General features: G+C 30.1%; 9 protein-coding genes across 19 annotated transcripts; 6 read left to right on the plus strand and 3 right to left on the minus strand.

Annotated features, from left to right (window-relative positions):
• Positions 1-2060: 2060 nt before the first annotated feature.
• LOC116777560 (atypical kinase COQ8B, mitochondrial) lies at positions 2061-8022 on the minus strand. 3 transcript variants are annotated; one of them, XM_032671181.2, is made up of 9 exons: positions 7867-8022; positions 6607-7176; positions 6188-6404; positions 5558-5767; positions 5291-5406; positions 4943-5105; positions 4321-4523; positions 3861-4013; positions 2061-3433 (listed from the first exon to the last, which is right to left on the minus strand). In XM_032671181.2, the coding sequence occupies exons 2-9, from the start codon at positions 7171-7173 to the stop codon at positions 3155-3157; spliced, it is 1908 nt and encodes a 635-aa protein (XP_032527072.2). In that variant the 5' UTR covers positions 7174-7176; positions 7867-8022; the 3' UTR covers positions 2061-3154. The 3 variants fall into 3 exon arrangements, with proteins under 3 accessions (XP_032527072.2, XP_061382321.1, XP_061382322.1); XM_061526337.1 differs by having other exon boundaries at positions 6607-6904; positions 7867-8021; XM_061526338.1 differs by having other exon boundaries at positions 6607-6904; positions 7854-7878.
• An 884-nt stretch (positions 8023-8906) lies between these two features.
• Positions 8907-13760, minus strand: LOC116777397 (phosphatidylserine lipase ABHD16A). 2 transcript variants are annotated; one of them, XM_061526347.1, is made up of 9 exons: positions 13348-13760; positions 11722-11775; positions 11342-11649; positions 11104-11259; positions 10759-11020; positions 10269-10433; positions 9995-10179; positions 9647-9848; positions 8907-9575 (listed from the first exon to the last, which is right to left on the minus strand). In XM_061526347.1, the coding sequence occupies exons 1-9, from the start codon at positions 13417-13419 to the stop codon at positions 9480-9482; spliced, it is 1500 nt and encodes a 499-aa protein (XP_061382331.1). In that variant the 5' UTR covers positions 13420-13760; the 3' UTR covers positions 8907-9479. The 2 variants fall into 2 exon arrangements, with proteins under 2 accessions (XP_061382331.1, XP_032526815.1); XM_032670924.2 differs by having other exon boundaries at positions 10759-11012; positions 11105-11259; positions 13348-13759.
• A 499-nt stretch (positions 13761-14259) lies between these two features.
• LOC116777598 (protein GPR107) lies at positions 14260-22952 on the plus strand. 2 transcript variants are annotated; one of them, XM_032671232.2, is made up of 13 exons: positions 14260-14481; positions 14714-14824; positions 15404-15564; positions 16267-16397; positions 16510-16607; positions 16767-16871; positions 16947-17230; positions 17820-17937; positions 18774-18904; positions 19343-19484; positions 19638-19789; positions 19931-19948; positions 20185-22952. In XM_032671232.2, the coding sequence occupies exons 1-13, from the start codon at positions 14395-14397 to the stop codon at positions 20276-20278; spliced, it is 1632 nt and encodes a 543-aa protein (XP_032527123.1). In that variant the 5' UTR covers positions 14260-14394; the 3' UTR covers positions 20279-22952. The 2 variants fall into 2 exon arrangements, with proteins under 2 accessions (XP_032527123.1, XP_032527124.1); XM_032671233.2 differs by lacking the exon at positions 19931-19948 and having other exon boundaries at positions 14261-14481; positions 20185-21267.
• Positions 22953-25197: 2245 nt separating this feature from the next.
• LOC116778018 (ras-related and estrogen-regulated growth inhibitor) lies at positions 25198-32905 on the plus strand. The gene is made up of 5 exons (XM_032671860.2): positions 25198-25432; positions 30561-30617; positions 31021-31094; positions 31350-31526; positions 31646-32905. The coding sequence occupies exons 1-5, from the start codon at positions 25345-25347 to the stop codon at positions 31877-31879; spliced, it is 630 nt and encodes a 209-aa protein (XP_032527751.1). The 5' UTR covers positions 25198-25344; the 3' UTR covers positions 31880-32905.
• A 603-nt stretch (positions 32906-33508) lies between these two features.
• Positions 33509-41721, plus strand: LOC116778160 (nuclear receptor subfamily 2 group E member 1-like). Of its 3 annotated transcripts, none has more exons than XM_061526546.1 (5): positions 33509-33883; positions 37358-37413; positions 39347-39583; positions 39667-40388; positions 40499-41721. In XM_061526546.1, the coding sequence occupies exons 2-5, from the start codon at positions 37383-37385 to the stop codon at positions 40679-40681; spliced, it is 1173 nt and encodes a 390-aa protein (XP_061382530.1). In that variant the 5' UTR covers positions 33509-33883; positions 37358-37382; the 3' UTR covers positions 40682-41721. The 3 variants fall into 3 exon arrangements, with proteins under 3 accessions (XP_061382530.1, XP_032527965.2, XP_061382529.1); XM_032672074.2 differs by lacking the exon at positions 33509-33883 and adding an exon at positions 35307-35516; XM_061526545.1 differs by lacking the exons at positions 33509-33883; positions 37358-37413 and having other exon boundaries at positions 38198-39583.
• A 2467-nt stretch (positions 41722-44188) lies between these two features.
• On the plus strand, positions 44189-61637 carry LOC116778045 (calcium-binding mitochondrial carrier protein SCaMC-2). 5 transcript variants are annotated; one of them, XM_032671890.2, is made up of 8 exons: positions 44189-44599; positions 46127-46250; positions 46422-46509; positions 46677-46703; positions 47548-47659; positions 57864-58022; positions 58244-58814; positions 59152-61637. In XM_032671890.2, the coding sequence occupies exons 1-8, from the start codon at positions 44426-44428 to the stop codon at positions 59334-59336; spliced, it is 1440 nt and encodes a 479-aa protein (XP_032527781.1). In that variant the 5' UTR covers positions 44189-44425; the 3' UTR covers positions 59337-61637. The 5 variants fall into 5 exon arrangements, with proteins under 5 accessions (XP_032527781.1, XP_032527783.1, XP_032527786.1 ...); XM_032671892.2 differs by lacking the exon at positions 46677-46703 and having other exon boundaries at positions 44190-44599; XM_032671893.2 differs by lacking the exons at positions 44189-44599; positions 46127-46250; positions 46422-46509; positions 46677-46703; positions 47548-47659 and adding exons at positions 57259-57601; positions 57690-57794.
• Positions 61638-62553: 916 nt separating this feature from the next.
• Positions 62554-70251, plus strand: LOC116778044 (ATP-binding cassette sub-family F member 2). The gene is made up of 12 exons (XM_032671889.2): positions 62554-62675; positions 62901-63064; positions 63322-63528; positions 64783-64971; positions 65718-65861; positions 65988-66111; positions 66229-66427; positions 66531-66710; positions 67617-67757; positions 67897-68088; positions 68684-68887; positions 69216-70251. Exons 2-12 carry the CDS (start codon positions 62914-62916, stop codon positions 69351-69353), a joined length of 1869 nt encoding a protein of 622 aa, XP_032527780.1. The 5' UTR covers positions 62554-62675; positions 62901-62913; the 3' UTR covers positions 69354-70251.
• Positions 70252-71734: 1483 nt separating this feature from the next.
• On the plus strand, positions 71735-73414 carry LOC116778046 (ADP,ATP carrier protein-like). The gene is made up of 4 exons (XM_032671896.2): positions 71735-72092; positions 72167-72428; positions 72509-72740; positions 72839-73414. The coding sequence occupies exons 1-4, from the start codon at positions 71900-71902 to the stop codon at positions 73079-73081; spliced, it is 930 nt and encodes a 309-aa protein (XP_032527787.1). The 5' UTR covers positions 71735-71899; the 3' UTR covers positions 73082-73414.
• A 1165-nt stretch (positions 73415-74579) lies between these two features.
• LOC116777499 (dynein axonemal heavy chain 5) lies at positions 74580-93854 on the minus strand. The gene is made up of 30 exons (XM_061526472.1): positions 93705-93854; positions 92851-93066; positions 92553-92781; positions 92272-92471; positions 91123-91404; positions 90662-90921; positions 90379-90598; positions 89707-89906; positions 88889-89364; positions 88149-88657; positions 87391-87563; positions 86818-86973; positions 86426-86636; positions 86120-86314; positions 85740-86036; positions 85067-85185; positions 84107-84468; positions 83040-84026; positions 82472-82964; positions 81749-82391; positions 80646-81440; positions 80154-80402; positions 78369-79937; positions 78134-78302; positions 77904-78056; positions 76860-77835; positions 76638-76794; positions 75939-76091; positions 75054-75186; positions 74580-74902 (listed from the first exon to the last, which is right to left on the minus strand). Exons 1-30 carry the CDS (start codon positions 93852-93854, stop codon positions 74649-74651), a joined length of 10986 nt encoding a protein of 3661 aa, XP_061382456.1. The 3' UTR covers positions 74580-74648.
• Between the last annotated feature and the right edge of the window lie 50325 nt (positions 93855-144179).

Consider the following 144179-nt stretch of genomic DNA (forward strand, 5'->3'; position numbering starts at 1 on the left):
TTATATAAAGCTCTTGCTTTTACCATTTCAAGAACCCAAAGTTACCAACTAGCACAATTATATCATATTAATTTTGATTAACGATAATTGATATCACCCTTAAACATACAATGCCGGTTGAATAAAATTTCTGTGAAGTTAATCATTTATTAATATCTTTTATATTGGAAGGGTGTGTGTTTAATATAATGTAGTAAGAATTCATGTTAAAGAAGATTAGTATAAAATTTATTACGGAGGAGACAAAAAGCATAAAAATTAGGGTTATTCGAGCGCGAGTCTACTGTACGTAGGACTGTAGAGCCGGCAGATTAGTTTGTTAATATTAATTACTTAAATAACATAATACTATCTTAATCTTATTTCCGTTACTGTTTTCCAAAAAAGAAAACCTTAGCGCTTTGTAGCCGTGTATAAACAGGTTCATTTTACTGATTAAAAAACCATAATATTACGTAGACAATTTCTAAGTGTTGTATTTATTTAGATACATAAAGGTTGTTAGAACTAGAAATTACAGCCTAAATACTGGAAACGCTAAATTAATTAAAATATATTAAATTACTCACCCTATATTCGTTTTTCATTTCCACTCGTCCCTTTTACTTTATGATGACCTGGTTTTTCTTTAGAATTCTACTGAAAATATTACATCTTAATCATTCTTTACATTCAATATCACTGTATAATGATAGCCAATAACAAAAAGATCAAACATCTTTATTAATTATCTATTTAAATTAAGAATAGTGTAATGTATCAAAAATATATATTTATTTTCTGTATATAAAAACGTGGGGTGCTCATTAAGTTATTTCCATAATTTGTCTACTTTTACCAATTTTGATAATTATTGTAATAGACAGTAATCCTCTAGAGCTGGTACCATAATGATATCATAATGAAGAGAGCGCAGAATTTATTCGGTGAAAAATATAACCAAATAACTAAAACTAATGGAAGTACGAGCAGCTATTGCCACATAATACATCTTATACGAAAAGAATAAATCTAACAATACAAAATATTTATACTCGGCTGCATGTAGCTGTCTGAAAAAACCTTATGAATCATGCACATATTTTGGGACTGTCTATTGAAATGTTGAAATCCCGAATTAGTTTTAAAACTACGTATTTTGAACCCTACTTACGTCGAGATCTTTCGAAGAAGAACATAATAAAGAATAGTAAACTTCGGGTGACTAGTGAAAACCGATTTAGAATTAAATATTACGATGTGTATTTTGGGAACATTTGCGTGCACCTCCTGACTAAAACGATCGTTTTGAAAGTTAACACAACCTAATGAGATCTAAGACTTTCGCGAATATTCATTTAAATAAAACTTTTGCATCCGTTTCTGATTTGATATGAGATTCTCATTCTCATCTCAGAGTAACGTCGGGAGTATGTAGTTCAAAATAATAATATCAAAAGCGTAGAACATCTGAAAATATTAGTTTAATTTATTGCGACCTATGTGATCTTGAAAAAAAAAGGAGAGCAGTTTTTTAATATCAACATACTGGTATATAGAGAGCCCTCATCGTTGGAAGAGTTGACGGGTGTGATTGGTGGCTCGTATTAGAGCGTTAAGAAAGTATTCCACTCATAATTTTTATCTTAAATTCTGTAAACATTTTGAATAAGATGACATGTGAATGATATCCATTCGTAAGTGTGATTTATGTTTGAGAATTTCTTTAGGAACTGGATATAAAATATGGAAAAACATTTTCCGGAAACTGAGTACGTATATGTGAGTGGTTGTAAAAATTATTGAATGTGATTTCGTCTGAGACTGAGATACAAGGAATTCGAAATATTATTTTTAAATTATCTTCAGAGATGATGTGATGAGATCATGAGAGGTACATGAATGAATATTGAGTAAATTTTTTTATGAAATTAACTTTTCATAATTGATAATTCGAACTGACCACGTTTTCATATTAATATTCCAAACATCCAAACTTTTAGTTTCCATAAACCGTACATTTTGTAGTACTATTTCTTATACACTTGACTTACATAAAGGAATGTTATAAAACACAAACATAACTCCTTTTTATATTTTATTCCAGAGGTAGCTTAGTCTTAATTAATACAGTGTCGTTATTTAAACAAATAAATATATAATTTTTGTGCTTGCATTCACAGCGCAATTAATTTATTAATTAAAATGTTCTCACTTACAATATACACACACATATCGTGCGTGAGATTTTAAAACAAAGTTAGTAACTATTATATCATTCCAAACAATAACAATATAATATTTTTTATTAATTTTTAATTTAAAAAAAAAATGTAAAACTGTCGAGTATCAAAATATTTAAGGACCTTCCTTACTCTCATATAACATTTTTTTACATACACCATATTGTATTAATCTTACAAAACAATTGTAAGGGAAGCAGGGCGCGAGACGGGATTCATTCATTACTATGTCGCGCGAAATACCAAGCACAACTTTTCTGGCTTGCCATCTGTTTTTAATGATGCCTCGCCATCTTCTTACTAGAGCACGTTAATTGGCTTCGGATATCACGCGTTTTTACACTAACAGCGGAAACATGGCGTTTGTTTTGTACTTTAATTTTAGTTAATTTAACAGATTAAAAGTTATTCTAATATAAATTGGCAACGCGGACACATGCTGTGCATTACACGACCCTTGCATAAAAATTTTAGTTATCTCATTTAATCCTAGACCTTGTTAGTGGACCTTGAAAAGAATACCTCAAGAGACTAAGACGAACAACTAGCGATATCACCAATGGACTATTGTCTACAACCAAAGATTTTATGGCATTCACATATGCCAAGTATATTATAAATATTACAACCAAAAGCGAAATAAAAAAAATAGAGCCGTACCTTCATAACTCTTAAAAAGTGACAAACTTAATACGGTTTTATTCAATCGGAAATATCGATACGGAATTAAGAAAGCATTTCAGCTACAGATTCAACCTTAAACTTAAAGCTTGATAAACAAGACTTGAACATTGTCCAAGTCTATACAAGTGAGAATAATAATTAATATGTAAATAAGTACTGAAAATTATTAGAAGCTCCTGTTATATAAGACTCGTAACGTGAAGGACCCTTGTACCTCTTCCCCTAATATTTCATATGGATGCGTGTATTTACGTCGAGAACTGATATTGATCATAGATTTCATTAAACATGTCCCTACAGTTCATTTTGACTTTGAGTTTTGAACAGAGTAAGAATACTCCGGACAGTTTTCTATGCAGCGAATATATTTCCTCCGGCGGTGGGCACAGTCTGTGAGTTAGCACTGTGGGCACTAAACTCTGTATACGTCGTGTAGTTTTTTGCGTGCCAAAATCAAATTCTTCGCCTTCCATAGTGAAAACCTCGCCCATTATCATTACCATATCCACGTGCGTTTCTTCCATTATCTGGTGAAAAATATAAAAAGATATCAATGACGTAGAATTCTAACACGAAATAAATAAGTAATTAAGTACGTGCTAGAAAATCATTTTTATATTAACAAGAGAGTGTGCAAAAAAGTTGTTGGGATATGGAATAAACAATTTATGTTTGGTTTTTAGGCACACGTTATTTTTATTTTACCCCACTCTAAGCGTAATTGACACAGCAGATTTTCTTCTCATACAATATTTTTGTATACCCCTTCAAATTTTTACACACAACACTTTAAAATTTTCTTATTAATCATTTGCTTGACTTTCCTTTAATTCTTTCCTGAACCCAACACCAAGATTGCAATTATTGGTAATTCAATTAGTGTAGATAATAAATTTAATATGACAATACCAAATTAGATGGATTCCTTCACCCATCATAATCTGTGCTCCATACCTTGGACTCATATCCTGTAAGGAATTTCATTTCCAAAGACTTCTTCAATATGGCGGCGCGATCACCCATAGAAGCAGCTTTAATTATTTGAATGTATTGGTCCATGAAGTCTTTCGAATATTCTCTAGTTGCACCAAAGTCCAAAAGAATTACCTTTAACAAAATAATATAAAATAAATTGTATTTTATTAACATATCACTTATACGTTTCCAATATCACTAAAGTGACTTATAGTACAAAATTTTAAATTGCAATTTACCAACTGTTCAAAAGTCTTAATTTATAAAATCCATCCAAATCTACTTAAATGAAGAAAAAAACACTTAAGATTTATTTCAAAAAGTGTGATTGATTTAGATAAATATCAGAATGTGAATGAAACTAACATTTCTAGAATAGATAAAAAGCAAGTTTTCATGTCCAATGATTAGATTTCGTAATTTTAATTGTCATTATTACCTGCTTGGTGTTTGTGTTGTAAAAGAAATTAGCCCAATTCGGATCTGTCTGCATACATCTCAACACAAACATTTCACGCAGACAGAGCTGCATGATCTTGTAAGCGATGTCATATCTAACGTGATAGTCAGCATCAAAGAGTTTGTCGAGGGGTGTACCATCTATTAACTCTGTTGTTATTACCTCCTGGGCACAGAGTTCGTCTGCAAAGAAATTGTTTTTAAAAATCTATACGTGAAGAAGAATTTAACTGTCGTTAGGGGACTTTACTGTTGCCAGCATGTATGTACCTTTGTTTGATGTGACTAATATATATTGTAGTAAGCTTTACATTTCCCATACATCCATAAATGAAAGGGTTGAACCAAGTTAAGGAATCAAAATTAAAAGTAAAGGTTCTTACTTACGACATACCTAAGAGAATGTTAGCCAGTTTATATGGCGAATAAGTTAAATGAGCAACATGTGTCCAGTTAAAGTGGTGTGGTACGAATAGTACTGTGGACACCTATTATGTCCAAGAGACTGTTGTAATAGTGTATCAGATGACTAAAACTAATATCTAATGTTTTTGTTATACAATGTCTAAGTCTGCGAACCACAAGTATAAATAAAAACGTACCTATAACCGCAGGTACAAAGTACTCATTGTATGAAGAAAGCAGTTGTTTAAATTTCTTAGTGCATTCTGCCTCCCTTCTGTAATCCACTTCCCATGCAAGTTCCTTCTTTGCGACTTCCACTACATTGTCTATGAACATTCCTTTTGGGAACATATTCCACACCTGAAAAAGAAATATGGTAAAGATAAACATATTCTAAATAGACTTAACATTGGTTATGATTTGCTCACTTTATAGTCCCATCAATGTTCCTCAATAAAAATATACCATAATATGATAAATGCTGATGATCTGGAAGGATTCCATAATGTTAGTTATTATAAAGAATATTAAAATGTATAACTTACTTTCAACACTCCAACGAGGTTGTCAATATCACTGTTGATTCCTTGGGCAACACCAGGATACTGTACTTTAATGGCCACCTCTTGACCATTATGTAGCACCCCTAGATGCACTTGCCCTAAACACAACATACATTGTTATTTGTTCCAAATATAACTAGAAGATTAAAAAAAAAATCTGCTTTTAAGAACCCTCTATATTTGTTTTACTACAGTACAATAAATATTAAAGAAAAAATAGTGCTGTAAAATTAATTTTAGGTATATTACCAATGGAAGCTGCAGCAAAGGGCTGCTCTTCAAAGTGTTGTATCTTAGTCCTCCAATCGGTCCCCAGTTGAGAACTCATGACCTTCTCCACTTGCCATACCGGCATGAAGTCAGCTGACTGACGAACCCGGTCAAATATACGCTGCAGATCCGATGGTATAACAGACTCATCCTGGATGCTCAACAGTTGTCCCAACTTCAAAGCTGCACCTGGATTTATAATACAACAATAGGGTTATAGTTTGAGTTTTATATTTTCTTTCTCCTCCTCATGTACCTTAAATTTTTTCTTTAAAAAATCGCTCTCACAGAAATGTCTAAAAAGTTGTACTGAGTTAAATTGTCTTTATTGTAGTTTGATAGACAATAAAATTGAAAAAAAAAATCTTGTAAATGTCAGGGACAAAATTCATAAAGACAATTTGTATAAAATATTATGTGCAGTACGTAGACAAACATCTTACGGTGTTACTTGCATCATATAAAAACTATCTTTAGTGTAATACGGAATTTTTTAATAATTTTTAGTAAAACCGTTAGAAATTCACTATTTTCCTAATTATTTTGGTAATTTTCATTGGCTAAAATAATAAAAAGGATGGTCTAAGATTATGTATCATTCACAATTACCTCTGACTTTACACAGGGTATCCACAATGCGTTCTGCATTGGCGGGTGACAGGAAAACATTTGCTGAATCATCCGTCTTTCCTGTCATGGACTGTAGAGTGTTTCTTGCATACTGTGCTACTGTACCTACACCAAGCCCAGCAGCCAGCGACCCGAAAGACATCATCCTGCCTATACGAGAAGAGGGAACCACACGAGCTTTTGAGTTTTCACTAAGCTGCAGCAAATTAACATATTGTTAGACACTAGTAGCATTTTTGATATAACAACATCATCATTTGACCATATCATATCAGATATTAAAAAACAATAGAAATAAGTGCTCTCAACTTATATCTCTTAACTCTTTTTCTTAGTAAAATTTTTTTCACAATACTTAAAACGAATTATGTTACTTTGTTATTATACTGAAAACTTACAGAAACCTTCATCTTCTTTTTAGCTACAGGCTTTGGAATAGACAAACTGCTTGCCTCTGCGACTGGTACAACTTTTTCTACAGAAGGAACTTTTGAATGTTTTGAAGCTTCTGGTCTTATTACAGGTCTTGCAACTTCTTCAACTTTATCAATTGGTTTCAAAACTTGTTCAGAGGGTGATGTTATTGTAGTAGAAACTATTTTCTTTTGAGTCTGTTTTAAATTCTCAAAAGTCTCATTGAACTCTTTGTTGAGCAATTCAATTTCTTCTTGCAGTTGTGGATCCATACTAGATGCACTATGTACATTATTAATTGGATTAGTTCTATACATAGTGACATATTCTTTGACACCATGAATAACAATCATGGCCCTATCAAAAACATCGCTAGACATATCAGCACTAGGCTTATAAGATAGAGCATTAGTAGGACAAGACTGCAGAGAAGGCCGAAAACTAGAGTTATTCCATATTAGTCTAGAATTTTCTTGTTGGATTTTAATACCAGCTTCTAGTACCTGCCGGAGACCTCTCACCACACCTATGAAGTCATTAATGTGTGTCATAGCCTGAAAGGGTTAAGAAATGTAAATATATACTATGAAGCTTACAAGCATTACATAGCAAGCTGAGTATTATTATGAATGTGTGAATTAATAATTGATAATTACAAATAATAAAATTAAACCATATTAGAAAAGAAAAACTTTTGCATGTCAGTAAATATAGATGTATCATTCCCAGTCATCTCATCTAAATTACTAAATATATAAGGCTTTTTTTTTCAATAGTAATATTATTGTCTTAAAAAAAGCTAAAGATATCTGAAGGACAGTTTAATCTCTAACAAAAAGGAGGCCTAAATTATGGGTTGTTCCCAGCATTTCTAAATGTTACATATGATTCATTCATGAAACCATCTTAAAGAGTACTTTTACTCTTTCTGAGGTATAACAAACATATTAAAACAATTCTTAGTACAAAATATTAAAATGTATTGAAGTCATCCTAAAGTGAGTCACAATAGAAGGTCAATTCGAATCAAATCATAGGATTAAACACATGGTACTTGTTATTGCATAATCATTTTAGTAAAATACCTTATATAAAATGTTAACTTTTACCCCAGTTTTAAATCGTAAGATGTATATAAAATTTAATGAATTTTATTTTGATATTAAAAAATAAGGTTTTCATTCAAATATACGTGATTATAATGAATATAAAAAATAATAATATATATTACGTGATTTATGTACCTTGATTTAACGTATTTACCCAGAAACTTTTAGTAAAAAAATATATTTTTAATATAACGTAATAACTCTTAAACAGCGCAAATATAAATTTATATTTAAATAACCCAGAGCACCAAAACTTGTCCAATGTTTTTCTGTGCTGTCACAAATACTGTCATCTTTGCATATTCAAATTTGAAATAAAATTTTTAGCATATTTTAATTTATTGTCTATATTTTTTTTTACTCAATTTATTTTTTCTTTTCTCTATATGTAATGTAAATCATTTATGCTCAACTTATTTTAATAGTTGAACTCATATTTTTATTTATTAAATATTTTGTAAACGTAATATATGAAACGTTCACGATATATGACACGATTAAAAATAAATTATTATATCGATGATTTTTCAGCCACAACACAGTGAAAAAATATATTTGTAAAAATTTAAATAATGACTTACCAAAAAATTATTTTAAACTTATTTATTATGAATATAAATACTAAGTTTTTAAAGTAAATTTTATAGTAAAGATATTTTTATTTGTAACTTAACTTTTGCTCTTCTAGCAAAAAATCTATCCATCATTCTAGCATATCTATTTTTCTTGAATTTAAAACACTTAATTTATAAAGAAGTGTTTTGCCCTGAAATATTATTTATTATAATTATACCATAACCAACAAGTCGTCAGTCGGCAGATATAAAAAAAATACTTATTATATCATACTTACGCCATTTTTCCTCCTTTTAGAAGTCATGCAACCTTTTTTTATTTTTATAAATAAACATTTTTAACTGAATTGAAATTACATTTTTCAACGGAGAAATTCGTGTACACTAAGAGATGTGAGCATCTTTTGAAATTTCTCAAAGGTTTACATACATGATGTATTATAACTTGAAATAAGATTTTACTGGGCATCTTCCTCCTTTATTTTGAATATGCCTCCTATCCATATATATATATATATATATATATATATATATATATATTATATATATATATATATATATATGTATAATTATAAAAAAGATATATAAATAAAACACCAATTTGGGAGTATATTATATTTTACATCGATAAGACAATCAGAATCCAATACCATGACAAAAATATTTCAAATAGTAAAGATTAAAACATTAAATGTCAATAAGTCGTACAACTATAAATTTTATCCCGAGAACCAAACGAGTATATTATAAATTGGAATTTTTCCATATAATATCATCAATACAACCTAATAGAAAGCTCGGTTGGTTCTTATACTACGCCACGGTGGTTAATGATCTTAAGATCAAAAGCCTTCTTTTAGCCACCAAGTAACTTACCACCATTCTTAATATCAATCAGTTCTAATAATTAGCACATTGATTAAGTGATAAATATAGTCAAACTACACATCAATATGTTTTTAAAGAGTAAATTCAAATTTTATTTAGTATCCACCCATTAATAATTATACCAAGATAGTTTTGATCAATTATGAAACTATTACACATATCTATTTACTATGCGATTAAATACCAGAAGAAACACATTGTTTCACGAAGTATATTGTAATAGATTTTCATAGTTGCATAATGGTCCTGTCTTACAAAAATTGCAGGTGACATTAATGCATACATTTACATATTTAAAAGGGTTTCCATGACTGCTTTGAAGTCTGATTCTGGCAACACACTGCAGTGCGATGATCGGTAGTCACGCATGTACTTCTCAATCTTTAAAAGAAAATATTGCATTAGATATTTTCGTCTATACATCTGTATCACCCAGCGATAAAAGTATGTACCATCCTAAGGAGCCTCCTCTTTGACTCAGGTAAATCTGTCCTAGAGAGCACGATGCGTTGTTGATCAGACAGAGCAACGCAAGCCTGAAGTAGATCAATCACTGGCTTCTCTCCGTTTAGTTCCTCGAAAAATTCCGGGTGACGACTCACTACAAGTCTCAGGAACAGGTAATTTCCGCGGTTGGTAGCAAGCTGGCCTTGGCTGCAAGAAATATTATTCATCAGCCGATATTAGATTGAGTAATTTTTTTTCATGTACTTAAATGTATGAATAACAAATTAAAGTCCTAATTGTAATTTAATAGAGCAGAATACGTTTTTTGTATAGTATTAAATTTTCATTATCACCGTATGCAAATAACTTCATCTTCAGTACGTCGAACCAACTGTACGGCGCCACGATATCTCACAAGCAAATCGCCAACGTTAAGGTCAACATAAGAACGAATAACTTCCTTCACAAGATAATTCCATGACCTGGGCATTTGTTTGAGAGCCAGGGGCAAGAGGTCGTCAAATGAAGCATCCAAGATCTAAAAACATTGGTAAAGAAAGGTACTTATTGATAAAATAATCTAAACACCTAATTTTGAGAATGTATGATATTTTGTTTTGTACTTACAAGACCCCTCATATCAGGATATGAAGCAGCGGCCCAGGCGGATACATAGCCTCCAATGCTCCAACCAAACATGACAATATTCTCAACGTTGAAGTCAAGTTCGTGAATAGCGTATTGGACTACAGCATCAATGGCGTTTTGTTCTTGACGTGGAAACGGATATCCCTAAAAATTTACAAATGGGCCATAAAGTTAGACATATGCCGGATTTTTGCTATTCCATAGATTTATGAATATTTTATTAAGAGCTTCTAACATGTTATTTGACAGCAATGAAAAAAGTTTCAATTAATAAAAACCATAATGTCTCATTTCATTGTTTTAAGATTACTCACATCGATACGAGCAAGGCTGAGAAAAATAATAAAGATTGATTTCCATATAAGTGGTTTTAAATTGAAATAGTTACCTGGAGCCGCACTCACAAAGGAACATTTTGATTATTAAAATATCATAATATAGGATACTGAATAATTTTAGAAAAACTAACCGTACTGTCGCCAAATCCTGGATGGTTCCACCCCAAGGACGAGAAACCGGCTTTAGCTGGCGTTACCATTATGCCAACTTCATAAAAGCCAGAGTTACCCTCACTGCAGATCACAAGGATCCTCCCATTCAAAGAAGTCAATCGGTTGTCGACAAACATCGTATCGATAGTATTTCCATCAGCTGTCACAACTCTGGCCCTTTTACCATTATAAACCTCGACGAGGTTCAGTCTACCCTCTTCTAGCGCCGTCCCTGGATCGCCAATATATATTAACGGAGAAAAATAGTGTGGTCATAATCAAAAGTTCAATTTCAGTTCTGATAAACATCATAACGTTACCCACATAGTATGTTCCGGAGCACCCCAACACAACCAGGGTATATGAGGCGTATGGCGAAAGTTTTAATGGCGAAGTAGGCTAGTATTTGTATGGTAACTCTCTTGTAATATGGTAGTTCTGGATTAGCACATTTGGAGAATGGATTGACAGCAGGTTCACTGGAAATGGTAAAGGAAATTATTATTGTTATTATAAGGCTAGTGAATTTTTGTTCCTACCCAATATCTGATTACAGTTTACCTGGCAATCGGGTCCATGATAAAAGAAATTGGCCAACGATTGAAATCGAAATCATATTTTCGGATGCTTTCAATGTAACTCTTCTCGTCAACAACGGGCCGGTAGAGAGTATGCAAAAATTCCACGTAGTCGGGATTGGAAGCTCTCCCTAGTGATCTCATGAACAGGGTCAAAGAAAAGAAACATCCGACAGTTCCGATGAGATGGAAGAGCGTGTTCAGCTCGTCAACGGAGAAAAAGCCTCTTTTAAAAATATACATACACAACAATGGCGATGTATATATACCGATGTTTACAATAGTTCTAGTCTGTGGATCGAGAAATTAGCTTTGTTATTTATGCTTGTGCTTGTAGTGTAAATTGTTTTAATTGTAACTTACCGCTGAGAGTAGTTTAGTAGCGACTTGTTCCATCATATTAGGTTCATAGGCACCCTAGAAAACGGCATAAACAATTAAAATGTGTTGAGAAAATTTCATTTCAAATAGTATTAATGAAAGTGTAAACTTGGGAGTTATTAATAAATTTAATGAGTATACAACGCGCAAAAATAGATAATAATCTGTGTGGAAGATTTGTCCGTCCCTGATTTCAAAATGGACAAAAAAAAAATTAAGGGAAACATCTAACTTTAGATTTCATTATTAGAAATTATATTCTATACTTTTTCACTTAATAATGCATAAGAAAATGAAACATTGTACATAACGCACAAGGTATCATGATCATAACATTGTAATTCCCAATTCGCTATTTGCAGAACTTTTTAAATTGCATTCAATGCGTTATAAAATGTAGAGAGAGACCGAGGTTTATGTATTGATTTTGTCCTATAGCAATTATAGTATTGAAGAGATTATGTGGAAATGCTTGCGCGGTAAATATTTGCGCAGGTAACAGAGGCTTTCAAAATTCGATATTACGACGCAGATGCAATGGGTCCTGTACGTATATTATTTATATAAGTCCGATCGCGCCGCTGGACCCTATGCATATACAACATGTATGTTTAGGTATATGTGATCGCAATATTTTGTCGCCCACTTAATTATACATACACTGTTTGCGGCCAAAAAATATAATAAACATACTTGAATAATTTTTTTTTTTTTAATAAATGTAAAACAAAGATGTATGAAAATGTATCCATATAACAGTCAGAATGTCAGAACTTATGTTAATTATATATTTTTATGCACTATTTTGAAGCAGTCTTAATATTTGATATTTATTTTTTATGGATATTGAAAAGAATCTGATGTCATAATAGGCATCCATAATAGGCACGCTATACATCATGTAATAATTAACAACTTGATATTTTTTTTTATAGAGAGGCTGACAAATATATTCCTTTTAGGCAAATATCATTATTAGAACATGATAATAGTAACACATTTAATATAATAAGGCTTAGGTAGTGATTATTAAAACTAACTTCTCCATTCTTATTTAACGGAGAATTGCAATATTCAAAGTTTTTCAACAAATCCATCTGTATGTAGATATTAAAACTGTTAGGAACTAATGAAGCAGCCAGCGGTTTAAATCTTTAATAAGTTTTGGTTGTTAACAAATGATAAATAATGATAATTCTCTTTGTTCCATAATGATGTAGAAAAGATTTGCCATTGATACTGTCTCCTTTAGGTTAACCCTTATGTTAGTGAACATAAATAAAATATGCATCTCATCTTCATGATATCAGGTAGGTTTCATTAACTTGAGAGGCATATAGCCAAAATCAATGAATACATAAATAATATCTGTGTTGATGTTAGAGGGAGAGAGATGTCATAGATGGAGGTGGAAAATCAATATTGCAACGCATCTTGCTCCCTCTGCATTTTTGATGATGTATAACAAAAATAAATACATGACATATAATACCAAGGATACCTTTTTTGTAATATTCTATTTAAACCAAAGTTTACTTTACAGTTTCAACATTCATTACAAAAAGAAATAGAATTATTATACATATTAAAGCATGCGGATATACTTACATCGCCGTCCTCTTGTCCATATATTCTGTACAAACGTGGTGAAAATACGCAGTCTAAGATTAATTGCATCATTTTCGACGTCTTATACTCTCAAGTTAATAGAAACAACAGTATTTATTTTAGTATTATCAAAAAAATATCAAAAATGTAAAATGAAAACTGAGTTTATAAAGATAAAGTATACCAAAAGTTATTGAAATGATATTTTTATTTTATTTGTACGCTCTTTTATGCGATTTAAATTTAATAGGTTTTCTTATTATTGCCCTAATAATACACACTTCCGACCTTTTCCACTTCAAATCACTAACTGAGTCCCTGTTCCTGTTTCCTATATTACGTCTGTGGTTTCTGTATGCTGAAATAATGAATAATCAATACTGAACTCGAGCAAAGCTACCAACCTAGTCGAATATTGTTATAGTGTCAACTTAAAAAAATTAAAATATGTCTCGTAATTAATTAATTAGCTTATTTAATCAATTTTTCGGTACAGGTATATTAAAAATAAATGAATATTTATATAATAGACAATGCTTTAATATGTGAGAGTCATAAGTTTGAATAAAGTTATATTGTCCTGTTTTCTTACTAAATAAGTTTGATAAAAATATACAAAAATTTAAAGCATTTTTTATATTATTTATCTAGAAGTAGGTATTCAAAAAGTCGTGACATCTCTAAATATTAAATATGAACTATTAAAAATTATTCCCATTTATCACTATTGTCAGAACATATTGATTATAATTCATTAAAAATAATAAAAAAGTTTTAAAACAGAATAAATAATGAAAATAATTATATTATTAGCGTAGCTAAGTATATTACAATATTTTTATATTTTTTATACCACAGAATATGTAAATTTTAACACAGTCTATATTAGGTACTTGCGTAGACGATAATGTAACCAATAATTGACAATTGACAACTGGCTCTGGCTTTTTTGAGATCGTTATACTTTTATTATTTTAAGTAACCATTTGACTGGAATTTAACAAATTTGGTTTTCTGTTAAATTAATTAATCATATAGTCATGAAAAATGATTGCGTCACGTATGAAGGCCTTATTTATATTTTTTGTTGTTGCACCGTCTGTTACACCCAGGATACACAAGCTGTCTCTTTCGGTATATAATAATACATTTTACTAACCTTCAAATACCTATATATTTTTAAACATTTTCTTACATCTCTATTAGCTTTCAAACATTTTATAATTAATTTATAAATTTAAGTATCTACCTTTACCTTTTGCCCCATTTTTTAATGTTTTGCTTTAAAACAAGTGTCATAAAAAATTTATCATTGTTTCATTTCATTAATGATTATCTTAAAGCGATTTTCCTTTACATTCTTTAGGATGATGAGCGTCATTATGTAGATCTTACTACCTTTGGTTTCTACCAAGGAGGCATTTTAGATGTTCAAATGGTAAACTTTCGATTACCATCTGGACCAATTTATGGCGAGGTAAGTTCCAATCCTACATCTAGAATATTTTAATACGATTTACGAATTTGACTTTATCTCATTTCATATTTAGCTCTAGTATGTATTAATAGAATTGATTATTTTTAGTAATTTTGTTATTATGTGGCTGTTTTATATGAACATATACATATAAAACAGTGACATTTTTTTTTTTATCAGATTAATAAAATAAATAAAAGTAACATTATTTGAGAAATTATAAAATCCGTCATTAACAAATTTACAAAACAGTGACTCACTTTACAATGTTTAGCAACTTATAACAGCAACCTTATCAATAGAAATGGAATACATGTATAATGGTTCAAAGTTTGTTGATAATGAGACTATTTTGTGAATTTGTATTAGATTTTATCAGTTTTGTAATAATATTGTTACATTGAATTCTTAACAATTCCTTGACTGATGAGATAGATGTCTAGTATGTCTTTTTATTAAAAAACATCATGTACACTTCGCAAGCTGTTGCATAGTTTTTAATCATAAATAATCATAACTGTATTAATTTCAATACATAAGATATACTTGATAAACTAGTAGTATGAATCTTTAATACAGTATGGATTTACCTTGGACCGCACAGCAAGTGATGCTATCAACCCTTATTTGGAAGTTCATTCGGACACATGTATATTAAAAGGTGTTGAGAGTAGCAGTACCTTGTTATCACCACATCATCCGGCGATTGTCTTTTTGAAAATGGATTTTGATAACCTTAGGTGAGATAAGATTTTAACCTATTATTTTTTATAATTTTTTCATAAAATTATTACCTGCCAATACCATTTTAAAATATTAGCTAAGCAAATCATTATATTGTTATTGTTTATTATTGAACTTGTATATAAGCTGGAAGAAGATTAAAATATACTTATTAATAAATATGTCTTAAAATTTGAACAGAGAGTTCTTTAATATAAAATTTTATGTATTTTGACATATTTATTAACAGCTGTTTATTTTTTGAAAGCGATTGTGGTTGTATTTTTAAGCAATGCCAAGTATGAAGATGTACATATAGTTGACAAGCAATTATATATTTTTACTTGTGATAACATGACATGTTTAAATTACCATTCATTTGTTATTTATGTCAAAGATGTTACAATCCTGTGTATGATTTTCTGAACTAGTAACTTTGTATCCATATATATATTTTATTTCCATTAAAAAGTTTAATGAAAGTTTGAGAGTTCTTTACATATTTTTAAATTAATTCTATGGCGAAATGTCACGCTATTTGCTCAGTTAAATTATTTTATTATGCTATTAAAGCGAAAATTATTATATATTTATTTTATTATGCTGTGCCTTTTTATACTTTGCATGAAAAAGTGTTTCTTGATTTTTCCTTTTCATTCAAGGTGAAACTTTACTTGAATTTTATGTATCTTTAACTCGAATATTTCTGTATTTTGCAGGTTGAACATAACTTGCGAAGGCGAAGTTGTTGCTCTGCATCTTTACCCAAATCGATCTATGATACCTATCGACAGGACAAAGAGACAATCGCAATATATGTTTGTGAATAGGCGGCGAAGATCACTCGATGGTATTAGCATTTATTAATTATATATTTTACACATTTACACCAAATGGATTTTTCCATATGAGTTATTATTATCTTATAAATAGTGAAGCCTACTATTTTGCTATAATCACAGATGAGTTGGATGTGAAAGTTCTTGGTCCACAATGCTCGCATGCTGTCCTACCCATAACAAAAGAGACACGCGACGGTTACGACTATTACAATACAAGTGTTAGTATAATTAAATCCAATTTTTTTTTAAATTATTGATATATATAAGTAGTTTTTGTAATTGATACATAACTATATGATCAGATGATAGTTTAACAAAAACTTGTGTTATATAAGTATTTTGCTAAATATTATTATCATTACCTGGACATATTTCAGTTTGCAATGTATGTGGCATCTGATAAAGAAGAAGGTCTATACAATTTATATTTCCACAACTGTCCTCGAGAAGATACCGGTGTTGCTACACCTATTAATGTTATGGTAATATAAATTTTTTTATTGATCATTAATTAAATATAATTTTAAAGAAAAACACATTAAATATAAAAATTTCAGATTGAAATATATGAAAGCAACGATGGAAACTTCTTATCAGCTGGCGAAATGCCGCTTCCAGCTCTATACAGCATGATGTCACTAATATTCTTCCTAAGTGCTGGCTTCTGGACATTCATACTAAAAACTAGCAGGAACAAAGTCTACCGTATACATATCATTATGTGTGTGCTTGTGTATTTGAAAGCTATATCCCTGGCATTCCATGGAATAAACTATCATTTCATACAAACAAGGGGAGAGCATGTCACCGCATGGGCCATACTCTTCTATATAACACATCTGTAAGTTTATTCTTCAATATCTGCCTCCTAAACTTAATGACTTACAACAAATATTCCTAATATATAACAAAGCAAAATTTGAAAAAAATGTAAAGGTTTTATAAATAAATAACTAACAGTTTGAACAGAAAATAAAATTGATTATATAATTCTTCTTAATATTATCAAATAACACTCATATGTTGAAAAAGATATAAATATTTTCTATCTTATATAATTATTGCTGGATAAATTTCAATTGTATTTTATATGTTTTTATTTGAAAATATTAATACAAAAACATGTTAATTTTTTATAAAATTGAATTTTCAAGAAACAACAAAGTTTAGATACACTATCAGTTCAGTGAAGAGTTGTTTGCATATACTTACTCTGTTAATATAAAGTACTTGGCCAAAGTCGCGGTTATTAACTAGTTAAAATTCAGCTTTTATTTTCCGAATAATGTGTTATGGAAATATTTTCCGCTCTAGTTGTAAGCGGTTTAAGCTCCTGAATTGTTTTAATTAATAAATTACCTAATAGTAGTTTGCATAAGTACTTTTAAAGAAGCAAGTTATAATATTCGTGATTTTAATAAATGTTTTAGGTTGAAGGGCGCTGTTCTGTTTGTGACTATAGTACTGGTGGGCACCGGATGGAACTTCATAAAGCACATCCTCGCCGACAGAGATAAGAAGATATTCATGATAGTCATACCGCTGCAGGTGATCCATTGTAATTTAAAATATCATAATCAGTATTTATATATTTGTTTGTTTTATTATCTATGGGTTGAAACATGTCAATTGACTGGTGATTCGTATAATCTTAGCTACATCCGTTAGCAGATTTTTTAATTATATTTTAAGATAAAGGAGTAATATTAAAAATACAAAGAGCGGTTTAAAACTTCATTTGATGTAATAAAGTGACAAGAGACTTGTTAAAGCATTCCAATATTAATAAATACATTATTGTGCTTGTATCTTTGTATGTCTGCAATTTTCTTAGAAATATGAAATTAATATAGGCAGGGTTTTTTTTACGTAAGTCAGTTACATTATTTTATACATAGGAGGTTATTGTATATTAAGTTTTCAATTATGATTTTCGCATAAAGAGAATTAATTAAACACGTTGTATTGTTTCTCTTAGTTTTACCTTAATGACTTTTTTTGTCAATGAATTTCATTAACTTATATATGAGATTAGGTACGAATATCTTCGTAAAAGCTTTGCTTTATAAAGTGTCAGTAGGATGTTCTTATGAATTCAACACTAAAATAAATACTTCTTAAAAATACGCTTGTAGTTAATAAGCAACGGCTAAATAATAATATATTTCTATCTGTATGCTCAGCGGACATTTGTATCGTTATACAATAACAAAAAATATTAACTTATTACGTAACACGTAATAGGGAACACAGTTATCAAGGAGAAACTGAGAAATATCTTAATGAAATTCAATATTATAATAAACAAACCGTCACTTATAAATTGTAATGTAATATTATTTGGTGTTTTTGTTGTGAGAGTAATTTCTGTAATAAATCAACAGGTGGTGTCGAATGTTGCTGAGATCATCATAGCCGAGAGTGAGAAGGGAGCAGCTGAACACAACGCCTGGCGCATACTCTTCATATTCGTGGACATGTTATGCTGCGGCGCCATCATGTTTCCGGTTGTTTGGTGAGTTTGAATATATGTATATATAACATACATATACATATGTATATTCATAATATGTAAGCGAGTAATTATATCGTGCACATAAGGTGACATTGGATTTAAGACTGTTATTTTTTATGTACGGTATATTGTGTTTATGTACGGTAGCTATATTTTATTATTTAATTACATTTTCTTTCCTGACTCGTATTTAATTAATGATGAATTTAATATATTTCTCTCACTCGTGGCTCGTACGGTATCTTTAATATTCCATTTCCAATATCTTCCAATGTTCAATCATCGTAAAAAATATTCAAAAATACCCTAAAATTTATTAATTATGTAACTTTCAATCGCTCACCTTTAATTAACTACATGTTAAGGGAGCTCATTTCAATACATGTATATATTCTATTTACTTAATGATCCAAACAATAAATATTTATAATGATACAGGTCAATTCACCACCTAGAGGATTCATCGACCACCGACGGCAAAGCCGCTGTCAATCTCCGCAAATTAAAACTGTTCCGTCACTTCTATGTCATGATACTCTGTTACATATACTTCACGAGATTCATCGTATCTATTTTGGAGGTAATTTTCATCAGTTATTAGAGCATAAACTTCTTTGTATCTGTCAATTCGTAATAAAATTATATATTTAAATAAAAAATATAGATATATATCTTTTATACTCTGTATTTTCATTTTTCTATGGAGAAATATTTTTTTTTTCTTAATATTCAGAACACAGTACCATTCCAATATTCGTGGATAGATGAGATGTTCCGAGAGATGGCTACCTTCGTGTTCTTCGTCACCACCGGATACAAGTTCAGACCGGCCGCTGCCAATCCTTACTTCACGCCAACAAATCTAGATGACATTGAGCCTAAAGTGTAAGCTGTCATGAGATTAAATATTCAATGACACAATTTATATTGAAAATTATATAGCCAGAAATTTATATAGTGTTAAACAATGTGTAGATTTAGCGGACTGTGCTATTGTTTACATACTTCTATCTATCTTTTCCCTAGTTACTGGATCTCGCCAGGGTATGTATAGATCGTGTTATCACCGGTTTGATAAGATTTCGTTTATATTAGTATCTACATCAGATCCATTTAGGGACATTTGTCGAGTTCCCAATTACCGTACCAACTACATCCATCGCTTATGCACGCACTGGTCATAGATCCTTACACGTGTACATAATAATAATAATAATAATAAATCATCCTTTATATATTAAACATGTGGAAAGATACATTAACGTTTCTTTATATTACAGATTGTCTGATATCGGAGTTCTCGACGGTTTGACGAATAGGGAGAAAAAGAGAGAAGACATGCAACCGCTGATGCAAGAAACTAATTCGGATTGAAACAGCTCAAAAGCAAACTATATTGATGTATTATATATATGTTGTAATGTGTAAAGAGCAATTTATAAATATCGCTGTTCTAAAGAGTCCCGTTTGTGGATGACGTTATAATGGACTCATATCAAAATATGTATTGTAGAGGAGTGATACAATACAGTACTCTGTATCTTACTAGATATATATATAAATAATTTCAATAATAGAAAATACAGATTATAAATGAAAAATTAGGACGAGAGAAATAGAGCATAAATAAAGACACATTTATATCACAAACGGTTGTCAGTGATGAACAATAGACAATTGCAAAATATCAATTTAATTTTTTTATCAAAATTTTGACCTGAAGGTTATAGTTATAGCTTCCTTTTTTTCGAAACGATAACAACGGCACCATTTGGTGGCTTTGCAAAAACAATGAAATGTATGATTTGCATATTTCATTTTTTAGTATCATTTAAAGTATTATTGAAATTCGACTAACAAAAATATTTCGTAGCAAATAATATTGTAATAGTAGTGACTGGTATGTATTTTGAGTGACGCATGAAAACGAAGTCATTATAAATAGATAAAATTTCCTTCATGTACCTAATGATTTTTAAAAGAAAAAAAAGTTATGAATATAGATTTAGAAAAAATTTTTTTTTTATAGTTCTTATATTTCTATATATTTCGCTCTATTGAATATCTCAATTTAAAAACTAAAAAAAAAAATCCTCCCTTGTAGTAATAAACTTACTTAATTTTTTTTTTATTCTTACACTTCTCTACTCTATGTACTTAGACACTATATAAAAATTACATAATATAATATCCACGTTATAAAATATATATTTTTAGACATAGATTATATAATGAAATGGTCCAAGGCAGTAGTTTTAGCCCAGAAGCCGACATAATATTCTGATTTTGTTTTATTAATTATATATATTTTTTATTATTTTTATATGGTCTGTGGATTTCGTTTAATAGACGTTGTTCTTTGATCAAGTTGTTTTTCTTGTAATGTAATTTTTGATATTGTTTTTGTGGTCGTAATCGGTTAATTATTAATTTTTTTATCTTTTTTTGACGTACGCTCCGTCCTACGTAAAATTTTTTGCTTTATTTTTTTTTTCATTTCGTTTGTGATTAAATATAAGTTTACAATAAAAGTGTATTTTACTATAGTAATATTATTAGGTAAATGGATAGTGTAGTCGATAAGTTGGGTTGTTTATTGTCAGTCATTGGTATACAATACGTTAAGATTTAAAAAAAAAAAAAATTTAATACTGTAGACTCTTCATAACGACTCTCAAACGTTCTTGCATTTTCATTAATTACATAGAGTTTTTCTTATACGGTTTGAATTAAAATACCATGGATTCTTATAATATATCTACAATACTTTTAATTTTCTAATTATATTATGTGGAACACCATGTTACTTGTTACGTCAATATCAAATTTTCTTTAAAAATCTATACATTTCTTGGGATTTTCTGTAAAAAATATGATTTGATTTCGATGATTGTTTGTTGCCATCAAGTCATGTGTTCGTTGAACAGTTGGTGATAGTGCGTACTCCGCTTTACCATCACTTGATTTTTGACTTTGTAACACTGTATTTTTGAGAGCAAGTTCTGTTCTGTGTTTTAGTATTTTGGAAATTGATGCTATAACAATTCAGTAGCTTAGTGATATGTTTAATCATTTCACTTATTGTCTGTCTGTCTGTCTGTCTGCTACATATTATGGTTATTAAAGATAGCATCATTTTGTTGTAATCTTTGGTATATTTATCAGAGATATATTCACTATTCTGGCATCAATAAAAAAAATATCAAATTTTATATATAATTAGTTTTTCGTTATAAAGAGTTTTCAAGTCATTTAAAAACTTTTTTCTGTATTCTAATTTATAGAGAGTATATGATATGTTACTATCGATTAGAAGTTGGTACATTAAAATGATAACTACAATAATGATTACATCTTTTCAATTATATTCAACTATTACTCTAACATTCCGTGAAATGAGGAAAATTATCGCATTTCAATATATGTATTTTGTTTTGTTCATGAATATGAAATTACCATATCTTAGGATTATGTACTGTCAATTAGAAATGCCATTGGCAGTATATCTTGGAGAGGATTATCGATTTTATTAATTCAGAAGAGGCTATCAATACTGACTAATAAGTTACTTTTTTTTTAATATGTTGTTTTTCTCTTAATAATTCTTATCTTTCATATAAACAGTTAGTCTGTTAGATAGTAGACGTACCTTCGAAAATTTCTATATTGAATAACACAATAAAGTATTGAAAATATGCAATAATTTTTAAATTTATCATAAAGTAATAATAAGTATCAAAGATTTTATAGAATTTATAATTTTAGTGTTTAGTAAAAAAAAATTTCGCACCTCACACCTTATTTAACGTGCATTACATTAGTTGTACTAATCAGATAACAAATTACATTACATTATGTCTATGTAGTCAACTGTTTTTCAATAAAAATTTAATATCTCTGGTAATTATTAAAGGTTAATTTTAAATCTAATAGTCTTATCTAATTTAGTGCGTCAATACATTGTAGCAATAATAATAATGTTACTTGATTATTTTGTTGTGCCCTTAATCCAGATGGTTGTACATACATTAATAAATAGTAAAATAATTCTGTGTTTTTATTGTTAAGTCATTAGATTGATTAGATCCAGCTCCAAAACTTTAGTTTGAATGAGGACGGAGACAACATAAACATTTATACTAATTTATATGAATAAGTTTTGAATAAAAATTGCCACGATGTTTTGTATGGCATTCAGTACGCGCACGGGTCCTTATGGATTAGTTTTATTAAAAACAAATAATAATTTAGTACGACTACAATTTTGCTTGAAGTTATGAGTGGTGTCTTATTTTTGTAGTTAATTCACAACTGCGTTTTGTTTCATGTTTTCAAAAATATCTCTTTTATTATTTATACTACGACACTGTATAGTAAACTGTGTAAACGTGTTACAAGTTACAAAGTTGCAATGTTTTTATAGGAAAATACGAAACCATTCTGGATTTATATTCAATATGTTCATTTTTGATCTGACAGAAATTTTTATGACTGAATATTTTCTGTCAGCCTTGAAATCTTGCGTTTGTATTTACTCATATTAATTACGATTGTTAGAGCGTCCTTTGTGATATTGTATTACAGTAGTGTGAAAAGTGGTTACATAGCGTTTATCTATGTTGAATCAGTATCACTTGATAAGTTGCTTGAGATCAGGTTGGGAACTATTTCTGTGTCATTTATAAACAGACACTTCTAAAAACAAAAATTCTGTAACAAGTGTGAACAGTACAGATATAAATGTCTGACATTTATGTCGTAGTCTAAACGTACCATAACTTATAAGGGAAATGTTCAGATCGTATAACGTATACGTTTTTAAGCTATTTTAAGGATTCTTAGTATTTAAATGGTTCGGACAACGGTTGAAATGTAAATTAAACTTTTCAACGAACATTCCGTTTACGTGTAAGTTTGAATAAAACTCTTTTAAAAATGACCCAAAATGTATATTATGATATATATGTATTATTAAATGTATGTTTTAATATTTTTTGCTCTATTATTTCAAATTATATATTAAAAACTTATTAACGTATAAAATTACTATTTAATATCGTAAATTTTTTCTTCTGTCTTAGTTTATAATTATTATTATTATTTTTTGTTAAATTTAACTGATTTCGACCAAAGACCAAATTTATTTCGATTCAAAATAAATAAAATTGAAGTGTTTGTCTCTTTTTTGTGATTTCACTAAACGTATATAGTCGTAAAAGTATATACGGTAATTACGTTAAAATATCGTGCAGAACCGCAGGCAGCAGTTAGATATATAAATATAAGTGTTAATATGATTAAATAGAGGTACAATCTGTGACTTATTAAAGATGAATGGCCTACACATTGTTTTGGTTGACTTCCGGAAATCAAAAACCACCTTCAACAGTCTGGCTACAGATTTTTTTTTTATTACAATACATCTATCTATCTTATCTTAAACGACATTCTTACCAACAATTAAATTTCTTTTTATAGACATGCTTGTTACAATTATCAAAATAAATATATTAAAAGTTAAATTGAAAAACTCATGCCAAGAATAAAATCATCCCAGAATATAAATATAACAATTTCAATCTTCCACAAATGACAGTATCATAAATTGTGACACATCCAGCAATAAAAATAGATTTCACAACTTTTAGCGAAATGAGATTGTAGTACGGCATTATTTTTTTTTATATAAAACAGATTATGTAATGTAATATGTTAATGATTGATTATTATCAAATATTGCCTTTCTTTTAACACTCGCAGACAGTTTATTGTGGTTGCGGAGATGAATTGTGGCAATGGGCCAAACATTCCGACCGGCCGTGTATAGCATTGATGTGATTAAAATTTTCTAACACAAATATTTCAATAAAGATAAATATGATAAACGTGAGCCACAAAAATTATTAAATATAATGTCGTAATATCTTATACATTTTTAGGCGAATCCTAAAGGGGTCAATGATCATCTTATACGTATTTTATTCGGGAAGCGCTTATACCTAATTATTAGTAGTTAAGCCCATTACTATAAACCCATGTCTTATACTTGAAATTTTTGTATGAAATTAATTTTGTTGTAGGTATAGGTTATAAAGCAATGTCCTCTAATTTGTGATCGTCATTGTAGTGCACCTTAACACTATAATTATACAGAAATCGAGATTCGCGGAGGATTTTGGCCTGTCGCCACGGACACGTGGCGCTAGCGTCAGGAAGCTGTTGGTCGCGACGTAAACATGCCTATTTGCAAAACTGATCTTGGCCAGATCTTGACCCATTAACACGAGTGCCGATGTCAGAGTAGTGTCGCTTAATATATTTTTAGCTGTTGGGCGGGAGCGGGGTTATGTTGAGCCACTGAGTGTAGCGGCAAACGTTCGGACGCGGCACGCGAAGCATTCACCAAGTTCACCGCACGGTCGTACCATGCGCTGATAAAAATGACTTCTCGGGGCATCAGGCGGAAGAAATCTTCGCTGTCTGAAGTTAAAGTTGCGGTAGTGGGTGCACCTTCCGTCGGAAAAAGTGGTATGTGTGCGCCGATGGCAAGTGTAAGTGCAACTACTGTTGTACGATTTTCAAGATTTTCCGACTGACTGTAACATAGTGTTTTATATTATATTAGCTTATCTTAGTGGTTTTAACTTCATTGTATTTTTAGAGAAATGAAATACTATGGTGAAACAGTTGTAGTTCGGGATGTGGTGATTTTTAATAGTTAAAGTCGGCGAAGTATTCTTTTATTTTTAATAGGTTTGTTCGGTATTACAGTATAGTTGTTTTTAGTTCCTATTTTAATTTCTTAACACAATAATAAAATCAAGATTATAACTTTAAATTCATTTATCATTCTAGTTATAAAAAATTAAAAGATTTAATTTTTATAACTAGAATTTCCTCAGTTGTCTTAGAGATTTATAAATATAATCACGGAAAAGAAAAATCATTACCAAGCCTGTCAAATTGTGTGACCTCAAGCGTGTAAGAATTGTTTTAAATACACTTTTAAAAGATGCTTTTCTTACAATGAAAATTTACGTCGGTATTTCAATGACAACATCTGTTGCTCTCTCATGTTTCTCTCAACTGTTCAAGTTTGAATATTATATATTTTGAGATCAAAATTAAATAATTTTGTTAATAATATTATTACAACTATTTTTATAGCTGTTGCGATCACTAATAAAAAGGTCTGCTACTTAGCGATGATTTTTTAAATTTACTTCTATGATAGTTATTTTTATTAGAATTTTAAAATAATATTCATAGCTTAGGCGAATTATTTTAGGCTATTAATTTGAATGAGATACATATTATATTTATAGTGATCCTGTGTTTTTATAACGAAACTCATTTTTAATAACCACATAGGTACTTACAGCACTATATGAATATTAGCTTATTTAAAACAAGTGTGAAATAAATTTAGTTATTTTAAAAAATTGTGGTTATAGCCAATTTTGGCGCGGACATTGTTGACTTATTTGGGTCAATGTCCATGAATTATGGTTGATTATTATTATAGCATATTTTTATCCTATATTTTATTTCATATGTGTATATAAATAAGCCGATTATAATAGACAATGACGTGTTTTTAAGATCGACCTCTACAATTGACTAAAAATATCTTGGGAAATGTGTGAATAGTTTCATCGTACAGTTGATACGAGCGATATATCCTTGCGTCAATGTCCGTCCTCCAAATTCAGTTCAACATTATCTATGTACTTTAATTTGGCTCCAAACTCTAGTACAAAATTGATTTAAATTATCTTCCGAAATACCCAAAATCTGGATCCAAACCATTCGAGAGATAATATATTTGTTTATATAAATCAAAATATTAATTTATTTGACGAAGTTATGTTTTTAAGCTGCCAATATTTTATGAAAAAAATATTACCACTCAAACATATCCAAGAATGAAGTCCAACTTTCAAAAAAGCACTTAGCATCTTAATTGTCATATGTTTTGAATTTTAAAAATATCTTTTTCAAGGTTGAAATGTACAATTCTGTAGCAGTATTTTAAATAAATGGTATAGTTTTTATGATATATACTTTACTGTGTGATAAAAGTTCAGAGACGCGATCTTCAAATGATCTTAAAATTTTTATTGAATTGATGACGATAATTGGTAATTAATGTCTTAAAAAAAGGCAATATTGGATGTTATTTTTCTACATTTTGTTTCAATATTAAATCGAAAATATAATATTTATTAAAAAAAATTGAAATATGTTTATATGCGTCAGTTCTTTATTTCCTATGGAGCAACCATTCATATTTTCTAGAATATATACCTACCATACATATATATATGCTTCAATCGAACATCAGTGATTTAAAGATTACAGTAGTACTTGAGTTCATATTATTAGCGTTTCTGTTTTCGTTCTTATACACTAAAATGATAGTCATTCATTTCGGTATCTTAATAACATAAATTAGTGCCAAGTTATCGGTAGAGGGCTGGATTACATTCAAAATCAGAATTACATATCATTGAAAGATGAAGGCCTTTGACGAAATGCTTGGCCGCTGTCTAATGATACATCGAAACATAAAGAGGAAATAATCATTAACAGATGTTAAGTTTTCACGTGAACTCAGAGTCACATTCCGAATTTTTTTTAGTGTTTTAGCATTGAATTAAAATATTATAAGTGTTAATATGCGACAATTTACAAGGGCTTTTTTCACGTAGTTATATAGAATGCGTAATAAGAATTGGCTTTGATCTCGATTGGATCTCCTGAGAACTGGTTTGAATTTAATTGAAAAGTAATCATGAAAGTGGTCGTCACTTGTCCTTCTGTTAAACCATGAAGCAGTAAATACATACTATTATATATAGATTATTAATACGCTTTAAAATTTAATGTTGTCTGCTTCTATAATAAGGACAAAAATCTATACTTATTTAAATAAATATATTTGTAGCTCGTGGGAAGGCTATTGAAAATCTAATGTGAAGCTTATGCTATTTTCTTGTAAGGTAGGTAAGATAAAATCAATATTAGGTATATCATGTTACAGCTATCAGTGATCCCATTGTACTAATTGAATTGAAAACTAATTACACGTGACGATCAAGTAGAGTTATGTAAATTGTAATTCAGAAAAATGATGATGTAGAAGTACATTGGTGAGAAAGTTTAATTAATCGTAAAGTTACAGAATATTGTTACATTTCAAGGTTGTAACAGGTCAAATACGCAAGTATTAAAATCAAATTTGATCCAGAGAACTAATTGTGAATATATAAGTTTTGAAACCAAAATTACTTGCTAGAAGTTAAATTATTTGGTGTTGTGAAATTTTTATTTCATACAAGTTTTTAGTAAATATATTTACATAGCCATATAATCATATTACTCACAATGATTATGTCCGTAAGTATTGTATATGAACATTGCTAGATAGTCGATCGAATGTCTTCCCAAAAATATTCACACAGATATTATAGACGTAGATAATATTTTAGCCTTGTTAATTTTAACAAAAATATTTCATTCATGTAATTTTAAATAATTAGTATTTTTTAATAAAATTTAAACAAAAATTTTATAGCAATCATATTTAAGTAACAGTTAATATTTACATTATTTATGAAATCCGTAACAGATGTCATTTCAGTTAAATGAATATCATTCAAAATTTACATTCAACGAACATAGTATTAAGTAGTTTAGTTTCTAAAATTACAGCCCTATTTTGTTTATTTCTTAGTTATATTTAGCAAATTCTCAGTTCAGCATGCATCTTAATTGCAAAGCGGAGGAAGTGGACTATAAAAGCAGTAATTATTCCTAATTAAACAGTACAAAATGAGCATAGTTACATTCAGATTTAGAAAACATTTGAATTTACTAATTTTTATATTGTAGACATTTGTCTTTTATATTAATTGAATAATAAACTTCAATGATAAATACAGTAGACGATAGTAACATTTAAATTGCTAAATAGAGACATACTTATACTTTTTTGAAAAACATAATAACCTTAATTATAACTTTGATAAATAATTATTCAGTCGTCATATAGGATTTATTTCTAATTAGAATGCTGTAGGTTGGTATATCACCCTTACGACGCGTTTAGACTTTAGTTGCATTGAAGGGATAAACTGAATAGACGGGCATTTATGTTTAGAGAAGTATAAGTAATACAGTGAGTATTGTACGGGCATATTTAAATTAACATATAATAGACGAGGTGAGAAATAATGTCCTGAAACGAAAGATGAAAGTGTTCAGTATCATATTATTAGGTGGAGGTTTTCATACATTTTAATATTTAATATGACTACATTTTTGATTCCTATTAGAATTATATAATCTGGATTTTAAACTACAACGTAACCAGTAAATATTGGATTAACAATAATTCTGCCAACTGTATCAGATATGCAGTGCAAGCGGTGAGAAATCGATGCTGAGTCAGGGTACTGCAACATCACTTTATTAAGATTCTATATTTGATTCATACACAATGTTTGCTTTAAACTATTTAGTACCTATACGTAAGAAATATTTTCATTATTTTTTTTAAATTATAAGTAGGCAACAGAAAAATTTGTCATAAACTGCATATATTTAGATTTTAAAATAACTTTAGCGATCTGCGTGGGCTCTACGTAGTTCCCAAACTATAAAATTCCTTGTTGAACGATGCGTGGCAATCCTGATATAACATTAAATTTATTTTTATTAAACATGAAACACGCGCTAGTATTTTAATGCTCTCGTAATTTCGAAAACGATCGTTATTCTTGAGACGTATTTATTGTGTTCCGAACAAACAATGCTGACGCAAATATTAAGACAGATGCCGTCTGATTTTAACAGTTTATTTTAATCGGTCCCCCATTGTTTTGGTTCATTTACTATTTGCTTCATTCCCCGCGTTTTTTATTCTTTTAAATCTCAATACTAAACTGTGCATTTATATGATCATTGCAAAAAGTTATGATGAGAAACAGTTAATTATTCATATAGATATAAAATAAACATTTTAAAGATAAACCTTTGGCATCTGGCATCTTTGGGAAATTGTAATATGGAAAATTCGGGCTGAAAGGTTTAATTTTTCTATCTGTTGTGTTCCTAGTTGTAATATTTGAAATTATTTATTTAATAACACTAACACTTGTTATCATGGAGTCATTTCGACTCAATTCTTAATGTTTTAGCTTTCCTCCTAAAAATAATTAGAATTTATTAAAATGTATAAAGCTTACATAAATATAAATATATAATATAAACATTTTTTAATACTCAGACTCGTTTTAATTTATTTTTAGTTATTGATTACAAAAAATAATTAACCTTAAATAAAAGTTATTTCAGTCTCCCGACAGTCAAATTTAACATCAGATAAATTTTCTATCGATGTTTATTTATTTAATAAATTCGCCTGACCTTCGAATAAACATCTCTTGTATACTAAGGATTGGATTATTTTTAATTCTATTTTGTAAGAAACATGTATTTTTACCGTCTGTTCCATTTGGAACATTTCTAAAAACGTCGTGGCCATTGCCTTAGTTCACAGCGTTTAAACATATATATTTTTTTATAATCGTGAAGTGTGTGTAACAAAATGATGTTATATATTTTTATATAAAAAAAAATATCTTTTTTTCAGCTTTGACAGTTCGATTTCTCACAAAACGGTATATTGGTGAATATGATCATCAACAAGGTAATATTGTCTTCATCTGATCTGTTCTCCCTCTTCCTCTTTCTCTCTCTCTATCTCTATTTATATCCGTATAAATAATTAAAAAAAAAGTTCTTTGCTTTGGAATTATAAATAAAATTAATTCTCACTGATTGCCACTAACAACTAACAGTAAGCATTAAAAATATGAAGCTATGAATCATATCTTTGATACGTATTCAGTTATTCCATCAAATATTGTGTATTTATTTCATCGGTTGTATAATTTTAAATAATTAAATTATTTTATTTAAAAGTAACCGTCACTGTGTTAAGTATTGTGCATTCCAAAACATTGGCTGTTTTATTTTTATAATATTTAAAATAATATTATTTGTGAATAACTTCTCAATGAACTGAAGTTATGCAAATATATTTGTTTCAGAGAGCAAATACAAGCATGAAGCACTTCTTGACGGTGAACCAATACTTTTTGAAATATTGGACACATGTCCAAAGGTAAATGAGGTTTCATAGCTTCCCAATTTTAATTAAAAAAATATAATAGTATTATTATATTAATGTAGATAAAAGCGGATGGTCACGATTCTTTTAATGTATTAAATTAAATAGTATGTCACAATAATATATGAAAAATTTAACCTCAAAAGTGTATGCAGGTGTAATTAGTTTATTATTTATAGGTTTTGTTTTGTTATTGACTTTAAACATATTAAGCTACGTATATATATATATGCATAAATTATTTTTCAGACTCTAGACGAATTACCAGGGAGTGAAGTGGCTCAGTGGGCGGACGGACTGTTTCTCGTTTATTCTATAACTGATCGGGGATCATTCAACTACATACGACGAGCGAAGCAGAACCTACATCCAGAAGTACCAATTACATTAGTAGGAAATAAAGCGGATATGGTCCATCTGAGACAGGTATGACTTGATATTAATCATTATACATTATTTTCTTGCATACTCGCTTCCGGAAATATAATAATGTTCCCTTTTATTAGATTATTATAAAACATTATTATAAAGCATTAATCACATAGGTCAGTCAAGAAGAAGGTGAAATCTTAGCCAAAGACTTTGAGTGTAGCTTCGCAGAAATAGCGGCAGCGGAACAAGTGAACCAGGTCGGCGAAGTATTCTTTGATTTGTGTCGTGAAGTTCTGACACATCGTAGAAGAGCTAAACATAGTCTTCTAGACAGAATGTTGGGATCAAAGACAGCGTACAGAGTATACTCTCGTGGCAAGAGTGACAGCGCTCTACCCAAAGACTAAATAGGATGTGTATGCATTTAGTTTTATTTATGTTATAAATTAATTATTAAAATTTAATTAGCTCATTTGATAGCACAAATATTATGGTATATGGTAAGTACAATGAAAGTGAAACATGTGAATAATTACAAATATATTGAGGCTATATTGAAGGAAGCACATTGACTTAGTTGAAGTTTAATAGGGTATCGAGTTATAATACGAAAAAAAAAATGTTGTATTACAACTAATTTATCCGCCATTTAAATATAGAAAAGAATTTCCTTATAAGTTTTCAAATAATGTACTGTAATTATTATCCGATTATATTGAATACAGAATACTTAGTACTTATTCGCATATCCTCTTCTTTAATTCAAAATGTACCTATAGTTGATACACGTATACACTGTTAAGATTATGTGTAAGTAAATATAAATTTTCATTTAAAGACACCGTTTGTATTATTTTTATATTTTTGTTCTTCTTTTCGTATTAATGATTGTTTAGTTTGTTTATCTGTTCATTTCTATATTTTCACCTAGCCAGAGGGAACGTATGCGGATTAAGCATTATATTGTATCAGGTTCAGCTTGGGGACTTTAAATAAATAGTTTCTGCTGAGTTTTAATTTAAGTACCTAAATATAAATGACATTTTGTTAAATAACACGGATGGTAGTTTGTATTGTTTGAAACTTTCTGAGTTAGATTATGATTATTTTAAATGACGCGACCTTGGAATGTATTTAAAATAATTATTGGCCCTGAAGTTGTAACTGTATTGTTATATTAAAAAATAAAATTAATACCAATCTGCTAACCATTGTAATCTTGAAAACTATGAATGGAGTACATCTTCTGGAATCGGCGTGTAATTTTATTATCTATGTATATACACACGTAATATTAGTCATTATAATCACTAGTAATCAATTTATTAGTAATAAATATTACAATATTATGCATAGTCCCTTGGACGACACATAACTTGTCTAATGGTCACGAACCATTTAATGAAAATCAAAATAATAAAGCTATCAAATTACACTGTATTTCATTTCGAACCCATCTTTTCATACAAACGTTAGAGTATTGTGCAGCTATAATAGTTTTATCAATCAAAGCTTTGAAAAACATTCTTTTATTTACAATAGAAATAATGAGCTGCGATTAAAAAATGACTATCCGTCACAAAGGCAACCCCAGAGTCATGTATACAAAGGGTAATCTGTGCAAAGTGGCCCTAAATTAATATAAAGGCGCCTCCCTTCGCCGCAGGGAGTGCGCTGGAGTCGCCCAATGGGCTCGCAGCTTTTGGGTTACGTCACACAATGACATTTGATGTCACTGCCAGATTCAAAGATGGCACCGTACTGCTTTTGTTATTCTAATTATTATTATTAAACGAATACATCACTCTATATGTCTCATAATTTGTCAATTTTGTTACTACAATTGCGGCCGTTAATAACTTTAACTTTAACTGCGGTTTAAAAGTAACAATACTTAAAATATGTGTTTAGTATTAAAGAAAAACTATGGTAAATTAATTAACAGTCTAACTTTTTTTATTAGACGAGATAATAAAATAAATCATATTATAAATTGTTGATATTGTAATTAAAACCGCAAATTTTAAAATTCATTTATAACACATAAAAGCTATTAACTCTAAGTACCTATCTGATCGATAGTAAATAAAATTCTAATAATGTATTCCAATTCTATAATATATATTCACATATCAATGATTGAAATAAAACGGTTGATATAAGTGCAAAAAAAAAAATCAACGGACACGGAAAGGTAGTAAAATTTAGTATTTAGTACAATAAATTAAAATTATTACTTTGAAATTCGCTTAACTTATCGACATTAATTGTTAGGGCGGGCTGAAATGCACCCCGCGCGACGCTTCATCCCTTCAAACAGGCTGCGCGTGCGTCACTCGCCTCCTCGTCATTGAAGTAAACACATTAGTGACAGGCTGACAGTGCAGTGATAGTGATTGATTTATTTACAGGTAAGTCACCCATACACCATTATATATAGCCGAAGCGAAACATATAGCGACTTTTTTTATACCTGCTAAATACGAGTATATTGTCTATTTTATGTATTTGCTGTGCGTACGTCCGGTTTAATAAAATTTTTCGTAATATTTTTTTTATCGTTTGGTTTTATTACTAATAAATACATATGTGATTTAAAATTAACATTTCTGGTCATTATTTTTGGTAGTTTCTAACTTGCGTTTTATATTACTTTATTTTTTGCTTAAGAAAGAAAATGAAAATGTATGTGTATCAATTATTTTCTTGCATGGCAATTTAATTCTTATTAATTAAAGTTAATAAGAGAGTTCACCTGATTTCGAAGTTCAAACATTTATTTTATAATGTTTGTAACAGAGAAACCAGTAGATGGTTATCGACAAGTATATAAAAAATACTTTTCGTCATATCGTTACATAGATTTAAAAAATCCCAGTCGATAAAATACATTGAAATCTTAACGTTATTTGTTTTTAATAAATAAAGATTTTTATAAACATGTAGGTAGGTATATAAAATTTTTAGTATAAAAACACAGAAAGCTCTATTGAAATTATCCATTGTAGTTGTTGACTATGAGTGGTGCTGCGGTAGGTCCATGAAGATCGTATGTCAGAGAGCTTCAATGAAAATTATGCGGGCGGTAAAATAATTTGAATTTTACAACACACGTAGTTAATATTGTTGATATAAAACAACATTAAGAAAGACTATTCAACCAGACAGTAAAATAAAATATGATTAAAAATAATGATGATCGTAAATCAATTTAAATTTTGATTTCTTCAAAACAATATTTCTGCCGGAGAGTAAAAAAGTGAATTCCTTGTACGTAAACTACGTTTAACTTTTAAACTTTTTACCTTTAGTGCGCTCAATACATATTTTATATCGTTAAAAAGTTTCTAAGTTAATATTTAACCCATTGTGAGACAAAATATAATGATTCCAGCCTCAAATGCAAATTTTGTATAATTCTCTAGCTTTTATACATCCTTTGATATAATCAATGCAGCCGTATTAATATATTTTTTACAGATTTGTTAATTCGAAATAGATTTGTAATACTTTATTATATTTATAATATTAAGAGGTTTTTTTATTCTATAAATATTTAAGCGTGTATGATGTGGTTTTAATCGACTTTTCCCACATCAAATTCAATACAAGCAATTTCTTATGTATCTATTATGTTTTTTAATACCATTTAATTTGTTTATAGGTTCTCTTGTTTTTTATAATGTACAGAAAATTAAAAGTAAATTGAATTCTAAAACAATTTAGTATTTATTGCCTTAAATATTTTCTTAGCTTATACTGAAGTTTTTAACATATAGGATGCTGTCAGTTTTTGTTGCGTTGGTAAAAAAAAAACATAGATTAAATAACAATACTTTTATTATTACTTGCGTTAAATTAATTTACAATCGGAAGCGATAACCGACGCTTGTAATAATACTCTAAATTAATTTTCACTTACTTGTCAACTCGTTTACGCGAAGCTGTAATGTTTTTCGGACACGGTTATTGAATGTTAATTTTAAATTGTTTCATATAACTTGATAACTACTATTTTCACAGTATAGAACGTCCCCGGCCCTTGTAAGTCATTTTAGTTTTGTTATTAAGTAAATTTATAAATATAATTTTTATATTAGAACTCGTCGATTAAAACTGTTTATTTATTTGGAAGCGTTAAAAACGTTTGCATATTTTAAAGTATAAGATATTATTTTATGTCAGTTATCATTTTTAGATATAAAATGCAATGAAGAGACATCTGAGTAACGATAAGATTAGTTTAATTTTAATTGTCTGCGTTGCAGTTCAAATATGTATAATTTACTTATTACTGGAATTTTTGTGTTGTACATAGACAAATGGTAGCTAGGTATTTGTTCGAGAATATGTATATATTTACGAGTGTTGATATGTATGTTCTGGTCATGATTTTATTGTGAAATAATAATATAAAAATCTCATATTATCTTATCATCATTTTTCTGAAGAGACATTACGTGTGCTATTTTTAAAACCTACTATGTATATTTTATAAACATGAATACATAATAAGCAAAATCAAAACTTCAATTAAATCTCAAATAATTATTATCATTTCTGCAATACATAGTTCTAGCTCGCATCTACGATAGAAAATAATTTGTTTTTATTTATCAGCACATTTCTATGCCACAATACAAACTATTGTGTTCAGTGAATATAAGATAGTCTATTAAATAAAAATAAATGCAGCCGTATCAACCGAAAACATATTAGGGACTTACGCCAGTTTTTTTTGTGTTGCAATTTTAAAAGCAAGAAGCTACCGACTTTCCGATGTTATTATTGAGGATGCTTTTGTCAATGCCCCTATAGTGTACACCGGGCCCATTTGCCAAGGTTCGGCTCATCCACTCTATTGTACTGCCATACTTATCGGGATTATCCTCAAATAATTACCTGTTTTGAGAAACTGTAATTATGGGCTAGAAAAAAACAACTTTAAAATCTCAATGTCCGACAAACAAACAATAGAGTGAGAAGTTCATAGCTACTGCTGATTGCGATTCTCCTTCTGACGTAAAAGTAGTTGTTTTTTGTGGTTAAAATATTATTCTAAGAAATCCATGATATTAATGTAAAGGCGAAAGTAACACTGTATATTTGACGGCTATTACGAAATTAATATAATTTGTTACTGAGGTAAAGATATGCCCACGTGTAGAGCCGTGCGCAAAGTAAAGTAAAATAAAATTAAAATTTTCCCTTAAGCATTTACTGCAAGGAAGTCTTTAAGCCTTATAGTAATTAATGTGTACATGCAAGGAGATTAAATATAAATGTTTAGCAGTAATAGAACAATAAAACTTTTTTTTTAAGTTTGTTATCTTTGTTAAAAAAAAACAAAAATATCTGATCGGTGCTATTGATCTTTTGTTTGATGGTAGTATATCTAAAACTAAATTTGCACAAATTTCTCACGCAATAAAACATTGGGCAATAAGCAAGTGTTTAAAAGAATTAAGTGCTAACCACTTTACAGTACTTGCGTTAAAAGCCGTTTAGTTTAGTTTGACAAGTAGCACTAGAACAATGTGAATAATGAACAAAAATTATAAGTGGCACTCAGCTTTATGCCAAAAAGATGTCAGTTTGGTCGTGGGGACAATGGTTTATTATTTTCATACATTTGTTGCGATTATATTCCTTTTCTTTTTCTTTACACTGTATAAAAATCTTAAGGACTCTTAAAAAAACCGCGGACCATAGCATAGCCACTCGAAGGTTAAATTCGCATGAAGCTGTGTGAAACAAAATATTTTAGGGACTTATAATTTTTCATTATTATTGATTTTTAATAGCTTTGTCAGTTCGCATTCAAATTTTTATTTTATATTATGCGCGTCGAAAATTTTATACAAATATATTTGATTTTGTTACAGATGATGAAATTATAGCTATATCAAGATGGAAATGCAGTCTATGCCAGCATCATCAAGTATGTATATGTAACAAATTGAACCCTCCGCGGTTATATCACTTCCTATTTAAAGGAAATGATAAATGACATTTAAATATGTTTACAAGTTATGTCTGATGGATCGAGATGACGTGTCATAGTTAATTATAATCAGGTATTCCCACGAGTGGTGAACGCATCTGCCTCCGCTCTCGCCCCAAATCGCCCTCCTCAAATTAGCAGAATAAGAGTTATATTGCATTAAATACTAATGGTCCTAAAAGTCGGTGCGGATTAAAATTATATGTAGTATTTAATTTATTAACATGGTTAGTCAATAAGACTTTATTTCCAACGCTTTTACATGTGATAATTAATTGAGTATTTTCCGGCGTCCTGCCTACTTTTATAAAAATATCGGATGACCAGCTCAATTACTTTAAAATAACAGAGAGTAAAAGTTTGTAACACTTCAGTATATTGAAAATATGAAATTTAAAGTTTTCGTCTAGAATTTCCACATTATTTTGCCTCTATATTAAAATAATCACTTATGCTTTGATTTTATTAATTACAATAGGTAACTTATGATTTCAATACCTGAGCTAATATAATGTTATTGTTGATCTGTTTACTCTATTGTCGTGGGAAACGATGTATGAGAGTTTTACAACACATTTAAAATTGTTTCTGTTCCCTATCAATGGCAATTAATTATTGATGCTCGTTTTCGATTTAACCCCGTGTCGGTGTCACGCGATGCTGCAAACACAGGTGACCGTTCACAGGGAACTTGATCGGGGGATGATAGCACTCATTAAACAGGGATGACTAAATACCCAACATTTACACAATGTGAAAAAAGTACATTAATCGATGTTTTTTGTTGTTTAAAATTGACCTACTATAAATGAAATAAAAATAATGAAAAAACAGTTTGTTCCCTTACTCATTTATAATGCGATACGCATTCATTGTTATCTGTCGGCTATCGTCAGGCTTTTATTGAAATATGCTAAGTTGTTCTCAAGCTTCACATCTCCACTTTAGCTTTTACAGGCATTGTCTAAGGCGGGGAATTTCGTAAATCTTTTTTTTATATCATCTTATATTCGACACCGCGTTTCCTGCCTCGCAAGTGTACGCATTCATGTGCACCGCTTTATTTGGAATGTCTTATTGAATGGAAGTGCCTTTGTGCCTTTTCGACTATGGTCGTGTTTGGAGGTGTATTAATATGGCCATATTATCTGCTCTTGCTAAAAGGTCTGTTAAGCCGTGGGACCGTATTGGAATAAATAACAAAGCAGATTTCGGCGATATTTTTTACCAGTTTCAATTTTGCAGTTACGATTTAAAAAACGAAATAAAAAAACCTTGTTTCGGAAAAGATCTCAGAAAGTTTTATAGACATTCAAAATAATTTGTCATATAAATTAAATCGACTTTTAATTGTTAAAAATGTGGGTTAAATTGTTATTTTTACAAATTATATATTATGGTCACCATTATCATTCTAAAAGCAAAAAATTGTTAAAGTAATAAATAACGTGCAAAATTATCGGGTGGAGTTACTGGAAGGGCGGAGACTATCGCACCCTATCTATACTCTTCGTATGGTCTCTTTAATAAATATGACACTATTGTTGTTGATAAGTATAATACTTTTATGACCGTTATAAAAATAAGTCCTTGTAACTAGGATATTTTTAAATATACAATAAAATTATATGCAACAAATTTTAATTGATGTCAAAAGTTTCATGCTTATGTGGATTTGATAATTCGACTATATTTTTTTGGAAGCTTTTAATATGGGGATGCATGGAATAAGAGGAACGGAAAACCTCCAGAAGTGTACACATTTTCCTTGAAGAAAATAAATAACTACGAGAATATTTACGAACAGAAAAATTTCCTTTAAATAAAATGTTCTATACATATAGTAAAACTTTTTTCATGTTTTTACCAGGTCGTATTCTATATGATGTCCCTTGTGCCGTATGTCGAGATCATTCTTCGGGAAAACATTACGGAGTGTTTGCATGCGACGGATGTGCTGGTTTTTTCAAGAGATCAGTGCGACGAGACCGTAGATATGCTTGCAAAGCTAGAAACTCCGGAGCTTGTTTGGTCGACAAAGCACATAGAAATCAATGTCGCGCTTGTAGATTAGCCAAATGTCTCGATGTCGGTATGAATAAAGATGGTGAGTTGGAGAACTACAAATAAATTTTTATTTTTGGTAAAGGATTATGTGTCAATGTTTTTAACACCAATGCCTATTTTTAGCTGTTCAGCATGAGAGAGGACCAAGAAATTCTACGATTCGACGGCAAATGGCTTTATTTTTAAAAGATCCAGCACTACCCGCTTCCGAAATGTCTTTAATGCCTCCAGTTTTGGATTTGGCTATACCAAAGCACTCTATGCTACCACCCCCACCACCTTTATCTTTATTTCACAATCCCTATCAATCTTATAGCAGATTTAATTTATTAGCGTCTCCATTACCGTCTTGTCCACTGAAAGCTCCATCGCCGCCGCCACCCATGACATCAAATTTAATAAGCCCCACTGAACCAGAAGCAATTTGTGAAGCAGCCGCCCGATTATTATTTATGAACGTTAAGTGGGCCAAAAATGTTCCAGCCTTCTCGTCTTTGTCTTTGCAAGATCGATTGATATTATTAGAAGAATCATGGCGAGATCTGTTTGTAATTGGATCGGCACAATTTCTATATCCCCTTGACTTAAAAGTTCTCGTAAACACAAAACATACAAAAGTAGACTCTAAACATATCGCAGATTTCGAAAAGGCTCTTATAGAGCTAACAAAGATGCATCCAGATAATAACGAGTATGCATGTCTTCGAGCAATTGTTTTATTTAAAACAAATTTCAATGCTGTCCATACGAACAGTTTGCCTCAATCCCATATTGAAATTAAGAAACTAAAAGACCTACCTGCAGTAGCTAGTTTGCAAGATCATTCTCAAGCTGTTTTAAACGAGGTAATCATTTTAGTACATAAAATATTTAGGCTGAATTATCATTGTTTTCAGTTATGATAACTTAAGAATTTTATAAATTCTTGATTTTTATATACTTAATATATTTTCAGTATATTACCAGATTATATCCAGGAGATACAACACGATCAAATCAATTGCTCCAAAGTTTGTCCGCAGTCCGAAATGTTTCAAGTACTACAATAGTGGAACTATTTTTCCGAGCTACCATAGGAGATATACCGATTGAAAGAATAATAAGTGATATGTACAGAAGCGGAAAAGATACTGTTTAAAAGCTTTTAAAGGTTGCACAAGCGATAACATAGTGAAAAAGAATATTGTCTAAAAAATCTATATTGTGTTAGACGTATTTCTTCTGACCAAGTATATTAAAAAATTTTAGCTGTCAATTTTATTACGATATGCGATTGTAATACATTAAATATTTATTATTCTTCTAGTCATATTTCGGTACTGCAAAATCTTTATTATCATTAATGTAATTTACCGGCAAGAAATCAAATAAATAACATTCGGCTAACACATGTTTCAGTTTAAGATAAAAGTTTCAGTTTATTAAGAAAAGAGTAAATTTTACTCTTTCGTCCTAAATATACATACGAAATTGTAATAATAATAAGTATTCTGTACATTTATCACAAGATCGCATCGTCAATCTGTTTAAGGGGAGTTTCTAAATATCAATGTAGGTTTACGAATGTATAACTCGCAACCGTCAGACGATGCAAACTTGTTTAAAAAGTACTGTGGTAAGAATTAAGAAAATTTATTACAAACATTTTAATATTCACATTTGTAATAGGTATGTAGTTATTAATATGTAATTGTCTGTCATTTTCATTGTCGAAACTTAAGTAATACTAAATGAATACCCACAGAGTCTTAACTATAAGTAGGATTAAAGAGAGATTTACAAAATAAAATCTTTTTAAGGGAGTTGTAGTTTAAAAAACTTTAATTTTTTTTTATTATTACTACATATTATTCATATTCGAGAAAACAAAGTACTAAGTGACTTTCCATTTAGGTACATTCACAAATGGTTTGAACTTTGAAGTAATATCTGCCAGAATTATGCAAAATATAAAAAAAGTACTTTCTCGGGGCTATTGTGTATGCAAGGGATGTACTAATTAAATAAATTTAAAGTGGGGAATGCTAAATAATAATTTTAGAGAAAACATATTTTAGTGTATATAAGCATATATCTCTAACTTAAGGAATAACACAAATGCTTCTTAATTTTCGTTATAAACATATCTGTAGAGAATAATATTAAGGTGTAAATTTTATGTAAATAAATTATACTAATAAATTTATTAAATAATTAATTTTACGTTTCATAATTTTTTTTCACCTTTTCCTAATACCTACTTAGGAACAAGCCATCGGATATTAGTTGAGATTTTGAAAAAAAAATCACAATATCCTACAATATTAAACACACTGATTGAGTAGGTAAAATACGGAAGTAAATTTCTGAATTTATTTTTGTAGCTTCAGAAGGTTCGGTTTAAAAATTAAATACCCACAATAATGAACCAAAACAAAAAAAAAAAAAAAATATATTGCAAGAAAAATTAAGATAGCGGCAGATCGATTTTTAGATGCTTCTACTTTCTAGTGACTTCCCAGATACAATAAGGATGTCATTATTAACTAAAATATTTTTTTATTGAGTAATAAGTATACAGTTTAGAATCAGTGCAAGTCCATCTATTTTATATATTTATATTAAAATAGAAAGAGATGCATTATAGAACATCCCATTATGTCGGTATATACCTACCCTCCGGCGATAACATCCTCAAACAAAACTATAACGGACGTCAGTTAGTCAGTCATGACATGTGCGCTCTTCGTTTGTGTTGAGTCTAAATCCCCGATTAATCTCCAACTTTATGGGCTTTTGTTCAGCCCTATTCATTTTTTACATCATTCCGAATTAATAAGAATAAATCACAACCGATTTCATATAAACAACCTTATTAAAGCATCATAGTGTTTATTTTTGAATAAAATTATAACATTCATTTGGTTTTGCAATTTGTACTTTAATGTACTATACATAAGAATCACTTTTGTATCGGGTAACAACATATTTTGCCAGCATTAACTTTGTCTCTCGGTCACATCAGTCAATCCGCGTATTGTCATTTTGACAAAATAGAAATACCATCTCTTCAGATTTATTGGTTAGAACCCGATGAAAGTTACCATAGGTCGATAAAGGAATTTTGCATCCTTGTCACATTTTGTTGAAAGAGTGAGATGTGAGACATTGATGGCATAATAAAAGACCTACTTACAGCAAAACGGAGCCATAATATAGTGATTCTATAAAAACCGGTAGAGTGAATTATGGATTACCAACCGAACTGGGCGTTTAGAAACTTGATGAAATAAACTTAATATTTATATATAATTAATAAAATTATGTTACGTACGCGCTACATATTATAAAATAAATGAACATCGCCGAGGCAACATCGTTGTATGGATAAAATATCATATAACGAGTGACGCCGCTGACCCCGCGGAACGAACACCAAACCGTGTGAACCAGAAGATTCCCGATACCAAACAAGCTATGGAATGGGATTGCTAACCTAACATCGGAGCAATCATGTAGTCTTAGGTATAGGTTATAAGTTTTAACATGTTATTTTTATTCTAATATACATATAAGTAAGTTTCGTAATTTTCCTGGAACCTCCGGTTGCCATCTTATATAATTATTATGTAAATATTTATATTTACAAAATTATTATCAAATTTAGAGTTTTGCATGTATTCATAACACCTTAAATGTCTCGGTCTATTAACGAACAAATTGAAATTAAGTTACACGTCAATGACAGATGTAGGAAATATAGCTCGGAACTATTAATTTTCAGTCTCAAGACTGTTCTACTGTTTATCACCATCAAAATGATTTTTAATTATTTTATATTTTAAAATTAATATAAACGTTATTGAATCAAAATATTAACAGAGCGAAGGATACATTATACATAGCTGCTGACAAGTTGCGTTACGTAAGCAGTCAGGCAGATGTTAAAAATAAAGTCATACGAATTGAAAATCATTCTAAAATGCATCTCTATTTGTATTTATACTGGTTTTTTATGAAATAAATATAAGTAACCAAATTTATTGTAGTTTGAGGAGTCTATTGCTGGGTAACAGTTATTTTTCTTCTATATTTGCATTTTGCTCGTATATATGTCCCTTAAGATTTTAAATATATATATATAATGTTTAATACATTTTCATCTACCTCTTATATCGCTTTTTACATATCTTGTTAACTACCTAAAAGATTTATAATTACCATGAACCACCGCCATCTGTTGCTATAGTTCTGAACTTTTTGAAAAGAGATTGTTAATTTAGTTTATGTTTATGATCATATTATTATTAAAAGCGATGCTTACATTTGACAAAAACTATAACAAAATCTTCAGTAAAATGTAGATTTGTACCACGGAAATCATAAATTTTAGTTAAAGAAAAATATATTATTTTTCTTTTATATATAATTTATTAGATTTTTTTAATTAAAGACATATTAAAATATAAAATATAAATGGAAAAATACCACAAAAAACTATATAAGTTTTTTTTTCCCAGTAGCTTTAATAAATAATTTACTGATTATCTTTGAAAATCTATAGACAATTATAAGTTTTACGCAATAAACCTAGAACTTAGTACGTCAGAAACGGAAAATTAGTGCAGGCCGCAGTGCCGTATATTTCTATGTGTGGGTTTGCGTACTTTCTTTACGATATTTAAACACATTGAAAGAGGACACTCACACTACAACCACAGTACTGAGTAGAAGCTAGTAGATAGCTGTCAAAAATCTTTTTGAATGCAAGACGAGTGCAAATTCGTAAAAATGAATTTGGCTATAAAAATTATTTAAATCTAAGTAATGTATGCTAATAGTTTGAATGAAACTATTTTCTCTTGTTGGATAACAAGTAGTACTTACGCTGACGATAGACACCATGGTGCAGTGTCATCCGCCGTTGGAAATAGAAGAATTACCAAAAGAAGACGAAGAAAGATTAGAAAAATTATTTTCTAAATTAGACAACGATGGAAATGGAAAGATCGATATCCACGATCTTTCCGTTGCGCTTAAGGAGCTGGCCCCACATATAAATCGCAGCTACGCAGAGGTTAGAATTTAAAACATTTTTAACTTTATAAAAGTAACGGTGCTTTTGCTAACTTTCGATTCAATGCGTCACCGCGTGTAAATGTCTATTTTGTCAAAATAATAATTCTATAGTAAGAGTTATATAAATAATAAAATAAAAATAATTTTGTTTCTGTAGCTTGATTTTGTATCAATATATATATACTTATGTAAACAAAGTGAAAATATAAGAGAATTCGACACAATCTTTTTTTTTTGTCTATCTATTATCTATATATTTATGATGTTTCTGAAATAATAGTATTAGTTGTAAAAAATGTTATGACCTAAATATGGAATAGAAATATCTATCCTGTATAGATATTTAGACAAATATTTAGTTTGAATGTACAAACATTTACTTACCTTCTAAATCTTACTGATTTTTTGAGGTGAAATTAATAAGCTTTAATCTACATGACTAATTGAACAAAACTTGAATTCATTTCTATAGAATTACTTAAACATAATAGGTACATATTAAAATGGGTATAAGAGGTTTTGTTTTCTTTGAGTTATGTTTAATTTAAGTAATAAATGCAGATAAGCTCACTTTTTTTGTTATAAAACGCTTTCAATTATCTAAAATCCAATATTTTGTAATATTTGGCAACCATATATTCTAGGATTATTATTAATAATTAAATTTAACGAGTTCAGTTGATATCGCAAATGTGTTTGGTGTTTTAACACAATTTTTAATACTTTAATTATTTCATATATACATAACTGAATTTGTTATGATTCAATATAAAATATTTAGTTACCACAATGGGAGACTAGCCACAAAAGGTTTTCAGGGCTCTTAGCATTCTAGTTAAAAGATTTTTAATAAGCTTTTAATAATATTTTTATAAGAAATTTAAATTATTGTGGATTTCCTCAAAACCATACTGAGCTGTGTAAAACCTGGCTGCTACAAATCAAATGTATTACAGCATAAAAACTTAATAGAAATAAAATAGATTTCAAAGTGCAACTTTCCATAAAGTTCATGAACTGCTATATTTAAATTTAGAAAATGAAATATACTTTAGTGAAATTTCCATAAAATACATAGTCTTTGCTCTAATCTAGTACATGTTCTTGATATAATGGGATGAAGTGTGCGAAGCGTACTATAGCATATTGGCTAAGCTAGGCATTAAACATCATAATATTATTATAGAACATGTTGGATTGGATGAATAGATTTGCTTGAAGCTTAACAAAAGAAATCCATGTCAATGTCACCGATGTCTTCACTTTAGAAGATTTAATATTTAACAAATATAAGAAAAAGTTTATTGCATTATAATTTTTTATGAAAATATATTATGTTTTAGTCCCATTATCATATTAAAAGTATGACTGTTTTAATCGTTAAAGTTATTTGGCAACAATTTTGGCAACATTATATCTATAAACCTATTTCAATTTAGGTTAGTTTAAAATTTATACATATGAATGATATAGTATTGCCATGTCTTAAATGTGTTTGGCTTACACTGGTTTCTAAATGTTCCAGAAATTTTTGGCGAAGTCTGGCAAGGATGCTGGTGATGTAACACTTTCGGAGTTTATACATTATGTGAGGGAGCATGAAAAGAATCTCCGGCTACAGTTCTCTCATCTTGATAAAAATCAGGATGGTATGATCAGTTAATAGATTAATTTACTATATGTATAAAGATTTGTTAAATGCATTATTAAAATTTAACTTGAAAACCATTTAGTATTTATAAATAATTAATTAGTCATACAATATATATGTAATACTGAATTTGTGCATTCATTAAATTAGTGTATTTTGTAAAACTTAGGTAAGGTTGATTTGGAAGAACTTATCTCTGCATTTGCTGATCTTGGCATCGCCATTGGAAGGAATGAAGCAACTAATTTATTGAAAAGGTCAGTGGTAATAAAATTTAAAACTGCTTGCATAATCTTTTTTATTTATTAAACATAAATTTATATATTTGTAAGTTTATCCTTTATTTCCACTGTTTATATAACTTTGGATTGGTTTTTTTCATCTATAGCAATTAAATATGTATAAGAATATATATAAATTTCAGAAGAGCTGGAATGAGACATTACTGGTGGTAAGTCTGTGTGTTCTTTAGGGACTGGCAACCCTATTGTATTAATATTTATTCATCATATTGTCTGTGTTACAAATAACAAAAATCATATTTTGTCGAATAAATATCTGTATGACATTGTTATGTGGTATATTATTTGCATTGTTTATGACGGATATATTAATTGAGTGTCATTTAATGCAGTTAATGTATGAATGATATTAAAATTTACTGTCCAGTGTATTATTTTATCCAATGTTTGGATAACAGCGGAATATTTTCATCATATTGTAACCTATTTATTTGTAATAAGTTCAACATATAAAAGCAGTATGTATACTGTCAGAATTGTATTACAGTTTGATATTGTGATTCCATTCTAAATTTAAATAATATTTCATGTTTGGGTTGTTGTTTTTTCACCTTTTTATAGCTCTTACTTGCTTTGATGAAGTTATATAAAAAGACAATAGCCTTCAACACTGTTATAGAATTTCCGATGATAGTGTCAATTACAAGTGTCATTTCGTTAATATTGAGTCCAAGAAGCAGGAATTCGCGTTGACGTCATTCGATTTAAAAATAATCGAAGTCATTTTAAATCGATCGATACGTTCAATGAAATAAATTTAGAGTAAATTCATATATAAAACTGGAAATGGTTCATTGTATAAGTTATCGTGACTAGCATACACGCTAGTATTTTTATTTAGCTTTGTTCGTAATAGCACATGCGGATAGCTATCGTTATTATGTAGCAATATCATTAATTGGGTAGGATCGTAATACATGTACAAGTGGAGCGGTAATGGTTGGTACTATATATTTAAAACAAGTGTTATAATATATCCAAATATTTTCACAGGATGGATCAAGATGGCAGTCTGAATATAAGTTATGATGAGTGGCGTGACTACCTTCTACTGGCTCCAGCGACAGACATCCACGCTCTTATACACTTCTGGAGACATTCTACTGTGAGTATTACTAACATTTCCTCATAGTATTTCTTATTCATAAAATAATATTTATGTATCAAGATGCGTACTTAGACAAAAAAAAAAAAAACAGAAATGGTTCGAGTTAACGACGTTTTATAATTGCTGACTTTGTTATGTTACAATAATTAATTTAATGATATCGTGTCATTTATTGCTATTAAATGACACGATATCATTTAATTAATTAGATTAAAATATTGAATACGAATTGATATTATGTTATAGAGTATCAAAAAATAAATGCGTTAATTTTATTTATATCCAATTAAGTACTTACTTAATTGGATATAAATAAATATTATAATAATAGTGTTCTTTTTTGAAATTATTTTTAGTAAACTTTGGTATATTATAAAATTTAGATGTATTCTGTTCTTATTGGGTCCAGTATAAAGATTACGATCATAGTTTTTTCACTCACATTGTATTTTACTTTAAAATATAATATGAGTTTCTGATGTAGATCTGAAGATCCCTGAATGTATCTACTGGATATAATAATTTTTGAAGTTGAAGACGATGGAATATAATATTATTTATAAAAGTCAAATAGAAGACCGTTGGAATACCGTTAGTGAAAATAAAATTATCTCCTTTAGAATATTAATCATTGTCGACAATATTGCTAAGTAATATACTCAGAATTATATAACGTAATTCGAGACAATGTTTTCCATTTGGAACTTAAATCATATGTGTTGCCTGAGTGATAGTATTTAAAAAAATAATCCTTGACCTTTTTTTATTATTTATGACATAGATCAAAATCTCTAGAAAGATCGAAAGATTTATGTATAACAAATGAGTTGTTCTCACAATGATATTCTATGTAAAATAAAGGAATAATGTAACTGTAAACCGGTATTATACTGTCTGTTTTTCGTTCGCCCTGAAATATTTGGAAAGGTATATATTTCTTTATTTTTCACGATGCTCATTGATATATTCACATTGATATTGTCAATAACGTTATTCAACTTAATATATGATTTTTTAACACTCTGATAGCACCTCATCAATCATTTATTAGGCGTCTTTATAGATTACGATACTCTTTAAACAAATAATATAAAATATTTCATACAATTCATACAAATTATTTATAATTCATTAAATTCAATCATTTCGGACCAGTTACGGTTTATTTCTAAGCATTGTAGCATTAAAGTAGATATTAGTTTATTCGTTATCTGTTTACATACAAGATACATTTATAACATCTCGTGTTATAACATAGTTCAGTCTAGTAATTATATTACCACACCATTAAACTTATCCATCTGTTAAATATAATGTTCTTGACTGTACTACGATTAATGTTACGTAAAAATTGTGCAATCAGAATGCAAAATCGTTTGTATATGCATGTAGCTGAATCATTTACAATCATGATTGTTCAACAAAACTAATTGTAAGATCTCTTTTTATACTATAGTATCATTGTTCATATAAACACGTAAAGCCCTTGATGCTATTGACTTAGCGAAATCTGTTTTCTATTCCAGAATATTCGAATTTTAAATGTTTTTTTTTTTTCGGTATTTGTAACAGGTGTTATGTAAGTCCAAAAGCCAAACAACATTAACCCAGACCTTAGATGCGGATTCGGCAAATCATAATAAAAATATGTTTATAGATATGACAATAGGTCAAGTGACACCGAGTTCAGACATATGACCGTACTAAATGTGCGTATTGTAGCCCCGGTCTGGCTGAGTTATTCGATAATTGGTTGAATCTTGAACTGCTGTAGAGGACGCGCTGTGGGCGGGTCTACTACGCAGTTTACAGCCACGTCATACAACTACTACTGACGAGTTGACACTGGATATTGGATAATGTATTGCGTAAATCGCATCTATGCTAGACATATTATACATCGCTGTTAATTTTGACATTTTTTTTACGCTATGGACATTTCATTTACGATTCGTTTAATTTATTGTCTTTGACAATAACCGTCAACTTTGTTATTTTTTATCTATATCTTGTCTAAAGGTTTTTTTTAAATAACAAATAGTAATAATCCATTATATTTATTAGTTAGAATGTATTACTATTTAAATGACATTATATTTGGAGAGTTCCAGCTTTTGTCTTGTCAATATATAAATGTATAAGTTCTTAGCCTTAATGACACGTGTACTTGATAAGTACGTTATTAATAAGTGCTGTCACAATATATTAATAATAGTTGTAAGTAGATATTTTAAATTAGTTATCTGATTTTAGTGGTGACACCTAATAGACGTACTTTCCCTGAAACTTAATTAATAATGGGAATTTTATATTAACTATAAAATATACTGTACTAACGAATGTCTTGTGTTTTTTAAACCTGCATCTTAATATTAGAACGCAATATCTATCACATAAATACAGTGTAATACTAGCTTTATTTTTGCACTGCTTAGGTGGAAGTTGCATGTAATTTTAATATATGAACGTAGTGCATTCAAGCTATCTTCTCGATAGGATAAGGGGCGATAATGGGAGACTAAGGTACGGTGCTTGAAGCTCGCCCGTTAAACTGATGTTTACTATGGAAAATTTTAATGTTACGTCTCGTATCTAAGGAGATTTTCCATTCACACAGTTGTCAGATCCTCTCTGTTTCACTTGTTTCGTTGTTTTATTACTATTTAGGCTAAAAATTGCTTCATCCTGTAATACTAGGTGCCTTTTTTTAAAGCGTAATGAACAAATTTTCTAATAAGTGTCTGTAATATTTCTAACATTTTTTGGTTTGATTATGAATTTTTCGTGAATGGTTTGATTATATTACGAAATTCGGTTATCTACAAGGACTGTGAATGAAACGAAATAGATGTTAAGATATTTTCGTCTGCTCTTTGTTGGAAATAAGTAATAGTTTAGATTAAAAACATTAAAATTTTAATGCTGTTTAACCGGGGCGTGCACAGAGATTTGGGGTAGGGTAAGCAGAATATCATGGAAAAAAAAAAATCATTATAATTTTCTTCTCTAAAAGATGGATAATATTTGCGTATAAAGGTGCAACACATGATAGTTTTTGCATTTTAATATTCCGTTGTATGGAATATATGCACCGAGTGCATACGGCCGCTTTGGCTGGGAAGCGGTCGGTCGAAAATGTTAATTTTACCAAATCGTGAATAAATTTAAATTAAAATTTTATTTCTGTCTTGCCCAAAACTATTCTAGCCGTCTTAATGTTAAGAAAAATTTTAAACATATCAACTGAAAATGTTTCTCTTTAAGGGGGGACTTGCTCAAACAATTGAATCATACTTTTATTTGTCCAATGTGTTCCTTCCTTCACATTCACACTATAAAAAAGTTTTCTAACGATTGCTCTTTAAAATTTCTTCTTTAACCTTACTATTTTCAACCGTTTTACCTGTTCGGAACGGAAATAATGCTGATTATAAGGAAATTAGAAGGCCCATGCTTCGTTTCCTGCAATGTATTACAAAACTACAAGGCTTTATATGAAAAAAAAAAAACAAAATTAATATCCATTAAATGATTTATTATTACACTAGGAACCAGCCCCGGCTTCGCACGGTCTCTTTACAAAAATATAAAATTGCCTATTAAATTTTGAGAATTATTAAACTTATATTATGATAACTTTTACTCGGTAAGCCCGATTTAAATGATTTAAAAAGTAATTTACAGAAACTGATGTAGGCTTGAAAACTAAGTAATTTATTTTTATAAGACTTAAAACCGTATTTATGTAAATAGCTTTCTAATAAACGCTTTAGGAATGCCAATTTTTAAAAGTTGTAAAATGGATATAGTATGTTATCCTTAAGGTATAGACATGTGCCACCCCGGACTTTTCTGTAGATCTATATGAGACACACAATTATTTTCTTATATCTCAATGACTTTAGGCAGCGTTTTCGTTAAAAGATCCCAGACGGCTCATGTTTTTCCGACATCTTCAACAAATATCGTTAATGTATACACAAATAAATACAAAAACTTAACAAATTATATACTAATACTAAACCTTCCTAGAGAGTCACACTATCGAGTGGTGATAACTGTTTTATAATAATCGGTGCAGTAGTTTTTCAGTTTATCGCGAACAGACAGACAGACTGATATATTATATTTCGATATGATTAAATAGTTTTGATTGTTAATTTTATCCAATATACAAAAATAGTTCGAGTTGAAATGCATTAATTTCATTTATTTGTCTTTTTATCTGATAAAGAATTCGAGGTGTGAAAATAATTGTTTTTATATTTATTTTTTAGAAAAAAAATCGTTTTGAAATTCCATTTTAAAATCACGTTCTCATGTGATTCGAAATAGTAATTTTACACTTTATTGGTATTTTGTATGAGATTCTTGTTATATTTGGACATGATCCATTGAAATTGACGGAGTCAATGGTAAGCACTAGTTTTATGAAATTCTTATTCAGCAATGATTTTTGTATCATACCTAGTATTTTTTTTGTATAATATTGTATGTATTTGTTGTATTTTATTGTAATGTAGGTATGTAATTGTATGTATTTTTCTATTATTTAGTTACAGTATGTTTCCTCAATAAAAATAAATGAGGGACTTTATCGTAGTCGGTCATAAATATATTTTTTTATAAATAATGTTGGAGGATTAAATGTTTAGCATTTTATTTACATTATATCCTGTCTCCATACATGGTTGGACTTTAATCATCCGATGAAGTAATGACGTTAGTCATCACTTCTGCCAAATGATTACGGATTTTACGTTTATATTCTATATTCTATTTATATTTAGAAACATATGTATTTAATAATATCTTGCAGCATTCTGCTTGATGATAATTTCACTCCAGGATATATTGCGGAATATTAAAAAACCTGTAGCTTTACAATTAAGATAGTTGTAAAAAACTTGAAACTGGGTTCAGTTATTTGGAGTTTCATCGAACTTTGTAGTTAATATCCATTGACAGTACTGGATACGCTGACATTCTGAATTACATACATACATTAAAAAAAATCTAGTCCTACTTTCACTATGTTAATTACTCTATAAGGCACGCGTCGCAATAACTTTCATTGGTAATTTAGATTGAGAAGCTCTGTCGTATTTAAGAAATTATTAAAATCCCTGCAAAGTGAACAAACTTTTATCGAATCCCTTCCATATTCCACGAACGACATATTTTACTGTACAACATTAATGATAAGCGACGAAATATTTTAGTATAGTTGATTAGTGGGGGCATGGCAGTCCGGTGGTTACTGTACCGAAGCGGTTCCTCGTGTGTCGTACGTTCGACACGCGGACTTCGTCATCATTGTGAGAATGCTCTTCAACTAGACAATACGCATTCTAGTATGTGCTGTGCCAATAAGTTAGTTTGAAGTATCACTGTTGATCTGATAGTAAAGTTCCAAAGAAATATATCTGTGATTTAATTTTAATAGTTAAAATATTTTTATACAATTTATTTTATAATAAATAAATAAAATGTCTCTGGAGTTGGAAGAAGTTACGGGACAGACGGGGGATGTGTTCGAGGATTTCCTCTTCGTTTTTCGTCGTTGTTTGGCAAAGGTAAATGAATTCTAATTCTGAGTGAACTTAGAACGTCTTTATAATTTACGGTTGGCAGTCACAACATTGCTCTAGAGTCTAGACGTTGTCGGTTCTATGTAGTTTTCATACCATAATGACCATGAATGAACAAAGTGATATTCTTGAATGGATCCTAAAGGTAAATTAATTATAGTAAAACTTTTTACAAACGCCTGTTCTATATTGCTGCTATATAATTTGGAACGATTTCAAGATGTATAGAAGTATTTTTATATTGTTACATATGCTATATTCCTTACGACGGCAAGTGAATGGTGTAGGTTGGGTTTTAAATAGTTATTTTAAAACCGTTGCCATGGAAACAGCTGATCTATATATCACATAGCTATGTAACCAAGGTTTCACGTTCAGAATACGTAATCACGGAACATGACACATGAGTACATATTGTGGCATCTTGAAACTTCGCAGACGATGAACGTCGTTTTATTTTAATTTGATATTGTCTTCGAGCAGGTTAACCCAAAGATAATGTTTTTGTTAAATATATGGAACATTCTAGATTATGTCTTATCTTTTTATTTATACAATAGTCAATACACATAAACGTTAATTTGACCTCAACCTTATGAAAGGTTTTATCATTAAAACCATATGTATTTACTTTCACGATTCATCAACTATGTCTTGTTTAAACTGACATACATTTGCCTATTATATTAAGTAGTTGTAGAATTTCTTCTAACATATAATTTGCTATGCGAACTTTCGATTCGACTGTCATTGCCACTTTCATATCATATTCATGACATTAACCTCGATCTGCGGTCGAAGAATTTTTTTTTTTTATTTAATATTATGATATTTAAGTTAAACCATAAATACATAATACTTAATAGCCATGCGATTTGAAAATTTGGAAAAGCTGATTGAAAGCAATAAAAAAATATCGTTAACCATTACTTTAATAACATAACTAAAGAGCAAATCAAATATAATAAATATTTTTTATTTGATTTATTATTCAATCGACGGTTCCAAATGCTATTTATAAAAGCAGTGAATTTATAATTTAATGTACGCTTAGCGAATTCAAAGGTCACGCGTTTGCTTAGCAACAGCAAGTCCATTTGACATTTATATTGGAACAGAAAATCGATTCATTAAATTGTTTTTTCATATTTTTAACTAAAAGTCACTAGCCTGACAGCCGACAGAGGAGCTATACATATTGTGTGTTGTGTGATATCAGAAATATGCAGACGTTCAACGAGAATATAGGTTATCATTTATCTGTTAAGAATGACGTCACGACATTTAATGAGGACAAGTTTCCTTAACATTGAAATGTCGCTGGCTCCAGCGATGATTTTGTACAAATTAATTTGTGTGGCTTTATGTATAGGAAAATATTTAATATTATTACATGTTAAATTGTATGCATTTATTTCGATGAAGCAAGAACTACTGTGTATAACAATAGTTACAGGCAATGGATTTAATGAATCAGGATTTAATACGTTTGTGGATATGGCTAAATGGAGGAGCCATTTTCAATCACTGCCGACTGATTAGTTTGTGTGATTTGGTTTATAATGTATACATGTATATTGTATTCAAGATTTTCAAGAGCTTCGGAGACAATGCCAAGAAACCTTTCAATAGTCACAAAACAGAATTGAAGATAGAGCCAATATAATTTGTCACAGAACACCCTAATGTGATTTTTTAAAATAAATCTATTAATTCTTACAAAAAATGCATGTCCTATATGACGAAGTAAACTTTGATTTGATAGCGAAGGAAGATATGTACCTACAGGTTATATAAATTAAGCACTTCTCATTTAATTGCATTTTTAATAGGTTATATTTTAATATTTAATTTAATTTTGCTTATAATTTAGTTGTAATATTTGATTTGCTTCATAATACACTACTTTGACTTGTCAACGTGTACTCATGTGTCGTCACCGCGTGCGCAATCTTTGAACTCCTTGCGTCATTACAATGAAACTCAATACGGGAAAGTCCTAGCGTTAGGTTTTATATGTTAAAATGATTAAAAATATATTTTAAACATTATCGTACATACTATCATGAACTGGCTTTATAAAATTTAATATGGTTATAAATATGGCGTTTAAAGAGCAAATAATGTATCTATATAATAATAAGACAAATCCGCAATATATTAATGAACGCTAATACACTACACGGGGACGTATAAAATGTGTATGTGTAGAGTTATTAAATTTGTATACTGTATATAGTATATCGCATTTCTTTTAAATCATAGGTAAGATGACGAACGTAGAATTTTCCCGTTCACTTTTTGCTCGTCGTGCTTGCCACATTTTTTCACTAAACATATCAAGCGCCCAAGGACGCTGACGTGTTATACGGACGTATTTTACGTACTGATAATGTATGACAATTATGGATAAGATAAAATCGTTTGTTATATTATTAGAGGTAACTTCGATCATATTCATGATATAACGTCAGAAAACCAGATTTAGGTTGAACACATAAAAATCTAGTCACATGTATAGTGTAAAATCATATTTTGTTACACCTTATGCAAAATGTAATGGTAATTTAAGAGTATCTAGCCTTGAGATAGATTTAAATAAAAAATAGGTACATAATACGAACCTTTATTACATACTCATACAACGTTTTATTAAACTATTGACGGATTTTATTATTATATGCATTTTGTGTACTTATATTCTATAATCATTGTGTTTTACTATGATTGCAATGACGAAATTCTTTCTTTTAATATGTACGCAGTTTTTTGAAGACTTCTCTGTTGTGACGTCACAGGCCAAGCTATGATCCCGAATCTATTTTTACACCACAGGAACTGCTTAAAAATACACATTGAGCTCTAGCGAGCATTACAGTAAGCTACGGTCTCATTGAGATTCAAACATTTTGAACGCTTAGTGCGAAATAATATGGATGTTGGAATAATGTTCTATATAATAATAATAAAAAAGTAAATAGTGTCCATTGGATTATATTATTTTAATGTCTAATTTTGTGTAGATAAATTGCACTAACAAGACATCAAATGTTGCTTTTGATGTTTACCGATTCCTTGTTCATTTCCTCTGTTGCCTTTCAATATTTTTATGAAATATTTCTTTACATGGATATTTACAAGGGCAGTGTAGAAGAAAGGCACTATTATATTATCTTATGAACATTTCTCTTTCATATTGAATATGGAAAACCTATACAGTAATTCATTTATTAATTATTATAATTCAACACGCTGATATGAGTGTACGTACGATGGTTACCAGTTGTATGTTATTCTAACGTTCGAAGGAAGTTGTTAGCTGTGACATACGCAGTTACGTTTTTACATCACAAACAAACCTACAGTCGTGACGTTTTATTGACTATTCGAGAAGAAGAAATGTAAATTATTGATTTGTTATGATTAATTAAAATAAACTGAGGACAAATGAAATTTTATTAACCATACAAAAAATTATTACTTCCTACATAATTGTCATATATTTGTTTTCTTTCATTGAAGATTGTTGTGAAGATTTAGAAATGGTTCAATAAAATATTAATTTGTTTTATACGAAATAATGACAAATTATCATTTAATTCAAATTCCAATGTTCGCCTATTTGATTGATTGAAATAACTATTATGTTTAAGCAATTGCTGCCTAACAAAATCGTGGGTCTGTTCGATCACCCTTGACACCGTTTTAGTTCAACAATTCAATATTTCTAACCTTCGTCTAAAGTTCTTTTTTAATACCACAATAAATTACGTTACGTTCTGTGGTAATCCAACGGATGTACTAGAATCCATAACGAGCATTCCATTAATAGGTATTACATAGAATTGTAGTTATACAATCTCCTTTCGAAGTAAAGTTAAATCAATTAATGAAATAAAATCGTTTCCTCATCGAATATCTTTAAATGCAAAAGGTATTTTTATACATGGCAATTATGGATACAGTAAACCGGGAAATTAATTAATACAATGTAAAATCATAACTACTTCGTACAAAAAAAAAAATTTGAAAAAAAAAAACAAAATTCTCTATGCATCCCAATCCCGATCTCTTTACGCATTACCTATAAAGGAGATAGAAAAAACACATCAGTATTTGTCAATATGTAAATTTGTCACGTAACCTCTAATCTTATCAGGCATTGAACTATATCATTTTCGTCTTGGCGTAAAATAAATTAATTATGAATAGAACTGTTCAGTTCCTCATCAAATTCTTCGTTGAAGCAGTTCTTTTCAAGACGAAAATGATGTATTGGGAATACTTAGTTGCATTTATAACCATGACTTTGGATACAAATGCAATAAACTCTGTATACAACGCAACGGTAAATATTATACACGTGATAAAAATTCTTTTTAATAATATATTTATCGAGATAAACGAAAAACTTAACTTTAATGTTTTCATAATAGACAGAACACGTAACATCGCGGACGAAGCTTTTAATAAGCAGAATAATTAAGAAGCCAAATGGTTGTAAAGAAGAGGATGACGATACATGCGGGGCTGTTAATACCGTGATTAAGAATATACTAACGTGTCTAGTTTATAATATTTGCTTTATATTTATCTGTGATTGTTTCCAGTATCTCGACATCGGGGAGGATATGAACGTACCTGATGACTTCACTCCAACTGAACTCCAGACAGGGAAGTGGTGGCGACATTTGTTAGCTGGCGGTATTGCCGGGGCTGTCAGTAGGACTTGTACAGCTCCACTAGACAGACTTAAAGTATTTTTACAGGTATGTCTATATGGTGTTAATTATTTAATTTACTTAAATGTCCATATCGATAACTTTATGCGACATATTTTCAGATGAGACTTTAACCCTGAACCTAACCTTTTTAGTTAGATATCGACTTCATATTACTACTATATATATTGAGTTCCATGGATCACTACTTAATTTTAATTAAAGCTTAATTTTTCTGTACATGTCCTATTTTGTTCTATAAATTACAGGTTAATCCAACAAGAGAAAATATGGCCAAATGCTTAGCAAAAATGATCAACGAAGGAGGCATTGGTGGCCTCTGGAGAGGTAATGGAATAAATGTCATAAAAATAGCTCCTGAGTCAGCTTTGAAATTCGCTGCCTACGAGCAAGTAAAACGTCTCATAAAAGGAGAAAAAAATCCATTAGAAATATACGAAAGGTTCCTCGCTGGAGCCTCGGCTGGAGCCATAAGTCAAACTGTGATTTACCCACTAGAGGTGCTAAAGACAAGATTAGCTTTAAGAAAAACTGGCCAATATAGCGGTATCGTGGATGCGGCGAAGAAGATATACGCTAGGGAGGGATTGAAGTGCTTCTACAAGGGATACATTCCAAATATCCTAGGGATAGTGCCTTACGCTGGTATAGACCTCGCTGTTTACGAGACGCTTAAGAAGAAATACATTAATAAATACCAGACTAACAATGAACAACCGGGTATGTTGCTGTTACTGGCTTGTGGGAGCACGTCTTGTACACTGGGGCAAGTGTGTTCATACCCGTTAGCACTCGTTCGGACAAGGTTGCAAGCACAAGGTATGTATGTTGCAAATGTTTTGGTTTATTAAGGGATGGACAGTGACGTAGAACATCTTCGCTTGCGTCTTTCGAAAATTTTAAGATATTTTAGGTGTTATCGGTTATTGATTGAAATGTCATTAATTAGATTAGTGTTTTAGCTAAAAATCCCTGTAACAAGTGATGACGATGTACTATATTTAATTCACAATTTTTTTGGTCCCTTTATTTACATCTTAATACATTTTTTTAGTAAGAAAACAACTCAGTATAATTATAGCTTTTTATATAAAAGTATAACATAAAAAGTAAATATAGGTAACATTAAATACAACCAAAAATCATGTTATTACAGAGAAAGCTGCTAAAGGCGCAGAAGGTACAATGCGAGGCGCCTTCCGTGAGATCGTTCAGCGCGAGGGTCTACGTGGGCTGTACCGCGGCATCACTCCAAATTTCATCAAAGTTATTCCAGCTGTCTCTATCTCATATGTTGTGTACGAGTACGCGAGCCGTTCGCTTGGTGTCAACATGACGTGATTGATAACCCTGAATACACCATTTCCGGTACACACGCGCTCACAGTGTCACATCACAAGGATGTACCATTGCATTTCAAAGTACATAGCGATTAAGCCTATTTAATATTTATGATTCAGTTAAATTTCGACTACTCGTAAAGACGTACATGTTATGTGAATTGTCAGTTACAGTTTGTATATGTTCTTAATATGGTTTTGTTAGACGACGTAGTGTTGAAACATCTGTGATTATAATAAATTATGTTTTTTTTTATGTTTGTGTATCCTAGCACCTGATTACGGCGTCTCAAATATCAGTGTGGTGATTTGATTGACGGACTCATAAATAAAGATCGCATCATGAAAACTGGTCTTATACATTCTTAGTATAGTTGAAGCAGAAAAGTATGTGCCTGTATGTAACTGGAAATAGGAAGATAGATACATATGACAAGTGTTATTATATGCAATATAAAATTATATTCTTGAAGCGTTTTGACCTCATTAAAATTAAATTGTTATATATTCCAAGTTATAATAAATGCTATGAATTAATAGAATGTGTATGGGCAAATACAAGCTTATTGCATAAAATAATAATGTATTATTATTCTTAATATTTTATTATTAAAGTATTCAATGGACCTATCATCGAGATATAAATATATCGTCAGCTGTTAAATATGAAAATTTTATTTATATAATTGTAAAGTCTTGAAATCGATAAACGTTTGTCCAATAATTGAAATAGCATTTCAAATCATTTATTGTTCTAATACGATCATGTAGGTCGGTTAAAAATATGTATTGTTAAAAAATTATAAACAATAACAACTACTGAAACAACTTGAAACATTTTCAGGGAATTCTCAATCAAAAACAGTCGTCCAACAAAAAAAAGTCAATAAGGTTCCAAATTATGGTGTTAATTTATACAATTGATAGTGAGGTAAATTAATTAGATATATTGATTACGTATTTAAAAACATCTGTTTACAATTTATAATGTTTTAATATTATAATTGGTGTTTTTAAATATATGGATTTTCTTAAAAAGACGCAATAAAATTAATTATTAGTTTTTTTAAGATGCCATTCATATATGTATAATTTTTGAATATTGTCGCCGTGTATTGATATTAGGGCAGCTTAAATTATAGATAGTACTTAGTATAAATTTGTTTAGATAGTTAACAAATTATTTATATCACCTAATAAACCTTACAATGTTAGTAAATGCTAGAAGAATTTTGTGCTTTGAATCATAATAATGAGTGCCGCTCGGATTTAGTACAGTTGGGTATCAAACGTGACGAAGATGTCGGGAAATATTGTCAGGGACTGTTACAATATCGCATCGAGCTATTTATTTGATTCAATAGTTTCTACCCAACAAAAACGGCAGTAAAACTGTGATTGTGAACGGAATTCATACGCCCAAATAAGTAGTTGCAATTGTATCTAAAAATCGTAAAATATCGAAGGTACCACCAGAACTTGGTCAGTTTACTGTGTTACTTAACTTATAGCAATAATATTCATCTCCTGAATGCCTTTAAATATATGAAAATAAGATATTTTAAATAAAAAGGAAATATAAAAATTAACAAAGCTAATTTATAAGCTACATTAATATTTTTAAACCTATTTATGCTACGATTATATTATAACAAACTTAGATAAACATTATCCATGCTATTTAATTATTTATTTTAGATGAATTGTGAGTAAATTTGATTTTCTTTATAGGAAAGCTGTAATAAATTCTTTGAATAAAATTTACGGCAAGTTAACAAGATTAAAACTGTTCTTTTAATTTGATATTAATTTATTTTATAAAGGTTGATATGGATGGAATTGTAACTTAATGTTATTGGAAATTTTGGTATTTGTGTAACATTAGCTAGATGTGTTTTGTAATTTTTCATCTGTGCAGTCTTTCAGATGTCGTATTCCGTGTATTTAATTGTTTCCATATAACATATATTTTTTTAACAGGTTTCAGGTTTAACTTTGAACAGTCCTTGTTGTACTTGTCTTCTTGCTGTATAAGAGTAACCTTTAATTGTATTTACGCTTCGAATTTTGAGTAGTTTAATTGTAGTTTGATTAGCAGTAAGAGCTGTAAAGTTGAATTAATTTGCATGTGATGCAGTACTATTATTTATTTATGCATTATGCCTTAGATAAGTCCTACAATACTAGCCACTTTAAAAAAATCAAAAGCTTAACACGTATGTTAGTGTAATTGATTTGTTGAACTATTTCAATATTCAAATCATTTGTTTAATGTTCAATCTTATTAAACTTCTGACATCCATTATGTGTTCATTATTTTTAATATTCCTAAAAAATAAATACCATTTAATTATTGGCAATGAAGAAAAATGTACGGAGCCATCGACGGTATTTTGGAAAAGTTGAAAGAGAACGTTTTTTATCACATATGCATTTGTTGCTTAATATCTTTAACTTTGTTATTATTTTGAATACTGTACTAGAAGTTGTATCCTATATCATATACCTACAACGATGACCACAAATTAAATTAAGCTTAAGATATTTTTCTAAATAATAACATGCTGATTTATATTATAATGTTTACGTATAAAGCTCGTATCTGGTTTTTTGTTAAGAGATTAAAAGTGTTCATTTAGTTTCAAATGAGCACAGATAATAAAATAATTTAAGAACATTACAGTATTACCTAAATTTTCCTATTAAAGTCGATCTACGACATACTGTAGTAAACAATACTAATAATAAGGAAGTAATAGTTTTAAGCTCCCAGACAGCAACATGCATTGTAATCGATGAACCTAATATTTATAGGGTTTGGCTTGAAACCGTACTGTGCCTACCCATCTACTGACATTCATTTTTTTTCTTTCGGTGTATTTCTATTTCTTTAAATGCTGTAACTTTCAAAATTATATAAATTTTAAGCTTAATTTATAGTTAAATTTAAAAAAAAATCTTTACAAAAACAAGAAAATTCTATACTTTTTGGTTTGGCAACGATAGAATAACAATAATCAATAATTTTTTAAGTCTTGATTACAAATATATGAATAATCTTAATTCCTTAAGAAGATCCTAATGATTTTTATGCTTTATTTAGTAAATTTTTTTGTTATTACAATTTATTCAATTTACGTATAATAAATTTGAAAACTTTAGGTTGATTAAGAAAAAAAATTTTTGGTTATGGCTACCTAGCAATTTAAGATCCAGCTGTTAATGTCAAATTCAAGTGACATTTCCCATCATACTAAGTACATAGAAAAAAAATGTCTTTCTTTCTATAGCAGCACGTGTAGACGCGGTCAGCTTGCTTATCATCGTATAAAATTAATAGGTATTAAATAATAAATTTCATATTTTTGAGCGTTAATGATTATTAGAAAGCATTTTAGTAGTCCCACAGGGCCTAGGTAAAGAGGTGATAATTGTGTGAAATGTATCTAGACAATATGAAGTGTACATTAAAAGTTAACTGTATACTTTGATGTTATAAAATAGCTTTGAAATCTACACGAGTTACTCGCGTGCAAGGATTGAAGGAAAATTTGTTATTACGTAGGTTATAATCAACAATGCCTTCGGACGCAAAGAAACGAGCCCAGCAAAAGAAAAAAGAACAAGCTACTAATAGAAACAAGAAGCCTGTGGCAAGAGTGACGACTGCAGAGACGAATGGTTCTACAAATGGTGCGGTAAAAGAAGATCGAGAGCTCACTGCTGAAGGTAAATTCAAAATAAATAAAATCTTATATTAATTAAATAATAAGCGTTATAATTTTTAACAATATGACAACAATTTTAAATTCTCTACTCATTATATTGAACTTTATTGTAGTTGACATTAATGTTTTTCTTAAAAGGGTTCTTAAAATAGTTTTTCTATTTTTTTTTTTAAATAGTTTGCTAATTATATTTGATCAATTCAAGGACAACTGTGTTTGAATAGTCTTGTTAAACCTAAAATGTATGTGATTACTTAGAGGCACTATGTCTGAAGCTGGAGGAAGAAGCGAAAATGAATTCTGAAGCCCGGTCCTGCACTGGTTCATTGGCAGTTCATATAAGATCAAGGGATATAAAGATTGCAAATTTTTCCATCACTTTTTATGGCAGTGAATTGCTACAAGACACATTGCTAGAGTTGAACTGTGGTCGAAGATATGGCCTTGTTGGTCTTAATGGCTGTGGTACGTAAAATATTTTTTTATTTTGGTATTTATAGGAAGATATAAATTTCCGAATTCTGTATTTCTTTAATTTCCAAGCATGATTTTACAATATTTTTTTTAATGACGATATTTTTTTCTATATAAATGAATAACAATATTATGATTATTATAATTTTATTTATTGCTCTGCACTTTTTTGTTTTTGCAAAATTTTCTACTTGCTATAATTTATAGTTTTGATTTGGTTAACTGTAAAGATTAAAAACAAAAAAATACTAATATAGAAACTAGGAGCTACACCAGTTATATATTAAATATAATATTTGATACTATTATAATGTATTAAGATTAAATATATATATATATATATATATTACACAGTAATTAAAGAAAAATCTAAAACATCTTATTTTTTTAAGAATTAAAATTTAAGGTGACTGTGTCTGTTCCATTTCAATATATATTTTAAAAGACTCTTAAAGTTCAAATATATATATATATATATTTATTTGTATTAATTTTACCTACTCATGACCTATTTAAAAATTAATGATTTTTAAAATCACTTTCCCTATGAATCAGTGCATTGTAACTTATTATTGTTTTGTGTTTATCAATATAAAGATTATATAATCCTAAAAAAAATTCTTATTTACTTCATCAAGTTATTATATAGTTTATAGCTTGATAAAGTAAATTTTATTCTTGTAGACTTTTCAATTTAATATTTTGTTTATAATATGAAAAATATTTTTGAATGCCCCTTCATTACTGGAAAAGTAATAAATTTATATAATGCAAGTCAATATTGACAATTAGTATCCTATAGAGCATTCTATTCATTATGGAGTTGAGCAAATAATCTATAATAATATTTAAAGTTGTTACATCATTACCATTTATAATAAAAGCAATGCAAACGTAAATCTAATGTTATGTGGAATTATTTTATGAGTTAAATATTTTAATGCAGCCAAGCGAAATATATATTAAAATTTTACTGATGTAATATTACATTACACTTTCATTGTTTTTTATCCCTCATAGATATATGGGATTGTTAATGTTGTAGCTTAAATTATTTTAAATATATTATTCTTTGTAATCTAAATGGATCTCTTTAAGTCAGGATTTATCCGATGTTATAATTAATACATTGCCTGCTCTTGCAAATGTTTGAATGTGCTAGCAAATAGTAGTCTCTATAAGTACTTACTACAAAGAACATTATTTATATGACAAAGAAGTAAATAACATTGGTTTTGATTTTAGGTAAGTCATCATTGCTGGCTGTGTTGGGTCGGCGGGAGGTACCAATACCAGACCACATTGATATTTTCCATTTAACTCGTGAGATGCCAGCGTCAGATAAAACAGCCTTGCAATGCGTTATGGAAGTTGATGAAGAGAGAATCAAGTTGGAGAGACTTGCTGAGGAACTCGCCCAGTGTGATGATGATGGTATGTGTTGAAAATGTTATACATTTTAAATGGGTTTTATTTAAAGAGAAAAATGGTTAAAAGCTATAGTGTTGTTTGATTTATATAAAGTTATGTTTAGTAAGCACATGCAATAATATGCGATCTTTATTTCATCAATAATTTATTAATATTTTTTAATTATATTATGATGTCCTCATGTGTTACAGTAAATAATAATAATAACAAAATGTTTATTAAGAATTAATAATATTGTTAATGACATTATATTTGTGTAAATAATAAAATTAAAAGTTTTTTTGCACATGCTGTAATGAATTCAATTTACATATTTTATTCTTATCTTTTTAAGAATGCTTTTCTTTATATAAGAAAACAGAGCAGCATTGAAATTTTTGACACAAATATTTATACTCAAGATTTACATTCTTTTAAAATATACAATCATATTAATAAATATATTAAAATTAAGGATTGTTATAGTTACATAATTTTTATTTTATCGTTATCATCATGTTGCTTTATTCAGACATGACTACTAGGTATTAATGAAGTCATCATTGAGATTTAAAATTTATAATTTGTTAAATAAACACAGGTTATATTTTTATCGAAATAATAAATTTCTTTAGCTATTGTTTTTAATAGCTTCATTTTCATTAAACTGCAAAGAAAAATGTAGTAGAACACGAATTCATATTTATAAAATTTCTTGCAAAAATCTTTACAAAATTTAAATTAAACAATTTTCTTCTAAAATTTTACAGAATCCCAGGAACAGCTGTTGGATGTTTATGACCGTCTAGACGATTTAAGCGCTGACACGGCCGAGGCTAGAGCAGCCCATATTCTTCATGGTCTAGGATTCAGCAAGGAGATGCAACAAAAGGCGACCAAGGATTTCTCAGGAGGTAAAAAAAAACCAATTGTCATACTTATCCTACGTCATCCTTATATTTAGATGTGTGTCGTTTAGATTTATATGTTGTAGTTATTCTACAAATAAGTGGTTGATCTTATAACGAGCATTTATTTAGGTTGGCGTATGAGAATTGCTTTGGCGCGTGCGTTATATGTGAAGCCACATCTGCTTTTGTTGGACGAGCCAACTAACCATCTTGATTTAGACGCCTGTGTGTGGCTTGAAGAGGAACTCAAACAGTATGTACTAAAAATGATATGTGATTGAATGGAGATTTAATGTCTAAAGTAAAATGTTCTTGAAATTCTAATGTATGAAGTTATTATTAATTATGAATTATTATGTATCGCTTTCAGATATAAGAGAATCCTAGTGCTGATATCGCACTCTCAAGATTTTCTGAATGGAGTTTGTACCAATATAATTCACATGAGCAAGCGTAGGCTGAAGTACTACACTGGTAACTATGAGGCCTTCGTAAGGACCCGCATGGAGTTGTTGGAAAACCAGATGAAACAGTACAATTGGGAACAAGATCAGATCGCTCATATGAAGGTATAGAATAAGGTCTTGTGGTTGGGTTCAGTTTGCTTTTAAATTCTATTACCTTAACCTTCAAGAAATGATGTCATGTTTTATCTATAATCATATTTTTTAGAACTACATAGCTCGGTTTGGTCACGGTTCCGCTAAACTCGCTCGTCAGGCCCAGTCAAAGGAGAAGACACTAGCGAAGATGGTAGCTCAAGGTCTTACTGAGAAGGTGACGGATGATAAGATACTCAACTTCTACTTCCCGTCATGCGGGAAAGTACCACCGCCCGTTATCATGGTTCAGGTAAAAAAATAAAATACATAAAAATAAAAACACGAAATACCAGAGTTCATATTTATAGTTCTAATATTTCTCGGTACAGTATAATAAATGAATCACGTGTTAGATGTGATCATTTCCTAATCCATTGCTATTAAAAATTGTATATCTAATTCAGTTTCTATAGTAATTTAAAATATTATTTTTACTATGCATTTGTTTTTCGTTGAAGAGTAGAAAAATACTTGTAGTTTTTATCAAATATCGCTTATACATATTATTTTATTATTGAATAATGCCACTACATTTGTTTTGTCAGAGTTATTTGAACCTCAAAATATAAAATAGGTCTTGTATAACAAAACTGTTGAAACTTAGTCATTGAAGTGTGAAGCATTAGAAAAGATAGAAAGTTAAATTGACCAAGATACATTTTTTGTTTTATATTTTGCAACAGTTGTCTAACAAAAGCCGACATACTTTCGCTTTTATTGTAAATTCTTGTTATTTGCAACTATTCCTTAACATTTATTTCTTATAATGAATGTTTTTCAAACTAAAAGCTTCTCGTGAATCTTTGTCTAAAATCTAAATAAAGCATATTGAGTCTAGAATTAACAGACTTTACTGAACATTAAAAATGTGTAGCGTATTGTTAGAACAGTGGAGGGTTTTTGTTATTATTCATTGTATTCTGTTACAGTAATCTATTTTTTTTTAACTAATAACAACTCTTAACATCTTCCAACAAGTTACATTATTAAGTCAAATCAAGTCCTTAGGTAGTTTTGAATAATTGAAACCTGATTCATAGTTAAGGGCTGTATTTATATTGCTTTATAGCTCTATTTATATGCCAAAACTTGTGGGAGTCATATCAACAGAAAGGTTTAATTTATGATAGAGTAATATATTTTTTACTCATTCCAGAATGTTTCATTCCGCTACACAGACAGTGGACCTTGGATATATAAGAATCTGGAGTTCGGTATAGATCTGGACACCCGGCTAGCGCTCGTCGGACCAAATGGAGCAGGAAAGTCTACGTTGTTGAAACTTCTATATGGAGATGTAAGTTCAATGTAATGAATATATACATTTATGTTGTGTTTGGCATCCAATACTTGTTAAAGAGAAGTTCACAGATTCATATTGTTATATTGAGAAGTCGGTTGAAAACTATAGTAAATTTCATAAACTTTCTTCCCAGTTGGTGCCGTCGACAGGTATGATCCGTAAGAATTCTCATTTGCGCATCGGTCGTTACCACCAGCACCTTCACGAGCTGTTAGATCTAGACTTGTCCCCGTTGGAGTATATGATGAAGGAGTTCCCAGAAGTACGAGAAAGGGAGGAAATGAGAAAAATCATTGGAAGATATGGTCTTACTGGAAGACAACAGGTAAATGTCATTAATATATCATCCGGTTAAGTGATAACTTTGTGCAAAGTTCGACATCCTCGGGAGTTTCCACAGTCTGGGTTGTGAAGGTAAGTTTAGTACGTAGTGATTAAAGGTTTTGTTTACTTAGGGTGGTGAGATGTAATTATAACCGTTGAGCATTAAAAATTAAGGTACTAATGAAATACGTAGATCTAGATGGTAGATAGAATTTCGGGGCACCTTTTATTTTTATCATGGAGCTTACAATAACAAAACCAGGTTGTCGTAATACGGTTGGCATTATTACATGATCGGAGTAATATGAGTAAAGTTAAAAGCTAAAAAGAAGAGAAGTTGGCGAAGGTGGCAACTTGCCTGTCAAGTCCTTCCATAGTATTAAGTCTATGTCGGAGGGTATCATATACCATCTCATTTGAATTATGCCGCATAGACAGCTATAGACAGCCGCATAGACAGTCAAAAACCCAGAATTTCAATGGATATCTAAGTTTTAATGCTGGCACATCTCACAAACGGAAGACCTTAAGCAGCTGCTTGAGTTATGTCCTATAACACTGCTGTATTTTTATAATAACAATAATAATATTTCCAGGTGTGTCCAATGCGTCAATTGTCTGATGGTCAACGTTGTCGCGTTGTATTCGCCTGGCTGGCGTGGCAGACACCTCACCTGCTGTTGATGGACGAACCGACCAATCACTTGGACATGGAGACCATAGACGCCCTCGCTGACGCCATTAACGACTTCGACGGCGGTATGGTGCTTGTCAGCCACGACTTCAGACTTATCAACCAGGTACATTAACACTCCACACATAGTTCCTTGACTGCATTTAGATATATTCCATACATTACATATACAACCGATGTACGATGATGAATATCTTTCTCATCAGTCGTTTTCTTTTAAATAACCATAGTTTTACAAACTAGAAATCCAAAGCCAGATGATGTAATAGTTTTTTCTGACTGAGATTTTTTATTTTAAGATTTTACTTTCATATTTAATTTGATTTATCTATTGTCTTCACTAATGAATATAGAGTTTAATAATTTTATAACTTTTTAAATCTGAAACATTTGGTATTTATTATTCCTGAATATTTTGTTAATATCATTCACAGGTCGCCGAAGAAATTTGGATCTGCGAGAATGGTACAGTAACCAAATGGCAAGGAGGTATCCTGAAATATAAAGATCATTTGAAATCTAAGATCTTGAAAGATAACGCCGATAATGCGGCGAAATTTAACCGCAAATAGAAAAATTTTTAGAATATTTTTAGATTTAATTATATTCAACCGCTCTTTAAACACCTGTCGAGGTTTCGGCGGCGGCTGTTGATGTAGAAATATAGTATTATAATATAATGGCTGTTTTTCCGTATCACGAGTATTCGTAGCTTAAAATACTTATGTAAAATATAACACAGCTCTCTATTTTTCCTGTTTTTGTAAACTCACAATAAATCTTGCACAGTATTAATCAATATTATTTAGATGTTATCAATAAGCCGCATGAACGTGTCTTATAATATTTTGTCAATACAAAGCTTTCGATCCGCGACGGGTGTTTATTGATTCAATTTGTGATCATAGAAGTGTAAAATCAATTCCCCCAGCTTTTAAATAAACGTGTATGTAGTGTTTATATAATGTGTTATCTAAAATGTATGTGCATAAAGTATTTATTATATATTTAGTGGATATCCGGAATATTGGTACTATAATGGTACTATATATTATGTCACATATATACATATATATATATATATAAATAAATAAATTTTATTTTTATGACAATTACTGGGTAGTTATACGACCAACAATGATAATACGTTGCCGAAAAACAGTCAAGGGTTTAAGTTTGTTTTAAAAATTGGTTTTTATTTTGCCTTATTGTAATAACCTTAACTAATCTCACATTCATATGATTGTAAATCATATATATAACGCCTGTAAGAACGAAATTATAATTATTTTAAAATATGAGTTTACTAAACTGCTAATTTAATGTTCAATATACTTTTCTATAGCATAATACTTATTTATTTAAGCTGTTTCCAATATTCCACAACGATTTATTGTCCGCTTCCATATAAAATGAAGTTGAAAATTAAGCTGCTGTGGTTATTATTAAATAAATTACACCATCTTTTAATTGTGTTTCATTTAACAAGGCGTTACCATTAACCTTTCTATTAAGTTACAAGATATAAATAAAATTTTATTACAGTACATAATACATGATAAATTTAATTATAAAAGTGTGGGAGTTGTTTTAAAAAATTGTCCATAATTATTGAATTTATTCATCAAAATGTACAAATGTCATCGATTTTAGGGAAAAGTGGTTGAGAATATAAATCCTACACGGTGAACTGTTATGATTGGATCTTTGGAGTTAAGCTGAGCTCCACAGAATACTAACATTAATCAATAACACACTTCGAGATAAACCCTAAATTTCTTCTAATTAGTATTTATTCGGAGAAACAAATATATGGATTATGAAACTCCTGTTTTATGTGGCAGTCAGGTGTTGCAGTGTCATTTTTAACAAAGAATAGCTCTTGTATCTTGAGCATAGTTTTTAATTGGACCGTAGTGTTATTGGCATCGACACTACATAGTCTAACATTCAGACCAGTATAATTGACCCAAAAACAGTACAAAAACCGAAAAAAATAATGTTAACTTCGGTTTTTCTACTGGTTTTGGAAAAATTATATTGGTCTCAATGTTTTTATTTTATTTAATAAATAAATTGCTTTGTTTAGACTTCGTCCACTATAAAGTTTTGGTTCTACTTCTGACCAGTAACAATATAGTTTAATATAACATTAGTAGTGTTCGATATTTTGACTGTCAATAAAAGAAAGCATGGAATTTTGTAATTACCTCCACATTTCGTGCATGCCACGGATAATATTAATCCAGATTTAATTATGACATGATTGAAGATGAAGTTATAATACCATGTTCAGATTTAAAGTCTCTTAGTTTTTACGACGGCATTCATTATTCTTACAGTTTTGGAAGTAGGTACATCGCTTCTGGAGATTTTATTTAAGATTATATTTTTAAATTTTTATAATTGAAAAGTATAGAAAAAAGTATATATTGTAACATGAGGGACATATTATAACAACTAACAATACTTATATTAATCCTTAATAGTCTTTCTGTTAGGGCAGGTCTGTTTATCTCTGAGTAAGACTGACTAGCAATTGAATAATTGATACAAGGACGATAACACGATATATACATTTTTATATAAAATAAATTAATACAGAAGTCCTTGATACGATTTTAGTGTCATATGCAGAAGTGCTTATACGTAATTGTTTTCTGTTATTATACCCATTCAAGTACCTAGCGGGCTTTTTAAATGTTTTGAGAAATAATTTATCTCAAAAATGGTTTATAATTGGCAATATAATTATTAAATCTTTAGTAATTTATTTTTAATGAAAATTTAAAAAATTTTTTTGCAAGTGTCTAGGCAATTAGAAACTGTTAAATAGAAAACTTTTTCTGACCTAAAAAATCGGATCAAAAATATATATTTTTTTATAACTAGCCACCAAGTTTCGTTAGCTATTCCTTTTTCAAACAAAAAAAAGCTACTAAGTATCCTTCTTTTGTGTTCTTGTAATTGTATGTCAAGAATTAATGTCGCGTAACAATCTAGCTAAATTAATTTATTGTGTCATTTTGCAAGAATAAAATTATTTTTAGCGTATAGTTATTGTTGTTGTGATGAACTCTGCTAGCAGTTGAGTATTAACAATAGTTACTGCTGAATTATGTCTAAAAAGAAGGAAGAAAAAGATGAAGGCGGCAAGAGTGTTGACCCTTCTGCATTTTTAAAGGACTTTGCCGCTGGCGGAATATCCGCTGCAGTGTCAAAAACAGCTATGGCGCCTATGGAAAGAGTGAAGCTCATTTTGCAAGTTCAGCATGTATCAAAACAAATATCTGAAGATAAACGGTACAAAGGTACATACTTGGATCTCGATACTTCTTATTTAGCTAGAAATAAGACTTAAGTAACCACCTCATTTTGTTCACAGGCATTATAGATGCGTTTATACGAATACCGAAGGAACAAGGTCTGGGATCGTTGTGGAGAGGGAATCTAGCTAACGTAATCCGTTATTTTCCAACACAGGCATTAAATTTTGCTTTTAAGGATGTATACAAAAAAATTTTCCTAGAGGGCGTTGATAAAAACGTCCGTTTTTGGCGGTACTTTGCTGGTAATTTAGCATCTGGTGGTGCAGCCGGAGCAACTTCACTGTGCTTTGTGTATCCTTTGGATTATGCTAGAACCAGGTAGGTTATACTTAAATGGCAAAATCTAGTTGTATGAATATGTAAGTAATAGTAAGATTAATATAAATTATTTTTTAAAGATTAGCTGCAGATGTCGGAAAAGGTAAAGCAAAGGAATTCAACGGTCTCATTGATTGCTTGACGAAGACTATTAAATCTGATGGGCCCTTGGGATGGTATCGAGGTTTCGTTGTCTCTGTGCAGGGTATAATAATTTATCGCGCAACGTATTTCGGACTCTATGATACAGCGCGTGGTATGCTTCCGGATCCAAAAAATACATCTTTGTTCTTTACTTGGCTAATTGCTCAGGTACGAAAAATTAAATAATTAAGTTGTTGGATTATGTTTTAAGTTGTTTTTATATAAAAATTCCTTTGAAATTAAATCTAATTATAAGAAATTTTTAGACGGTAACAACGATCGCGGGAATCACGTCATATCCACTAGATACAGTGAGGCGGCGAATGATGATGCAGTCCGGACGACCGGTGCATGAACGACAGTACAAGAGCACAGTTCATTGCTGGGCCACCATACTCAAGACGGAGGGCCCTGGGGCATTTTTTAAAGGTGCCTTTTCAAATGTTCTTCGAGGTACTGGTGGAGCATTTGTATTGGTACTCTATGATGAAATTAAAAAATTGCTCTAACTGTTATCGGACAGTGATTGTATATTTACATATATTATATCCGATCTGTTATGTTGATTTGGATATTAGTCAAATTCAGCACTTGTGAAATGCTGAATTTAATTAAATTATTTTTTTAAATTTATCTAACTTGTATATCGGGCCCCTCTATACATGGATTTTATAATATCAAATTTTACCAGGTATAACAGTATCGTATCGTATTATTCTATGAATCTTTTATTTCCTTAACTCGGAGGATAAAAGCTTTTAATACCGTAATGTTTTGCTTAATTTATTTGTATTTGCATGTTATTGTCATCTTTCTGAATTGAATAAAAGTTTAACCTAGTATTCGCTTTTTTTCTTTTATCACATCAACCAATTTTAAATCATTTAGACCTAAATTATGCTGTATACAGATTTTATTCTATATTTTCAATACATAGATGTTGCTATCGTGCTACTGAAAAGGTTTGTTTCGAATTTGTAAAATGTTTATAGTTTTAATTTTTTTTTTTTTGATATATCTCACAAGGTTTTGGAACTTATTTATGCAGTAGTTTTGGTTATTAAATGTTGTCAGATATATCTTTAAAATGGAGAGGATCAATCGTACTTTACATCAGATTACATGAATTATATTAAAACGCCAAAATTAGTATCCAAATATGTGATCTTCAAATGTCATCGGAATTGGAAAAGTGTGTGCTCCTGTCAAAGTTTCTCCAAAATTTTCCCGATTTCATTATTGGTGCTTGTGGTAGAAGTTCCTCTTGCTTTACTTATTGTCGTAATGGTCGTTTTAAGAGCTACAACATTTTACTTCTGATTTCTTTCGCAATTATAATATGCGAGCAGTAAAGAGAGTAGTAGGGTGGAGCATATTAGGTCGAACACTTTGAGAGTTTAACCAGATTTCACATATAGGCACATTGTTAGATAAAATCATTTTATCGCACATAGGAGAATCGGGTAAGTGCGATCTGATGAATAATTTATGACCCGGAGGTTGATTCATTTTTCTATGACGTTGAAAGCAACCAAATGGGGGTAGAAGGTTCGCTAAATAATTTTATAACAATGATTCGCTAAAAATCACAATTTCATCTTCACCTATTTTATGTCGTTCGATGTACCCGTGCGTATTTCACTAAGTACTTTTTTTTTAGTAATTAATTGATTAGCATGACACGTTTTAGGGCATACAGACATACTAATACTAAAAGTAATACTTCCTGCATTACACTTATAAATATGAAAATAAACATTGTCACTGTAAAGTTATATCATATTTTGATACTTAAATATGGGATCGTGTGCATTTGTTTATACAAACTTCCAAATGCCTGTAATCCCGTGTCCAGATATGATTTAAAGCTTCTCTAGTTAGTATAGCTGTGCTGGCAATGACAATTGAACTATTTATTTTAATAAAAATTACCCATTTAGTATATATTGTTACTTTCTCACAATTTATTCAATGAATGGAAATAAAATACTTTATCACGTTCATTAAGATATAATAATGATCACATATAAGAAATATTGCTTTATTGGTGCTAATCCGCCAAAAGTTGAAATTAAATTATTTTATATCACACAACAATGCTACACCCCTTAACGTCCAATGCCGTGGATTACTATCAGTTTCGAAGTCGATTGACCCAACATATTTAGCGTCCGTCCTTTGAGGTTTTCTGTAAATTGGGCATTCATAAAGTCTTGGATCCTTTCCGGCTGTCGTATTGATGGCAAAAATGTAGATTACTGGCATTTGCTCGTATAGTACTTTCGGTTTAGATTCAATTAATTTACCGGTTTTTCTATCGAGAGACGCCCCTGCAAAAAAAAAAAATGTTTAATAATATTCTAACTCGCATACGTAACTAGAAATACTATTTTATAAACGCAGCTATAAACAACATTTTTGTTCCTGTTTAGTACATTTCTCTGTTATTCACTAAAAATTAAAGAAGACTTAAGTATGTACCTTCTAGAAACAAACCGTAGACGTAAACACCTTCTGCTGGTCCATCATGAACGTCTTCTCTATTTAATTTCGTTATGTGGTTTTGAAGAACAACAGAATCTAGAGCCCAACCCTTGTGACTGCGGGTTACCTCCTAAAAATAAAGATAAATGTTTTTAATTTAATATATAATAAATTAATAGGAAATAAAATAGAATCCAAAATAAACTAAAAAGACAAGATTTGACTTTGTGGCATCGCATTTTTGTATAACAATAACTGCTATTACTTTAAGAAAATTATGTAGATTTCCAATGCTTACAACAGAAAAATCGGATAAGGAAATTAAAAAAAAAAACACAGGTAGGATAAAAATAAACAGTTCATTACAATTTTCTTTATTTATTTGCTGCAATCCTTAGTAATTTTTTTTTCTACAAAAACTTGTTTGAATCGTTTGAAAATAAATAAATAAAGTAGTAAAATTGAAATGAAATCAATATTTTCGGATTATTACGCGTATTCTATTATTTTTAAAAACTACATACTCCCGACGTTTCGGTTACTTTGCAGCAACCGTTATCACGGGAAGACGAGATGTGAACACAAAAAAAAAAATAAAATACGCATAGTAATCCGGTAATATTCGGTTCATTTAAAAGAATACTCGCGAAAGTTTTAAATCTCATTGAAGGAGTGAAAAGTCACCGACTAAATGGTTTGTTCAAATTTATTTCTATGTTAAGAAATAAATGTCGTATCTATAGTTGTTTTTAATTGTGATTGATTCTACTCAAGATGAAGAAAGTCCTTGTAAATATTATTATATATCTAAGATAAAATAATCTTATTCATATGTCAGAGTCGGGCGTGTGATGTTATAACTTGGACGGGTGAAGGGTTAACCTGTCTCATTGCAGTGAGAAATCCTTGTGGGTTAAAGAAACCGGTCATCCAAAAGGCGTTCGGTCTTCCATTTTTAAGCCAGACACGATATTGCTGTTCTCGTTCCAATAGTTCGGTGTACCAAAATCCAAGTGTCGCCGACTCCCATGATACCTGTATGTCACAATAATATATATAATATTGCTATTATTAAGAATTTAATATTATGTTTATTCTTTATTTGCATTTAAGCATATATAAGTTTATTGTTTACAAAAATAAAATGAGCGTCCTTTGCAAAAAATTCTAATAATTTAATTCCAAATCATGTCATTGCGTGTCTATCAAAGAAATAAAAATTACTACCCACATTGGGTATATATTTTATAAATAAAATAAAAACGGCTTCTTGGGCGTAGTGTTGCCAAGATTTTTCAGATATGATGACCACAGTCAATATACTATTTATACGATAATATTTATGAAAACCTGCGTACAAACGAAAACAAAATATTCTTCCCTATCCAACATATTGATAAATTGAATATCATTGCTGAAATATATGATTTGGTAATAAAATATTGTATTTACTATAAAGGGATTATTATAAAGCTTTTCAATGTTTAAGCTAAATCTTTACAAAAACATAAAATTTCAAAATTTTCCCCAAAAAATATGTGAATAATGATGTAAGCAAAATATTAGTTTTAAACATATTACCTTTAACCATTGCGCAGGTATGCGGGCATCATACATTGCATCCAAGGACTCTCGCAAGCCTTGACTCATGACAATTGTTCCATCTATGGCAAGCTTTAGATCACAAAGCGTTGTGTAAACGGTTTTTATAACTTTTTGAATACGATCGATTTCTTGTCTACAAATATAATGACATAAATGTTTTAACAGTTTTTTTTTATAACAAAGAAACACAATATTTACCTTACAAATATATTCATAGGTAAAAATGCCCCCATTTTAGCAAGCGCCTCCTTAACTTCAAACCCAACATATTGTTTAGGTAATTTCTCCAACATATCCTCAGCCAAACGATAAACTATGCTTTCTCTGGTTTCACCGCCTTGAGAACCCCCTTCTTTCGGTTGGACACTTAATATCGTGTCCAAAATATCTTTAGCACTATTAATTTGATACGTAATGTCAGCGTTACCATGCAAACCAAAAACTTCTGGGGTGTCTGTTAGAGGTAATTGGTTAATATAATCTACATAACCTTGCAGATTTCTTGTTTGTGGTACTTTGTACCCCTTGTAAAATTCAAAACCAGGTCGCAAAAGGACGTCACAAAACCAAACATTTGTAAAGGTGGTCAACAAACGTTTATCGAAGTCATCCGTGACCCGCCCACCGTACTGCACCTCCCCAAGCATATAACAGATTGTTGGCCAGGATATTCCCTTCTTGGGGTCTATTTCATCGAGATGATTCTGTATGAACTGTACACTGGCCGCATAATCTGCTTGATTAAATTCATATGGAATATTCCATCCCAGTGGTCCAAACTTTCTTCGCTCTTGCACAATAGTGTGTAAGAATGCCACTGCATATAATAGTGGAGGCCATTGTGATAATGATGAATAATCTAAAGTATCTTGGCTGATGTTTTGATACGTTCTTTTCATGCTAGCGCGTATTCCTTGCGGTGGTTCATTGGTAAATTTTATTGCCATTTGTAAAAGTCCTATAGGAAAGTCAGCATGCACTTCTGTAGTTAGCCAGAGGCGAAAAGAATCTTGTATGTGTTCAGTTTCTATGAGAGCATCCATAGCTTCAACACAAAACGGCAAGGACAAATGTATGTTTTGTAGTAATACCCACCCTCCTTCATTCATAGAATCTGATATCATCTTCCGTGCTACAATTTCTTGACCTTGCCCCATTGATACAGCCTTAATTACTATGAAAATGGTAAAAATAAGTTATTTTCATTAATAAGGAATTAAAAAAAACAAGTAGTATATTTACCAATATCTTTAGATTTAGCTAGTGAGGATATTTGTGTAGATGGATCAGATCCTATTGAAAGTATACATATGAGCGGAGTACGTGGTTCAGACTCTTCCCAGGTTTTTTCCAAATTTAGAATTCGACCTTCGCCATATTCCGGTCCAAGAGAGTCTATAACAATAAATGATTTATGTGTTAATAACTTATATTTCTAAAATAATTAACCAATGAAGTATACTATTACTAACCAACTATATACTTTCTTGCTTGTGAGAGTGTTCGGTCCGGACTCCATGATCGAATAAGTAAAAGTTTTCGAAATACATCAAGACTTTCATGAAAACCGCTAGGTATTATTTCTTCTTCCGGCTTTGCTTTTTCATACCATATGCGCCACTCTTTTTCGTTACTAGATATCTATCATCAAAACTGATTAAACAATTTGTTATTAAAGCTACTATAAAAAAATTTACATTCGCTTACCTTGCTTAATACGTCTGAAAATACATCTAATTTGCTGATTTCCACCAAATTCAGCCAAGTTATATCTAGAATCCATTTGAAAGGTTTTGGAGCTACTGCATTTAGATCCAGAGATGCACCACCCTTTACAAATGCCATGAATTCGTCATGAGAAATAAGTTCCCTTTGACAATCAATTTTCATTGCCAACATTAGAGTAAAAAGCGATTTATGTCTTTCATATAAGCTGCGCAGCGTAAATGCCCAAACTTCGTGAGTTAAATATTTTAAAATTATGTTAATACGTTCCTCTGTAACATTACTTTTTCCAGATTTTGTTATAGAATTGTCGAAAATATTAAGAAATTGTTTTAATGAATTCTGATACATAAGGTTGACATTGCTCATTTCAACTATTAAAAAATATAATATAGAGCCTCTGGCTGCTACAGCTCTAAATTCTTCCCTCGCTTTAATTATTTTCTTTTCTGTTACTTCTGCTACCTTAAGTTTTTCATTAACTTCTTCGGCCGTTGATTTGGTTATTTGTAGAACCTGAATTAAAGCTTCATCGTCTACTAGTGAACCCTCTGAAGAGGTTAAACGACAAAGTAAATTGCTTTCCAATTCTTTCATGCTTCTCTGATTTTTCATAACAGATTCAAATAAAGCCACTCGTTCTTCTTCTAAATCTGACTTTTCCATTAATATCACTCTACCCAATAATTGGTCTTCAAGTCCTTGCATTGTTACTGTAAAGTCAATAATTGAGGTCTTTGCACTAATTTCAGGAGAGTAAGCAGGGTTCGGTAGTTTTGTTGTAATGTAAAGCATAAATCCAGGCATTACATCACATTCCTTATCACCTACAATTACTTTTTCAATTGATCCTGATTTTATAAAGTTCTTTTCCAAAACATTGTCTATAACAGGATCTAATTCTATGCCCACATCTTCTATGAGCAGTGGTCTTCCCAAAGATAAGCTATCTTCTAAATGAGTTCTAAAATATTTATGGTTTAGTGATGTTATTTGTAGTTCATTTGTGGATTCTTTATTTTTTATCCAATTCTTTCCTTGGCTTTGAGGATCTACTAAAAGTGGATATGAGCTAGACTTAGTAACAATTAGCGCATTTTGAACTGATAATTCATCATTCGGTAAACCTTGAAGAGTCCACTCTGATATTGTAGCACTTTCAACTAACATATTTGTTATATTTAAATTGCCAGTCACAGGTATCTGCTTTCTTTTTAATATTTCCATCCATGTATTGAACAGACTATTTCTGAATTCTTGATTATAAGGGCCGCAGTAAGAGAGAAATCCTGTGGCTAATACAACATCTCCTACTAATCTACCGAGTTGTTCTTTGAAATCCTTACTTTGTTGAGTCCATCTTATTTTTTCACCCCCCAAACCATTAATTAATTGAGTTGCTGCAGTCATTTTTCTTAAACAAACATTTGCAGCATCTGTTAATTGCTGTTTTTCCGAAACTGCTGCTTCGTATTGTTCCTTAACTTTTCTTAAGGACATTTCACGTTCTTCAAGTTGCCTTTCTGCAGATGCTAAGTCCTCCATAGCAACCTAAATTGAGATCAGTTGTTTTGTTAATTGGTGGGTAATATTAATATAATATATCAAGGTTAAATTTTTCAAAGTTTTACAATAATTATTCTATTAAGGGTTTTGCATAACATCTATTAAAAGAAATCAAGAATATGCACACTATAATAAAATAAATTTAATTTAGGAAAGCAGTATCATAAACATCTGTTAAAAAGAGTTTTGGATAGCTTATACCTTCAATCTCGCTTCTTGCAACATCAAACTGGCTTTTAAAGGTAAAACTTCTTTATTTACGCTATGAAAAAAGGCCATAGCCTTAGTCCATGATAATAATCCTGCTACATCTCCGCACACGCGTTTAGCTGTGTCCATATTATAATCTTCCATTTCAAAATAGGGTTGTAGATGTTCAACCATTTCGTTATTAATTATATCTTTTGGGTAATTTTGTAGTTGAAGTAAAAACGTAGTGCTTGCCATCATCTGTTTCATATCCAATTAATAATTATTTATGATGATTTTAAAAACAAGTCTTAAATGGATTTTGTTCAACCATACACGAATTAAGTAAAATAAAATATATTGATTGCGACTTTTTGCCTGCCTTGATTTCTTGGATAATATAACATTTTTGCCTTTTTATATAACGAACAATTTGTTATAAGCTAGATAGACCTAAAAATATTATTAAGCAAAATTCAATAATATGAAAAACAAACATCTTACTTTTAGAGATTCAGCCCAAGACGGCTTAGGGCACGGAGCAGCTGTATCAGGTATAAGAGGATGCAATCTGCGTTGGAAAAGAATCAATACACAATCCATAATACGCATAATTAAATGCGGTGGTCTACCTAACTTTCTCACAGTTGCTATATGGGCTGGTTTAATAGTGTTTAAGGCCGCTTCCGCTTCTTCTAATGCAGGTTTCGCTGCTTCTAACTTCCTTTCAGCTTTTTCTTTTTCTTCTGCTATATATGCTACCAAAGCTTCAGCTTTTTCTTTAACAATTTGTACTTGATTTTTGACAATTTCGGCTTGCATCGCTCTCTCAGTAACTTCAGAAAGTACACGATCTGCTTTTTCAGAAGCTAAAGCTAAATCTTGCTCCATAACTGCCAAATCCTTCTTCAATACTTCCACAGATATCGATGCCTCACGTAACTTTTCGAGACCTGTATCCATTCTTAAAGCACCATCACCTAACTCTTTTTGTTTCATTTGATATATGGTTTTATAGCCACCTATAAAACTAAGATACGATTTAGGAGTAACATGAGATGAACGACGGAATCTTTGAAAATATTCTGTTGAAACTTGCGAAACCACGTCTTGTATAGTCCCTAAGACTGTTACTAATTCTTTTTTTACTTCTTTTGTACATTCTATTTCAAAATCTGTGAGGAAATGGTCAGCGACAGAAACAAGTGCATCCTTAGGCCATGGCTGGAACCAATCAATCGTGCACCCCGATATAAGGGCCGGAAATCGTAATGCTCGATATCTGAAAGCTTCACTTACCTAGGGAGGGAAAGATTTATGTATAGTTCATATCAATAGAATTTAACGATCTTGTAACTATTATTTAATGTTACTGAAGCAAGTTAATAAATTGATAACTTTATTAAATTTTAAGTATTAGAGCTAGTAATAATTGTTAAATTAGTTAAAATATTAAAATGATTATTGATGAAAAGTGATTCATTTTTATTGTAGTGTAATCATTAATTTTTTTAATTCTTGGAATAAACGAAAAACCTCGAATCCATTTTATTATTGTTTTCAGGTGATGAAATTGTACCATAAAATAGACAAATATATGTACTTACGGGAGAAAAACATAAAACCACATGAAGATTTTGACATGTTCTGTTTAGAAAATATTCCATAACCAGTTCATTTGTCAATGTTCGTTTTTGGTTTTCGCGTTTCATTATAGGCGTCAATTCGGAAATTATTTCCTGTTGCTCATCTTTTGTAAATAAATTTGATATGACTCCAGATGACAATATGTTATTAAGATATTCTAAAAACCCTTCTTCTTTAATATCCAAATCAGTAAATATGAATGTAGTACCCTTTCCTTGTACACCACACGATCTATAAAGGAGCTTTAGGTCTTCTAAAAAGTTTCCGACGTTATAAGATCTGGTCAAAGCTATTTGAAAAGAGCGATATCCGGCGATAAATGTTGACAGTTTAGTTAACGATTGTTTGCCAGATCCTCCTACGCCTACTAGCATAACATTTCCTCTTGGATGACGAATAACTCTAGATATTTTCACAAGGTGCAACATAGCATCAGGGAAAAATACTAGGTCCATGCCGGAACCACGGACCATTTCGTTAAATTGCGATAAGAACATTTCTAATCTATCTCGTAATTCAGAGTAGTCAAAAACAGGTTCATATACTTTTGGTAGTTCCATATCAGCATCTTCACCTTCTTCACCTGTAGGTTCTGGTGCATCTCTGAAAGTACAGATGAACATTATTTCTAACTTGATATCTTTAAAAAACAATGTGCTTTTAAAAATAAATTTCTTATTTGCCTCATAAAATCCACAAAAACCGGATCCTTTTCCATCATTTTCTTATATTCGGGTCCTAAAAGTACTTCAGCACTATCAAAAAGAGCCTTGTTAAACCAATCTTTATCAGATTGATGTGTAAAACGATCAGAAAACACTCTTGAACATTCATGTTTCCACAAAAGCATAAGACATTTCTCCGATTCGATTACGGTCGGTAAAGTACCTATCATCCCTTGCCATACTCTTGATAAATCTCTTAAAGAAAATACGTAATGAAATTTAGCCGGGGTTGGCAATAAATTAACTCGAGTTTGTGTCCAAAGTTCTCTTGTTAGGGGTATTATTCTTTTAATTAGAGATCGTACTTCAACAGTAAAACCTCTCTTGGCATTGTAGTGCCCTTCACCGATAACTTTAAATATTTTGTCTATAGAATCGTTGTTAGGTAATGGACAATTAAATATGGAAAACTGCCGCTTGAGTCTAGCTGGAATATCATTTCTGCCTCCACCTATTAAGAGTATTTATTAATTTTTAAGAATGAAGTAGGTTAAAGATAAAAAAAAATGTAGCAAAACAATTGTACCTGGTTGTCCCATAGCTCCCAGAAACTGTATATCAACAATAGTTGTAAAATCTCCCGGTTTCTCTAAACTATAAAAACCACCCATACTCATAGTTTGTCGTACGATCTCATTTGTTATTTGATCTCCCCATTCGTTTATTTGGGGTAAATTTATATCATCAATAAATACAAGCATCGTCTTTCCACCGGGTGGACCAAAAGTCATACCACTACGTTTTTCAACATAGCTTTCTATAGTTTTTTGGAATTGATAAGGACTAGTCGCAGATGAAAAGTTAAATGATCGACCCATAAATTGCTCGGGATTAGCATTCTTCATATAAGCTTTCATCATAACCGTTTTTGCAGATCCTTGTTCACCTAGAAGCAATACAGCTTTTCCTTGTTTAGCTATGCAATGAATTAAATAATTAATTCTTACATTATCAACTATTGGTACAAGAATATTGGAGTAATCCGGTGTGGCTGTATCAGGGTACATATAATTTGTCATTAAATCATCCCAGAGCTCCCACTTTCCTGGGTGTTTAACATAAAAGTCAAATAAAATACTAGGTTTGTTATTAGGATGCGTTGGCAGATCTAGTAATTCACTAAATGTTGACTTAATATATTTATCGAATCTAAGTCTATCTTGTGTTTCCAACAACGAACTGAATCCCCAAACTAATGAAAATACATAAATTTTATGTAAATGTTCGTGTGTGAATAACACTATTTCTTCTGCCTTTTCCTTGTCATCGTCATCGTCTATATCACCATTTATTGATTTATTAGCAGAGGTGTCTTCAACTTCTACAATTTGGGGTGGCACAAGGCCCTCCAACAAATTAAGCATTTGAAATACTATATTGCTTTGTAGTACCCGCATACTAAAATTCAAATTTTGCGTACACCAGGTATATGTAGTAAGAAATGTTTGTTCAAACAAAGTGCTAAATACTTCTATTTCTCGCGTAGACCTAGTTTTAAGCCATGCGTGGAGGACTAAAAAATAAACAGAATTATATTACTGTTTTTCATAAATTTAATTAAGACCATCAAATGTAAGTGCTAAAATTTATAACCTGGGTCCCAATCTAAGCCAGAAGAGCTCATGTATACCATTCCATTTCGTGAAACTGTAGCTGGAGATGCATTATCAATATTTTCTGGTTCAAAAATAATTTTAGAGGTTGGCGACATGGTAAGACGGTCGCCATTAGCAAGAGTGAGGGTTTTATTGTCATCCAAAACTGAATTTAGGTTTTCTATCCAAATACTATCAACAGGCCCATCTAAGACTAGCCAAATGTGTTCACCAGTCTTTAGTTTTAATGTTTTTCTCCACAATGCAGAAAATATGCCATCTGTCCAATCATTAGTGGCTACATCTAGGCGTCCAAACATTTGTGCTGCTGTTATGGCTTTTGGGTTCATTCGCATCTCTCTAGAAATAATTACAATTTTATAAATATTATCACTAAGAGGAGGTTAAATATAATAAATTGTTTCTAAATTTATGTATTTGTCATGAAATAATCTAAAAAATGGCATCATATAATATGCAGTTTTCAAAGTTCACTAGCAGCAATAACATTTTGTTAGGTTTAATTTCTAGGTTTCTAGGTTTTTTATTTATTATTATTTTCCAAAGGACCTAAACGACCCTCGATCTAATTCATCACCCTTAATAATTGCAAACAAAAACCGATTCCAAATTCCTTCACAAAAATATTTGATCCTGAATTTATATTTATCAATTTATAAAGGACAAACACCTCAAGTTACATTTAATACCATATTTGTATATTTGAATTACAAATGTATTCTTCTTGTTTTGGTAATAATTTATACATCTATAAAATTATTTCATTATCTGATGATGCTGCGACTGGCTCTTACTTATGCTGAGTTTTAGTTGTCCACTTAATGTTTTAGTACTTATTATAACAATGTAGTAAAGATGTTCTGAAGGTATTGTATGTTTTACAGTAAGGAAGGTTATGTTAAGGTTGAGATTACAGATGAATTATATATATTTAAACCTGTGGGGCTCTTCAATTTCTGAAAGTGCATCCATTAATGTATGAATACAAGTTGTCTTGCCAGCACCGGGCGGTCCAAGAGTCATTATTCCATGACGAACTCGCTGAGTTTCATAAAGCTAAAATATAAAAGATTAGCAGCTTTTTTGTACAGTGAGTAGAGTGTTTTGGTAAAATAAAGTCCTTGAGACTATAGTGTAGTCTTTTTAAAACTCCTTAGAAAAGCTTTAGTCTTAATGATTTTGAATTTTTAATTTGGATCATGAGCAACACTTTTACTATCTCGACGGTGCATTCGTATATGAAATTTTTACCTAGGTATCAAAATTTGAAATAACTAAGAAAAAGTTTTATTAAAATCGTTAAAAATATGGATCTCAAGACTTCTTCAAACTGATACATTTTGTATATCTTAAAATTAATGACATTAAATGTACAAAAAATCAGCTTTTATATTTTCATTATATATTTTTATTATTTATAAAAATTTATTTAATTTCAGCTTTATGCAATTTATATCACGTACCTACCTACTTGTTCTAAGTTTTTTTGGCACAAAAATAAACTGAAAGAGTCCGACGAGGTGGTAAGAGCGGTTTTGAAGAAGTATTTTGTAATGATATTTTCTGTTGTTTGATTTTGTTAATATTTTACGCTTTATTAATATTTTTACCTGGATTATTTTAAGAATCCATGGTGGATGGAAAATTAAACCACTTTGTTCGACGTGTTTTCTAATTGAATCCTCAAGATTGCTGTAAGCTGTCTTTTCTAAGGATTGGTTTGGAAATAAATCAGCCACTAGTGAAATAAACAAGGGTTCATCTTCGTCTATAAGTTTTGATAGATTCATATCTCTTAAGACTCTCATTACAATGGTACTTTCATTATCTTTTGCATTTACCCTTTTCACTGCCCCGAGAGTCCTTAAAACTGATAGAATATTTCTTAAGCCAAAATCGTAGTGGACCTATAAATTAAAGTTTTTTTTTGTATCCATCATATCCTTAAGTTCTATTTAAACATTTTTTAATGTACAATAACTATTTTAACCTGTTTCGTCAGTTGTTCTTCGCATAATTTGTATAAGGTATAAAATTTTCTAGCGAGTGTAATATTCTCTAAAAAGCCGCAGGATGCTAGTTTTACTCTTATAATGATTTGCCGATCGGGTACCATCATAGCAACTGTGCGGAATTGTATTTTTAAGTTTTCTGGCAATTCTTTGCGGCCAGCATAGCCAGGATTCTATAATTTTTATAATAAACAAATTTGTAATTTCATAACTTCTCTCAATGAAAATAAATAAGTAAAAAAATTTATTTTTAATGTTGTGCTTTAAAAGAAATTATTACATACCATTGTAATAAATATGCCAAATTCCGGACACATTTCAGACATGTCCCCGTCAGTAAAAAGAAAAGTTTTTTTCTTTTCTTTCTTAGCGGCGAGTACAACAGCGACCTGCTGAGCCGCCACTGACAAGACGGGTAACTCGATTCTATTGAATTCGTCGAAACATCCCCATGAACCGGACTGTGCCAAACCTTTATAAATACGACCAAGACCTCTGAAAGAGCAATATGAAACAATGTTTTTTCTTGTTTGAAACAATGTTGCTCATACAAACCTTTCGGGGTTTGTCTTTATCGCTTTTTTATTTTTAAGCCACGTTTGACCCTTCAAATTATGGTCTGTGATAAAAAATATAGATGTCATTTGAATAGTATTGTTAGATTTATGTCTCTTACCTGTAGTCCATTTGATCAGAACAGTTGAATACAACGACATACTTTGCTAGAGTCTTTCCCATGTCTTTGACAGTTTCGGTTTTACCGGTTCCCGCTGGTCCACAAGGTGCCCCACCCATACTCATAGCGAGAGCTTGTGCTAAGGTTATATAGCACCTATTCAAAATAGAATGGCAAAATAATCTATTAATTTATTACGACTAAAAGAAAGGTATTAAAAAGCTTTTATAAATAATCCTATCATTCCATCAATAAGATGTAATTTTTATTATATTCAGTGTGTAGAACATATATAAGAAATAAAATAGCGTATAAAAAAACTTAATTTAAAATTAAAAAACTAAATTATAATAATTATAGTTGAAAAAATTACGTATCGCCGAAATTTCTGTATCTGAAAAACATGCTTAGCGATAAAATTGAGAGTGTTACGTGCGTATATTTATCCTTTTTTAAATAAATATATTAAATAATAACAAAACTCTTGTTTTTAATGAAAAGGTCTTTTTTAATTTTCTTTGTTTTATACCGTGGCGCAGTTTTAACTAGCAGAAGCATAATATAGTTTTGAACCTGTCGGTTAGAGGTGTAATAACAAGTCTTTCAGTACATCCTAAATATTCATTTTGGTATGTAAAAGTAACGTCCGTGACTGATATCCAGGTCTTATCTGCGTCTTCTTTGAAGTAAAATCGGCATTGCTTCAACCATTCAAAGTCAATTGCTGAACGGACATTAAGTCGGCACTGAGGATATAAAATAATAAAGCTTGGTTTGTATATAAAAATATATATACATTTTAATTCTGGTAAGAAATCAAAGTTTTATAATATTTTCAAAAAGAGCTTATCAATTCTTTAGATTTACAAATTACAATTCATCTCTAAAGTATGACTGAAAATTTAAAATTCACAATGAACACTCGGTTTCATCGAGTTCGCCGCTATAAACCGAAAATCAATTTATATTCATTTGTTTTGAGCATAAAGGTTGATGACGAAGAGAACATATGTTTTAAATCATATTTTTAGGAAAATAACATATTATGCTTAATTATTCGTTTCATACTTTTGAATTGGGTATATCATTTTAATACATATTAAAATACGGAGAATTAAGTGCAGCTACCTAAGCTTTGTCTTTAGAGAATGTAAAGATTGAATAAATTCTTTTGAAATCATTACAGAAAAAACGTGGGCTTTATATCTATTGATTATTTCTAATATAATATAATGATGTTGAAGTTCATATTTGCCATTCAAAATATAAATTGAAGAAAGGTTACCGTAACCTAGATTTTAACCCAGACTAATAATTATCAATGTTCTTACTAGCATATCAAAAATGTCTCTTTGATGAACATGTATAGTAATAAGTGTTTCGAATTTAGTTCGTTCTATTTTCATCAAGTCTCTTGTAGTTTGATCGATCAATGTATTTAAAAGTTCTAAAAATTTATTGTTTGTTTCAATCATTATCTTTTTATCTTGCCGAGCTTGCATTAATGCGAGTTCGGAATCACGGGTCCAAATTATTTGAATGCCCAGTAGTCCAACCTGGAATTGAGAATATAGAGAATAAGTGTTACCTCGAAACCCATAAAAGTAATTTATAACGATTATCTTTACCTGGGCAGGCATTTTATCAAGAAATAATAGAAGATTAAAACTTGGATCGTTGATTAAAGAAACACCGTTTCGTATGATGGAATGCAGACTGCTTTGGGCAGATTGTAAAAGAGATGTAAGCCATGTCTCTACTGAACCTTCGGCACGGACCGGACGCTCCAGTTTAATTTCTTCTCCTTCCGAAGATATGATTGCTACCATTTTGTTATATTCTGTCCAGGCATGTGTAATAATATTATAATTTTATCACTATATTTGTTCATTAAATTTAGGGAGACTATCTTCCGTTAATTTCTTTCTTATTGTGAAAAGTTAGTGTCTATGAAGAAATCAATATTTGTATATCCAATTAGTGAATTTCTAAATGTTATTTAAGTTTCAGGGTTACTTAACTAACTTTTTAAATTATTTGTTTAATATTTTTTTATTATATTTATCCCTACCTATATCGTGGAATTTGACGTATCTGATGTTATCAAAAATGGACAATAGATGATTTTGTATTGTGTGAGAGTCAGAAGCTTGACCGAGAATTTCTAGAAGAGCTGGGTCTGAAACGAAGAAAAATCTTGGAAACATAGTCCTCTTCCTTTCCAAATAGCCACTTAAACTTTTTTGGCAGAGTTCGAGTTGTTCTTGGAGATGTGGTAATAGTTGACGAAGGAGGTCGTCGCCTACGCAACATGAGACTACACCCGGGGTTTCATGTGCTCTTTGCATAATTTTTTGCCATGATTTATCGATCTTTGAAAATCTTTTTGCCTCTTTCGGCAGCTGTTTAGCTATGTCGCCTCCTACAAATACAGCTTCGAGATAAACCCACATATTTTGAACCAGCAACCACCTTTCGAGGATTTCATTAGTGCTTTGAAGATCATATAACCATTGTTGTATTTGTTTTCGAAATGGAGCATTGTATCTATAAGTAAAAAGCAGGTAAGGTATGAGCTTTCAATGAGTACAGAACACGTTAATAATTAGAATAATTTTAGTAATAAACAATTTTATTGGGCGGTGGCCACAGCCCTATCTTTAGAGTTTGTGTAAAATTCAATATTAAATATATAATATTGTGCAATTTTTAGGTTAGTAAATCTTTTTAAAATTCTCCACATTGTCACTTCACAAAAAAATGTAATGTATCTGTTTCGAAATGTGCCAGAACAATTTCAAGTAGCAACAGACATAACTACCTCACCGACATTACAAGGCTCACTAAAACTAAAAATACTACGTTATATACTAATTACATTTTGCATACCGGTTTGACAACAATGATCCCAAGATCATTAAACTGTCTTCTAATTGACCAATTGTTTCAGCTGTGGTATCGCCTCTTAATAATAGCTCCCCGCGGTTATTGAAAGTTTGAAATGTCAACTCGTGAACGGACCATTCGTTTGTAACTTGACGGAGTTTTGCTTCAATATCTTTCTCTTTCATGGCCGATATACAAATGTCCTAAATCAGTTAAATAAAATAATTTAATGAGTAAATATATTTATCTATATAAAAATTCATTTGTGAACCAAAATCATTACGCATTTGTATATAAAAATAATGAAATTTGTTGAATAAAAGTTTTTTACGATAATAATTGGAAAGTTTGTCTGTACCTGTGTTAACGGCAACCTGTGTCAAGAAAAATAGCGTATAACTGCTTTTACTTTGATAGTACGCTTACCATCTATTGCTTAATTTCCACATACCATTAGGTGGAGTGATAGTCAATTACTATCCAGTTTATATTTAAAAAGGTGTTATATGTTCAAAAAAATGCAAGCGATATGCAGCATTTTTATATGGGTAAACATAACCTACCTATCATTTATCACACACTCACACGTCCATACACATTCATAGTTATATTCTACTGTGACTACAAAAACCATATTTGGGAAATATAACAACTTAATGAGATTTAAATACAAACCTCAATGTCTTCTTTGTGCTGTAATAATGGCGCTTCCAATATATTTTTCAAACAAAAGTCTTCGTTATCTAGTTCGAAAATATATTTTGTAACTTCCATGATTCGTTGCCAATGGCGTGGTTTCATAGCTTTATTAGCCATCAGTTCTAGCAGAGGGCACATATCATTAAAGTCGTCTATGGTTTTTTTCAAAGCGTAAAAGGCAGGCCATTCTTTAAGACTACAAATAAAAAATCATGACAAAAGATTCATTATATTAAATTAATGTTGATACACAACTTACCCTTTTGGCAGTTTTCTACATCTATTTTGAAACTCCATTAACTCATTATTTATTTCTTCTATGTTCACTTCCCCCCATGGTATATCGTAGTAGCTACTAACTCTGTCAATCACGTCGTTGTATAATTTATACAGTTTCTGAAGTAAGTTTAACTCTTTTCTTATTTGGGCCAGTTCAGGATATTCTGTGTGAGGGAGACCAAATAATTCTTCGCCATTTTGATAAGTTTGTAGTTTGCGCCACATGCCATCAAAACGATTCTAGAATATTGTATTTATAAATTATTAAATGCAAAATACAAAAATATATAGAATTAAACAAGATTCGTTAAATATTTCCATAAAATAAATAAAAGTTAGCGTTAGGTATGTTCGTTCCCAATTTTTTTATGCTTCCCTACTTCTATTTTTAAAACAGGCCATTAAAGAAACATCGTATTAGAGTAGAACAATATTAAATACCTGAAATAGTATTAATCTATCTGACGCTTCTCTAGGGCTTAAACCAGGTTGCATTGGTCCAGCGTGGCGGTACTCGTGGCAATAGTCAGTATTGTCTTCTCTAAATCTATTCAAATTATTCTTAAGGTCATCTTCAAATTGCGGTTGCATCGTTAACAATTGCACGTGAGATGCTAACGCTGTAGCTTGCAGTTGCTGCCAGCTGTATCGTAAATTATCCACTTGCTCTAGATCTTCCTTATTTACAGGAAGTTCATAGCATGTGATGACATTAAAAGCTTCCTGTAAAAGATTTTTTAGTTTATTCTCTGATGTAATAAATATAATCCTAATACTGTCGTGATTCAATAGTTCTGGACAGCTTGTTTCTTACACACTAATAATTAAATATTCTGATACGGGTCCGACAAAACCACGATAAATACAATACGCTAATTATGAGGTACAAATATTAATTTGCAGAAAAGGTACAACATTATGGAATAGATACAGGATACGAAAAAAAATTAAAGTAAGAGATGTTAATTAATTTGAAAACAAATACAAAATATTTATACTCATTTCAATTTAACATTTTAAATATAAGAATATTAAGTGTTGTATTTTATTCGTTATTTGTTCGATTTCTTTAATTAGTGGAAAAGGATGAAAATATCGAAAAAAAAAATTTTAGTTCAGTCTCGGAAACCCTATGTCACCGCACATATACAGCTAAAAATGACTAGCATTAGATCGGAGACTTTATCACTGTTTATGTGAGTAAATATATATATATCACGCGGAAAAAATAGAGAAGTTTTGAAAATTACTTTTTATACATATTTTATATGTTCTTTCCAAAAGATAGCTCATATTCAAAAACCCTCTAATGGAGGCTATTGCAAAATATTAAATTTACCACTCATTTCAAACCATATAATATCACGATAAAAACATCAGTTTTAATAGTTATATTTTGGCACCAGTATATATATATTTTGTCTTTAATATCCATAATGTATAACAATATTTTGCTGTAAAAATATAGTTGCATAATAAAGTTTGTATATATGCAAATGAAATAAAAAAAAAATTGACTCTTTTGACTATACTAGGTTATATAACTAACACTATTCAACTAGATTAGAATTTAAAATTAGAGGCTCTTACTTCAACTGGATCAATCTTTAATTCCATGTCTACTTCTTGTTCTCTAATCTTCTTTAGTGTTTCCATAACAGTTCTTACGTCATCTAGATCTCGAATAGGTCTTTCAAGTTTTCTTTCAAGGTCATTCATTATAGCATAAACGTAATCCATTTCCCGTTTGTATTTTTTTCGCATTGCTTGACTTATTCTGAATGTACCATCTGCAGAAAGAACGATGATTATGTTTTATACAGTATAAACAACGAGTTTTTTATGATATAATTTAGATGAGGTATAGGTACTTTTTAGTTCTGTATTAAGGCCCAGTTTTAGTTTTTCAGTAGATATGGCAAGACAATTCCCTATTATAAGGACATCGGGTTCAGTGTCCAACTTAGCTTCAAGTTCACTGTGTCTTTTCAGAGCTAGTTCGAAATCATTTAAATTCCAAGCAAGTAACTGGCGTAATGTTTTTTCGCACTTCCATAAGTAATGGTATGGGCGCCAACGTTTCACAAGTAAATTTAATTCCTGGAATCATATACGTAAAAAATACGAAACCAGTTAAATATAAGGTATTATGTTACTAACAATAGTTACCGATTTGACGTTCTGTGTGCACATAGAGAGGAGGGCAAGAGTTTTCACAATTTCTTTGTTCTCCATAATGTGATTGTAGAAGTTTTTTTGTTGAAATGGGAAGACTGGTTTTTCTTCCGATTCTAAGCGGTAGTATTTTTTTCGTCTCATTTTAGCAACTTCAACCATTTTTATCGATTTCTGTGCCATATTCATTGGCACCGTCATTGATTGAACCTGTTTGTCAATTTTGGTAACTACTTCCAACAACTGATTAGATTGATGACCCGCCAATTTCTTCCAGCTTATCTGGATGCAGGAAAGCGTACGAAGAAACAAATTGCAACAAAAAGTAGCAAAAGTAACAAATAAAACAAAAACGAGATATTTACAAATGAAAAAACAAAATAAGCAACATCCAGTGTTTGACAAATAAAATATATAAATAGCGTTCAGCGTTGACATTAACAATATATATGCAGACAAAACCACAGACATATCACACATTTGTACAGTGCATTTTATGGACAATTCACAACAATAAACACCACACATTTGAAGGAAACAAAAATTTTACTTATTAGTCAGCAGTTTGAATCATATAAAGTATGTACAGAATTTAAAAGCACGACTCGCATAAAACATGTACATTATAAAATTTCGGGATACGTTTTAATAAGTTTTATTAGTCTACCGGTTTAATGAATATTGTCATTAAACTACTATGATCACGAACCTGAGTCGAATCTTTTTGAAGATCTGAGGGCTAAAATTAATTTAAAATGAACGAACATTTTATACTAAGAATTCTAATTAGATTTTATTTGTATTGAGGGCAATATATATTTAATAATGTATGTTTTTGATTATCTTACCCTAGAAGTTTTGCCACCTGTCCATTGGGCAACACCTTTGGACAATCCTGATATATGTTTGCCGGCTAGTACAAGAATTTCTTGAATTTCTTCTAGTGTTGGGGTCACTGATACGTTAGGTATCATTAGAGTTGCTTGCAGTAGAAACATAGGTTTCTTCGATTTGTGGCCTTAAAAGAAAAAATAAATGCAAATAAATGATGAAATTGTATACATACATATAAAAATCTTTAAATTAAATTCTTATCATTTTGATACTATTCTTAGCTTTCTTCATATTTGTACATATATTGTTATCTATCTGGCAATATTTATTCTAATTAAATGAAAAAGATTTTAAGTGGCCTTTACAAACCTATACTTTCGTCAGCAGGAATGGAAATATAACTCTTGTTTTCTACGTCTTATTGTAGAAACATTTATAACACAGGTTTCCGAATTTGAATACAGTAAGTTTAAATGAAGTTTTGGTTATTGATCTAGCATCTATCAAAAGTTATTTTGAATAGAAAATCTTGCATTAAGAGTAACAACAGCAAATTAACCATGCATTGTCTTAAAAACTTAATATTGTACATTTCAGCTTGATTGGTTGAAAATGTTCAGAAAATTGTGTACCCTACTTTCAACTGAAGAAAAAATATATATTACAAGTCAATTAAAAGCTTGTATTAACTACCAATCGCCAAAGAGACAAGGCTTGTGTTTAAATTTTATTTTCCTTCTTGTGAGTTTGCAACAGTAAAATTATGTTAGACGATTGATTAATTTATGTTTATTTTATGTATAGATTCATTTATACCGAGAAAGCACATGAATACGAAGATCGCAAGATTTACAGAGGGAAATACAATCGAAAACATATAATAATATATATTTATAAGAGCTATTCACGTTCATTGGTCAGTTATGCGCAAGCGTAGTTTATCTGATGCATGCAACTAACTTCATTCAATAAAGTTATTGAACTAAGTTTTACTTTGCCTACCAGGAATGCATAAATTATCAAGAGTTAAATTAATTTTTGATGTGAAAGTAAACTGCAGCATATCAGACTATATATAATACTTGCTTCAATGTTGAAGTTAGTAGAAGGTGGAAATATAAACTTTTAGAAATGTACGATTGTTTTTATATTTAAAAAAATAGAACTAATATCATGTAAAATCCTAATAAACCTAAACTTCTAAACTTTAAGATCTCATTAGAATGGACTATTTTTTTTGAGAAAATCATACTATAATTATAATATAATATAATTATAATATATTAAAAGTAGTAAGCTATTTATGGTTATCTCAATTGTAGTTCTTTTAATTTTTCCCTGAACAGAACTGTGGGATATATGGTTTAGCTTTGGCATTTAAAAGTAGTAAGTACACTTGAAATATTACTAGTCTTAGTTGGTTCAAGGGCTAGGTCTCCAATCAGAACTAGGTATTGTTGACAGTATAAATCAAGCCTCACTATCTGGAAATAGCTTAAATTATATTAATTATATTGTAAAAAGAATAAATAAGATTAAAAAATCATGAAAAATTCCATAAAATTCTTTAAGAAATATCGTTAAATAAGTCTCTTTTATCATTTTATTAAATGTTATGTAAAATTATTAAATATTAAAAAAAGAAGTTTTTCATTAAGCATTCCTGAATTTTAGGAATTCTACAATTATTCAAATTATACACTATACAACTCGCGCGGGTGAACACTGGACGTCTTTGGATCCGCATCTGTACTAAGAATACAGGAACTAAAGGAAGTAAAACACGAAGTAAAGAGACAGACCACTCTGTCTCTTTCCGTTTTCAGGTGCTAGAAAAACTAACCTTAACTTAAGTAATTATTTTTCTGAACTATATACACTTGAAGGGGATTAATTAAATTATGAACGAAGAACTATACTTTCTATGAAGATTGAATTTATAGGAAATAGTTTTTGTGTCTTTATTCTATTCTCCTCGGTTCAATCACCCTGAATGACTTTTCCCATAACCGAATAATAACAATTTTCCATTGAAAATATAAATACACTGAATAGATAAATAACATGGTTATTGTAAGACTGGTAAATGTAACGAAGCCATCGATTTTAACGGCTGTAATCAATTGAAGGAAAAAGTTATGGACATTTCGCAATGTTCCAAGTACATCAACTGGATTAAAGTGGTTTATCCATCACACTTAACCCATTTCGTTGCTTTTTACAGGACCAATTCGAAACAGATGGTAGCAATAAAGATATTGTCAAAATATTGTCTTGATAACAAATAGAACTTATCTTTATAATAATATCAACATTTGATTTTTTCTGTGCCATTAAAATCCTATTTATGTATACTTGTTATTATTAATGTCAAAAATTTACTAAATTATTTATTAATAAAGAATTCCCAATTATTACACTACAGTGAAATCGCATGCGGGTGAAAAATGCTGAACTTTATATCCGCAGCTATACCAGTAATTCAGAAATCAAAGGCGATGTCTGGAAAGACCCGCATAGACTACGAATAAAATCAACCTTAAGGTACGAGCTGTGGTTAATGCGCATGCACGAACTTTACAGGTAGTGTTTATATTAAGAGCTAAAATAAATTTAGCAGTTATTGCTTTTCTATAAAAAAATATGATTTATCTTTACCAAGTAAGGCTTCGAAACAAGTTAACTAAATGCCTTAAATATATAATAATTAATTTATATTTTCTAAATAATATAATATCTAATTTCGTAATAATATGATAACTATTATCTATCATATACATACGACATTATTAACAGTTGATAAAACCGAAGCAAGGGTATTTTTTTGCAGGAATACACTTGCTTCAAAGTATATCTGTAACGTGTCGGCATAGTTGAGTCTTTATAATTTTTTTACGTAAGACCAACTGTGCTAACTAGACCGTTAACAAAATTTGTATTTTTAAAGTTATTTATTATTGTGGAAATTTCTAATAATATCAAAGACAAAGAAATTGGATACCTAACTAGAGATACTCGTTTTTATAGTATTATTATAATGATTATGTAATTCAAAACATCATTGAAAGAAGTAGAATTAATTATGTATATTTAAATTTCTTATTAAATTAGTTGGATGTAACCGACGAGCAACATTGTTTCTGAAAGACCTAGTCTTGAATTGCCAAACAAAGTTAGTAAATATTTAGGATAAGAATTCCGTATTGTGGGCACATGTAACAAAATACTATTTGTAAAAGAGATCATTGGCAATACTGGAATTTGTGCATCAACTAAAAAATCATTTATGAAGGGATCAAATTATAAGACATTTTTCGTTTGCAGTGATTGATGAAATCTGATAAACCCTTTATTAGTAGCAAAAGTAGTCTAAAATTTTTAAATATAAATTGCTCAGCCAAAAATGTGTGGATAAGATAAAGATATACATAGGTTTTTTTACTCTTAATATAATAAAATATGTTAATAAACTTTTTTATCAATACGGACGATGTATCATTTAATCAATTGAATATTATAGAGGTAGTTTGTATCTTAAACCTGATCAAATATCTTCCTGAACCTTATTTTAACTAAAAACAAATTAAGAACTTTACGGCGTATGTATTTAGTAGGCCATTTCGAAAGGCCCCCAGACCTTACTTATTTTCTGATGGACAAAATGTATTACATATATACATTAGGTTAGTTACATATCTGCTAACTCATACCGATGGCCAATTTTCAGGTAGGTACCGGGAGCTACAGGTAATTAAAAATTGTACTCACTCTACTTATAGTCAGTCTGAGGTCTGATTTTTACGTATGTTATAGGAAATATTGTAAACTATTATAAATTACGTACCAATACAATAAATAAACTAATTTCACAAGCACACGTTTAAAATTTTAATTTAATTCTGAGGGAAATATGTCTAATAAATATTTTATCAACACAATAAATTATAATTTAAAAAACTGTCTTCTTAACATTTTAGTTAATTATTTTATTATAAAAGTAAGACTGTTTGACAACACTGACAACACCGTTTGCTTGCAGGAGCAAGCACAATGCGAGAATTTATAACCGCACATGTACTAGGCATTCAGAAATTGAAAGGGTTTTAGTAATTTAAAAGGACAGAAGAGTTTACTAATGCGCATGCCTGAACTTTAATAACAGTTAAACCGGGTAATTCAAATATTTTATTTAACTTGTAACTGAACCGTTCTAAAAAAAGGTTAATTAAGGTAATGTACAAGTGTTAGAAGAATCCAAATAATGAGTAATTAATATAAAGCGTAAAAATAATTCAAGTTATGAGTAGTTATAAATAATAATTATTTATTTAAAGACAGAGGTTATAATTTTGTTATAATTATTATATTTTCAAGATACAGAGCGAGAGAGAGAGAGTAAAATGGACTAAGGAAATGGTATCTAAACATATGTATCAGGAGTGAACTTTAAAAAACTTTTTTTTAATTATAAATTTTTTATATATCTGAAAAAAGAACATCTTTTAAGCCATAATACCCTGTGTATTGGGTTGTTTATTGTGTTGTTGCTCGTCTTTACACATTTGCCATAATTTTTTTTATAATTCACCTTTGGAATTAATATCGAAATAAATTATTAACTTGCTTATGAACGTTTCCTAAATAACATAAACCGTTAAAACTTATGGTCATTAGGATCCTACGATCTACAGAAGAATACTGTCGAAAAGAACAGAAATATGTATGTATGTTTTAATATTAAAAGATGATAAAGAATACTCATGACCACTGGCCAGCTGGCCACAGCTGTGCGCATGCGTGGTTCACCTCAACACGCTTGGTTTATGTCCAGTTAAGTTATTGAACTACATAAGTTTAACATTACTTACCAGGAATGCATGAAATATTAACAAGTAGTTTTAAATATAAAGTTAAGTTTAATAAGGTCACTAATAATAATCAGTTCAATGCGGAAGTCCATACTGTAGAGGCAGATGTTAGACATGTTTTTGAACCAGGGTTCCAGCACCAGATTTGATAATATGCAAAAATGGTGTAAAAATAATGAATTGCAAATTTTATAATGATGGAAAAATGGGTGAAATTTGGATTCGTTTTCAATTTTTTGGTTCATTGGTTTATCAATAAATCCAAGGTAAAATGGTTTACTCGAGATCCACTTCGTTTGTTTAAAATTTTTATTTTGTTTATTTAAGATCAAATATTATTAATTCCTTATTTATGAACATATTTTATATCTCAGTTAAATATAATAATTTATGTTTTAAATATATATTACCAGGTAATAAGGTATTGAAAATTTGATATTATAAAATATGTTTATTTTATAACAAACAATATTTTGTATTTTAAAGTAAAATTACGGTAGCTAGACCGCGTGCGTATAAAAATTGTGAGAACTTTTTATCCGCATCTGTATTAGGAACACAGAAATTTAAGGATGTATCAGGAAAACATACTGTTTCAATGAATTAGGTATCTATATATTGCCTCACATATAACTCGGTCAACGAGCAAAACCAACCTTAAATGCTTTAGACAAAAGTGAGTACTAATGCGCATGTCAGAAACTTTGCAACTTAGGAAGCGGGTTATTTAATTATTTATTTCCAGACGAAAAAATACATTTGTTTACTAAAACCAACTTTTGGCTGAAACTTGATCAACGTATTAGTCGGAAATGGATCTAATAGAATTTCAAATTCTTTTAGAGTTTTCAATTTTATTATAGCACTTTAATTTTAATTTTATAATGCTTATATAATATAACAATGTTTAGTACAGACAGTGCAGAGGGTTGAAGTTTTAAAATACATGACAACGAGGTTACATTTTCTTATTTTTTATGCCCTCGAAGATCGACCTTGGACCTCTTGAAAGTGACACCGTGGTAAGTCTTTTCCAAGGAAATCGAAATAGTGGAAATATAAATAGTGCACTATTTAATTTATGTTATTGTTGTTGTTTTCCATCGGATGTTAGAATAGAAAAAAAAACACGCTCATTGTTTTCAAACATGTGTATTACTGGTAAAAGCACTACAAGCTATTAACAAACAGATTTCAAAACAATGAGTTGTGGTTCTGGTAGGGTAGCGGCGCCAAAGACGGCCAGGGTCGGTTTATAAACTAAAGACAAATGATGACCATCTTTGGTATTCACGCGGTATAATATAATTCATACTGAAAACTTTTATTTTTAAGGGAAAACAATTAATACCGAATATTATACAAATAATTCGGTCAATAAAGGGATAAAATGAAAAAACACCACCGCATTTATTCCATAAAAAGTTCTTTTTCACCAGTACCATGTAGGGAAGTATACATGCGCATCTCCAAAATTGGCCCCAATGTTTGTGTGTTGTTCTCAAAGTTTTAGAATTTTTTTTCGGAAAGGGATTAGAGCCTTTTTTTAAAACATTGACAAAACACACTTTTCGTAAGGGATAAAGGAAATTGGGAAAGTTCAATTAAGTTTATAAAACCCTAAGGAGACTTTTTGAAACATTCTATTTTAGCTCTAAACTGTTATTAATGATACAACTCAGTAATATCATCTCAGATGATCAGTCTAAAATTAATAACTCTAAACAATCTTAACAGTTTTGTTATCACCAATTGATATCGCAGTGAAAATTTACTTAAAAAGTTAAAAACTTATTAGCAAATTACATACACTGCGGTATCCGTGCGGATAAACACTGTGGGATCTGAGAGCCGCATCTGTACTAGGAACTTAGAATATAAAAGAGGTGTGGGAAAACAGACATACTGTGTACGAGCAAAATCAACCTTAACATGAAGTAATAAAAGTGGGTCCTAAAGCGCATGACTAAACTCAACTGACGTTTTAAGCGGGTCAGTTCAAATTATTAATTTTGTTAAGTTTATTTGTTTCTACATCTAAACATTTAATCAAAGTAAATTATTGTTTTCAGGGTAAAATAAATTAAAGAATTATCTTTTAATTCTTCTTGTTATATATTATAAAACCGCAGTGCTTTCTTGAGCTTCATTAGAACTTTTCTCGACCAATTTAAAAAAATATATCGTAATATATCAACGAACATTTTAAATAATGTGGATTTTTACCTGAATAATTTATACATGTTTGAATAATTCATTTTTATGCTAACTGAACACGAACACTAAGATCGCTGAACATGAAGAGAGAAACTTTAGATCCACTTGTGTATTAGGAACTCAGGAATTGAAAACGTGTCGGTGAGAACGTTAAAAAATATATACTGGACTATGAACTAGGTGCTATGTTAAGAAACTTGAATTTACTTAAAATAAAAGTTTTAGTTAATAACAGATTAAGCATGTTCAGGATCTTAAGTTACAAAGGGGTATTTCAAAGTAGATCATTGATGATGAAATGTTTGTGTGTACTTCTGATTTAAAGTGCCCTCAAACTATTCTTTCTTTACCTCAAACTATTTAGCTTCCCTGTGTCCTGGAAGCATGAGATTTAGCGTTGTTTTAATTTTCATTAACATTTTTGTTTTAGAATTATTTAATTTTTATATTTTTTTTCCGTTTAATGAATCATTTTAATCTGAGTGATCTGCTTCAGGAGGTAAAGAGCGTTTTAAGGTTCTTTTTACAGCATTAATGCTTGGTCTCCGAAATTTTTTCTTATATTTTATTTTATTTACCAAATTCTTTATAATTTACAGTCACAATAATTCTGGGAATAATTAATTTATTTACTTATGAAGTAAAGTGAACCTGCAAAAATAATTAATTAATTTCCAGAAGAATACAGTTAAAAATAACATGTTATACAGAATATTCATGCTCATTGGGCAGTTGTGCGCAAGCGTAGGGCATCTCAATACACGTGGTTACGTGGTACACATTAAGTTATTGAACTGAGTTCAACTTTCCTTACCAGGAGTTCATGATGTACCAACAAGTAGTTGAAATGATAAAGTACTATAAAAATATAGATATGCTGTGGACATGAGGATTAATAAAACATAGGAGACAGAGGTTAGGAAACATTTTGAAGCTGGGGTCCAAGACGAACCTTAAGAAACAATAGAATTATGTGTAAAAGTTATGAATTCCAAACTTTTTAATAATTAAAGATTTGAAGATCACAAATGAAAGTTGAAAATAATCTACATTCAAAAACAGAACAAGATCTATGAGCTACACCCAGGTAATCTTTTTGGAATTATTTATTCTACTTGTTGTTTATTTGTAAACCAGTAAATTATAAAGCTCTTAAGCATAAATGATCTTAAGCATTAATCATTATTATTCAGTGAAAATATAATTGCACAAAAAATCCTCATTGTGTAGTTATCAAATTATAAATTGAACCAATTGGTACATCATGAATGAGGTATTAATTAATATTCGGGACTTCGTCTATATGAACCTTGGAATTAGGGTCTCAGAGAAATGTGTGGACTGCGTTAAAACAATAGTTATTATGTTGACCTACGGTCATCGGCATCTGTATTCCATGTTGATGTAAACGGTATAAATGAGTAAATTATAGCCTATTTTTTATGCTGATGCTTAAAATGCTATAAAGTTCCATCAAAATCCTCACAAACTTTCGCATTTATCATATTAGTAGGATGTGACTAACTGCCCTAACTCCTCATGCAGGTGTGGAGAGTAGGTTCAATAACTGTGAAAAATTGTTTACATAAGACACATTTGCTTATACAGTTGGTTCATAGCTGCGTCATTCGTAGTTTATTCTTAATAATTCTAATATGGAAATTCATCATTAATATCTATGGTGTTCTTACAAATCGACCTTCACCAATTTAACATCTCAAATTTCATCAGCTAAAAGAAATTCTCGTATATATTATTTATAATTCCCTAACAGACAACCAGTCTTGAGTCAGTCAGTCGTGTGCTTTTTTTTTTAGACTATAACTCTAACAATCTAAAGAGTTCTGCCATCGCCACTTGATTTTGTAGTAATAATTACTTAAAGACAATGCAAATTACACTCCGGTATCCGTGCGGATAAACACTGCGGGATCTGAGAGCCGCATCTGTACTAGGAACTTAGAATATAAAAGAGGTGTGGGAAAACAGACATACTGTGTTCGAGCAAAATCAACCTTAATATCAAGTGATAAAAGTGATTACTAATGCGCATGACTAAACTCAACTGACGTTTTAAGCGGGTCAGTTCAAATTATTAATTTTGTGTAGTTTATTCGCCTCCGTATGTGACTTATTCTTAGGTTATTAGAGCTTCGATGATTTGCTAATTTGTTGAAAAAAACAAATGTTTCAATAAAATTAGCCCACACCACGAAAGCAGTCAATTAAAAGTGTAGAAATAAATTAATATAAAGAATTTGTACGATGCGGAAAGAAATTTTTCACTAAGATTGACATAAAAAGGCTTAAATTAAAGTTAATTGAATTTGCTACTATTAACCACATATAATACTAAAGATGTGGTTGCCAACAAAAATAAACTGAAGAATTAACCAGTTCATTTATAGATTAAGTTGCTATTTGCTTTAACGATAGTTGCATATTTAGTCCTGTCATAAATTTCACTGAATTATTTTCCCTCTACATTGAGATTTAGACTGTAAATAAAACGCATAATGTAAATTTTAAATAAACACCTAAAAGTTATATAAATTTCATGGTAGTCGTAAAAGAAATACTATCACTAGGATCGCAGAAAATACATATTGTGTTTATTGTTCACATGTTTACAAGCTCCATTGGTCACTTACAGCGTACATCGCACCTGTAACCTGTTGGATGTTGGAACGAAGTTTAATTTCCTGTACCAGGGTTGCATAAATTGTGAACATGTATCTTAAAGAACAAAGTGAATTTTGATATTCACCGAATAATAATTTTTTATGACCATTAATACAGACTAATTTTATTTATGTAGTGTTTTGTATGATATTTTAGCATAAAAGAAATTTTTAAATAACTGAAAAAAAAAATCCATATTTTCTCCTAGTTAGATTGTTAATAATAAAGTGAAACACATTGTACGTATTCAACAATTTTAAATGTCGACATTTGAAACAACTGGGTCACGTATAAAGTACTCTCGAACTTATTTTCACATGATCATTTTTCTATAAATGTAATTTTATAAATGTAAATAGTTCAAGTAGTGTGATATAGGCCGCCGTCCATAAATCATTTCTATTTCTCTTTAATCGTCATAAAATAATTTTATGTTTCTATTTAACCATCGACATAATTCAGTGTTTGTTGTACGTAAAATATATTTTTTATTGGTTCTTTTTCTTGTTATGTATATTGGCTTATAAATTTTATGCATTTTAAAATGTTGAAATCAAATGATTAAAATTGTTTGGACCTTTGAATCCTTGATTCTCTAATATTGAGTCTTTCTAGAACTTTTAATGTATTAGATGTGTGAAAAAGTTAACTTTTCCTTAGGCTGTGGAGGACTCTCCTCGGTTTAACTAGTGTGATAGGCATTTCTAATCATTTAAAATATCAACTTTTAATTACAAATAATACGAATAATACAAATAGTGATTAATAAATTTACAAATAATAAGAACTAATTCCTTTTAATTTTTAACAACTCCAATTATATTCATTGATATCGTTACTAACACCAAATACATGTTTGAATATTGCAAAAGGTTTTGGGTTCAACTTGAGTCTCCGGTTATCCGAGCGTTTATGGAAAACTGAAAGACAGTAGAATGTGAAGACATAGTTAATGTTTTAATTTATGAGATTATCTATATGTTTCTGTTAAATAATATAAAATGATCATTCATGATAATAATTTTGTCGATTATATTATTAGCAAGATTTATTTATTTAGTAAAATAATACAAATTCTCTATAACACTGTGTTTAGTGTGCGGATTATGAACAACAAGTAATTCAGAATGTGACATTTATTAAAGCCGTAATGTATGCAATCACTAGGATCCCAGATTCTACAGAGAGATATAAAATTGAAAACACATATGTCTGTAGTCATATGGAAATTAGCTGCTATTGTTGATATGTTTAAATAGAAATTCAAGTTATTCAATTGGTCAGTTACGCGCAAGCGGAGTGGCTCACAGTGTGACGTTATTGAACTAAGTTTGATTTTACTTACCAGGGTTTCATAAATAACAGATGGTTTAAAAAATAAAGTTACTTTTGATGTGCATCAAGTACTATACGTCATAATGAACACAGCTGAAATACTGAAGTTAGCTGCAGTTAGGACCTTTGCGTTGAGTTTGCGTATTGTGTATGTATTGTGTGTGTATTGTGTTTGCAGAAATTATATAGGTAAATGTTAGTCAACTTCAAGAAACAAGAGCGCCATAACAACCTTAGATAATATGAATGAGTGTAAAAGTGTTCCACATTTCATACAATTTCTAATAACAAGCAAAAGAAACAAAGACGAAGGTTGCCACTCACCAGCATTAGAATTAATTAGAAAGTGAGGATAGCAAACACATTCCTATTAATTTACGTTATTGATACATGAATTGTCTGTTATTCTTATATATATTTATAAATTTTCGTTTCTGAATTAGGTTTGCTTGGTTCTCTTATATTAATTACATTATAACAATAACAAAATAGTTGAGATGACCTTAAAAATTAAAGTGCGACGTAGTTTGGCTTTTAAAAATATTGTTTGTAAATTTTAGTCCAAAAATAAAAGGTACGCATATAAATTAGTTGGCATGATTACTTTTTCTTTTTAAAAGTGTTCACTAGTTTTCATTAGTGATAGTCACGGAAATTCATATGCAAGAAATTAATATTATGAAAGTATATGCCTATAGAAATTATACATATATATATCTCGGTTTGTTATGTGCAAGAGTAGTACATGTTAATTCATGTTTTTTCTCTACAAGACAGTTGTTAAACGGATTAAATACTAAAATTCAAAGCACAGATTCAATACCAAAATTAGTTGTAGAAAAATAACAAAGTATGCTTCCACAATTCCAAAGAAGGTACTCAAATGATCGGAAAGTTGCAACATGGTCATCATTCCGTAAGGAGATGGTTTGAAGAAAAAGAAGTGAAAACTTTGGCCAAAGTTTACAGGATATAGTCTCAAAACCACTCAGCAATACACTTTTTAAAAATATACCGTAGACTTTCCAATAGGATTATGCACCTAGTCACACCAGGCACAAACTACCCAAGCCAGACTTGAAAACAACGTTCTAAAATTTATGAGCTGATGACTGGTCCTCATCAACCTCGACCTCAAAATATGATCAGTTTAAGAGGATATGGCTTGCCCTAAAGGTCACGACCATACTAAGTCTCCTAAAAAATCTTTGGAGCAAGCAGTGGCGAAATTTTCCTTATAAACTGTGAGTAAGTCCATAGATTCGTTTGTGGCCCCAGAAAATGAAACCAAAAATATCATGAATTTGCAGTTTTGCAGTAAACAGAACATTGGGGTGAAACCTATCATCGCACTCTATTGAAGAATCTGTACCAGGAAATCAAAAATTAAAGGTGGTGTCGGAAAAGAGACATTCTGTTAAACTATACTTAGAAGCAAGGAACATGTGAAATGTCTAAATTAAATCTTTCTATGTAAAAGTAAAAATAGCTACAAAATCTAAGCTTAGCTTTTTATTATAACTGTAGAGCAAAGTATCTTTTACGAAGTATCTTATTCTTTTCTTTTCTTAAAAAAAGTTACGTTAAATTAACATTTTTAGCTACTATAACATTTATGTTACAATTTTGTTATATTTTTCATCAATTAAGTTCTAGCAATGAATAAATGAACACATTTAAATGAATCTAATATATTTTGGATATACTACGCGGATTTTATTATTTTAAAACTACATAATCCCGACGTTTCGGTTACTTTTCAGCAAGTGATCACGGGCAGACGAGATGCAGATGAGACGTAGTATATCCGAAATATATTAGTTCCATTTAAATGAATAAAACTCGCGACAGTCTTAGATCACATTATATTAACACATGTTACCTTAGTTTCTAAACTGTCTCTTTATAATTTATGCATCCCTAGTACGAATATTTAACTTGGTTCAATAACTTTCACTGGGCGGACCCTGAGATAAATGAGATGTTTGTAATTCGCTTGCGCTTAACTGACCCATGAGGAATGAATGGAATATATTTATTTATTCATATGTATCTCAATGTCATATAATGCCATATATCTGTTTTCTGTTGTACTTAGAAAATTCTTTATATTACGCGATCTTAGTTACAGCGTTTGTGCTTAGTGAGCGTAAAAAATAATACATACATACGTGAAGAAATTATTAAAATATATTTATTTTATTTCACTTTGTGCAAGGTTTTGATGTAGTTCAAGGAACCACTTCGGTGTACTGTTAGATACCAAAAGAAAATAATTGTTTATTTAATGATGTTTTCTAAATTATCTGAAATTGGTTTGACGACTTAATGTCCCACTAATAAAAAATGAATATCTTTTTAACTCGATTTCCCAACTAACAAAGATTAATTATTGTTGTTGTTCAAGAATAAAAAGATATATTATATTATTGTGTTTCATTTTTATCCAATAACATTGTTATTTTTATTCGAAATCACTTAATTAGGATGTGATTTCTTTATTTAAATAAATATTTATAAGGTTATCGTAGAATTTTAAATCTTCCGCTTTTATAGTTACTTAATGTGCATGTTAGTGCTAATTTTATTTCTTGCTCTTAAGGTTAGTTCCGCTCGTAGACAATTCGTCTCTATTTCCACACTTTTAATCCCTTTATCCTAGTATAGATGCGAATCAAATTTCCTCAGTATTCGCCCGCACGCGATCTAATTGAAGTGGAACTGATTCGGTGCCTTTTACAGATATGTATGTAACTAAATACTAATCAATACTAATATTATAAATGCGAAAGTAACTCTGTCTGTTACTCAATCACGAAACTACTGAAACAATTTGCACGAAATTTGGTATGGAGATATTTTGATACTCGAGAAAGGACATGGCTACTTTTTACCCCGGGAAAATGACGCATTCCCATGGGAAAATTCAGATGGGCCGATCGCTTTTACGCCTAAACTACTGAACAGATTTAAATAAAATTTGGTAAGGAGATAGTTTGAAACTTAAGAAAGGGCATGGGTTACTTTTGACCACCTCTTAAAATGTATTAACCTAACTTATGACAATAAAACTTAGTATGGCCTCATCCTATCTAGGCACAATTCAAACATATGTACAAAAAAGTACAGCTCAGGTTTTTTCATACTACTATACAAAAAAACTATCCAATGTGGACGATGTCACGAGTAAAAGTTATATATAACTAATTCTGATATTTACGCGGACGAAGTAGCGGGCAAAAACTAGTGTATAATAATAGAAGAAGAAAACTTAATAAGAACGACATAAAAGTAACCAAAATCTAAATTAAAGTATACTTATCAATACATATTATAAAACAAAGTCCCTCGTCGTGTCTGTCTGTCTATCTGTTCGCGACAAACGGAAAAACTACTTCTCCGATTATCAAACAGTTATCACCACTCGATAGCGTGATTTTCGAAGAAGATTTAAGTATATAATTTATTAAGGTTTTGTCCTTACTTGTGTGTACATTAACGATATTTGTTGAAGAAGTCGGGAAAACATGAGCTGTCTGAGAGCTTTTAACAAAAACGCTGCCTAAAGTCTTTAATATATAACAAAATAATATATCGTGCAATTGTGTATCTTATATGGGTCTACAGAAAAGTCCGCTGTATCTTAAGGACAACCTACTATTATACATTTTACAATTTTTAAAAATTGGCATTCCTGAAGCGTTTATTGGAAAGCTATTTATATAAATACGGTATTGAGTCTTATCAAAATAAATTACTTCGTTTTCAAGCTTACATCCGTATCTATGAATTATTTTTTAAATCATTTAAATCGGGATTACCATTTGTAAGTTATCAAAATAAAGTTTAATAATTCTCAAAATTAAAAAAGTCTTTTATATTTTTTGTAAAGAGTCCATGCGTAGCCAGGGCTGGCTCCTACTTCTCATATAAGATGGAGTTAAAATGACCCCCATTATAGAAACCTGACTTGGACCATAAGACCACTATGAGAATGCAACTTTTCAGATAAGAAAGTGACTTCTTAAATCAGTCCAGGAGTATTCGGGAAATCGGGGAACAAATATAAACAAAAAGAATTCCGACGAACTGAGAATATCCTTCTCTTTCGAAGTCGGTAAATAACAAGATTAAGATCTGTCTACCGACAATAAAGGCCATATGCAATACACCTTAAGTAATGCCATTACTTAAATTGTATTATGTATGCGTACATATTTTAAGGATTTTCTTAAATTTTCTCAGGATCCCATAATAAGGTCTCATTGTAATCATCATTTGACTATTCGGAAAGTTTACCCTTATAAATAAATAAATCGAAATCACTTGGCTTTTAAAGTTACTCGTTCATTTGTCGCACACATACTTAATGAAAATTTTAGATTCAATTAGTTTTCTCGTCGTTGCCATAGACAGAACTGGACCAAATTGATATGAGACCAAACTGGAACTACCAGCTTTCATATTAAAAAATAATTATTAAAGTCGCTTTGAACCGTCGAAAGCTACGAGATAACAAAAATACTGAAAAAAAGACGCATTGAGAACCCCTCCTCCTTTTTGTAATGCGGTTGAAAATGTTATCAAAACGTAAAAAGACTAAATTTATCTAAAAGGTTAAAAACATATTAATTTTAAATAAAGTAATCGTTTCTAAATTCACAAATTGCAAAATGAAAATTACAATCTTAGATGGTCATAATAAAATACAATATGATATTGATATATATATATATATATATATATATATATATTAATTCTCTCGTTATCTATTGGTCAGTTATGCGCAAGCGGAGCTTACACTGTTGTCACGGAGTGCGCTCAGTGAAGTTATTGAACGAAGTTGAATATTAGTACTAGGGACACATAAATGATAAAGAGATAGTTTGGAACTAAAGTTATATTTAACACCTAGAGAGAAGAGTAGGACATCCTTACCAGCGAAATATGGAACAATCGTGGTTAAAAATGTCCTTATCTACAGATAAGGGCTTTTTTTTACAAAGATTGATATATAAAAGATATAAGATATAGGAATATCTTAACAGATTTTTCATCGAGTTTTATCATAACTTAAGTGGGAATTTGGAACAAATTCCATGCCTTTACTCTTTCTTTTTGCTTAATAAGTTTTCGTAATTTGTGATTTTGAATCGCAAAAATAATTCTTTAGGCAGTGATTTCTTCGTCAAAGTAATGAATCTCTGTAACGGTTAAGACATATTGTTATTATATTTAAATTGTTTATTCAATACTTATATTCATTTTTTTGTTGAATCTAAATAACAGATTAATTTTGTTTATGGGATTTCTTTATATAGAATACATATAGTATCTTATTAAAATTTGATTTAGAAAAACAACAAATTTTACATAATAGTAGTTGGTTTAGAGTAAATTTGTTTATTTATTAAAAAATAAGTGAAAATGTTTAATATTTACAGTTCATACTGCAGTTAGATTTCGTGCGGATGAAAACGTTTAGTATCCACACCTGTACTAGAAATTCAGGAAAAGATGCATGTGAATGTATAAGACATACAGTGAGAATAAAGTAGGTGAATATTATTCTTGATATATTTTTGTTAAAACAATAGTTATAATGCTAACCTACCGTCATCGACATTTATATTGGCTAAAAAACTAAACCGTACTCGTAAATCAATGCCGATTTCTAATGCTGACGCCTAAAATGCTATAAAGGTTCATGCCCCATAAACTTTCGCGTTTATCATAGTCGTAGAATTACCAAATGTCAAGTGTAGAATGTGAATGTGTATTATTTTTACATAAAACACATTTGCTTATACGGTTTGTTACTAGTTGCATAATTCATTAGCTTAAACTAAAAAAAATATTTGAAATATTCGTCAATTATATCGATGAGGGCGTTAAGAATCCACCGAACTATATAAATTTATGTTTCAAATTTCGTGAGCTAAATGAATTTTTTTTAATATAAATTATAATTCACTCACGAACGGGTACCATCTTGTATTTATTTATTTTGCACCAAAGATCTAACAATTTCTATATTTTTTTCTCTCCTGTTGGTAAGGTAGCGAAAATTATTAAAAGATATATAAAATGCGGAAACGTCGTAGTTAGTTGGTTAGTTATCCCGTGCGGATGATCACTGCGGGATCTTAGAGCCGCATCTGTACTAGGAATTCAGAATATAGAAGAGGTGTACCGACATACTGTGCACGAACAAAATCAACCTTAACATCAAGTGTTAAAAGTGATTACGAATGCGCATGACTTAAATCAAGTAACTTTTTTAGCGGGAAAATTCAAAATATTATTTTTGTTTAATTGATTTGCTTTCTACATTTGAACATTTAAACTTAACTTTTATTTTTATGTAATAATAAATTCATGAATTTGCTGGTATGGTCTGAAATAAAACAATATTTCTATAAATTTAGTAGAGGCTGCATGAAATTTAATGCTTGTAGTATTTTTTCTTATGTTGTTAAAGCGAATAAAATATTACTGACAATTTAATTAGTTACAAGTTGCCGGTTTCTTGTTGTGAAAAAACTTAATGACTTTTTACTGATATAAAAAAAATGATTAGCTTATAACACCAATATAGCTATCACGTGTGAATCAAAACTTCAGAAATTTATGTCCACATCTGCACTCAGAGTCCAAGAGTCAAAAGAGGTATCGGGAAAAATACGTATCTTATGAACAAAGTAAATGTATTTTTCAGATATCAAATTCTTCTGCATACAAAATCAACATTAAAAGTAAGGAATAAAAGTGATTAATAATTTTGGTGACTTAATATATTAATACTTTTGTATAGTGGCGAATTTAAAATGATTTTTCTTTTTGTTAAAAAAATCTCGGTGTACAGGAGGATTGAACTAAATATAAATCTTAAGTAAAATCACCTTGAAGTAATTGATTTTTTTGTTTTAATAAGCTTCGTATCACACTGAGGAAGTTTAATTAGGTATCTTTAAACAAAATTATAATATTGATATTATTTCTTTTATACTGTTTTATATTACATTACATATAATAAATTATCTTTTTCTGCTACACGACTGTACAATGATGAGTTGAAGGAATTTTTCCTATCATAATACATATATAACATATATATGGTATATGTACTTGGTGGTAAAATAATATTGTTCTCGAAAGAAACATTAAAAAATGTGAAACTGTTTTAAAAGTCAGAAGAAAAGGAACCTTACATATAAAGACTTTATTTTACCTGATGAGTATACAGATAATGGATATCATCGGGAATGTTATAAAGCATTTACACGACTTATGAAAAAATATTTAATTTCTAAACCTGAAAAATCGACAAAAAACAGTGAAAAATAATATCAGCCAATGTACCTACAAACAGTAGCTCAACAGCCTCATCATTGGTGCCTAAGTTGACCACAGAACCATCTTATTTACTTGTCTTCCTCTACAGAATCTTTAATAGGACCTCAAGCTACAACTTCTCAAGAAAATATTGAAATTTGTGAACCAGATGTTAGTGAAAATAATGATTCAACTCGGGATGTAAATATTTTAACTGAAAAGGAAGCTAATAATATCAACTATGTAAATTTTTGTGTATTTTGTGACAGGAAAAATATAAAAAAGTAAGTGGGTAACACTGAAAATGTTTAGAACGGGCCCGTTCGCAATTTCGTTAATGTAAACTTTTATGAATTTTAATTTAGGAACTCTTTTGTAACCTATTGTCGCATATTGCATTCATTTGTCATATGTTTTTGTGAAATCGTGGCAAATCTAAAACACTAAGCAGGGCCTTCGAAACTGGATCCTCCTTCACCACGACAATGCTTCAGCGCACACTGCTAACCGACTGTTGAATATTTAACAAGGTCAAATATCTAGATAATGAGTCATCCGCCATACAGTCCTGACCTGGCACCCTGCGACTTTTATTTATTCCCAAGAACTAAAGAGAAAATTTGAGGTATTCCCTTTACGAGCCCTGAAGATCCGTCGAAAGTGTACTAAAATGCCAAAAAAGAGATCCCTAAGGAAGAATAGGCTCACTGCTTTTCTTAGTGGTTCCATCGAATGCGACAATATGTAGAAAGGAAAAGACATGCTTCGAAAAACAATAAAAGTATTGGCAACTTCCTACATTAAGCCGTTTTTCATTTTCTAAACATTTTTTGTATTACCTACATATAAAAAGTATAGTGATATAAATTTCAAATGACACATTACGTGCAATTAACCTAAAAAGTGAAAACTATTGTTTTCAAAATCCCAGCTCTTTCAGTTAACAAATATGTAGAAGATTTGCATCATTTTTGACATTTCTTCGAGTAAAAATCTACCTTTCATGTCTCTGTTTCTTTAAAAATTGTCCAGGGTAAAAGTAACCAGTTTCGAGAAACTAACGCCAAGTTGTAACGGGATATCCCTTGTCCTCTGTCCTAGAATTGGGGGTAGTATTTTGAAACTAAATACATAATTCACTTTTGCAAGGATTTTAAGAGAATTCAGGAATTGATTGGATATGGGTTGTTTAGAATCCGAATACCTAATAATGGGTACTTGACTACAGCAGTACCATTCATTTTTAAACTCTACAATGGTCAAGAAGTTTTTGAGGCACCTAGTATGATTCTCAGTTTAATCTTTCATAGTTTTGCAAAGGCAACTAAGAGGTAGACTGCCATTTTATGCTTCGTAAATTAAAAATGCATCTTCTATAATTTCCTGCCGTTAGGGATTGGGAATTGTCTAATGTCAATATTTATTCATTTTTTTTACAATCGGGCTTCAAATTTTTTTCTTTGCTTTTTGAACAAAAAAGTATGAATTCCACCAGTTTTACACATAATTCTACAATCTCTGAGTCTCTATTTTTACAATTTTCTAGCATCTTCCCCCTAAGGTTTTTATATCCATAGCTTAGTGATCCTAAGTGGGATAAAATTAACCATCGTATAGTTGATATTTCAAATATTCTAGATTTAGCTGATAGCAAATTTCACTTTGCACTAACTGTGTTTAATTTATGCATCTCTGGTAATCAAATTACATCCCAGTTCAATAACTTAACGAATCTGACTCCACATGCATTTAGTAGCACTACGCTTGCGCCTTACTACACAGTGATGATTTTGAATGTTTTTTTTGCTAACATTTTAATAATAAGTAATATCTGTCTCCATATCGACACTAATTTGATGTACGTTTTGTGCATATAAGTTTTCCATTTAATTTCTATATTCATCAATTCAAGGAACGGCATGTTTTAGAGGATGGCATGACCTTCATTATGGATAAATGTTATTTAGGTAACATTCATATGCAAATAAATCAGTCCATCAATATTTATTTTCGGATAGTGTATGAAAAAAACAATTTTTTATGTTTTAATTAAAAAATATTAAATAAAGTATTAAAATTAAATAAAGCGTTTTCATCCGCAGCTATAATGAAATATTTTTATTTTATAAATATTTTATTACCTGAATAAATATAATAAAATAATAATAGTTTTTATTACTAGTACTTAGAGTTTTATATCTGCAATAATTATACAACTTGAAATTAGTGAAGTTAACTATTGTTGATATTTTATGCATCCCTGGTAATCACAATCAAACTTCGTTCAATAATTTCAGTAAAAAGACAACACGTGCATTGGGATCCACCACGCTTGCGCAGAACTGACCAATGAGAAACTGTAAGCATTTTGATACATATATTTTTTACATATATGTAGTATGTATTATGCTTCTTCGATTGTATATCTCCCTGTCGATTCTGCGATCCTAGTGACTGTATGTTTATTGAGGCTTTGTAATCAAATTATATTTATTTATTAATCAAAATTATAATATGAAAAGAGAAGAAAATATTAAAAGTTTGACAATCGGTGCAATAGTTTTTCCGTCTATCGTTAACAGACAGACACGCGGCTAGGGACTTTGTTTTATAATTTGTATTGATTTATGAATTATTGAGTTTTTGATTGGATTGGCTCTCAAGAGATTCTGTTAATATAATATATAGTAACCATATGTTTTTGGTAATCTGTTGCTTATGCTTTTTTAATAAAATGTACACGGTGAGAAAGTAAAACTTGGATATCTTATCTTGAAAAGAACAGAATAGATACAAGCCCATGGAAAAAAAGAACCTACAAAATAAACTAACGTAAATAATGATTGGGCTCTTTCTATATCATAAAATAACTTTGGGCTAATAAAATAACCCGTCGTTTCTGAGCGTTACAGGTGGATACGTGAGTAATGGAATTTCGCAGGTGCGAGTGAGGAATTACGGCTAATTATAAATGTACGGCTTTTTTATAGCTTTTAGATGATAAATAATAATAAATGTAGAGGAAGACAAGTAAATAAGATGGTTCTGTGGCCAACTTAGGTATCAAGGATGAGGCTGTTGAGCTACTGTTTGTAGGTACATTGGCTGATATTATTTTTCACTGTTTTTTGTCGATTTTTCAGATTCAGAAATTAAATATTTTTTCATAAGTCGTGTAAATGCTTTATAACATTCCCGATGATATCCATTATCTGTATACTCATCAGGTAAAATAAAGTCTTTATATGTAAGGTTCCTTTTCTTCTGACTTTCAAAACAGTTTCACATTTTTTAATGTTTCTTTCGAGAACAATATTATTTTACCACCAAGTACATATACCATATATATGTTATATATGTATTATGATAGGAAAAATTCCTTCAACTCATCATTGTACAGTCGTGTAGCAGAAAAAGATAATTTATTATATGTAATGTAATATAGAACAGTATAAAAGAAATAATATCAATATTATAATTTTGTTTAAAGATACCTAATTAAACTTCCTCAGTGTGATACGAAGCTTATTAAAACAAAAAAATCAATTACTTCAAGGTGATTTTACTTAAGATTTATATTTAGTTCAATCCTCCTGTACACCGAGATTTTTTTAACAAAAAGAAAAATCATTTTAAATTCGCCACTATACAAAAGTATTAATAAATTAAGTCACCAAAATTATTAATCACTTTTATTCCTTACTTTTAATGTTGATTTTGTATGCAGAAGAATTTGATATCTGAAAAATACATTTACTTTGTTCATAAGATATGTATTTTTCCCGATACCTCTTTTGACTCTTGGATTCTGAGTGCAGATGTGGACATAAATTTCTGAAGTTTTGATTCACACGTGATAGCTATTTTGGTGTTATAAGCTAATCATTTTTTTTATATCAGTAACTTCAATATGTAAAATAAAATATTTTTAATTATCGAAAACAAAAGTTAATCAATTAATTTAGTGAAGCACATTATCCATTAGTTTATTTAGAGAGCTGCTCTACGTTATAATGTAAGAATTATGAATGGTGTCATAACGTGAAAATTTTATACTTTTCTTATTTATATGATTTGAAACTCTTATTAAACTGAGTGAAACGAGAAAAAACGACCAAAACCAATCCAAGACGGAAGCGACCAGATAATAGAGAATTATGAAGCCAGGCATTTTATTTAAAAATATCAGATTATAGATAAATTTGTTCCAAGTAAAAAATACAGTCTTAAATCGGAAAAATGGGAATGAAGAAAACATTCCCAAACAAATAACTAATGATTACAACACATTCTAAAAATTTGTAATAGAGTCCTTTTTATATATAAAAAATCTTTAAGATGGTTAGAAAATTGTCAAATCAACATTTCTTTTAGAAAATATTTATTTTTATGTTATTAGAATTTTTGTCAATTAAGTTTCTAAAATATCTCTTTACAATTGATGAATCCCTAGTAATAAAATGCAGCTTGGTTCAATAACTTCATTGAACGCACCGCCGTTAAACGAAATGCACACTCCGCTTGCGCGTAACTGACCAATAACAGTGAAAGTATGTTTGTTTGTTATATATATTATGTATTTCAATGTTAACAAACATGTTTTCTATTGTGTTTTTTTTAAATATTCTGTGATTTTTCGTGACCATATCAAATATATAGAAATTTATACGTTATTTAGATAAGACACTATTAACATAATTCTAAATAGTCGTTGATAAATAATTAGGACATAGATTTTATTTTCATTGCAAAATAAAAGTTCTGATGTAGCTCAAAGAGGCACTTCAATGTAACATTAGATAACGAGAAGAATTGATAGATCATTCTTTAATATATTTTACCCTCAAACAAAAGTTTACTTTGATTTAATGGTTAGATGTAGAAGCAAAAAAAAAAAAAATATTAAAATTAATAATTTGACATGAACCGCTTAGTGTCAGTTGGGTTTAGTCATGTACATTGTAATCATTTTAATCAGTTGATGTTAAGGTTAATTTTGCTCGTACACAGTACGTCTCTTTTACCATACCTTTTTTATATTCTGTATTCCTAGTACACATGCGTCTCTAAGATCCCGCAGTGTTTATCCGCACGGATACCGCAGTGTAATTTGCATTAAGTCTTTAAGTAATTATCACTACAAAATCAAGTGGCGATGGCAGAACTCTTTAGATTGTTAGAGTTATATTCTAAAAAAAAGCACACGACTGACTAACTCAAGACTGGTTGTCTGTTAGGGAATTATAAATAATATATACGAGAATTTCTTTTAGCTGATGAAATTTGAGACGTTAAATTGGTAAAGGTCGATTTGTAAGGCCTAAAGTTCTAATGAAGCTCAAGAAAGCACTTCGGTGTTATAATATATAACAAGAAGAATTAAAAGATAATTCTTTAATTTATTTTATCCTGAAAACAATAATTTACTTTGATTAAATGTTTAGATGTAGAAACAAATAAACTTAACAAAATTAATAATTTGAACTGACCCGCTTAAAACGTCAGTTGAGTTTAGTCATGCGCTTTAGGACCCACTTTTATTACTTGACGTTAAGGTTGATTTTGCTCGTACACAGTGTGTCTGTTTTCCCACACCTCTTTTATATTCTAAGTTCCTAGTACAGATGCGGCTCTCAGATCCCACAGTGTTTATCCGCACGGATACCGCAGTGTATGTAATTTGCTAATAAGTTTTTAACTTTTTAAGTAATTTTCACTACGATATCAATCGGTGATAACAAAACTGTTAAGATTGTTAAGAGTTATAATGCAAAATGAATAAATATAAGATAATACCAGTTTGTAAAGGTTATAAATAAGATTTAAAAGAATTTATTGTAGCTAACGAAATTGTAAACGTAAAATGTTATTTGATTTATTTGTAATGACAAAATAAATATGCTCATTGTATCGAGGTCTTATCTAAAATTATTGGTGATCTTGAAGTTTTTTTTGTGTAAGATAACCCAGTTATGCTGTTTGCCTGATGTGAATTTGACATATTAAAAAACTTTCAAATAAACTCATGAATGACCTGGTTGTAAACAAACTGTATTTAAAACGAATTTTAAACATTCACGACGTTAAACACTTCTTGTTTAATAATATTTTATACAATAGTAGTAAATATAAATGCTTTCTATTTTTTAGCTTCTACATTAGTCGAAGCCGTGTTTGAATTTCTTTACTTTAACAAAAGATAATCAATCATTAATAAGCTTTTTTTTATGAAAAAAAAATTAAGAAAATTTATTTCTTATAAATTAATTCTTCCAAGTCAAATATACACAAGGCACCATTATTTTATTCATTAATCATTAAAAAAAAATGGCGCCAAGTTCACACTGAAGCCGTAAGTTGCAGTCATGCACATTAGTAATAGTTTTATTCTTTCCTGTTAAGGTTAGATTTACTGTTTTACATATATCTAGAACAATACACGTGTACCTAGTTTGTCCTTTTACGGCCACATACATCGTTTCCTGAATTCCTAGTACAGGTGCGGATCCAAACGCCATTTTCATCCGCAAGGAACCTTACTGTTGTTAAACTTACTGAATTATTTTCACTTTATTTTTAATTAATAAATATATTTACCTTGATACAACAGCCGTTTTATAAAATATGTAATTTGTCTACATTAAAATATTTTTGTAAAAATACCTTAATATAAAGTTAACGTGCTGTTTACATTTAATGGATACATAATTATAATAAATATATAAACAATGATTTAATAAAATGTAAAAAAATAAATAATAATTTGTCATGACAACAACAAACTTTAACTATTTATTACGAAGGATCTTTACTATCAACTTAACTCATAATTAATAAAGTGAAAACCACTAACACTTGGATACGATGTGAGTGGAAAAATAATTTAAGAACAAAGCACAATCTTTCTTAAAGTTTGATAAAATAGAATTTATTAAAATATATTAACATTATCGTATGGGTAATAATTACAACTTACTTACCACAGTGTTACAAACAAAATTTATCAAAGGCCGTACAGTTATTAATGACTTTAAGGGACCTCTCAAACGTTATAGAAGTTTTTATCAGATGTAAAGAATAATCTGAAGTAAAATATACGGAACATGTTTTGTTTTTGTTTATTTATATTAACATTAAAATGCCATTAACATTTAAAAATATATCTTCTCAAAGTACGCCAGGAACATTTGAAAAATCTTATAAATAAATCTCGGAAATTTCATTTCCTTTTTATCAAAATATTTTTATTTGTTACCTTTAATAATTAAAGGCTATATGGTGGTACTACGATGATATTTAATAACATTATATATAAAAAAGTTGCCGTACATAAAATCTTGAAATGTAAATAGTTACGTATGTATTTGCACAAATATTAACAAAGATTTTGGACTGCATAATCATCAAACATTATTGTCCATCTTAAATAACATTTCGAACCAGATGTCGTACATTTTACATTGACCTTATATCATATTTCACGTTAGTTCATTTAATAGGTTAAATTTTTCCATGGGCTTGTAATCTACTGAGTCCACTAAGGAAGGGCTCATGGTTCATTAGATTATTAGATGAATTTGATGTATTGTTGTCGAGTGTGAACTGTACAAAGTGAAAAAATTCTTACATTATAATATATTTTCTTGTGTTAGCAGTTTACTGGATATTTAAATAGATTTACGTGTTTTACACTATTCATTTACCCTCCTTTGAGTTTGAGTTGTTTTTGAGACAAGGAGAAAATGCTTACACGTTATAAGAAGACATAAGACACATATTTTGTGGTTTCAGTTTGTTTAATTGCTTTTTCATGTATTTATTTTTAACCATTTTAATGTTTGGGTTGTGTTATATTAAGCAGATAGTATCTGCTAAAAAGACGTGTACATTATGCCTTAAATTTGTAATTTTTCTAAAAGGAAAAAATATTTTGAATAAAATTTTCCAATAATAACTCGATATTGCAAACATCCTTTGGCACTATGGCAAAAATATTTACCATGATGGTAAAATATTCAGATTCTTTGTTTCCTGAAATATATTAAAAAATACTGCAATGTGAAAGACAGTCTGAGTTGGTAGGTCTAATTTGTTATTTTAATATAAAATTGGGATCAAAACTTTAGTTTTATATCTGAATAGCGGATTATTCTTTAGGTTTCAAATTAGCTCATTGGTGTAGAAATGACTATGTTACAGACTTTACCTTTGGTTTTATAGTGCCATCAAACTATTATTTTTGGTCAAATTTAGCTTACCTGTGTCTTAAAGCTTGAGGTCTAGAGTTGTTACAATGAGGTGAGCAATTGACTGATCTTGGTAACGGCTAGTTGCAAAACAAACGGTTTGGGTTAAAACTATTGTATTGTGATTTTCCAGAAGCCGCGGAGTCTCTATATTTTTTAACATGTGTAAATAAATTTTGTTTTAGATATTTTTAGACTCATAACTTTTATAAAATAATTTCTTATAAAAAAATATCTTATAAAAAATGGAACTCGACTCGGATAAGTAAATCAGGAAAAATAAATGTAATATATAAAGTATAAGACTAGATTAAATAAAATTCAAGCAATAATGATTATCTCTTAGAGGAATATCCTTCGGTATCGTTAATATTTATAAAATAAGAGGGAACTGGGGAAGATATTTACTTAAGAGTCATTAATCCAATAATAATTATGATTAATCAATATAATTTTTCAAACACAACAAACAATCTTTTGGATTATTCATAGGCATTAATAAAAGGGATATATAAATTTCTAATTTCTAAATACACATCCCGACTTTTGAATTTATATATATCCTGTCTATATTTTGCCTATAAGAAACAAGTAATGAAAGACACCAAAACGTAATTGACACTAAGATTCCATAATCTGCGGAGGAATGCAGTAAAAAATAACATATGATTGATAGAAAAAGAGAGTTGATAACAATATATGTAACTATGAAAGTGTTTATCAAGAATATTAAATGCTCATTGGTCAGTTGTGCGCAAGCGTAGGGCACCTCAAAACACGTGGTTTATGTTCAATTAACTTATTGAACTGAGTTCAACTTTCCTTACCAGGAGATCATGATATACCAACAAGTAGTTGAAATGATAAAGTACTATTAAAATATACGTATTGTGTGGACATGAGGATCAATAAAACATAGGAGACAGAAGTTAGGAAACGTTTTGAAGCTGGGGTCCAAGACGAACCTTAAGAAACTATAGAATTATGTGCAAAAGTAATGAATTCCAAACTTTTTAATAATTAAAGATTTGAAGATCACAAATGAAAGTTGAAAATAATCTACATTCAAAAACAGAACAAGATCTGTAAGCTACACCCAGGTAATCTTTTTGGAATTATTCATTCTACTTGTTGTTTATTTGTAAACTGGTAAATTATAAAGCTCTTAAGCATAAATGCTCTTAAGCATTAATCATTATTATTCAGTGAAAATATAATTGCACAAAAAATCCTTATTGTGTAGTTATCAAATTATAAATTGAACCGATTGGTACATCATGAATGAGGTATTAATTAATATTCGGGACTTCGTCTATATGAACCTTGGAATTAGGGTCTCAGAGAAATGTGTGGACTGCGTTAAAACAATAGTTATTATGTTGACCTACGGTCATCGACATCTGTATTCCGTGTTGATGTAAACGGTATGAATGAGTAAATTATGGTCTATTGCTTATGCTGCTGCTTAAGATGCTATAAAGTTCCATCAAAATCCTCACAAACTTTCGCATTTATCATATTAGTAGGATGTGACTAACTGCCCTAACTCCTCCTGCAGGTGTGGAAAGTAGGTTCAATAACTGTGAAAAATTGTTTACATAAGACACATTTGCTTATACAGTTGGTTCATAGCTGCGTCATTCGTAGTTTATTCTTAATAATTCTAATATGGAAATTCATCATTAATATCTATGGTGTTCTTACAAATCGACCTTCACCAATTTAACATCTCAAATTTCATCAGCTAAAAGAAATTCTCGTATATATTATTTATAATTCCCTAACAGACAACCAGTCTTGAGTCAGTCAGTCGTGTGCTTTTTTTAGACTATAACTCTAACAATCTAAAGAGTTCTGCCATGGCCACTTGATTTTGTAGTAATAATTACTTAAAGACTTAATGCAAATTACACTGCGGTATCCGTGCGGATAAACACTGCGGGATCTGAGAGCCGCATCTGTACTAGGAACTTAGAATATAAAAGAGGTGTGGGAAAACAGACATACTGTGTTCGAGCAAAATCAACCTTAACGTCAAGTGATAAAAGTGGTTCCTAAAGCGCATGACTAAAGTCAAATAATACTTTAAGCGGGTCAGTTCAAATTATTAATTTTGTGTAGTTTATTCGCCTCCGTATGTGACTTATTCTTAGGTTATTAGAGCTTCGATGATTTGCTAATTTGTTGAAAAAAACAAATGTTTCAATAAAATTAGCCCACACCACGAAAGCAGTTAATAAGTGTAGAAATAAATGAATATAAAGAATTTGTATCATGCGGAAAGAAATTTTTCACTAAGATTGACATAAAAAGGCTTAAATTAAAGTTAATTGAATTTGCAACTATTAACCACTTACTAATACTAAAGATGTGGTTGCCAACAAAAATAAACTGAAGAATTAACCAGTTCATTTATAGATTAAGTTGCTATTTGCTTTAACGATAGTTGCATATTTAGTCCTGTCATAAATTTCACTTAATTATTTTCCCTTTACTTAGATTGAGATTTAGACTGTAAATAAAACGCATAATGCAAATTTTAAATAAACACCTAAAAGTTATATAAATTTCATGGTAGTCGTAAAAGAAATACTATCACTAGGATCGCAGAAAATACATATTGTGTTTATTGTTCACATGTTTACAAGCTCCATTGGTCACTTACAGCGTACATCGCACCTGTAACCTGTTGGATGTTGGAACGAAGTTTAATTTCCTGTACCAGGGATGCATAAATTGTGAACATGTATCTTAAAGAACAAAGTGAATTTTGATATTCACCGAATAATAATTTTTTATGACCATTAATACAGACTAATTTTATTTATGTAGTGTTTTGTATGATATTTTAGCATAAAACAAATTTTTAAATAACTGAAAAAAAAAAATCCATATTTTCTCCTAGTTAGATTGTTAATAATAAAGTGAAACACATTGTACGTATTCAACATTTTAAATGTCGAACTTATTTTCACATGATCATTTTTCTATAAAGGTAATTTTATAAATGTAAATAGTTCAAGTGGAGTGATATAGGCCGCCGTCCATAAATCATTTCTATTTCTCTTTAATCGTCATAAAATAATTTTATGTTTCTATTTAACCATCGACATAATTCAGTGTTTGTTGTACGTAAAATATATTTTTTATTGGTTCTTTTTCTTGTTATGTATATTGGCTTATAAATTTTATGCATTTTAAAATTTTGAAATCAAATTATTAAAATTGTTTGGACCTTTTAATCCTTGATTCTCTAATATCGAGTCTTTCTAGAACTTTTAATGTATTAGACGTGTGAAAAATATCAACTTTTAATTACAAATAATAAGAATAATACAAATAGTGATTAATAAAATTACAAATAATAAGACCCAATTCCCTTTAATTTTTAACAACTCCAATTATATTCATTGATTTCGTTACTAACACCAAATACATGTTTGAATGTTGCAATAGGTTTTGGGTTCAACTTGAGTCTCCGGTTATCCGAGCGTTTTTTGAGCTCTTTGTTTATGGAAAACTGAAAGATAGTCTATGTGAAGACAGAGTTAATGTTTTAATTTATGAGATTATCTATATGTTTCTGTTAAATAATATAAAATGATCATTCATGATAATAATTTTTTCGATTATATTATTAGCAAGATTTATTTATTTAGTAAAATAATACAAATTCTCTATAACACTGTGTTTAGTGTGCGGATTATGAACAACAAGTAATTCAGAATGTGACATTTATTAAAGCCGTAATATAAGCAATCACTAGGATCCCAGATTCTACAGAGAGATATAAAATTGAAAACACATATGTCTGTAGTCATATGGAAATTAGCTGCTATTGTTGATATGTTTAAATAGAAATTCAAGTTATTCAATTGGTCAGTTACGCGCAAGCGGGGTGGATCACATTGTGACGTTATTGAACTAAGTTTGATTTTATTTACCAGGGTTTCATAAATAACAGATGGTTTAAAAAATAAAGTTACTTTTGATGTGCATCAAGTACTACACGTCATAATGAACACAGCTGAAATACTGAAGTTAGCTGCAGTTAGGACCTTTGCGTTGTGTTTGTGTATTGTGTATGTATTGTGTGCGTGTGTATTGTTTTTGCAGAAATTATATCGGTAAATGTTAGTCAACTTCAAGAATCAAGAGCGCCATAACAACCTTAGATAATATGAATGAGTGTAAAAGTGTTCCATATTTCATACAATTTCTAATCCCAAGCAGAAGAAACAAAAGACGAAGGTTGCCACTCACCAGCATTAGAATTAATTAGAAAGTGAGGATAGCAAACACATTCCTATTAATTTACGTTACTTATACATGAATTTTCATATAAAGACCTGTTTGTTTGTTTGACTGAACGATGCATTTGTTTTTAACTAATTTACAGATTCTTTGTCGGTAAAAATGGTTCTAGCGTTAAAATATAGATGTAACCCCGAGAAATACACCAGTCACCCTAGTTTAACGGCTACATTTGTCACCATGAACTGTTATTCTAATATATATTTATAAATTTTCGTTTCTGAATTAAGTTTGCTTGGTTCTCTTATATTATTACATTATAACAATAACAAAATAGTTGACATGACCTTAAAAATGAAAGTGCGACGTAGTTTGGCTTTTAAAAATATTGTTTGTAAATTTTAGTCCAAAAATAAAAGGTACGCATATAAATTAGTTGGCATGATTACTTTTTCTTTTTAAAAGTGTTCACTTGTTTTCATTAGCGATAGTCATGGAAATTCATATGCAAGAAATTAATATTATGAAAGTATATGCCTATAGAAATTATACATATATATATCTCGGTTTGTTATGTGGAAGAGTAGTACATCTCAATTCATGTTTTTTCTATTCAAGACAGTTGTTAAACGGATTCAATACTAAAATTCAAAGCACAGATTCAATACCAAAATAAGTTGTAGTAAAATAACAAAGTATACTTCCACAATTCCAAAGAAGGTACTGAAATGATCGGAAAGTTGCAACATGGTCATCATTCTGTAAGGAGATGGTTTGAAGAAATCAAAAAACTGCATTTTTTGTGGAAAAGAAGTGAAAACTTTGGCCAAAGTTTACAAGATATAGTCTCAAAACCACTCAGCAATACACTTTTTAAAAACATACTGTAGACTTTCCAATAGGATTATGCATCTAGTCACACCAGGCACAAACTACCCAAGCCAGACTTGAAAACAACGTTCTAAAATTTATGTGCTGATGACTGGTCCTTATCAACCTCGGCCTCAAAATATGAACAGTTTAAGAGGACATGGCTTGCCCTAAAGGTCACGACCATACTAACTCTCCTAAAAAATCTTTGGAGCCAGCAGTGGCGAAATATTCCTTATAAACTGTGAGTAAGTCCATAGATTCGTTTGTGGCCTCAGAAAATGTAACCTAAAATATCATAAATTTGCAGTTTCGCAGTAAACAGACCATTGGGGTGAAACCTATCATCGCACTCTATTGAAGAATCTGTACCAGGAAATCAAAAATTAAAGGTGGTGTCGGAAAAGAGACATTCTGTTAAACTATACTTAGAAGCAAGGAACATGTGAAATGTCTAAATTAAATCTTTCTATGTAAAAGTAAAAATAGCTACAAAATCTAAGCTTAGCTTTTTATTATAACTGTAGAGCAAAGTATCTTTTACGAAGTATCTTATTCTTTTCTTTTCTTAAAAAAAGTTCCGTTAAATTAACATTTTTAGCTACTATAACATTTATGTTACAATTTTGTTATATTTTTCATCAATTAAGTCCTAGCAATGAATATATGAACACATTTAAATGAAACTAATTTATTTCGGATATACTACGCAGATTTTATTATTTTCAGTTCATAATCCCGACGTTTCCGTTACTTTTCAGCAACCGTGCTCACGGGCAGACGAGATGCAGATGAGACGTAGTATCTCCGAAATATATTAGTTTCATTTGAATGAATAAAACTCGCGACAGTCTTAGATTTCATTATATGAACACATGTTACCTTAGTTTCTAAACTGTCTCTTTATAATTTATGCATCCCTAGTACGAATATTTAACGTGGTTCAATAACTTTCACTGGGCGGACCCTGAGATAAATGAGATGTTTGTAATTGGCTTGCGCTTAACTGACCCATGAGGAATGACTGGAATATATTTATTCATATGTACCTCAATGTCATATAATGCCATATATCTGTTTTCTGTTGTACTTAGAAAATTCTTTATATTACGCGATCTTAGTTACAGCGTTTGTGCTTAGTGAGCGTAAAAATAATACATACATACGTGAAGAAATTATTAAAATATATTTATTTTATTGCACTTTGTGCAAGGTTTTGATGTAGTTCAAGGAACCACTTCGGTGTACTGTTAGATACCAAAAGAAAATAATTGTTTATTTCGATACGATTAGAATGATGTTTTCTAAATTATCTGAAATTGATTTGAGGACTTTATGTCCCACTTAGAAAAAATGAATATCTTTTTAACTCGATTTCCCAACTAACAAAGATTAATTATTATTATTGTTCAAGAATAAAGAGATATATTTTATTATTGTGTTTCATTTTTATCCAGTAACGTTGTTATTTTTGTTCGAAATCTGTTAATTAGGATGTGATTTCTTTTTTTAAATAAATATTTATAAGGTTATCGTAGAATTTTAAATCTTCCGCTTTTATAGTTACTTAATGTACATGTTAGTGCTAATTTTATTTCTTGCTCTTAAGGTTAGTTCCGCTCGTAGACAATTCGTCTCTATTTCCACACTTTTAATCCCTCCTAGTATAGATGCGAATCAAAGTTCCTCAGTATTCTCCCGCACGCGATCTAATTGAAGTGGAACTGATTCGGTGCCTTTTACAGCTATGTATGTAACTAAATACTAATCAATACTAATATTATAAATGCGAAAGTAACTCTGTCTGTCTGTCTGTCTGTTACTCAATCACGCCTAAACTACTGAAACAATTTGCACGAAATTTGGTATGGAGATATTTTGATACTCGAGAAAGGACATGGCTACTTTTTACCCCGGGAAAATGACGCATTCCCATGGGAAAATTCAGATGGGCCGATCGCTTTTACGCCTAAACTACTGAACAGATTTAAATGAAATTTGGTAAGGAGATAGTTTGAAACTTAAGAAAGGACATGAGTTACTTTTGACCGCAGGAAAGCAACGCATTCCCATGGGAAAAATTACTTTTCTGGCCAAGAAAGGAAAAACAAAAAACATCGTATATAAAAATGTATTGCAGTAACCTATCTTCCTCTTAAAATGTATTAACCTAACTTATGACAATAAAACTTAGTATGGCCTCATCCTATCTAGGCACAATTCAAACATATGTACAAAAAAGTAAAGCTCAGGTTTTTTCATACTACTATACAAAAAAAACTATCCAATGCGGACAACGTCACGGGTAAAAGTTATATATAACTAATTCTGATATTTACCCGGACGAAGTAGCGGACAAAAACTAGTGTATAATAATGGAAGAAGAAAAGATAATAAGAACGACCTAAAAGTAACCTAAATCTAAATTAAAGTATACTTATCAATACATATTATAAAACAAAGTCCCTCGTCGTGTCTGTCTGTCTATCTGTTCGCGACAAACGGAAAAACTACTTCTCCGATTATCAAACAGTTATCACCACTCGATAGCGTGATTTTCGAAGAAGATTTAAGTATATAATTTATTAAGGTTTTGTCCTTACTTGTGTGTACATTAACGATATTTGTTGAAGAAGTCGGGAAAACATGAGGCGTCTGAGAGCTTTTAACAAAAACGCTGCGTAAAGTCTTTGAGATATAACAAAATAATATATCGTGCAATTGTGTATCTTATATGGGTCTACAGAAAAGTCCGCTGTAGCTTAAGGACAACATACTATTATACATTTTATAACTTTTAAAAATTGTCATTCCTAAAGCGTTTATTGGAAAGCTATTTATATAAATACGGTATTAAGTCTTATCAAAATAAATTACTTCGTTTTCAAGCTTAAATCAGTATCTGTGAATTATTTTTTAAATCATTTAAATCGGGATTACCATTTGCAAGTTATCAAAATAAAGTTTAATAATTCTCAAAATTAAAAAAGCTATTTTATATTTTGTAAAGAGTCCATGCGTAGCCAGGGCTGGCTCCTACTTCTCATATAAGATGGAGTTTAGAAATGACCCCCGTTATAAAAACCTGACTTGGACCATAAGACCACTATGAGAATGCAACTTTTCAGATCAGAAAGTGACTTCTTAAATCAGTCCAGCAGTATTCGGGAAATCGGGGAACAAATATAAACAAAAAGAATTCCGACGAACTGAGAATATCCTTCTCTTTCGAAGTCGGTAAATAACAAGATTAAGATCTGTCTACCAACAATAAAGGCCATATGCAATACACCTTAAGTAATGCCATTACTTAAATTGTATTATGTATTCGTACACATTTTAAGGATTTTCTTAAATTTTCTCAGGATCCCATAATAAGGTCTCATTGTAATCATCATTTGACTATTTGGAAAGTTTACCCTTATAAATAAATAAATCGAAATCACTTGGCTTTTAAAGTTACTCGACCATTTGTTGCACACATACTTAATGAAAATTTTAGATTCATTTAGTTTTCTCGTCGTTGCCATAGAAGAAACTGAACCAAATTGATACGGAACCAAACTGGAACTACCAGCTTTCATATTAAAAAATAATTATTAAAGTCGCTTTGAACCGTCGAAAGCTACGAGATAACAAAAATACTGAAAAAAAGACGCATTGAGAACCCCTCCTCCTTTTTGTAATGCGGTTGAAAATGTTATCAAAACGTAAAAAGACTAAATTTATCTAAAAGGTTAAAAACATTTTAATTTTAAATAAAGTAATCGTTTTTAAATTCACAAATTGCAAAATGAAAATTACAATCTTAGATGGTCAAAATAAAATACAATATGATATTGAGATTGATATATATATTAATTCTCTCGTTATTTATTGGTCAGTTATGCACAAGCGCAGCTCCATATACACTGTTGTCACGGAGCGCGCTCAGTGAAGTTATTGAACGAAGTTGAATATTAGTACTAGGGACACATAAATGATAAAGAGATAGTTTAGAACTAAAGTTATATTTAACACCTAGAGAGAAGAGTAGGACATCCTTACCCGCAAAATAGGGAACAATCGTGGTTAAAAATGTCCTTATCAACAGATAAGGGCTTTTTTTTACAAAGATTGATATATAACAGATATAAGATATAGGAATATCTTAACAGATTTTTCATCGAGTTTTATCATAACTTGAGTGGGAATGTGGACCAAATTCCATGCCTTTACTTTTTCTTTTTTCTTAATAAGTTTTCGTAATTTGTGATTTTGAATCGCAAAAATAATTCTTTAGGCAGTGATTTCTTCGTCAAAGTAATGAATCTCTGTAACGGTTAAGACATATTGTTATTATATTAAAATTGTTTATTCAATACTTATATTCATTTTTTTGTTGAATCTAAATAACAGATTAATTTTGTTTATGGGATTTCTTTATATAGAATACATATAGTATCTTATTAAAATTTGATTTAGAAAAACAACAAATTTTACATAGTAGTAGTTGGTTTAGAGTAAATTTGTTTATTTATTAAAAAATAAGTGAAATTGTTTAATATTTACAGTTCATACTGCAGTTAGATTTCGTGCGGATGAAAACGTTTAGTATCCACACCTGTACTAGAAATTCAGGAAAAGATGCATGTGAATGTATAAGACATACAGTGAGAATAAAGAAGGTGAATATTATTCTTGATATATTTTTGTTAAAACAATAGTTATAATGCTAACCTACCGCTATCGACATTTATATTGGCTAAGAAACTAAACCGTACTCGTAAATCAATGCCGATTTCTATTGCTGCCTCCTAAAATGCTATAAAGTTTCATCCAAATCCGTAAAGTAGTTTATGAGTGAAACAACAACAATCATTCATAAGTAAATACATCCTTACATCCCCATAAACTTTCGCGTTTATCATAGTAGTAGAATTACCAAATGTCAAGTGTAGAATGTGAATGTGTATTTTTTTTACATAAAACACATTTGCTTATACGGTTTGTTAATAGGTGCATAATTCATTAGCTTAAACTAAGAAAAATATTTGAAACATTCGTCAATTATATCGATTAGGGCGTTAAGAATCCATCGAACTATATAAATTTATGTTTCAAATTTCGTGAGCTAAAAGATATATTATATATTTTTTTTCTTTCCTGTTGGTATCGTAGCGAAAATTATGAAAAGATATATAAAATGCGGAAACGTCGTAGTTAGTTGGTTAGTTATCCCGTGCGGATGATCACTGCGGGATCTTAGAGCCGCATCTGTACTAGGAATTCAGAATATAGAAGAGGTGTACCGACATACTGTGCACGAACAAAATCAACCTTAACATCAAGTGTTAAAAGTGATTACGAATGCGCATGACTTAAATCAAGTAACTTTTTTAGCGGGAAAATTCAAAATATTATTTTTGTTTAATTGATTTGCTTTCTACATTTGAACATTTAAACTTAACTTTTATTTTTATGTAATAATAAATTCATGAATTTGCTGGTATGGTCTGAAATAAAACAATATTTCTATAAATTTAGTAGAGGCTGCATGAAATTTAAATTAAATAACAGAAACGAATACAGTATAAGAATTTTAATGATGCGGAAACATATAGCTCTCTAAAATAGAAATTTAAGTAAAATTCTTAAATAAAAGTAAATTGAATTTAATTTCTTAACCATTCACCCAAATTAGTTACATTTTAAGAATGTTTCTTACATTATTACGAATGCATATAAAACTTAGTATTTGACCTTCACAATTCCGACAGTTAAGATTTTTTTAAATAATAAAATGTATGTTCAATATGTTGAAATAAGAGTTTGGTATATAAATAACCTCACATATTTTTTTACATATCTTTCTCTGATATATCAGAGAAGCACTGAGCTGTTTTAAAGGCCGACAGCCTTTGTCTTCCTATGTATCCGAAACACTCTATATTATCCGTTGTGTTCGTTACACACAATTAACAGTGAACCAGAACTTTGTTGTTTTTTTTTTAAACAAGTTAGCTGTTAACATGATTTAGACATTTTATTAATTTACTTTAATAAATTATTACCAACTCTCTTCTGATATTTAAAATGTGCGCACGAACTGTTATTTTTACACGTTATGAGGGAATCCCGCTAATTTAAAAATACTGAAATTTTTCACAAGAATTTTTATAATGGTTATTAAAATTCTTGTGAATGCAGTATTATAAATCACATGCCTTTGAAAGATATACATCATTATCAAAAGGTAATCTTAACCAACTTCTAAAGGACTTAATAAAATATGCAATGGAAATATTAAATTTATTTCAATAGTTGAAACTATTGAAATAAATTTAATAACATTAAAACCAAATTAGACGTTCGTACGATATATGTTTAAATCTATAGATGATGAAGTACTTGGTTAAATAATACAACAAAGAATACAAAGTAGTCAAGAAAAGATTGAGAACCACTGATCTAGCATGATGAATAATAATAAATTAATAATTAAAATATTTTCTATAAAGTTTTAAGTATTTCAGGCAATTTGTTTCTATTTTTGAATATTCTGCCGTCGAATCTCCAGCAAATGTTAGGAGAAATTGTTTAAAATGTCAGATTTTTTAAGAAAATTTGTGAAAAAAAATTTTAGGTAATCAGGATATATAAGTACATTTTTTAAACACACGCATACCACTAATATAGAAAGTAGTGCATCAGAAAATGTTTAATACTAATTTAACTGGTACTAATTCGGTATTCTTCTTCTATTATTAATATATATTTACTTAGTAGATATTTAATCTGTAGAAGGAGCCGAATCAGTTCTACTTCAATTAAATCGCGTGCGGGTGAACACCAAGGAACTTTAGATCCACATCTATACCAGGAATGCAGGGAGTAAAGAAGGTATGGATAGAGACAAATTGTTTCTGAGCAGAACTACCATAAGAGCAAGAAATAAAATTGGTATTAACATGTACATACTTAAGTAAATATAAAATAGGAAGATGATTTTAAGTAAAACGAAGACTTCAATAAAAATATAACATAGCAAGACAGGAACTGAAAAGTGGTATCTAAAAAGAGACATACTGCGTATGGGATAAAAGAAACTTGGGAGAAAGGGATGAAAGTTAGCAGTAAAGCTCAAGCAGTTTACTAACATGTGAAATGCCTTTCTATACGAGTTTTGAGCATATATAAAAACAAACAGCACCAAAAAATATTCTTAGCTTTTTATTATTAATTTGCAGATTATATGGTATAATTTTAATATGTTTAAAATTATTGAGCTAAGCAGTACATATTTTATCGATTTAAAATATTCAACATAATTTTCAAAGATTTTGCTACAATCCAACACAGACAAAAACTTGTCCAGCTTATGGATGTGAGTATCGTTTTTATTAAAGTAAAGAACTTCTTTTGTTAGAACGTAATGATTTTTAAAGTTTTTAAACCACATATTTTTGGATACGCAGAGTGAGTTGAAAAGCCAAAATTTTTCATGTTCAACTTGCTTGTAGTATTTTTTTCTTATGTTGTTATAGTGATTAAATAATCAGCACCTTGTTTATTAACCTTATTTCATAGTAGTAGAAGTACGGTTTCAATTGGAAATATCATAATTATGTTTTTGATCGAAATCATTATTTAAATAACCATCCCTTTTGGAATAATTTTTACTTGTTATAAAACATATAAATATAAAATTGACTTTGCAAATTAGGTTTTCATGTAAGTTATAAAGTATAAAAGTTGTAAAGTAAAAAAAAACATGCAAGCCAATTCTGAGAGCTCAATGAGAATCTACAAAATAATTTAAAAGAATTAAAAAAAAAACTACTTTCAAACTCTACGATCTTAAAAGTTTTGTTATTTCTCGCATACACATTTTTATATTAACTATCTATAAAATATAAATTCGTAATAGCAACTTTGTTCTTAGTTTAGTTTTATTAATTTGAATATGTAATCGTTATAACATAAATTATTTCTTTACTATATAAATATTAAATATTAAAAGCCTTTCTTGAAGTAAGATTTATAGAAAAAATAAATTAAATCTTCATTTACAATATAAAACAGAGACATATTATATGTGTTGACGATTAATAATTAATCAGTTTAAATAACGCGCTTCAAATATTATTAAGTGCCAGTCATGCGCATTAGTTCTCACTTTTATTACTTGCCTTTAAGGTTGGTTTTTGCTTCCAGAACATTTTCCTTCTCTGAAAATGTTCTGGATACTTTTCAGACACCTCTTTTAATTTCTGAGTTCCTAGTACAGGTGCGGATCTAAAGTTCCGCAAAAGACCATCCGCGTGCCAATCAATTATCACTGCGGTTTTGAAAACTAAGGTTTAAACGATAAAACAGTTTTTAACCGTTCAAAATTTTCACAAATAATCTTTTTGATGATTATAAAAATATATAAGTAATAACGAAATCATGACTAATAATGGTATATGATTTTTTTTGACATAAGCTAAATAAATGTAAATTTTTCAAGTCAGCATCTCCAACAAAAGAGAATATTTTTCTTAAATATCATTTTATTAATTAATTTTCGGCATTAAGTCTTATCTTTTCAAAAGACTTCCTTTGCAACCCTTTCCTTTGCAACCTTTCGTGAAATTATTAAATCATTTAGGACAAAAGATTCTTATAAGAAACTTATTACTCGAAAGTTAATGGTACAGCTGGTATTCTATATTCAAGTTTTATAACAAGTAAAATATTGAATAACTCATCCACATATTCCTTTCATAATTCAAAATTAACGTTTTGGACAAATAAAAATTTTATCTATCAATTCATCTTAACTTCATTCAATATGTAAAATAAAATATTTTTAATTCATTAGGTATCGAAAACAAAAGTTAATCAATTAATTTAGTGAAGCACATTATCCATTAGTTGTTTAGAGATCTGCTCTACGTTATAATGTAAGAATTATGAATGGTGTCATAACGTGAAAATTTTATACTTTTCTTATTTATATGATTTGGAACTCTTATTAAACTGAGTGAAACGAGAAAAAACGACCAAAACCAATCCAAGACGGAAGCGACCAGATAATAGAGAATTATGAAGCCAGGCATTTTATTTAAAAATATCAGATTATAGATAAATTAGTTCCAAGTAAAAAAAACAGTCTTAAATCGGAAAAAATGGGAATGAAGAAAACATTCTCAAACAAATAACTAATGATTACAACACATTCTAAAAATTTGTAATAGAGTCCTTTTTATATATGAAAAATCTTAAAGACGGTTATAAAATTGTCATATTAACATTTCTTATAGAAAACATTTATTTTATGTTATTAGAATTTTTGTCAATTAAGTTTCTAAAATATCTCTTTACAATTGATGAATCCCTAGTAAGAAAATGCAACTTGGTTCAATAACTTCATTGAACGCATCGCCGTTAAACGAAATGCACACTCCGCTTGCGCGTAACTGACCAATAACAGTGAAAGTATGTTTGTTTGTTATATATATTATGTATTTCAATGTTAACAAACATGTTTTCTATTGTGTTTTTTTTAAATATTCTGTGATTTTTCGTGACCATATCAAATATATAGAAATTTATACGTTATTTAGATAAGACACTATTAACATAATTCTAAATAGTCGTTGTTAAATAATTACCACATAGATTTTATTTTCATTGCAAAATAAAAGTTCTGATGTAGCTCAAAGAGGCACTTCAATGTAACATTAGATAACGAGAAGAATTGATAGATCATTCTTTCATATATTTTACCCTCAAACAAAAGTTTACTTTGATTTAATGGTTAGATGTAGAAGCAAAAAAAAAATTTATTAAAATTAATAATTTGACATGAACCGCTTAGTGTCAGTTGAGTTTAGTCATGTACATTGTAATCATTTTAATCAGTTGATGTTAAGGTTAATTTTGCTCGTACACAGTACGTCTCTTTTACCATACCTCTTTTATATTCTGTATTCCTAGTACACAAGCGTCTCTAAGATCCCGCAGTGTTTATCCGCAAGGATACCAGAGTGTAATTTGCATTAATTAGTCTTTAAGTAATTATCACTACAAAATCAAGTGGCGATGGCAGAACTCTTTAGATTGTTAGAGTTATAGTCTAAAAAAAGCACAAGACTGACTGCCTGAAGACTGGTTGTCTGTGAGGGAATTATAAATAATAATAATAATTATTATTATAATACGAGAATTTCTTTTAAAGAAATTTGAGACGTTAAATTGGTAAAGGTCGATTTGTAAGGCCACAATAGAAATTAATGATGAATTTACATATTAAACTTATTAAGAATAAACTACGAATGACGGAGCTATGAACCAACTGTATAAGCAAATGTGTCTTATTTAAACAATTTTTCACAGTTATTGAACCAACTTTCCACACCTGCAAGAGGAGTTAGGGCAGTTAGTCACATCCTACTAATATGATAAAAGCGAAAGTTTGTGAGGATTTTGATGGAACTTTATAGCATTTTAAGCATCAGCATAAGCAATAGGCCATAATTTACTCATTCATACCGTTTACATCAACACGGAATACAGATGCCGATGACCGTAGGTCAACATAATAACTATTGTTTTAACGCAGTCCACACATTTCTCTGAGACCCTAATTCCAAGGTTCATATAGACGAAGTCCCGAATATTAATTAATACCTCATTCATGATGTACCAATCGGTTCAAATTATAATTTGATACCTACACAGGAAGGATTTTTTGTGCAATAATATTTTCATTGAATAATAATGATCAATGATTAAGAGCATTTATGCTTTATAATTTACTGGTTTACAAATAAACAACAAGTAGAATGAATAATTCCAAAAAGATTACCTGGGTGTAGCTCATAGATCTTGTTCTGTTTTTGAATGTATATTATTTTCAACTTTCATTCGTGATCTTTAAATCTTTAATCCTTTTATTTATGATTAAAAAGTTTGGAATTCATTACTTTTACACATAATTCTATAGTTTCTTAAGGTTCGTCTTGGAGCCCAGCTTCAAAATGTTTCCTAACTTCCGTCTCCTATGTTATAATGATCCTCATGTCCACAGCATATGTATATTTTAATAGTACTTTATCATTTCAACTACTTGTTGGTATATCAGGAACTCCTGGTAGGCAAAGTTGAACTCAGTTCAATAACTTAATGGGCATAGACCGCGTGTATTGAGATGCGCTACGCTTGCGCACAACTGACCAATGAGCATGAATATTCTGTATAACATGTTATTTTTAACTGTATTCTTCTGCAAATTAATTAATTATTTTTTCAGGTTCACTTTACTTCATAAGTAAATAAATTAATTATTCCCAGAATTATTGTCACTGTAAATTATAAAGAATTTGGTAAATAAAATAAAATATAAGAAAAAATTTAGGAGACCAAGCATTAATGCTGTAAAAAGAAACTTAAAAGGCTCTTTACCTCCTGAAGTAGATCACTCAAATTAAAATGATACATTAAAAGGAAAAAAAATATAAAAATTAAATAATTCTAAAACAAAACTATTGATGAAAATTAAAACAACGCTAAATCTCATGCTTCCAGGACACAGGGAAGCTAAATAGTTTGAGGTAAAGAAAGAATAGTTTGAGGGCACTTTAAAATCAAAGGTACACACAAACATTTCAACACCAATGAGCTACTTTGAAATACCCCTTTGTAACTTAAGAGCCTGAACATGCTTAATCTATTATTAACTAAAACTTTTATTTTAAGTTAATTCAAGCTTCTCAACATAACACCTAGTTCATAGTCCAATATATATTTTTTTAACGTTCTCACCGACAAGTTTTCAATTCCTGAGTTCCTAATACACAAGTGGATCTAAAGTTTCTGTCCTAAAAAACCACATTATTTAAAATATTCGTTGATATATTTTTAAATTCGTTGATATATTTTTAAATTTTTTAAATTGCTCGAGAAAAGTTCTAATGAAGCTCAAGAAAGCACGTCGGTGTTATAAACAAGAAGAATTAAAAGATAAGTCTTTAATTTATTTTACCCTGAAAACAATATATATTTTTTAAAGCTTTAATAAATTTAATTCCATGCATAGTACATATTAAATAACTCTAAATTAATAACTAAGTTAGTTTCTATTTTGTAATTAGTTTAAATCTTATTTATCTAATTATTACTTGTTTGTAGTTAATAAATGCATGGACCCCGTTCGGGTAAAAGCCTCCCCCAAGGAACGCCAGTCTTTTCTGTCATTAGCTCTCTCTATCCAACTTCCGCCCGCGCACGCTACAATTTCGTCTGCCCTTCTGGCCTCTGGTCTACCTCTTGATCTGGTGCCTTTTGGTCCAGACCATTTTACTGACCGGACTCTACGGTCTATATCTATCGTCCTTGTAGCGGGTTGCGTGGCCCGCCCACTTCCATTTAGCCTTCATTGCAAAAGTTAAGGTATCGCATACTTTTGTCTTCTTTCGAATGTCAACGTTCTTCATCTTATCCTTTAGTTTTATACCTAGGCAGCTTCTTTCCACTTTTCTCTGGGTAGTCTGAATTTTGTTCCTGGTTTTGAGATCAAAGATCCAAGTTTGGCATCCATAGGTGAGGTACGGTAGAAGTCCTGTATCCATGACTATTTTCTTGGCCTGTAGCGGAAGTTGTGATTTTAGTATTTCCTTATGGTATCAGAACTTGTTCCAGGTAATCGCCACTCTTCGGTTAAGTTCTCCAGTGTTCCTTTCCTTACTAAAGGAAATTTGTTTTCCTAGATATATGTAGTGGTTGACAGACTCTAGAGGTGTGTTATTAATTTTTAAGATGGGCGTTGCTCTGCGGTTAGACATAATTTTTGTTTTATCCAGATTCATTTCCAAACCAATTTTTGTACTAACCTGGTTTAATTCGTTTATCATTTTATTTAATTGGTGAGGGGTTTCCGAGAATAAAATTGTCATCGGCAAATCTGAGATGACTTAAAAAAAATCCATTTATATTAATACCTTGATTGGACCATGGCAGCTCACTCATTACTGTTGTAAGACGGCTATGAATAATTTTGGTGATATCGGGTCTCCTTACCTGACACCTCTCTTTATGTTAATTACTTCGCCTACTCTATCCAGTTTGACTCTGCTTGTGCTGTTAGAGTAAATATTTTTTAGGATATTGATATACTTTTCATTTATGTTTATTTCATTCAGCGATTCCCAGATGCTCTCATGTGAGATTGAATCAAAAGCTTTTTGTAATAATCAATGAAAGCCAAATACAGGGGTTTGTTAAATTCTAAATATTTTTCAATCACCTGGTCAACCACTTGGATATGATCCATCGTAATGAATGAAACCGGCTTGTTTGATCGGTTGGTGAGCATCGATGACCGGGGCTATCCTTTCAAGTAGACTGGAGGCAAAAAGTTTATAAAAACAAGACATTAGGCTTATAGGACGGTAGTTGCCTATATCGGCTGAGTCACCTTTTTTATACAGTAGTATAATTTCCGATGTCATCCATTGATGTGGCACAGCTTCTTCGTCAAGTATTTTATTCCATAGGATAGTGATTGGTGTCAGTAGCAGATTCTTCGCAACCTTGATACATTCGTTGGTGATTCCATCCGGTCCTGGGCTTTTTTCTGGCTTGAGTCTCGTTATTTGTTTTAATACTTCATTTTCTGTAAACTGGTGTATCGGAGAGGTATCTGTGTGGCTATAGGAAACTATGTTTTGATTTTGCGTGTCTGGTTGTCTGTATAGATTAGCGTAGAAGTCAGTAGCCGCATTTATGATTTCTGTGCGAGAATTGCATTTGTTGTTGCCAGACTTGAGAAAAAGAACCCATGTTTTGGCTTGGTTTAGCTCTTTATAAGCTTTTTTGGCAGATCTAGTATTATTGAGGTGTTTTTGAATATTTGTTGTTCTGTAGGTAGCGTAGCAACTTTTTATTTCTTTATTGGTAAGTTTATACAAAGTTTTTAGTTTTTCTTTGTCAGCAACGCTTAATTTGGGCTTATTTTGTAGTTCGCTTCTTTCTTTCATAAGTTCAAGCGCTTTCGCGGATAGGATTTTGTTCTTATGTGTTCCTTTCATATTTTTTAGGCTTATCTGGATGTAGCACATGATTTGTTGGTAGTACTCCTCTACGTTATAGTTGTTTTGATTCTTTGTGAGTACTGGTATAAAATTGTAGAGGTTTGTAAGGTACCTTTCCTGCTCCGCTAGAGTTTTTAGCTTGGTGGATGCATTAGAAAAATTGCGCCTACTTTACTTTGTTGAATTTAGGTGTATTGTTGCTCTTAGTAGTCTGTGGTCCGATCCGCACGAAAAACATGGTAGTACTTCATATTTAGAGATCATATGGTGCTTCGTGGTCATGATATAATCGATTTCATTTCTTGTTTTTTTATCTGGAGAGATCCATGTCCAGCGGTTTAGTGGCTTTAGTTTGAACATTGTATTTACAATTTTTAGATTGTACTCATGTGCGTATTGAATTAGTCTCGTGCCTCGATCGCTTCTGATGTCGCAACCATACTTTCCTGTAGCGGAACGTTCGTACTTTTCTGGAGCTCCGATTCGAGCATTAAAATCGCCTATAGAAAATACGTACTCAGTAGATATCGAATCGTGAGCTTTCGCTAAGTCCTCGTAAAAATTGTCTATTTCTTTCTGTGATGAGTTTTCAGTGGGGGCGTACGCTTGAATTACTGCAAAACACAGGTTTTCCATTTTGATTTCCAGTACGCATACTCTTTCGGATAATCCAGTAAATTTTATAATGTTATCTTTGTGTTTCTTCCTTACTAGAAAGCCTACACCATATAGTCCTTTTGTTTGACCAATGTAGTAGAAGATATATTCGTCGTCCTCGATTATCCTTTCTCCTAGGCGGCGGACTTCACACAAACCTATTATATCCTGTTTAATAGCTTCTAGTGCAGCTTTGGGCTGAATATATTTTTGATCAGTAGATAATGATCTTACGTTGAGGGTGCAGATGTAGACGGTATTTTTTGTTTAGATAATTGTTCTTGGGGGGTTTTGGTCGAACTCTCCCGCGGTGACCGGCCGTTCTGGGAGATTAGGGGTTGGAAGAGGGTCCGATTTTGATTGCTATGTTGTGTTGTGGTTTGATGTCTTCGATTGGCGTGGCGTTGATTCTGTCTGAGCGTGAAACAGTTTGGGCTTTTGTATTATATAATACTTCATGTCCCCTTTATTTTTCTTAGATGGTTGTTTATTATTTTGTTGGGCATTTTGATTTTCACGGTGGAACGTCTCCGGGGACTCTGATAGGTTTCTTTTGCTTGGCTGTATCTGTGGGGGATTTTTGTTGCTCAGTATAATAATTTTGTCGTATTTTATAAAAGCGGTATTTCCTGCATCTTTTTCTTTTTGTAGTTGGACTTGCAGTTCTTTACGCTTATTCAGGACTTCGATTGGGTAGTCTTCTTTAAAGTAATAAGAAGTACTTTTAAGGTTTTGTTTGTTCTTTTACATTTTTATTTTGCAACCTAAGGTGTTGAATGTTATAACTATCGGTCGAACTTTTTCGCCCTTCTTCCCCAACCTTCTAACAGTTTCTATGTTATAATCTTCGCATGAAATTTTTATGTATGTCTTTAAAATATTGATTACAATTTTTTCTAGTTCTTCGTACGACTCTTCTTTCTCTTCTACGCCAAAAAGAATCAGATTTTTGCGTCTAAACTGTCTTTCTAGGTTGTTAATTTTATTTGATTGTTCTTTTATTTTTTCCTCCAAAAGCACGTTTTTCAGTTCTAAGTTACTGAACTTCTCGCTGAGGCTGTTGATTATTGTGCATTTAATATCTTCTTTCATCTCCAGCATATCCTGTTTTTGCTGCTTTATATCTTGCTGCATGTTGATTAACATATTATTTATTTCGTCCATGTTTAGGTTTACTACGCTTAGCGCCCTCTATGGGAACAGGTAAGTACTTCTTGTTTAAGTGGCGATCGAGTTGTATAAGCGTATTAATGTTGTGAGATAACGAAGTGGACGTCAAGCTAGGGCCTGTCAAAGAAGTTCTGATGGATCCTCATAGATGGCGCTGATAGGTACTTTGATCGATGATTTAGGAACGGTGATTTATTACGATTACTTAGCACATTTGAGGTTATAGTTTTTGGTGCTTTTGTTTTATTCACTGTTTTAATGTAATTCTAGTTTCCGTTCTGTCGTACACTTTACACTACAGCCACCACATCATTATTTTGCACTTTAACGGTGATATGTTCTTGGTCTCTTGTGACATTTTTAGTGACATTTGGTAGAACAATTTTGTGCACTTTTTAGTCTATTATATTGTACATACACTATGTTCTATATGTTGTTCGAAGTAGTTTAAGCACTGGTTTTATATTTTGATTTTAACACTTTATTTTGGAACACTTAAATAATTTTAAAACTTATTTAATAGCGAGTACGATGTTGACAGTGTCAAATTATTCAGCTGCCCCCATTGCAGTCTATCTCCTCTTTGAGATAGTTAAGAGAATTTCTTGGAACTGTGAGACTACAATAATTTACTTTCATTAAATGTTTAGATGTAGAAACAAATAAACTTAACAAAATTAATAATTTGAACTGACCCGCTTAAAGTATTATTTGACTTTAGTCATGCGCTTTAGGAACCACTTTTATCACTTGATGTTAAGGTTGATTTTGCTCGTACACAGTGTGTCTGTTTTCCCACACCTCTTTTATATTCTAAGTTCCTAGTACAGATGCGGCTCTCAGATCCCACAGTGTTTAACCGCACGGATACCGCAGTGTATGAAATTTGCTAATAAGTTTTTAACTTTTTAAGTAATTTTCACTACGATATCAATCGGTGATAACAAAACTGTTAAGATTGTTTGGAGTTATAATGCAAAATGAATAAATATAAGATAATACCGGTTTGTAAGGGAAATATAAATAAGATTTAAAAGAATTTCTTTTAGCTAACGAAATTATAAACGATAAAATGTTATTTGATTTATTTCTAATGACAAAATAAATATGCTCATTGTATCGAGTTCTTATCTAAAATTATTGGTGATCTTGAAGTTTTTTTTGTGTAAGATAACCCAGTTATGCTGTTTGCCTGATGTGAATTAGACATATTAAAAAACTTTCAAATAAACTCATGAATGACCTGGCTGTAAACAAACTGTATTTAAAACGAATTTTAAACATTCACGACGTTAAACACTTCTTGTTAATAATATTTCATACAATAGTAGTAAATATAAATGCTTTCTATTTTTTAGCTTCTACATTAGTCGAAGCCGTGTTTGAATTTCTTTACTTTAACAAAAGATAATCATTAATAAGCTTTTTTTTATGAAAAAAAAAAATTAAGAAAATTTATTTCATATAAATTAATTCTTCTAAGTCAAATATATACAAGGCACCATTATTTTATTCATTAATCATTAAAAAAAAATGGCGCAAGTTCACACTGAAGCCGTAAGTTGCAGTCATGCACATTAGTAATAGTTTTATTCTTTCCTGTTAAGGTTAGATTTACTGTTTTACATATATCTAGAACAATGCATATGTACCTAGTTTGTCCTTTTACCGCCACATCCGTCGTTTCCTGAATTCCTGGTACAGATGCGGATCCAAACGCCATTTTCATCCGCAAGCAACCTTACTGTATAACTGTAAACTTACTGAAATATTTTCACTTTATTTTTAATTAATAAATATATTTAACTTAATACTACAGCCATTTTATAAAATATTTAATTTGTCTACATTAAAATATTTTTATAAAAATACCTTAATATTAAGTTAACGTGCTGTTTACATTTCATGGATACATAATATATAATAAATATAAACAATGATTTAATAAAATGTAAAAAAATAAATAATAATTTGTCATGACAATTACAAACTTTAACTATTTATTACGAAGGATCTTTACTATCAACTTAACTCATAATTAATAAAGTGAAAACCACTAACACTTGGATACGTTGTGAGTGGAAAAATAATTTAAGAACAAAGCACAATCTTTCTTAAAGTTTGATAAAATAGAATTTATTAAAATATATTAACATTATCGTATGGGTAATAATTACAACTTACCACAGTGTTACAAACAAAATTTATCAAAGGCCGTACAGTTATTAATGACTTTAAGGGACCTCTCAAACGTTATAGAAGTTTTTATCAGATGTAAAGAATAATCTGAAGTAAAATATACGGAACATGTTTTTTTTGTTTATTTATATTAACATTAAAATGCCATTAACATTTAAAAATATATCTTCTCAAAGTACGCCAGGAACATTTGAAAAATCTTATAAATAAATCTCGGAAATTTCATTTCCTTTTTATCAAAATATTTTTATTTGTTACCTTTAATAATTAAAGGCTATATGGAGGTACTACGATGATATTTAATAACATTATATATAAAAAAGTTGCCGTACATAAAATCTTGAAATGTAAATAGTTACGTATTTATTTGCACAAATATTAACAAAGATTTTGGACGGCATAATCATCAAACATTATTGTCCCTCTTAAATAACATTTTGAACCAGATGTCGTACATTTTACATTGACCTTATATCATATTTCACGTTAGTTCATTTAATAGGTTAAATTTTTCCATGGGCTTGTAATCTACTGAGTCCACTAAGGAAGGGCTCATGGTTCATTAGATTATTAGATGAATTTGATGTATTGTTGTCGAG

This window comes from Danaus plexippus, chromosome Z, assembly GCF_018135715.1.
Source record: "Danaus plexippus chromosome Z, MEX_DaPlex, whole genome shotgun sequence".
NCBI classification, from domain to species: Eukaryota; Metazoa; Arthropoda; class Insecta; order Lepidoptera; family Nymphalidae; genus Danaus; species Danaus plexippus.

Coding starts and splice junctions, on each gene's coding strand:
- LOC116777598 (XM_032671232.2), top strand. CDS start 14,395: ATGATTGCGTCACGTATGAAGGCCTTATTTATATTTTTTGTTGTTGCA. Junction 15,565..16,266: donor ATGGATTTTGATAACCTTAG/GTGAGATAAGAT, acceptor TGTATTTTGCAG/GTTGAACATAACTTGCGAAG. Junction 16,608..16,766: donor ACGACTATTACAATACAAGT/GTTAGTATAATT, acceptor GACATATTTCAG/TTTGCAATGTATGTGGCATC.
- LOC116778044 (XM_032671889.2), top strand. CDS start 62,914: ATGCCTTCGGACGCAAAGAAACGAGCCCAGCAAAAGAAAAAAGAACAA. Junction 66,428..66,530: donor ATCAGATCGCTCATATGAAG/GTATAGAATAAG, acceptor CATATTTTTTAG/AACTACATAGCTCGGTTTGG. Junction 68,888..69,215: donor ACTTCAGACTTATCAACCAG/GTACATTAACAC, acceptor TATCATTCACAG/GTCGCCGAAGAAATTTGGAT.
- LOC116778018 (XM_032671860.2), top strand. CDS start 25,345: ATGACTTCTCGGGGCATCAGGCGGAAGAAATCTTCGCTGTCTGAAGTT. Junction 25,433..30,560: donor ACCTTCCGTCGGAAAAAGTG/GTATGTGTGCGC, acceptor TCTTTTTTTCAG/CTTTGACAGTTCGATTTCTC. Junction 31,527..31,645: donor ATATGGTCCATCTGAGACAG/GTATGACTTGAT, acceptor TTAATCACATAG/GTCAGTCAAGAAGAAGGTGA.
- LOC116777397 (XM_061526347.1), bottom strand. CDS start 13,419: ATGATGCAATTAATCTTAGACTGCGTATTTTCACCACGTTTGTACAGA. Junction 11,650..11,721: donor CTACTAAACTACTCTCAGCG/GTAAGTTACAAT, acceptor CTCGATCCACAG/ACTAGAACTATTGTAAACAT. Junction 10,434..10,758: donor CAGGATTTGGCGACAGTACG/GTTAGTTTTTCT, acceptor GTAAATTTTTAG/GGATATCCGTTTCCACGTCA.
- LOC116777499 (XM_061526472.1), bottom strand. CDS start 93,854: ATGTTTCTACTGCAAGCAACTCTAATGATACCTAACGTATCAGTGACC. Junction 86,974..87,390: donor ATTACACCTCTAACCGACAG/GTTCAAAACTAT, acceptor TATTTTGAATAG/GTGCTATATAACCTTAGCAC. Junction 77,836..77,903: donor AGCTAAATCTAAAGATATTG/GTAAATATACTA, acceptor CCATTTTCATAG/TAATTAAGGCTGTATCAATG.
- LOC116778160 (XM_061526545.1), top strand. CDS start 39,304: ATGTTCTATACATATAGTAAAACTTTTTTCATGTTTTTACCAGGTCGT. Junction 39,584..39,666: donor TGTCGGTATGAATAAAGATG/GTGAGTTGGAGA, acceptor GCCTATTTTTAG/CTGTTCAGCATGAGAGAGGA. Junction 40,389..40,498: donor CTCAAGCTGTTTTAAACGAG/GTAATCATTTTA, acceptor ATATATTTTCAG/TATATTACCAGATTATATCC.
- LOC116778046 (XM_032671896.2), top strand. CDS start 71,900: ATGTCTAAAAAGAAGGAAGAAAAAGATGAAGGCGGCAAGAGTGTTGAC. Junction 72,429..72,508: donor TTGGATTATGCTAGAACCAG/GTAGGTTATACT, acceptor TATTTTTTAAAG/ATTAGCTGCAGATGTCGGAA. Junction 72,741..72,838: donor TTACTTGGCTAATTGCTCAG/GTACGAAAAATT, acceptor AGAAATTTTTAG/ACGGTAACAACGATCGCGGG.
- LOC116777560 (XM_032671181.2), bottom strand. CDS start 7,173: ATGACACACATTAATGACTTCATAGGTGTGGTGAGAGGTCTCCGGCAG. Junction 5,106..5,290: donor ACCTCGTTGGAGTGTTGAAA/GTAAGTTATACA, acceptor TTTCTTTTTCAG/GTGTGGAATATGTTCCCAAA. Junction 4,014..4,320: donor ACAACACAAACACCAAGCAG/GTAATAATGACA, acceptor ATTTTGTTAAAG/GTAATTCTTTTGGACTTTGG.
- LOC116778045 (XM_032671890.2), top strand. CDS start 44,426: ATGGTGCAGTGTCATCCGCCGTTGGAAATAGAAGAATTACCAAAAGAA. Junction 44,600..46,126: donor TAAATCGCAGCTACGCAGAG/GTTAGAATTTAA, acceptor TAAATGTTCCAG/AAATTTTTGGCGAAGTCTGG. Junction 46,251..46,421: donor TCTTGATAAAAATCAGGATG/GTATGATCAGTT, acceptor TGTAAAACTTAG/GTAAGGTTGATTTGGAAGAA.